This window comes from Lygodium microphyllum, chromosome 2, assembly GCF_053477565.2.
Source record: "Lygodium microphyllum isolate KBCC chromosome 2, Lygodium_microphyllum_v1.1.10, whole genome shotgun sequence".
NCBI classification, from domain to species: domain Eukaryota; kingdom Viridiplantae; phylum Streptophyta; class Polypodiopsida; order Schizaeales; family Lygodiaceae; genus Lygodium; species Lygodium microphyllum.
This window is the reverse complement of record NC_141136.1, coordinates 102,030,536-102,174,714: the sequence shown is the minus strand read 5'-3', so window position 1 is coordinate 102,174,714 and position 144,179 is coordinate 102,030,536. Positions and strand designations below refer to the sequence as shown.

General features: G+C 40.5%; 1 protein-coding gene and 1 long non-coding RNA gene across 2 annotated transcripts; both read left to right on the top strand.

Moving 5' to 3' along the window:
- Positions 1 to 67,723: 67,723 nt before the first annotated feature.
- On the top strand, positions 67,724 to 140,425 carry LOC148040105 (UBX domain-containing protein). Its single transcript, XM_087696653.1, has 10 exons — positions 67,724 to 67,942; positions 99,294 to 99,442; positions 99,517 to 99,600; positions 99,764 to 99,953; positions 100,037 to 100,114; positions 100,211 to 100,279; positions 100,400 to 100,543; positions 137,658 to 137,766; positions 137,942 to 138,240; positions 139,178 to 140,425. Exons 1-10 carry the CDS (start codon positions 67,853 to 67,855, stop codon positions 139,346 to 139,348), a joined length of 1,383 nt encoding a protein of 460 aa, XP_087552779.1. The 5' UTR covers positions 67,724 to 67,852; the 3' UTR covers positions 139,349 to 140,425.
- On the top strand, positions 100,690 to 121,279 carry LOC148040106 (uncharacterized). The gene is made up of 3 exons (XR_015694308.1): positions 100,690 to 108,990; positions 120,807 to 120,871; positions 121,001 to 121,279. It is a non-coding gene; the product is annotated as an uncharacterized LOC148040106 (long non-coding RNA).
- Positions 140,426 to 144,179: the final 3,754 nt, after the last annotated feature.

Genomic DNA, 144,179 nt, shown 5'->3' with positions numbered 1-144,179 from the left:
GAGCAACCGGCATGTGAAACCTTCACATAAGAAGGTAATGGACAGCCGATAGGCTTTACGTCCTGCATGCGGAAATGCTCAAGGACTTTATGAATGTACTCCCTTTGTGAGAGGTAGAGTAGTCCCCGATGCCTATCGCGCTTAATGCACATACCAAGAATGTGAGAGTCCTGTCCCAAATCCTTCATCTCAAAGCTCTTCTTCAGCTGAGATTTAATAGCATCCAAATCATCATGAGCTTTTCCTGCTATCAGCATATCATTCACATAAAGTATAAAAATAAGCAATGAGCCATCACGGGCTTTTTTTTTGTAAAGACACGGATCCATAGCACTTCCGTTGTAGCCCTGTGACTACATAAAGGCATCAAACTTATTATATTAGTCCCTAGGTGCCATCTTCAAGCCATAAAGACTTTTCTTCAACTTTCACACTAGGTGCTCCCTGCCAGGTTCTACAAAGCCCTTAGGCTGCTCCATGTATATCTCATTATGCAAATCCTCATGCAAGAATGTAGTCTTGACATCCATCTGGTACAAGTCCAAGTCAACCTGCGTGACTAAGGCCAAAACCAAGCATAGGGTGGTCATCTTAACCACAAGAGAAAAGACTTGATCAAAGTCAACTCCATGCTCTTGTTTAAAACCCTTAGCGACAAGTCTTGCCTTATAAGCCAGCTTGGGATTTCTAGGGGTACTTTTCAACTTGTATACCCATTTGCATGGCAAATCCTTCTTGCTCCGAGGCAGTGCAACCAAATCCCAAGTCATATTCTTGAGCAAGGATTCTATCTCAGACTGCATAGCCCTCTCCCACAAGTGACTGTCACCCTTGCACATAGCCTCATCATGGGTGAGAGGCTCTCCTGCATCTGTAACCAAGATATAATGCATCGAGAGCTCAAGTCTATCAGGGGGACGTTGATCTCTAGTAGATCGTCTCACAACAGGCTTTGCGGCCCAACACCCTGGCCATGTGTACCAACTGCTAGGGCAGGCAGTCCAACTGGCTATGCAGGAGAACGTGGCTCCTCCTAGAATATAACCCTACGTATCTCTACCACCTTCTCAGGCTGCCTATGCATCTTGTCTTCATGGAAGACTACATCATGGTTGCGGATGACTTTTCATGCTTGCGGATCCCAGAGGTGGTAACCCATCTTGCCTACATCCCCATAAGCAAGGAAAATGCATTTGACACTCTTAGGATCCAACTTAGTACGCTTGTCTTTGGGCACATGGCAAAATGCCTCACATCCAAAGACACGTAGATGCGCATAAGATGGAGATTTCACTCCATATCTCCTCTACAACCTAGAAATCCAAACCACTAGAAGGTGATCAATTTATGGCATGCACAGCTGTACTAATTGCCTCAGCCCAAAAGCTATGTGGTAAGCTTGCATGGCTAAGCACACTATGTACACGCTCCTGGATGGTTCTATTCATCCATTCAACCAAACCATCCTGGAGTGGGGTATAGGGGGCGGTCAATTGACGCTTAATACCCCTCTTGTCACATAGTTACTCAAAAGCACATGGCACATATTCTCCCCCATTGTCAGTCCTAAGGCATTTCAGCCTATGCCCAGTCTGGTTTTCAACAAATGCAAGCCATCTCTGAAATACAGCTAAGACATTGGACTTAAGCTTAATGGGATAAGCCGAGACTTTGCGCAAAAAATCATCAATGAACATCACAAAACACTTTGCACCACCCATAGACTGACAGGGCATGGGCCCACAAATATCCGAATGTTCTAATGCCAGGGGCTCACTCATGCGTGTCCTACCAGACTTCTTATGTGTGTTCCTAGTCTATCTGCCATAAAGACAATGCTCACATGAATTAAAACATGTGTAGGTAAGGGGCGGTAAGTATTGCAAACTAGAAAGCATTTTCATTCCCTTAAAGGACATATGGACCAAACGGGCATGCCAAAGAGATACATGTGGAATGGAACCCAATGACAAAACATGGTCAATAGAGGACCCATCAACTACAAGAGGATAGAGACTACCAGCTTTGGCACCACCTCTAGCAAGCACAAGTCTGCCACCACAAGTGATCTTCCAGGCAGAATCCCCAAAAAAAATATATGAAAACTAGTATCATCAAGCTGCCTTGCAGACATAAAACTGTGTGTAAGGGTAGGTACATGACATACATCCTGTAACAGAAAAGTACTGCCAATAGAGAACTGCAGCCGTACATCCCCAATGCCAACAATAGCAAGTGACCTGTCATCACCCAAGCAAACTGAACCAGAGACAGTGTGGTAGGAGTGGAACCACTTACGGCATGGTGTAACATGAAATGAAGCACCATAATCCAAAAGCTAGCACTGCGCATATATAGATTGAACATCGGTCAACGACGTAGCATTACAAAAACTAGCTGTAAGTATGTACTCCTCATCGGAGTCATCAGTCTACATGACATTTATCTCCTCGATTTTCACAATGGATTTTGTAGGCATAATGCTGCGATCAGAGGACTTGTCCTATACTTTTTCTTTCCCCTTCTCTTTGCACTTCTCATTGCGCAACTCATGGCACTGTCGGCGTATATGACCCTTTTGTCGCAATGATAACATGTCACATTAGCATTTCTCCCACGAGACTTGCTACGCGACTTACCACACAACTTAGACTTAGACTTTTGTGAGTCTCTACCACGGCCATTCCCACGGTCATTCTTGCCATTACCATCTTTGCCTCTAACAATCAAAGCATGCCACACACGAGAGGCATCCAAGTTCTTATGGTTGATATCTTCCTATAGAAGAGAACTCTCTACATCGGGCAAGTTCAAAATAGTAGCAGGAGCACATAAGGCAGTGCGAAATACATCCCATGACTCACTTAGAGTCCCGAGCAAAAACAATGGAGTAACCTCATCATTAAAGGTAATACCCTGTGAAGTCAAGTTCTTGAGAGTAGCATGGAATCAGCTCAAATGAGCAGACATTGTCATATTCTCCTTCATGCGCAGGTCCATAAGCTGCTTCAGTCTCAATACATCTGACTTCCTGGACTTCTCTTGTCATAGAGGTTTTTAATTTTATCCCAAAGCTGCCAAGCACTCTGTGCTTCCTCAACCACATTGTAATGTACCTGTTCAATGAGAGACAAGATGAGGGTGGACTTGCATAACTCATCAAGCTCATCCCATTCATCATCAGTCATAGTTTTAGGCTACTCGCCATGCATCCTTAGTGGCTTTATCTGCAATTTCTGCACCAATACCTGTCAAAATTGGCTCTTCCAATACACATAATTCGTACCATCAAGCTTAATGATGTTGAAGATAGCATTGTCAGTGGAAGAAGAACCCATAATGCAGTCCAAAACAGTGCAGACAGTTCAAAACTGCTTGCTGTTTTTTTATGTTAATAGCCAAAAATACCACCAAAACCAAGGCAAAATGACCACGAACTGATAGCTAGTGATGCTGCCCACCAAGTACCATCAAAAGTACATAAAATCAGGATGATTCAGCATGAAAATTCCACATCAATCCATACATAACTACTTTTTGTAATAAATTATAGCAAAGTACAATGAACTAAAGGCAAAATCAATGCACCAAGTCAACCACAGACTATCAAAGCATAACCAGCATCAAGCAGGCATAAATCAGTAATATGACAATCATACGGACATCAAGCAAACACCCAAGCATGTCAAACAAATCCATCAGTAAGCCGGTACACCCCCTATGTAATAAGGCAAAGTGTGCACAACACTGGCAAGACTTGACACAAAGAGGTGTATGCTCAGGGGAGTGTGAAGCCCAAATCATCCCAAGTACATGTATGTGGACCACGGCATATCAACCATGCAACATCCAAGGTGAAGAAGATCCCAGTCTCAAAAAGACTCAAAGCTTAATAGCATAAACCACATGTTCAATGTCTGTCAAACATCCAACGATGCTCCCACTAGCACAAAAGCCATATGGATCGAGCGAAGAAGCTCAAGAAGGGCATATGAGAGCACCAGTGACAAAAGATCCAAGACCAGACATCATGAGCATATAGGCTCTGTAGTCTCCAATTAGAGCATCCATAGACATCAAATGTATCCCAAATACAAGTCTAGCAAGCCAAGAAATATCCCAAGTAACTTCCCAGAAGCCAGATACAAGCCAAATCAAGGCTTTAGTAGCAATTGGCTCCAAACAATGTAAGTAGCATGTAGTAGTGGCATAGGCCAAACATGTCAAGACCGGTCAAACATAGGTAACATACATGCCATATGTACATCCAAGACGGAGCATCAAATGCATTCCAAAGCCGAGATCAAGCACAAATAAAGATGTGGAACCAAAGACAAGCTCGATGTTGTACCTCGAAGGTCAATACTTCATTGAGTATCCCAAAGACATAGCCCGAAACCAATAGGCATAACCAAATTGGAGGTAAAATAACATGTCAACCAAGGTAGCATAAACCCCAACCAACAACAAAGTGTCCGTATCCAAATCAAGGCTCAATAGCTCTCAAATAGCATATCCAGGCATAAACCATGATGACCAAGTATCAATGCATCCAACAGGACACTCGAATGTCAACAAACATCATTATGCATAAGTCATCCCTGATAAAACCTTGTTGTCCAAACAATGTACAGCAGTAAATCCTTACATACATTGAGCTATGGAATCTCAAACCAAGTCCCAAAGCATCTCAAAACATTGGGCAAACATCCCCAAAGTATCTGGGCATCAAATACCAAGCCTCGAGAGCATCACATAAGCTAAGAGCATGACATTTTCTTATTGTAAACCAACTCAGATCTGTTGCAGAAAATGATATGATTATAATTTGGCAAATCTAACATCACCATCGCGTCTGGAGCATACCAAAACCCTAAGTTAGACTCTTACCTTACCTAAATCGGGTTCTAGATGCCCGAGATATGAGAAAAAATGGGATTTTTGAGCCAAATTTTGAAACAGGTGCAAAAAAAACGTGAGCTAACTGTGGGGCTTGCTGGTTATGTTAAGGATAAGGGGGAAAATGGGGGCATACAAGGTGCCCAATGAAGCCAAGGAACACCTACAAAGAGCCTATGAGGGCCAGGGAGAGGCGAGAGATGAAATCTTACTTCGGGGGGAAGAAGCCATGGTTGGCATTGAAGCTCCAAGCTCTGGGTCTTCAATCCAGGCTGAAGTAATGCCGAGCCAAGCTCCATGATCAAACTCTAATCCAAAGCTCTGATACTAGTAAAAAGGTGAGAAGGATTGAAGCTTGTTTGGAAGTGAGATATGGCAGAGAGCAAGACCAAGAAGAGAGAGAGACACAAATGGGAACTCCAACAGTCACAATGTGTGATCGGGCCTTCCTTTATTCAAATTGTCACTAAAAGAATAAAGAATAAAGTGACGGTGACAGGTGCCCGCCACCTATAGTGTGCAGTTGGAAGGTACTGTCAGTGTAGTAATACACCGACGGCTAGGTGGAGGCGCCTTTACCCCCAACAAGGAGGAGAAGATGGTGGTGGTGGCAGTGACAATAGTAGCAGTAGTAGAGGTGAGGTTTATGGCAAAGGTGGTGTCAAAGATGGTGGTTATGACAAAAGATGGAACAAGATTAGTATATAAAACAAAAAATAGGGTTGCAAAAAAAAGCTTGCTCTAAAGCTTACTCATAAAGCTCGCTCCTTGCCCATCCCCTTGAGAGAATTGTTCGCAAGTAGGGGGGAGAGAGAGAGAGAGAGAGAGAGAGAGAGAGAGAGAGAGAGAGAGAGAGAGATTTGTTTATCGATAAAGAGAGAAGACATTGCTAATGTGTATGTGTGTGAGTATGTATAGAGAGAGGGAGGGAGAGAACAAGAAGGTAGTGGTAAAAAATGTGGATATTAAATCTCTATGCAAACAAAAGAAGGACAAAAATGTGAGGTGAAAGAGATTATTTGAAAGTGTGAGAGAGAACGGGAAAAGAGAGTGTGTATGTGAATGTGAGAGATAGACAAATAGACAGAAAAAAATATAGATAGATAGATATATGTATATATATATATATATATATATATAGAGAGAGAGAGAGAGAGAGTGTGTGTGTGTGTGTGTGTGTGTGTGTGTGAAGATGGTTGTGGTGGTGGTGGTGGTAGTGGTGAAGATAGTGATGGTGGTGGTGGTGGTGGTAGTGGAGGAGTTGTAGTGGTGGTGGTAGAAGTGGAAGTGAAGGTGGATACATCAAAAGGTGGAGTAAGTGAACTATGTTGAAGATGAATAGAGGGTTTGCCAAAAAACTTGCTCAAAAATCTCTGTTCTTACCCTTCTCCATGTGAGACTGTGTTTTGATATTGGTGCTCCATTGTGTTTCATGATGTGTGTCATGTCCCAACTTTAACTAAAAGCCTTATGTCCACTAGACTATTGGATGATGATAGATATCATATCACTTTTGGTGATTTAGCATGGAAGATTACTCGTGGTAGTCTTGTTTTTGCTAGTGGTGCCAAGGTTGGCAACATGTATATCCCTTGCTTGTGTCTAGATCTATTGATCATGTTTTGGCCATGACCAATCTACCTCATGTATCTCATTGTCATTGCCCTCTTGGGCATATGTCCCTTAAAGGAATGAAAGTACTCACTTATTTGTAGTATTTACCACCTCTTGATTACTCTTGTGATCATTGTTTATATCGTAACCAGACTTGTAACTCTCATAAAATTTTGGCTCTATGTACATGGTTGGGCTCTCTTGGCTCTTTTGCATTTAAATGTTTGTGGTTCCATGCCTAGTGAGTCATTAGGTGTAGCTAAGTAATTTATCATGTTTATTCATATTAATTGCATAACTTTTAAGCCTATCCTATTAAGCAAAAGGGAGAGTTATGAGCTAGATTTTAATACTTTCAATGCCTATGATTTGACAATGGGGATGAATATGTCCCTGAGGCATTTGAGCAATTTTGTGATAAGAGAGTATTAATTGTTAATTGACTTCCCCATACCCTCCACCCTAGAATGGTGTTACATAGTGCATGAATAGGACTATTCAAGAAAGAGTCCACTATTGTATGCTTAGTCATGAAAACTTACCACATTACTTTTGGACTAAGGCTGTTATTATTGTAGTTCATTTGGTTAATAGATCCCTAGGCACTCTTTTAGTGGTAGAGTTGAAAAGGACCTATGGTTTGGTAAACCTCCCTCATATGTGCACTTACGTGTTGTTGGAGATAAGCCTTTCATCCATATTTCCAAAGACAAACACAACAACCTAGATCCGAAATCCATCAAATGCATCTTTCTTTCTTAGATATTGTGATGTAGGTGAGATAGGCCATTACCTTTAGGATTCATAGACTCAAAAGGTTATCTACAACCATGATGTTGTATTTCATGAGAAAAATATGCATATGAGACCGAATCAGGTAGTTGAGATAGGTGATAGAATTCATGCTAGATCTAGAGCCATATTGCTAGCTAGGGTGGAAAGAATCAAATGAAGACATTTTAAACTAAGTGAAGAAAGAAACTAAATAGAGAAAACTAATGAGGCATGGACTTACAAGATAATGCTCCAAGATTTTCTTCTATTGCTTACTTGAAATATGAGTCAAGTACATTCTTTAATAGCATTCTTCGATTTTCATTAAAAGATTTATCTTCGATTTTTTGCTTGGGAGCCAAATTTTTTGTCTAATTCTTTCCATGCATCTTTTGCATCTGTAATCCTTGATATGTGGTGTAAAACATCATTTGATAATCCCCATGCTATTATTCCGAGTGCTTTGTTATTTCTTATTTTACATGTTGCATCATCTAGAGCCTCGGGTCTCTCAAATATATTCCAAATGTCTTTCTGTATTAGGTGATACATGATTTTCATTTTCCAAGGTGTGAAAACCATTGCCATTGAATTTTTCCACTATTTTGATCTTAGACATTTTGGGAATGGAGAGGTCTTACCGATGTTTCACATGGTAGTGTCTAATTCATTTAATAAAAACATGAATTTTTTCAAAGAGATGTAAAGATTTTAGCTATAGGAGAGTGTGAACAACCCTTTGTGTATTCTAAAGTAACCAATTTGGTTTTCATGAAGGTGCAAATACAACCCTTTTTGTGGATGATTTTTCGATTGACTAACTCAAGCATAAGTTAGAGATACTTGACATGGATTGAATCAATTATTAGATACTTGTCTAGTGTCCCTAAGGTTGGTTGACTTGCAAAACACTCTCATATGAGCCAAATCTAAAATTAGGCCGAATGGAGATCAACTTCTTGAATATAGCTACCTTTTTGAGAGTGCCAACCATGACTATGATGACTCAAAAGACTAAGGAAGAAAGTGTCATGAGTGCAATGAGGTAGGGTACATCTGAAAGAGATGCTCCAATCTCTAATCCTTCCTTTGGAATGAGCTAGGGCATATCCAAGTTGATTGCCCCCGAATTGGATCAAGAAGAGGAGGACTTGGTAACAAAGTAAAGTTACACAAGTTCAGCATTTATCTTTTGTCTAGAATTGGATAGTGATGAAGATCTAGAGCCCATTGAAATCTATAAAGATGATCATAAGTCCTAGAAAGATTGTGATGGGATGTAATAAGCCCTATATTTGTAATGATCCTCTACTAGTGTAATAGTTGAGTTATAATATGTTGTAATTTATTTTTTCTTTGATTTCATTGATACATCTTGAAACTCAGTGCTTATGCACAATCAAAGTAGCATTGCAGAAGCGTGGTGGGTGCTAATTGACAAGTACTACAATTCAATAATGACTTACTCTAGAAGACGATAAACCTTAAGTTTTTCTCATTATGAGCACATCTCAATTCTCTAAGGGGGATAGGATGTAATGCCTCTGTCCCCATGTGAACTAGGCTTAGGGGAGGGCAGAATTGCGTTAAAAAAAGAAAAAAATAGTAAAACATTTAAACTTTAATATTTACCTTACATGCGAGATTCAACTCCCCGCCTCAGCACGCGATTCATCCCATTATTGTCCTCTCTTGTCTTGCCATTCATGCCACCATGCACACCACAGACGTCTCCCCCTTTGCTTTAGAATGCAAACCAACAAGATCTCTTCTCCCCCCTACCATGCAAATTGAAAATAGTGAACCATCTCAAAGCCTCGATAATAATAAAGAGAGGGAAAAGGGCACCCCCTCCCCCCAACTTTCCCCAAAGGCTAGGCTATTGGAATGGGCATTACGGGCAAAGACACTATTGGATGGTAGAGAGAGAGAGAGAGAGAGAGAGAGAGAGAGAGAGAGAGAGAGAGAGAGAGAGAGAGAGAGAGAGAGAGAGAGAGAGAGAGAGAGAGTGTGTGTGTGTGTGTGTGTGTGTGTGTGTGTGTGTGTGTGTGTGTGTGTGTGTGTGTGTGTGTGTGTGTGTGTGTGTGTGTGTGTGTGTGTGTGTGTGTGTGTGTGTGTGTGTGTGTGTGTGTGTGTGTGTGTGTGTGTGTGTGTGTGTGTGTGTGTGTGTGTGTGTGTGTGTGTGTGTGTGTGTGTGTGTGTGTGTGTGTGTGTGTGTGTGTGTGTGTGTGTGTGTGTGTGTGTGTGTGTGTGTGTGTGTGTGTGTGTGTGTGTGTGTGTGTGTGTGTGTGTGTGTGTGTGTGTGTGTGTGTGTGTGTGAAAAGAGGACATCTCCCAATAAAGATTGGAAGGGGAAGCCATGCATATAAGTCTTGGAGTCTTACCAAAGCACTATTGAGGTCAAAAGCTCAAGATGATAGTATTATGATGTCTCAAGCTTAGCTACTCTATCAAACAAAGCAATATCCGACCCATGATTCGTAAAAGATCCCTAAGTAATGGTTACGCTCCCACTCCTATTCTTGACAATCTCAAATCATAAGCATGATTGTATGGAAAAGGAAGAAAGTTGTTCATGATCTTAATTCTAAGTGGGAAAGAAAGAAAGTTTGTCTTTTATGGAAATAATTCTTATGTTTAGTTTGAATACTGATGGTATTAAATTGATCATGACTAGATTACCCTTGGAGGGTATAATAAGCTATGTGGTACTAAGTCTCCTCTCATAATTTCTACTAAGCTTATCCATGTAATATGAAGACATCATGAGGTTAGAAAACTTAGTCTCTTTCCTTGATAATGAGACAATATATGAAATAATGTATATTAGAAAGGATGCTTGTAAATTATGATATTATGGGTCAATAAATGGACCCCAACTATAAAGAAAAGGCTAGGGAAGTATTATTTTAACACACTATCTAAGTACTAGGAAGAGTGGCACATACCACTTTGTGATTGTGCTCTAGGAAGAATAAGTTATTGTGCATTGTATCTTCTTTTGCAAAGTATCCAAAGGTCATTATTTTGGATCATTAACTTTATCTTTTAAAGAAAAGGTTTATTGTTTTGAGGAAGAGATGGACTTCCTAGCCAAGATAAGTTGGCTATTCTTATGGAATATTGAGTATGATTGTTAAGATTTATAGTATGGAAAAGGAATGTTTTCCTATAGCTGATGATGATAGGATAGTTGCCTTGGTTGTCTATTCTAAAAGTATTATACCTTCCCCAAGGCTAATTGCAGTTATCCTACACCAAGAGGGTCCGTTTTATGACTCTAGAGAGCTCAGACTGGCCCAAATGGTAAGAGGTCGAGGGAGGACATTAGGTAGGAGGTAGTAAGAGTGCCAGGGGGCTTTGGCTAGTAAATTCCTTATGCACCTAGAAATTGCCTAACCCTTGTGTGACCCACGATGGTATTCCTAGGGAATTCTGATACTAGTTAAGGGTGGAACCTTGGTGGGATTAAACCTTTGGTTTGTTACTTCCATATGGTAAGAAGAAGATTTTGTAGTCCTCCTGTATGGACGGGAGAAGAAATCATAATAAGAAGATGAATAAATGCACTATTTGGCAAATGACTATTTTATCTTGTTTGGGTGTTGCAATATAAATTACATGAATGAACCCATTGACCTTAAATGTTAATTAAGAAAGATGACTTTATGTGTTGAATCATAAGCATGGTAGGCATTTAGACAACTAAAGATGATTCGAAGAGGAAAGCGAGAGGGTGAGGTAGGGTGGTCTTCATTACTCAAGAGATTCTTCAAAATGTGCTAATTAGGAATTTACACTTGACCCAATTAGGAGATTAAATAGAACCTTGACTTTGTGTCATTTTAGGGGGCACTTGTTTCAAGCTTAATTATCTACACAACACAAAAGGAGACTTAGATGTTTTGGTTGACTACGTAGGAAAATCTAAGTCCTTATTTCTACAAAAGTGGTTTAGAATGGGAAAGAATCAGTTTTTTAGATCATGACCAATGTTGAATAGTATAAGGCAATCAAGACAAATGAATATGATTTAACCTATGTCACTCCCACATTGTTTCGGGTGCTTGATTTAAACTATAATAGACATCATGCTACACCCCTATTTGGATAGAATATTGAGAGAGGAGGAACTACATATAGCCAATAGGATAGGTTAAGGTGACACCCTGATTGATGTGCTGACCTACATTACCCACATTGGCATAGTATTGTATGACATGGAACATTATGCATCACTAGACTACAACCGTTACTTTTTTGATTGATTGTTGCAAAATAGAAGGTTGTAAATACACCGACAATCTCTTTTATCTATAAATACTATTTCATTCAACACATTATTATTCAAATATAACATGAAAATGAGCACCATGGAATATTCCATTATTCACCAACTAGTCATCCTCGCAATGTTAGGAAGCATTGCAAGCTTTCATGGCAGTGGAGGGGCCAAAAGTGAAAATTTGTAAAATAAAAATCAACAACTAGGCACTCTAAGAATTTAAATTTTCAAGCATGTACAAGGCTCTATAGGGATGCTGCATTTTGGCTAGAATGCTTTAGAAAATCAAACGAAATTTTTAGCTTTCAAAACTTTGGGATCTCTCATCAAAATTTCATGTGTGCAAGTACTCTAAAAGAAATGGCAAGAGTTAGCAACAAGGTCATACGACAAAGACTTAGCAAACTATAGCTTCCTTTCAAGTGAGGTATGGCCTATATATGGATTTTTTTTTGGGACCTACACTATCCAGAAATCCAAAACCTCAATAAGGTTGTATCTACGAACCAAGAGCAAAGAAATTAGTGAAGCACTATACCCTATAAAAATACATGGAAGGATTTGAAGGCCAGTAATTAAGTGCACTAAGTTCTTGATGAGGTATGACCACATTAAGCAAATGGAAAAAGTAACAATGGAAATGGGAGAAGACTTGCACCAAGTAAAAGACCTCTAAAAGCAGATGTGGTGCAAAGAGCACTAGACTTCCTAGAAAGACTAGAAAAGGTGACTCGATACAAGTTGGATGTCTTTACCTTGTTGGGACTATCGAAAGATGAAGTGAATTTTAATGATGGGGTGAAGATTGAAGCCATTACTGAGCCCACTCTAAAGTTGTAAGTGAATCTAATCCATGATCCCACTCTAAAGATGTAGGCGAAGCTAATTTATGCATTGTTCTTCAACATGAAGCACAACTCTAAAATGAACATGATTCACCTAGAATTGTTGGAGAACTAGGACTTTAATGCCTACACACATGACCATCTATGTAGTAGAGTAAAGATGTTTGGCTTGGAGGCAAAAACAACTAAAGATTCAAATGACGTTCCAATAATGAGCAAGAGAGCAACAACAAGGAAAAAAGTGACTAGAAAGGCTACCATGGTAGGGTTTGGAGGTATTCTAATGGTCATCATAGCGGAAGCAATTAACAACCCCCAAGCACTAGGAGAACTAGTATTAGCAAGAGTAAAAAGAGTAATCACCTCATCAGTGTAAGAAGTGGCCTCAATAATCAAAAGAGTAGTAATTATGAAAGAAGCATCCTTACACCCTTCACACATTGTTGATGAGAATTTACAACTTTAGAAGAGACAAGAGTAGCAACAAAACTATGGAAAGAATTCCTGAGAAAGCTTGCATCACATAGGGAAGCTAGTACAAAAACATCTAGTCTAACCACTAAGCAGAGTTGACCAACAAGAAGTGAGATCAATCAACCCATGAAGCCCAAAAAAGAGAACCCTACAAACTCAAACACAAAAGAGGACATAAGAAAACAAGGAGAAGAGAGTTAAGGAGGCTTAGAGGGCTGAGTAGAAGCCATTCAAAAATAGAATGCTAAAAGGCTAAATCATGAGAAACCCCACAAATAGAGAAATAAGGTAAAGGAAAGACTAAGACCATTTCCCAAGATAGGAAGAATAAGGATTCTTCCAAGAAGAATATAGAGGTAGAGAAGACGGCTTTAGGAGAGGATGATGTAGTGGAAAGAAAAAAAGAGGAATCCAAGAAAGCAAAAGAATAATATAGCACACCAAAATCCAAGAATAAGGGGAAGAACATGAAAAGAAAGAAGAGGAAAACTTGAATCTTGCCACTCGAAAGTCGATGGAGCAAGCGACCTAGTAGTGTGGAGGAACTAGCCATCGTGGACTCAACCCACCATCCCCTAGCAAATCTAGTAAGGGTGTGAAGAAAGACAAGAGCACCATTAGTAGGCAATAGAGGGTAAGGGGAAGGTACTCATCGAGGCTCTACCACCCCCTCCACCTCAATTAAGGGAGTTAGACCTAACCATCATCCCACCCCAATTCAATCACCCTTGGTGGAAGACAATAGCAAAAATGAGTTGGAAGCCAGAATAAAGAATTTGGAGAACTAACTTGAGGCCCTATCACAAGGAAAATTAGAGGTGGTGATAGCTATAGGTATCAAAAGGATATCCCACTGAAGAAAAATTAAAAAACAAGAAATAGAAATCCCAAGGATCAAAGGATCTTCAATCTCGAGACTATTACTCACTCAAACATGCACTCAAGTTTTTGAAGATTTGGTGAAGGGATTGGAGGAAAAAAGGACCAAAAGAATGAGCAAAGAAAGAGGATAATGGTAGCCTTGGAAAAGGAGAAAGAGGCCTTGCAATCTACTAAAGCAAACTGTGAAGGAGATTTATGCCCTTAGGAAGGACGTACTTTCCCTAAGGAGAAGGAGAATGCTAATGAAAAATATGTGGAAACATAGGAGCAATAAAACATAGGGAAATAATAGAATACACAATTAGAAGTATAATATGCAATTGTCCTAAAAGCAAAAGCTCACTTGGAAAATGAGTTTAATAAGCAAGCCCAATAATTAGAGGATCTAAGGAGAGACAAGCATGGACTATTACGCTAGAATAAAAACTAGAGAGAGAAATTTAGAGTCATGACCAACTCAAGAAAGAAATAATTAGGCTCACAAAAGAGCATGAAGAGTTGCAGCATGCCAAGAAGCAACAAAACCTTACACTTGACACTCTAACGAAGTGGTATGATAGGGGTATGGAACATGCAAAAAAGAAAATTAAGCAAATGGAAGCACAAAGACCATCCATCAATGCGAACTGAATAGGCACAAGCAGGCTATGGAAAAAAATTAGATAATTAAGAGCCATGGTTGTTGAGAAGCTAATGTAGATCCAACAAAGAAGTTTCACGCGTGCCTTGATTGGAGTCATAGATCTTTGAAAGAAAGATATGATTATGGACCTCAGGAGGAAGCTTCAAACAATAAGAGAATCTCTTAGAATCAGCATAGGATTCAAACAACAAGAGCTTCCATGCTGATTTTAAGAGCTCTTGCAAGCTCGACAATCAAACCATGAAATGCTTATTGTTTCAAGCACTTCATCCGATTTTGCAATGGCTACCTCCCACATAGTCGATACATCTCTTGCACTCATCAATATATCCATTCTTCTCCTGAGTCACACCAAAGTAAGAATCAATGAATTGACAAGGGTGTAGTGAACTCATCACCTTACCTTCTGCTCAAAGCTATGAAGCAAAAGCTCGATGGTCACTCCATGATTTGTGCAATGATACTCACTCAATCCACTTCCTCTACTCCATAGCTCTCGCTATGATCTGCAAGCACTCGGTCCACGAGAGAAAATACAAAGAAGAAGAGAAGCAACCCAACCTCTCCTCCAATCCGCCTTTCACACAAGAAGGGAAAGAAGAGAAGAGCACATGCGAGGAAGAATCTTCATCTCTCAAGTCCCTAGCTCTCTCCCTCACTCTCACATTCTCACTCTCCCCCTTACTCTCAAGATGAAGCACAAGAATATAGATTAGAAGCAAGGAAAAGAAGCATGCTCTCAAGTTTGCATATCATAAGAATATGAGCTTATCCATTCACTTGCTAGATTTTATACATGGGGTTTTGAGTTTGGCCTTTGGGTGCTCATCTCTCCTAATTGGCCCTTGGCCAATCTTTTCCAATTTATGCATATGCATTTAAATTACATCAGCCATCATGAAAGTCTCATTTATTGAAATCTATCATTTATTACATCAAGTTCAAATCTGCAGAATTTGAGCACTTCTATAAGGGTAATGCTTTCTATTTGATGTTATCTTGGTCATACTTGGTGCACAGGTGCTTCTCTTGGTGAAATCCACTCTTCCAACTAGTTTTAGCAGTGGTTTTAGTGCATTTTTTGCTAATTACAGCAATCTGCAATTTTACTTTTTTGCTTTGATTTGTGACAGTATGGCTGGTCATTTGAAAGACATAGCTCTATTTAACATTGCCAAGTTGGATGGTACCAACTATGGGTATTGGAAGTCCCAAATATGGCAAGTTTTGGTGCAAAAGTTGCAGATTAAACCCTTGCGTTTCAAAGGTGTTAAACTCAAGGATATGGATGATGATTTTTGGATGGAAGTTGATGAGCTATGCAAGTCTACCATTATTTTGTCACTCTCAGAAGAGGTCGATCATAATGTTGTTGAAGATGAGAATCAGAGTGCATGGGATTTATGGGAGAAGATTCAGGAGCTCTATGCATAGCAAAGTCCTGCATCATAGATGTATTGGTTGAAGCTATTAATGGACCTTCACATGAAGGAGAGGACCTCCCTTTCATCTCATTTCAGTCAGTTTCATGCTATCATGAAGAGTCTGTTGTCATAGGGTATTGAGTTCAAAGACAACTTGCACCCGTTGTTTCTGCTTTGCACCTTGCCTGAATCATGGGATGTCTTCTGTACTGCGATATGCACAAACAAGCTTGATGGGCTGAAAATCAAAGATGTTGAGAGTGCTTTATTGACTGAGAAAATCAACAGGAGAAACAATGATGCTTCCCGCTCTTCACATGCATTGACCGTTACAGGTGACAGACATGGCAAGCATGATAATGATCATAAGGGCAAGGACTCTCAAAAGTCCAGGTCCAAGTCACGTGGTCGTAGTAAGTCTCGTGGACGAAAAACTGATCTTAACTGTCATTATTGTGGGAAAACAATACATATTAGGCCGCAGTGCCATAATATGCGCGATGATAAGTGCAAGGAAAAGGGAAAAGAAAAAGTGCAGGAAAAATCTTCTAAGTGCAGTATTGTACCTGCAAAGTCCAGTGTGAAGATAGAAGAGGTTAATGTCGTGCAGGCCACTGATTTAGATGATGATTACATACTTGCAGCTTCTGCATGTGATGCCTTACAGACTTCGGAGATACATTCCATGTATGCGCAGTGCTAACTCTTGGATTCGGGTGCATCCTTTCATGTGACACCCTGTAGAGATTGGTTTCATACCTATGGTAACCATGTCTGGTTCTGTGCGTCTTAGTGATGACAGGTCTCTTGACATTGTGGACATTGGAGATGTTAGGCTACAGTTTACTTCTAGCAGCTCTTTTATTTTGCATGATGTACGCCATGTACCTGCATTGACCTGCAGCCTTATGTCAACTGGATAGCTTGATGATGCAGGGTATTTTGTCTCTTTTGGAGACTCTGCATGGAAGATTACTCGTGGTAGGCTTGTACTTGCAAGAGGTGCCAAGTCTGGCAGTCTCTATCCCTTGCTTGTATCTGGAGCTACTTTGGATCATTTTTTGTCTGTGGGTTCTATTCCCCATGTATCCCTTTGGCATTCTCATTTGGGGCATATGTCTCTTAAAGAAATGAAAATGCTCTGTGCTTTGCAGTATCTTCCGCATTTTGATTCTTGTGATCATTGTTTGTATTGCAGGCAGACTAGAAATACGCATAAAAAGTCTAGTAAGAAACACATGGGTGAGACCTTGGCTCTTGTGCACTCAGATGTATGTGGGCATATGCCCTATCAGTCACTTGGTGGGGCAAAGTACTTTGTTACTTTAATAGATGATTACTCATGTAAGGTTTGGGCTTATCCCATAAAGAGAAAATCTGATGTCTTAGACGCATTTCAACGTTGGCTTGCATTGGTAGAGAACTAGTCTGGGAAAAGGCTCAAATGCCTAACATCAGATAATGGGAATGAGTATGTATCATGTGCTTTTGAGTAGTTTTGTACTGAGCGGGGTATTAAGTGTCAGTTGACCGCCCCTTACACCCCACCCTAGAATGGTATGGCTAAACCCATGAATAGGACCATTCACGAAAGGGTCCGTAGCATGCTTAGCTAGGCTGGCTTACCGTAGCACTTTTGGGCTGAGGCAGTTACTGCTACATTGCATCTCATTAACAGGTCGCCTAGCAATGGCATTGACTTTCAGGTTGCAAAGGAGGTATGGGCAGGCGAACCCCCCTCTTATGATCATTTGCATATCTTTGGCTGTGAGGCATTCTGCCATGTGCCCAAGGACAAACGCAATAAGCTGGATCCTAAGAGTGTCAAATGCATTTTCATTGGCTATGGAGATGCAGGAGAGATGGGTTACCGTCTTTGGGATCCGCAGGAGTGGAAAGTGATCCACAGCCATGATGTCATCTTTCATGAGGACAAAATGCATATGTAGCCTGAGAAAGTGGTTGAGGTATGCAGTGTTATCTTTTAGGAGGAGCCACTTGCTCCCATTCAGCCCACTCCACGGCCAACTAGACAGCGTGCAGCATCACCTGATGCTCATGGCCCAGATGTTACACATGCTGATGTTAGACAGGATGTCAGTCAAGCAGTAGAGCTTGCATTGAGGCGTTCTACTAGAGATAGACGACGTCTTGACTGTTTTGCGCCCTCTATGGATTATGTACTGGTTACAGATGCAGGAGAGCCTCTCACTTATGATGAGGCTATGCACCGAGGTGATTGTCACTCTTGGGAGAGGGCTATGCAGTCTGAGCTTGACTCATTGCATAAGAATCAGACTTGGGATTTGGTTTCCTTGCCTCAAGGTAAGAAGGCTTTGCCATGCAAGTGGGTGTACAAGCTGAAAAGTACCCCTAGACACCCCAAGCCAACATACAAGGCTCGATTGGTTGCTAAGGGTTTTAAGCAGAAGCATGGTGTTGACTTTGATGAAGTCTTTTCTCTTGTGGTCAAGATAACCACCCTACGCTTAGTATTGGCCTTGGTTGCACAGCTTGACCTGGACTTGTACCAGATGGATTTCAAGACGGTTTTTCTACATGGGGACGTGCATAATGAGATTTACATGGAGCAGCCCTAAGGGCTTTGCAGACCCTGGCAAAAAACACCTAGTGTGCAAGCTAAACAAGAGTCTATATGGCTTGAAGCAAGCACCTAGGGAATGGTACCATAAGTTTGATGCATTCATGTGGTCACAGGGCTACATCCGCAGTGTTATGGATTCGTGCTTGTACACAAAGAAAGCCCATGATGGTTTTACTGATTTTGGTACTCTATGTGGATGACATGCTTTTAGCAGGGACAGCTCACAAGGAGCTTGATGCTCTTAAGGATCAGTTCAAGAAGAGCTTTGAGAGGAAAGATGTGGGACAGGCCTCTTATATACTTGGTATGCGCATTACGCGTGATTGATCTCCTATCTGTCACAAAGGGAGTACATTCATAAAGTCCTTGAGCGCTTTCACATACATGATGTTAAGCCTATTGGTTGTCTGTTACCTTCTCATGTGAAGGTTTCACAGGCCGATTGTCCGCAGACAGATGAGTAGAGGGCGGAAATGGGCAAGATTCTCTATGCATCAGCCATGGGCAGTCTTATGTATGCCATGATAGCCACCTGTCCAGATATTGCTTTTGCAGTTGGGGTTGTGGCATGTTATATGGCTACACTTGGCAAGAAACATTGGAATGTTGTGAAGGGTATCATGAGGTACCTGAAGGGCACAGCAGATATGTGTCTTTGTTATGGCAGCCAAGATACAGGAGTCGTGGGGTACACTGACTCTGATTATGCAGGACATGCAGATAGTAGAAAGTCCACTTCTGGCTATGTGTTCACTTATGCTGGAGGGGCTATCTCTTGGATGTCCATGGTGCATTACGAATCTTTCTACTATAGATATCGAGTATATTGCAGCCACAAAGGCTTGCAAGGAGGCTATCTGGTTAGGCTCTTTGATTGTAGACCTTGGTATGACAGATGCTATGCCTACACTACATTCGGATTCTATGAGTGCCATTCAATTGGCCAAGAATAGCCAAGAATCCAGTCTTCCATATGAAGACGAAACATATTGAGAACATGTCTCACTTCATTCGTGAGGTCGTTGAGGACAAGTCAGTTGACCTTGTCAAGATTCCGACTGAGCAGTATCATGTAGTCTTGCTCACAAAAAGCCTCACTATCGAGTGCTTTGCCTTCCTCAAGAGATTGATGGACATTGGATGAGATGACATCTTTTTCCTCATCCTGTTGTACATGTGTACATGTTGTACTGCCTTTTTTTTTTCTCTCACTGGGCCAGATTCGCCTTTAAGTGGGAGGTTGTTAGGGGTAAAGGCGCCTCTGCCTAGTCGCCTGTGTATTACTACACTGGCAGTACCTACCACTGCACACTGCAGGTGGCGGGTCCTCGTCACAGTCACTTATTCTTTATTCTTTTAGTGACAGTTTGAATAAAGGAAGGCCCGACCACACATTGTGGTTGTTGGAGTTTCTATTTCTTATCTCTTTCTTTATTGCTCTTGCTCTCCCGCCATAGCTCTCACGTACATGCTTCGATCCTTCTCACCTTTTCACTGATTCCCAAATCAAACATCTGATTTTGGGCTATCCGATTATTTGGACTATCCAGGTCCGATTTGTCTCAGGAGTTGGATAGTCACACTGTTCAATTTTTTAGGTAGTCAAGCTTTGTCTAATCAGACGATCCGATGCATTGGATTATGAAATTGGATGACTTTGGGGCAGTCAAATGGTTTGATTCTAGGACTCGGACTGTTTGATTGTGGTGGCAAAAATGGGCAAAGATCTTACGAAAATCTGGTGCAATGCTCACCATGCCGCCTCCTAGTCCCTGGCTAGCTCCAGGATCAAACAATAAGGTGTCAACAATTGAAACAACTCACCTATACCCTGTGAATGCGTTCGGTTGTTGCAATAATCAAAACTCTCCTTGCCTCTTTGTTGTCCTTCAACAACCTACCCAGTTCTCTCTCTCTCTCTCTCTCTCTCTCTCTCTCTCTCTCTCTCTCTCTCTCTCTCTCTCTCTCTCTCTCTCTCTCTCTCTCTCTCTCTCTCTCTCTCTCTCTCTCTCTCTCTCTCTCTCTCTCTCTCTCTCTCTCTCTCTCTCTCTCTAAATCTTTGAGTGTAGAAATGAGCTCCCCTTTGCTCTCTCTGCCTCTTAAACCCCTTGTTCTTTAGTCTTCCACTCCCCTTCTTCTCTCTTTTCTCTCTTAATGCTTTGAAGTCCCTTTTTTTTCTTATTTCACCCTCTTGTATAGCAATAACCCTACTATAAATTTTCCTATTTTTCCTGAGTTTTCCCTACCTAAACGCATCCAAATCATAAGAAAACACCTAAACTAATCCAAGCTACTTGCCTAAACCTTAAAAACCAAAAAAATTACTTGCAAAAGAGATCAAATGCCCTTCAACTCTCTTGCTTCCTACCAATCTCAAGCATCGGTTTGGGGCAAACCCTACTCCAATGCTCGATTCGGAGGTATGAGGAGGAAATTCACAACAATGATTGTCATTCTTCAAAGAGGGCTATGTTGTCTAAGTTTGACTTTTTGGAGAAGAACTATAGATGGGACTTCGTTTCCTTTCCTAATGGAAAGTGTGCATTGCCATGCAAGTAGGTGTACAAGTTGAAGAGTGCCTCTAGTCACCCTAAGCCACCATATAAGGTGTGATTAGCTACTAAGGGCTTTAAGAAGGAAAAGAAATTTTATTTTTTATGTGATTCTCTCTCATTAGTCAAGATGGCTACCCTATGCTTGGTTTTGGCCTCGATGCATGTCACATATTGCAATTGTTCAAGTTCCCATATACTAGTCTCTCTTATTGCTTGAATCCCCATAGCTTTTGCACTATTCTTACTTTCACTCATGCTTTCACCTTGCACCCACCTTTTATTAATAATCACAATGTGTGACATGCATTCCCTTATTCTATAATCATGCAAAGAATAAAGAATAAAATGCCAATGACAGGCAATTGCCACCTATAGTATATAAGTGTGCAGATATTAAGTATAAGTAAATGTAGGTGGCTAGGCACAGGTGGCCTTTAATCCCAACAACCTTCCACTTAAACGAATGTGTCTAAGTGTGGAGAAAATAATGAAAAAAAAGTGACAAAGTACAATGTGTATATATAAGTACAATAGGACGAGGATGTAATATTCCCACCATAATACTTCATATCAAGAAACAAATTCAGGCTTGAAATGTTTTAAAAATTACTCGTTGAGTTATCACATAAGTGATCCCATGTAATATCGAGTCTTGCATTAAATCAATTCTACAATCTAACACGAGAAGATGCCTCAATGATCCTAGCCAACAAGAAGCAAAGACGCCTCGTAAATAATATTACGATGGCTTGATCATAATATTTCTCGCATTATATTTGATTTAGCATTTTTGATTCCATTTAATGCATCAAAGATCGCATTGATTTCGTGACGGCAAGATAAATCGCAAAAGCCTTAATCGATAGACAAAGAACACACAAGAACGAGCATTGAGTAAGTTAAGTATCAAAGAGTATGGCATGACTTTTTAAACTAGATAAGTCATGAGGTAACTTGACTAAAAATCACCAGATGAAGTTGTTTTGAAGAAAAAAAGACGTTTTTTTAAAAATAGACCAAAAATCATGACTTTTTTACGCTTGGAGAGAGAGAAAGCATATTAAAATCATCCCCATACCACCATCCAATAGGTAGGCAATCAAAAAACATTTTTTATAAATATTACTTAGCTCTTGACAAGTAGACAAAAGAATGAGTGGACTGCATGCTCCCAATCATGGCTATAAATACACCTCCTCTCCTTCACAAAGAAAGCAAGAAGGAAGACCTCCTGATGATGGAAAAGTTTCTCTACATCTCTTTTCCATTCTAGCTTGAACCTTAAAGGAGGAAAATACCCCTCTTCTACCTCATTTCCATTTTCTCTACCCCCTATTACACCTTCCTTCCATACATCCATATCGTTAAGCAAAATGCTGGTGAAATTTTTTTGGATGACCATCAACTCTCCTTGAACTACCATGTTAATTTTGCCTGACATCCATGGCTCCATGATCTGCAAGATGCTTTGATTCGCGCAGCACCTCTTATTCAGGAGATTCAGTCAAAGCCAAGGAATAATAGGCTCTAGAATCAAAACAAAGGGACTTCACGGGGCTATGTTAAGTGAGCCCAAGGTCAGCGTCCACTTGGTCAAGGAAAGAGGGCCAAAACAAATGAAGTCGGGAACTTCATACCTACAGGAAGTAATTCAGGAATACCTAGGTGTTTCTACTGTAATGAGCCAGCCCACTTTAAAAGACAGTGCCCAAAGCTTGGCCAAATTCCTCGCCAAGGATAGTACAGAGGTCAGAACTAAGCTTCAATTTTGCAAAAGGAAAAGCATTTGCTGTAATTCTTAAAGATCTTGAAGAAGAGGGAAACCAAACTATGGAAGCTGATATTATCTCATCCTATGCCCATTATCTTCTTAAGGAAGACATAATGCTCCATTTGGAGACCTTTAGTGAGCAGATCTATAGAATTTGTATTCGTTGAGATCTTCATAAGCTCTATGTGCTTATCCTCAATCAATTGTTTGATGAAGTGATAATGGACCTTAATGTGCTTTACATGAAAGCTTGGATTATATGCCAAATTGAATGGCACTCATAGAGTTCAAATGTAATGCAGAAGTCACAGTCATATGAAGGTCTGCCACAAGACAGTTTAACGATAGGATCATCTTGAAACCCTTAATTGCTTCAATGTACTTAGCCTCAATGGTAGAAAAGACTATGCATTTCTACACCCTAGATCTCTAAGAAATGACACTTCCTCCAACAAAAGTAAAGACATAGCCAGACATGGACTTCCTACGGGTTGCATGTCTTGCATAATCAGAGTTTGTGCATCACATGACTCCAGTGTCTTAGCCATCATAACAAATGCACATATGTATAGTGCCATTATGGTATCTCACGATACTCTTTACGATATCCCAATGTGTCCTGCTAGATGTCACCATATATCGAGCCACAAATCCCACTGCAAATACTATGTTAGGTTTAGTGGCTATCATGGCATGCCCTAAGCTGCCCACTACAAATGCATACGGGAACTTCACTATCTCAACCTTTTCATCAACCAATTGGGGACAATCTGCTTGATTGACCTTCATATGAGAAGGTAATGGGAAGCCAATAGGCTTACTACCTTGCATATGAAATCCCTCAAGGACGTTATATATGTACGCCTATGACAAGTAGAGGAGTCCCTTCGAGCGATTGCGCATAATGCGTATACCAAGTATGTGAGAGGCATGCCTCGTGTCCTTTATCTCAAAGTTCTTCTTGAGGTGAGTCTTTAAAGTATCCAACTCATCATGGACACTTCTAGGAATCAACGTATCATCAACATATAGTACCAAAATCATAAGGCTACCATCACAAACCTTCTTTGTATAAAGATATGGATCCACATCACTAAAGGACTAACCTTGTGAATGTATAAAGATATCAAAATTATGATACTATCTCATAGGTGCCTACTTAAGTCTATAAGGACTCTTTTCAACTTGCACACTAAGTGTTTCCTCCCCTTTTTCTCAAAGCTCCTAGACTACTATATATAAATATCCTCATGCAAGTCCCCATATAAGAAAGGCATCTTAACATCCATCTAGTACTAAGTCTAGATCCATTTGTGCAACCAAGGCCAATACCAAGAATAGGATAGTCATCTTGACCATATGAGATAATATCTCATCAAAATCAACTCTCTTCTTCTGCTTAAAATCCTTAGCAACCACTCTTGCCTTGTATGTTGGCTTAGGGAAACAAGGGGTACTTTTCAACTTATACATCCACTTGTATGGCAATGCATGTTTTCATTAGGGAAAGAAACCAAATACCATGTACATTTTTTCTATAGTGAATCATACTTAGACTACATGGCCCTTTCCCAAGAGTGTCTATTATCTCTATGCATGTCTTCTCGTAAGTAATGGGCTCACCAAGGGAACTCCAACAACCACAATGTGTGGCTGGGCCTTCCTTTATTCAAACTATCACTAAAAGAATAAAGAATAAGTGACTGTGATGGGCTCCCGCCACCTGCAGTGTGTAGTGGCGGGTACTGTCAGTGTAGTAATACATGGGTGGCTAGGCAGAGGCACCTTTACCCCAACAATCAAACCAAAACCTATAAATTGGACAAAATAAAAAACTTCCAATTTGGGTATTTTTTGACTTTCCTAGACCATGTAGGGGCCAAATCCTAGCTATAGAACACCTCAATAGATCTGCAAGTGAGTGCATAGGGCAATATAGTCGACTAACTCAAGGGTTAAGACTCGATAGTCTAAAAGCGAGTGAATGCATAGGGAAATATAGTCGACTGACTCAAGGGTTGAGACTTGATAGTCTAAAAGTGATTGCAGTCACTAACCATGTCCCACTAGAGGCCTAGACTAACAACCTAAACCCACTACCCTTCAAACCATACATCAATCGTATAGCATGGACCTAGAGTGAACCACTGCGAGTAGCCCTCACTTGTGCGGAAGAGCTAGCAGTAGTCAAAATTAATTAAAGCAAGGTGATCTTCATTGGTTGTGATTGAATTCACACACTTCATCACATCACACTTGTGAACAAGGAAAGATACAAAGCATGATTTGGCACAAGTCCACCACTCGTGTATCCCATTCATGTAACATTGCAAACCGATTTATGTAACAAGCAACACACTAATGGGGCCTAAGTAAGCAACAAACCCATTAGTAGGATCAAACCCCAAGAAGCTATATACAACCTCACGACCATAACCTAAGGTGAACAACTACGAATTGTCAAGTGACGGAGAAGGGAGAGAGAACCGACACATGAATAGAGACACGGCTTTACCCATTTAGATCAATATGATTGACACATTAGTTGCTCAAGAAACTGTCAACATGTTGGAAATCGGCACCAACCCTATGGAGGACAAGCTTGACTTGGGAGAATTCCCAATCAAAATCCATCAAATGGTAAACTAGTACGACAACCTGCAAACCAAAATGGTGCATCATGGTAGACCAACCAAGGAGATCATAGCCGATCTTGAGGAAGAGAGAAAGCTGGCAAGAAAAACATTACCACCTAGAACCAAGAGCAACGAGCTTAGAAATTGAAATAGGATATAGCAATGCATGAGGTCGAGCATATCTTAGCTCTCACCAGCAACTAAAGTAGGACTAAATGCTGAGAGGGAGAGAGCGCTAGAGGCCGATCTTATGCTGAGCCTGCTTCTCACAACGCAACTCTTAGACAACACAACTACATAGCAGATTGGAGTAACCCTGGCAACTACATTGCTAGCAGGACTAGGAATCACTCCAAACTCTAAGAGCCAGACTAAAATACCTACAGTTGCTAAGCAACTTGACAAGTATAAGCCTGTACAGATTTTGGAGCAGTTCAAGCAAGAATGTGAGATGAACGGCCTCATGCACCTTGCTCAACAAGCATGAGCTTTGAGTCTTTGCCTAGGAGACAAAGGACAGACATGGTTTACTAGCCTAGACAATGCCGAATGGAATGATTTTAATAACCTCAAGAGACTCTTCATCAAGAGATTATCCAAAGCAGGATACTCTGACAATCTCATTGTTAGGTTGATGAATGACATCCAAAAGGATAAGGAGAATATCCAAGATTACGTCACCCATGTACGGAGTCTCTTTAAGAGAATCCTAGTGGTAGATGACCTAACGAACAAGCAATCTCCACTATATCCAAAGCAAAGACCTCTACAAGGCCTTGGTAAGCAACTCCAACCTGCAAAAGGATGTGCTAGCTAGGGTCTTTGAAGAAGCCATACACATGGAGGACAACCTATTCCCGAGAACTCCACCTTATAGAACATGTAAGATAACACATGAGTTCAAAATAAAGGGTATCATATTTAGTAAAAATTACAGGATTATATTTACAAAAAGAGTTTTAAATTTACAATTTGGAAAAAATCCGTAAGTTTAGCAAAGTAAAAGGGGTCATTTTAAGGCCTTATAGCATGTAAAAAATGATATTTCTTAATATCCTTTGAACACATGTTATATAGATGATTTCTTATATATGAGCTCCCCGGGGACCTACTCAATAGCTCCAAAACTATAACCCAAGATGGCACTACCTCTAGATCCTCAAAGAGAGCTATCACCATTAGTAAGAGATCCAACCAAAACACAAAAGACAAGGGAAAGAGCGTCAATAATTGACCAGAGCTAGAAGTTAGCGGACATGAAGCTAGAGTTGGCTAAGCTTCAAGAGATGATGAGGCCGACATGACCTCATGTGCAATGCGTGCATTGTGGAGAAAATCACCTCCCAACCAAGTTCTTGGATCTTGGGTCAAGATCATGTGCTAATTGTGGTAGGTTTAGGCACAATGCAATGCATTGCAGATCGCCAAGGCAATTTTTGTACCTGCAACCATACAATTAGTCATACTACCTAGGAAATAGGCAGTCACACTTTGGGAGGGGAGCTTCATTAGCTCTCCTAGCACCCAAAGACTCAAAACCAGGCATCCCTAGGATGGACATCAATCCTATAGGGATACCTAAACCACCTGGACCCATTGCGATCCACCCATCAAGCGATGCCCTAATAAGTTATATTAAGGAGTCGAACAAGGATGAAGTATACATGAACCTTTACATCTTTGTATGATGAAGAGAGTAACCCCATCTTGATGGATTTCAAACTAGTGATAGTGATGGCATTAGGAAGGAGAAGAGGTAGAGGTCTAGAAGGAATGAACCAAGGATCCATCGCGTGCTGGACTTACAGCCACCCAGGGCATATCTCATCTCAATGCCCCAAAAGAAAGCAAGCCAATCAAGACAAAATCAACCTGAGATGTCTTGAGTGTGAAATCACACACATGTTTGCCAAGTGCCTTAGGCAAAAAACCAACACTAACTCTGCAATCATGCCATCCATACCATGCCAAGTGCCCTAGGCAAAAAACCAACACTAACTCTGCAATCATGCCATCCGTAGCATTAGGGCTATTTAGAGTCGAGACTCGAGTATAAATGAAGCAGGTCAGTATCTCATTACCCAAACCAAGCAACCTTGACACAACCTCAATAGGGAAGAAGAGCTGTAGGAGGAGAAAGAGGACTAAGATGAAGGTAATTCTCAAGAATAAATAATGCTACCACACTACCCAAGGGGAAGCAAGTCACAGACACAGAAGCGAAAAAGGTCTACTCCTAAGACAACAGAAAAGTGGAGTGCCAAGATTGGGGAGTATCTGGACACAAGGTGCCAATTGGAAGTAGTGGATAAGGTTAAGGAGTGGGTGAGGAAAGCCCAAGAGCACCTAAGATATGTTGAATATATCATAGAAGACGAGATCAATGAGCTCTCTAGCATGAGCACCCTAATCTTGCCAAAGCAATTAAGATTGAGAGATGTATATGCCCCCCATGTAACATCACATGGACAAAGCTGAGACACCACAGGCAAGCAAGCCATCCAAAATCAATGGCAAAGGGCGTAGAGCCTGACAAAAAGTAGGTGATTGGAAACCTGCTCATGACATCAATATCAACCCCCTGTGACTCTACCTCTGGGAGACCATGACACAATAACACATATACCGAGGTTAACCTTGAACTCAATGCCTAAGTATTTGCACATAAATGATTTTTGGAAAGGCACAAAGATGCACGTGATCTTACCTGTCAATGCATTGGGAGATGCCACAAGGAAGGGAATTGTAGATACATGAGCGAGAGTCAGTGTGCTCAGTCATATAGTCTTGCATGCTTGGGGTAACCTACCTGTGGAGACAACTAGGTTTAATGTCACATAGGCTAATGGAATGAAGGTCAAATCGTTTGGAGTACTAAAAGACTAGCCCTTGAAGATAGCAAGAGTCCAATTCTTACTGAGCTTCATAGTCATGATGAAGGGAGGTGAGCCCTAAAGTGGAAGCACGAGTGGGAACAAGAGCTATGATGGAAGGAGCAAGAGCAAGAGCAAGAGCAAGAGACACACACAATGTGGGAACTCCAATAGTCACAAGGTGTGACCAGCCTTCCCTTTATTCAAATGTCACTAAAAGAATAAAGAATGAAGTGACAATGATGGGCACCCACTGCCTGCAATGTGCAGGCATAGAAATTTTCAATGTAGTAATACACGGGCGACTAGGCAGAACTGCCTTTCCCCCCAACAAGCTCCCACTTAAAGGCAATATATGCCTCAGTGGTGGTGAGGAGTGAAAAGAAAAAAAGAAAAGATAGTACAACATATACATAGATACAACAAGATGAGGAAAGATGTCATCTCATCCAACGCCCATCAATCTACTTGGAAGGGGCTTAAACCATCATGTTGTCGATGATTTATTATTACTTGCCACCATTACTTCCTCGGTCGAAGTCTAGTATCCAAGAGATCACTCAATTTTCATTTGGTTCATGCTCTGGAAGAAGGATTTTACACAATTGGGCATCTCTTAGATCTCCTAGAATCATGTTTGTATTCAAAAAGAATGGGTGGAGGAGTTGTTTTAGATGTGGAGACACATATGATTGCCCTTTGGTGGTCTTTGTTTTTCGGCTTTATGTGTTGGATAGTAGTGCTAGGTTTTTATAGCCAGGTTCTTCCTTAAAAAACATGGCATCTTGCATAGGAACACTAGAATTCAAGATTCATGGTGGCATGTGATCAATGTTGAGCAGCCTATTTGTCTCAAATATTCTGCACTCCTTCATTTGGTCCATCTTGGAGAAAGCACTCTATAGAGAGGCTTTTCGTGAGCAACTCTACAGGATTCTAGTCAGTGTTGAGATCTTGACAAGGTCAACAAACTTGTCCTCAATGACCTCACAAATGAAGTGATACCTCACCTCAATGTATTTTTTCTTTGCTTGAAAGACCATATTCTTCGCTAACTAGATAGCACTCATAGAATCTGAATGTAGTGTAGGGATAGCATCTACAATACCAAGGTCAGCAACCAAACAACCCAACCAAATGGCCTCCTTTTGCAAGCCTCAATGGGCTGCAACATACTTGACCTCTCTTATAGTAGAAAGGCCAGTGCATTTCTGCAAAGCTCACCAAATAATCAAGATTATGTTCACCAAGTTGGCACAAAACAGCTCCAACGATGAACTTTGATGTATCAATGTGCACATGGAATATCATGTTCCAATCTAGGGCTCATAGGATTGGTGTGGTCATAAGAGCCTTCTTTAGTTCCTCATAAGTGCACTGGCATTCCTCGGTCCACTTGAATACAATCAACAATTCGTAAAGGATCTAGCAAACAATCAATGCATAGTTTAGATGAATCGCCAATAGTACCCTATGTGTCCTAAGAAGCACTGAACTCCCTTGTAGTTTTTGGGTGGTGGCAAATCAACAAAATGACCTTGCCTTTGGAGAAGTTAGTGGCAATGTCATTCTTAGATGCCACATGCCCTAGGATATATCCATATTTTACCTAGAATTGGCACTTTAAGGGATTCAAGGAGAGATTATATAGCCTACACTGCTCAAGGACTGCGCGAAGTTTATTTAGGTGTTCCCTCCAACTAGAGTGAACACATAGATTGTCAGCAAATATCTCCAATTCTCGCCTAAGCATGTCTTTGAAGATGGTGCACATAAGGTATTGAAAGATAACTTGTGCATTCGTTAGACCAAATTGGCATGACTATGTAGGCAAATATGCCCCATTCGGTCACAAATGGTGTCTTATGTCGTTGTTAGGGTGTACCTGCACCTTGTTGTAGCTTGCGAAGCCATCTAGGAAACTAGAGGCTTATTTTCTTACTATTCTTTTATGCATGTGCTCCATGTAAGGTAGCATATAGTTGTCCCTCTTAGTTGCAGCATTGACTTTTTTATAATTCACACATACTTGAAACTTATTGTTTTTCTTCAAGACAATCACTATAGGTGACACCCATTCCATATGCTCAAATTCGTAGATTAATTCAACCTTCAATAGCTTATCTATCTCTTCCTTAACAGTGTGTCCATGCTTCATTTTCATCGTGTATGGTCACTGCTTAACTGGCATTGCATCAGGAGTCATAGAGATGTTATGAGTCACAACCCTTGGGTCCACTCCTTTTAGTTCGTCTAAGGACCAAGTAAACACATCCACGTACTCTCATAGGGGTGCAATGAGAGTAGCCTCCTCTTTTTTAGTTAGGCATCCACATACTCTCGTAAGGGTGCAAGGAGAGTAGCCTCCTCTTTTTTAGTTAGGCTACTCTCATAGGGGTGCAATGAGAGTAGCCTCCTCTTTTTTAGTTAGGCCCTTGGCTATGAATACGAGTTGAGGTTTCTCACCTTCCCTCACCGCTAAGTTAGTTTCCTTGAACCTTGGTGAGTCCCTCTATCACTTTGCTTGCCTATCCTTGCCTCTTAGATCCTAAAAAGATCACCACCCTGTCGCCCTTTTTGAATTTCATGAAGTGCTTTGGTAGGTCTTGGGGCTTTCTTTGCTCTTTAGCTTCTAAACCCTATGACTTCCTCCTCTTTTTCTCCTTCAACTGCATGTGCTTAGGTGGACCTATAGGTCCTCTTTGATGCATTTAGTCTTAGGTGATCAAGGTATCTCTGGGCCGGTCTCAAAGCTCACTTTTGATTCAGCTTGGTTAAACTAATCTATCTTTTTCACAATCCATTACACTTGGGTGGTCCCAACCAAGTACGACGATCGCATTACGTCTTGATGACTCCTCTTTCAAACCTAAAGACATTGGCTTTCACTGGCTTGGATTCAACTCGTATTTGTTCCGTGTGTATCATACTCTATAGTATCAGCCTCTTCCTCACTTTCCTCATTTGTAGAGTAGAAGTCTTCATATTCATTGTCCGAATTGCCACACCCTACCTGCTCATCCTCTCCTAGGCTTTTTCTCTCAACCTTCTTTTTGTTCGCTATTAGTATCCAACTGTACAATAGATTCAATCCATGCACTTTGATCCATTGCCACTTTGGCTTGTCCATGAGGTCCTTGAGGGGTTTGAAATTGGTAATTGGGTTACCAGCTAGTTCTCACATCAAGTATTCAAGAATCCCCTGGAGTTTGAGTTTTTGAGATGTGACATGGAAGGGGACAAGTGTTGGTCGACTCCCATGGCTCTTGGTCATCATGCAAAGTGGTATTGATGGTGGGATCCTACTCTTTAATAGTTGAGATGGTATGACTTTGTGGGACTCACTAACTATCCTGGCAGCGTGCTTATAATCCTCCTTATTATCTGAGAATGGCAGATCGATTGTAGCTAGTATATGCATCCAATCCTGCTTGACCTCGGGCCAAGGGATATGCTTTGTTAATGTCTTGTAGGGAATTAATAACTTGTAAGTCTCCTTTCAAGATAGTAGAGATGGCATCCAGGTTGACTGCTAGAAGACTGGCATCCAGGTTGACTGCCATGGTCTTCTAGGTGTTTGCATTTCGCATCCAGGGTGGGCCTAGCAGGATGTTGTAGTCCAGTCCCTTCATATGTTGGGGGTAAAGGCACCTCTTCCTACCCACCCATGTATTACTACACTAATAGTACTTGCGCACCTACACACTGTAGGCAGTAGGCCCCATCACTGTCACTTCATTATTTATTTTTTCAATGACATTTGAATAAAAGGAAGGCCAGTCACACATTGTGATTTTTGGAGTTCTCACATTATGTGTGTGTCTCTCTCTTGCTCTTACTCCTTTCACCATAGCTCTTACTTTCACTTGTGCTTCCACTTTAGGGCTCATGTCCCTTCAATTGGTATTAGATCCTTCTTCTTCGTGAGCTCAAGCTTGGTTTGGCACACTATCAACTTCCATTCGAATACCTACAACAGTCATCTCTTTGTTGGCACCCATAGCCACTCCGTTCGAGCTTCCTATCAATTGCATTCTTCTTGGACACTCTTTGAGCCTTCTCGAGCAAGTTGTAGAAACCCCCATAGCCCTCACCCTGCTAAGTGCAGCATCACATTGCGTGAAATAGGCCTTTTTTTTAGCAGCAGCTCATGCTTTTCATCTCCCACAACATATCTTCTTTATTGGGAAACTATACAAGCACTTATACACTTGGTTTTGATGCTTGACATTGATCTTTTCACTCTTGGCATTCAATTTGAGTGCTAAGCTTTAGTTTTGGACTATTATAATAGTCCACAGACTTCCCTAAAATAGGGCAACACTTATCTTCGATGTTTACACTCATTGCCATTGATTGGATGATGCCTGGTTTGCTGCTTATATATTTGGGGATACTATGTCATTTCTTGGAGTTGATTTTGGACCAATTTAACCACTTCACTTACTTTATTTTGGCTAATTGCTCGCTAGAAATACATGGCAGCACTCTATTTGATGCTTCTATGGGAAGCTTTGTTGGTCTAATGATACTCGATTATGCTACAGTGATGTCTACACATATGGAAATGCTATGACCGTGTTATGGGTTGGATTTAGAGCTAATTTTAGTACTGAAATAGCTTGATTTGATAGTGTATTCACTACTATATATAGCAAGGCTGAACCTCTTTAGCCAGAGATTTTATATGCCTATTGCTTCTAGCTATGATTCGGTGTTCTATATGCACTACTGATGTGTGCCATTGATGCTCATACATTGGTATGTCATATGCCCATGATTTGAGGTGGCTTTGAGCTTAAGGACTGATTTAGTTTATTTTTGTGGTGAATTTATTACTATAATAACTAGGGTTGAATCATATTTGGTTAGTGTATGCTCTACCTATTGGTCACGGGTGCTTCCTAGGTGACTCATATGACTATATAGATCTATATGGAGGTTGGCACATGTTTTGTATTGCTTTGAAATGCCTTTTGGGTTTTGATCGAGCTCTGTCTTGGTTGGCATTTGATTGACATTGGTCTAAAGTGGCATGCTTTGTGATAGTCATTATGCCTATGGTCTATGCTTGACCCTTCGGTTCATGCTTCGATGCATATTTCAGAAATGCATGCTCCTTACATAGTCAGAGTCAGTGTATCCCACGACTCCTATATCTTGGTTGCCATAACACATGCACATATCAGCAGTGCCCTTCAAGTACCTCATGATACCCTTCACGGCATCCCAATGCCTCTTGCCAAGTGTAGCCATATAACGTGCCACAATACCAACTGCAAATGCAGTATCTAGACGGGTGGCTATCATAGCATACATAAGACTATCCACTACAGATGCATATGGAATCTTAACCATCTCGGCCCTCTACTCATCTGTTTGTGGACAATCGGCATGTAATACCTTCACTTGAGAAGGCAATGGACAACCAATAGGCTTCACATCCTATATATGGAAGCAGTCAAGGACTTTATGGATATACTTCTTCTATCAAATAGAGTAGTCCTTGAGGCCTATGGCATGTAATGTGCATACCAAGTATATGAGAGGCCTGTCCCAGATCTTTCATCTCAAAGCTCTTCTTGATTTGAGCCTTAAGAACATCTAGCTCATCATGAGCTTCCCCCTGCTACTAAAAGCATGTCATCCACATAGAGTACCAAAATCAATAATGAATCATCATGGGCTTTCTTCATGTACAAGCATGAGTCCCTGTGATTGCATGAATGCATCAAATTTGTGGTACCATTTCCTAGGTTCCTGCTTCAAGCCATAAAGACTCTTCCTCAATTTGCACATTAGGTATTCCCTCTACTATTGGGCTCTTCAAAGTCCTAAGGCTACTCCATGTATATCTCATCATGCAAGTCCCCATGTAAGAAAGCCATCTTGACATCCAACTGATAAAAGTCCAAGTCAATCTGTGTAGCCAAAGCCAATACTAAGCATAGATAGGGTGGTCATGCCTTGTATGCTGCCTGGAATGTCCAAGGTTACTTTTCAACTTGTACACCCACTTGCAAGGCAAAGCTCTCTTGCTACTAAGCAAGGAAACCTAATCCCACGTACAATTCTTATGCAATGAGTTAATCTTAGACTACATAGCCCTCTCCCAAGAGTGACTATTATCCATACTCATAGACTCATCATATGTGAGAGGATTTCTTGCATCTATAACCAAGACATAATTTATGGAGGGCTCATAATGGTCACAAGGTCGTCTATCTCTAGTAAAATACCTCAATGTAGGCTATGTTGTCTATCCAACATCCTGTCTAACATCCTTGCCACGAGGATCGGCTGCTAGTACAGGCTGTCTAACTAGCTGTGTGGGAGCAAGGGCATCCTCCTGAAAGATAACCCTGTGTATCTCAATAACTTTCTCAGGCTACATATGCATTTTGTCCTCATGGAACACAACATAATGGCTGCGGATTACTTTTCACACCTATGGATCCCAAAGATGATATCCCATCTCATCTACATCTCCATAGCCAAAGAAAATACAATTCACACTTTTAGGAGATCTAGCTTATTGCGTTGTCCTCAGACACATGGCAGAAGGCCTCACATCGAAAGACACCCAAATGAGCATATGAGGGAGGCTTTTCTGTCCATACCTCCTCTACAACCTAGAAGTTAACACCACTACAAGGTGACATGTTAATGATATGCATAGTAGTAGAGATTGCCTCAACCCAAAAATGTTATGGTAAGCCTCCTTAGCTAAGCATACTATATGGACCCTCTCCTGGATAGTCCTATTCATAGGCTCAGTCATACCATTTTGGGGAGGGATGTAAGGGGCGCGGTCAACTGACACTTAATACCCCGCTCGTCACAAAATTGCTCAAAGGCACGTGAGACGTACTTACCCCCGTTATCGGTCCTTAAGCATTTCAACCTATGCCCAAAGACTGATTCTCAGTGAGAGCAAGCCAATGTTGAAAAATTGCCAAGTCATCGAATTTTGCTTTACGAGATAAGACCAAACCTTACGTGAATAATCATCAATAAATGTGACAAAGTACTTTGCACCCCCTAATGACTAACATGGCATAGGTCCACATACATCTGAATGCACAAGAGCCAAAGGCTCACACATGTATGGAATATCAAACTTTTTATGCAAATTTCTAGTCAGCATGCCATATAAACAACACACCACTCAAAATGCGAGTAGTCAAAAGGCAAAAGATATTGCAAAGCACTAAGCATTTTCATTCCCTTAAGTGATATATACCCAAGATGAGCATGTCAAAGAGATACATGCGGGATATAACCCATTGATAAAACATGATCAATAGTACCAAATACAACCAAGGGGTAGAGGCTGCCAAACTTGGCACCTCTTACAAGAACAAGCCTGCCACGAGTTATCTTCCATGCAGAATCACCAAAGCATATATGATAAGCTATATCATCATGATGCCCAGCAGACATAATGCTTTTAGTTAGGGTGGATATATGATGACATTATACAGAACAAAAGTACTAGAGGGAAATTGTAGACTGACATCACCAATGCCAACAATAGCAAGAAACCGATCATCACCTAAGCGCACAATACTAGATACATCACAGTAGGTATCAAACCACTCATGATAGGGGGTCACATGAAAAGACACACTTGAATCCGAGAGCCATCATGCATAGACTAAGTCTTGGTCAGTTGAGAGGCATCACATGAAGAGGCTACTAAGATGTAGTCACCATCGAACTCCTCAGGCTGCTACATTACATTTATCTCCTCAATCTTTTCGTTGGATTTTGCAGGTATAATGCTATGATCATTGGATTTCTCCTACACTTTTTATTTCCCCTTTTCTTTGCACTTGTCATTACGCATCTCATGGCACTGCATCCATATGTGTCCTGCTTTCCCACAATAATGGCATGTAAGATCAATCTTACGTCCATGGGACTTCCTACATCCACGTGACTTAGACTAGGACTTCTAAGAGTCCTTCCCATGACAATCATTATCTTTCTTGCCACTTCTACCACCTCTAACAACAAATAAAGCATGTGAACTGTGAAAAGCATCATTACTTTTCTTGTTAATTTCTTCAATCAAAAGAGCACTCTCTACATCTTTCAATTTCAACCCATCAAGTTTTTTGGTATAGATCACAATGCAAAATGCATCCCAAGACTCAAGTAAAGTGCCAAGTAGAAACAAAGGATGCAGATTATCCTGAAACTCAATACCCTGTTGAAGTAGATTTTTCATGATAGAGTGAAACTAGCTAGTTTGGATTTAGCCCTGACTAAGGAAGAACTACGCGTCGCTAGCAAAATGAACTATGTTGACTTCCTAACCCATGTCTTGACCTACATTACACACATAGGCATTAGGCCTCAAAACATGGATTGCCATGCCCACTTAACCCACAGTTCTATGCTTGGCTCATGAAGAAATAAAGCACAACAAGTAGGTTCTTCACACCCTTAACCCTCCATCCTCCAATCCTATAGGAAGGATCTTCATCATTGGCAGGGGGGAAGGTATAAGGTAGAAAAAAACTTGAACTTCTGAACTTCAAACTGAACTTCAAAAGCAAAAAGGATAAATAAAGGAAACTTGTACTTGAAGAAAAACCTTTATATGGAATTTGTGCCTGGAATGTGTGGATTGCTTGAAGTATAAAAAAATTCAATTCCATATTGGAACATTGCACCATTCCATAGTGTTTGTTCTTAATCTTTTTCCCTTTTTTTCGCAAAAGGTACTCTCAAATGAGCTAATTGTAAGTTGTTGTGCCATAACAAGAACTCGAGAAGGCAGGAAAACTTCCATTCTTAGAGGAGGAGCACAATAGGTACCGATTGTCCCACTAAAATACAAGTCTATAACCAACTAAAATACCACGACATCACAATTTAGGGGACCTGGTGAACAAGGAAGGCATGATGAGACAAATGGTCGATCAATGCAATCTCTCATATACATAGAGAAGGTTGTAACCATGGTAGGTGCACAGAGTTCTTGAAAACTTTTGATGCAAGAAAGAATAGTGGCATGGTAATTGTTAGGCGTGAATGCTCACCCAAAAGGATAGAAGTTGTGCTTTAGCCCTGAAATAGTGAAGAATGCTTTAGGGTTGGCCAACACATAGGGAAAGAGACCAAAGAGGGATGTCCATGGCATGCTAAAGATGCTGAAGACAAAGGTGCAAACCAATGATGGAATTAGTCTAGCACACATTCCTAACCTTAATGTTCAGTTGCACGCAAAGATGGTGCATGCCTTGTTCTCTAGTCATCGATACAACACCCCCATGGCCCAAATCCTAGTGTTGATGCTTGAAAGTATTGCAATAGGTGCCATAGATGAAATAAATCTAGATGGCTACATCCGCAAAATGATTGAATCATCAGCAAAGGCATTGTCATCAAGCCAAAGACCTGCAAGAAGTGAGTTACCAACCACCACAACAACAGAATCAGATCAAAAAATGCTCGCATCAAAAGCATCCATGATAGGGTTTGGAGGGGTGCTTACGACCATTATCCAAGAAGACGTGGGAGAGATGGAAAGGGAAGAAGAAGTAGGGGAGCCTCTAGAGAGATCTCCTATTCAAGAGAAGCACCTCTACCTAGTCACAAAAAGCCCATCAAAGTCTCCAAAAGTGAGAAAGGTGGGAGATGAAGAAGCGAGCAAGCCATAGAAAGAGAAGATAGAGTGAGCTACAAGAAAGAAAGGGGCTCAACTCTAAGAACAACAACAATAGAAGTGGTCAAGTGAAAGGATCGTTATGAGCAAGATGGGTAGGGTTCGGTCCTATCAAACCAAGGGGAGCAAAGGGAAAATCATGCTAAAAATCAATGCCAAGAAGAGGGAAACCACAACAAGAGAGGACAAAGCCCCAACATCAGCCATGCAGAGGAAATCTAGAGAGCTAGAGGAGAAACATAAGAATAAGCACAAAGAAGAGGAGAAATGCATTGAAAGGCAGAAGAAGAGTCCCAAAAGTTGGAGGAAGAATGAAGGAAGAAGCGACAAGCAAGAGGAAAGACTAAGGAGAGAAGAGGACGAGTAGATAGCTCTCGCCATTAGGTTGTCGATCTATCGCCCCTAGTACTTCTATTGTGCACATGTAAGCAAAACCAAATACACTTACACGTTCCTCTCTCTTTCTCTAGCTTGCTCTCTCTCTCTCTCTCTCTCTCTCTCTCTCTCTCTCTCTCTCTCTCTCTCTCTCTCTCTCTCTCTCTCTCTCTCTCTCTCTCTCTCTCTCTCTCTCTCTCTCTCTCTCTCTCTCTCTCTCTCTCTCTCTCTCTCTCATATTGAGCCTAGAGGACCTGCCAGGAACCAGCTCTCCAATAGCAAATGCAACTCAAGGACTTGTAGTGGAAGCAAAGGGAAGGCCCCATTAGACCCATTCCCACATGTCATGGTTGCCATCACTACCACCACCCAAGAAACCATGGATGCAATAGTGAATCAAAGCAATGTGATGGCTTGGGTATAGTACCTAGTCAACACACTGTAGTAGCTTCATTCAGTACCCAGTGGAGGAGTCCTAGTGCCAAGGACAAAGAGGCTTGCTGCTATGGACATAGAATCAAGAAAAGACCCGAAGAAGGCCGAGATAGAGGCCTCGACTATGTCCATACCCTTGACCATACCATAGTACAGTGAATATATCCAAGAACTCCTGGGCTAATTGGAATGAGTGAAAGAAGAGAGGAGGGAAACAATGGCAGAGCTGGAAATAGAAAGGGAAACATTCTCGACCTACCAACTCAAAAAAACATGCCAAATAGCCACCCAATAGAGGCAGATAAGAAACCTGAGGAAGGAGTTGGAAACCAAACAAGTGCTGGAAGGAAAGACAGAGGAGAAGGATGTACAAGAGCCCCACAATGAGGAAAGAGGAGAATAGATGATACCTCAACTAGCTAAAGAAGATCGGAGACAAGCTCGCTAAGGAGTTGGAAAGAGTTAAGAACCAAGCCTACGTAGAGTACAGAAAGGAGAAATAACAGAAGGAACAACTGCTCAAGAAACTACATGAGGCGAAGGCACAGAGGGATGAAGTGTCAGCCAAAAAGCAGCTAACAAAGGTAAAGAACCAACTCCATGTGGCCCTCCTAGAGCAAGAACAACTCGCAAAGCTACTGAACAACCTCAAACAACAAAAAGAGAAGATCCTCAAAATTTGGGGAGAGTAAGAATACATGGTCATATGATGCTATCTTAATGCCAAAATCAAGGCGTGGAGAGGATGAGTGAAAAGGCCAAGGCTTGAGAGAAAAAGACTACTTGAAGACTTAGAGGCCTTGTTGAATGCCTTGACTTGACAGAAAGCAAGTGAATCATGGCACTAGCAAGGGCGAAAGCAGTGGAGGAAGGTCTCAAAGTCCAACAGCAAGCCTTCCTCAACACGGTCATGTTGCATGCGATCTATGTCGAGGGCGAGGATACCATAGAAGGGCTACTAAGAAAGCTAGAACTTACAAGATGAACCCTAACATACAGCCTCTATGAAAAAGTACTGAAAGAGAGCACTAGCATGAGCATGAAGCAACATTGATAATATCTAAGGCAAGTGGGGCTCTCGATGAGGGAGCTCGAAGAATTAGGGTTTAGTGGGCTAGAACAACCAACTCAACCATCCATTGTAGCCCCAACGAAGCTACCGAGAGAAGAAGGGCCAAGGCCAATATAAAGAAGAGCAACCACACGAGAGTGAGCCCAATGTAGTAGGTGTAAGCATGAATAGGACAGTAGGGTGAGAAGCTGCTATGGAGAGAGTCGTGGAAAGGATGCATAAGTAGAGAGAGTAGGTGGAGTAGGCACAAAGGAGATCCAAGCAAGGATATAGTAGTTTTCTAAGGTCCAAATTCTACAACAATGAGAGGAATGCTATTCTATAAACTGGGCCCAGGAACTAGTTGTTTGGGAGCACTGAGAAAACCAAGGTGAACCCTTTGAATTCTCCTTCCACTACCCTCATTCTCCTTAGATAGGGTTTTATCTCTAAGGGTCGTGGAGCATGTAATTAGATTCACACAAAGGCTAGGAAACAAATGGATAGAAAAAAGAGCAAGGCACCCCACAAGGTGGCAGAGAGAGCCCGTGGATTATTGGGTGGAATGACAAGGTTTGGGAGATTCCAAAGACTGTTAGCAGATACAAAGCCCAACCAAAATGGCAGTGGCGTGTATGGAACTCTAACCTTAATGCTTTGATGCCCTTCTATAGCACCATACTAAACAAGCGCAACAATCCCACTACATGCCATTTCCATGGAGAATAAGGATAGTTTATAACCCGAATGTGCATGGCAGGTACAACTTTCCAAGGATTTACACCGTGAATGCATAAAGTCCAAAGGAGTGCCTAATCTTCACCGAGTGGGACATCCACCCATCCATCACGCACTTCCTTAACCATTTCTCATCCTGCCCCAATCCCACCTTTATTACTACATGTAATTATCTTAGGGTACTTAGGATTTTGCTCAGGCAAAATCCCACAATGCAAGAAGCCCAACTGCCACCACTCTTTTTTTATCTAAATGTTGAAATCAATAGTTGCACATCTTCTTGTAATGAGGGTCATGCTCTTGCCTTCTTTTTACATAGCCATCCTTGAATATATGAATGGTAGCCACTTAACCAAGTGTCGCCACCCCTTCCTATCAACAATACCTTTAAATGTATGCATTAAGGTACTGGGCTACTTACAAAGTAGACCCTTTCTTACTAAGCCTCTTAGGCCCCGTCACAATGTAGCTCTTGAAGAGCATAGGGATGACATCTAGTGTGCTCCCTCCCAATGTATAAAATGTAAAAAAAATAGCAAAAAAAATAAAAGGAGGGACAGAGAGGAAGCACAAGAAAAGGAAGAAATGAAATTCTCATATACCATCAAAGTGCCATGGACATTGCACCTAGGGACAATTATATCCCTAGCCTCTCCCCCACTTCACATACTTAGGGCACATCAAGGGCACAAGACACACCTAGGGAGTTTACACGCGACTACGATAGACTGTCTCCCTAGGTCACACCATAGTACCTCCCCTTATACATGAACTGGGTCCTCAAGTGTGGGATAATATCATGGGCTTGCCTCCCCTTATACATGAACTGGGTCCTCAAGTGTGGGATAATATCATGGGCTTGCCTGAGGTCACCCAACTCCTAGTTCCACTGGCACAAACACCATGCACTGCACAGTGAGGTAGACACCCCCCCAAGTAGTGCACTTCCTTTTCCATTCCATGTACATTTGACAACTTGCGATCAACCACCAACATCGGAGGCCCCCATCACCCACTCATTCTATCCTTGGCTTCCACAACCTCTCATCCATTTTGCTATGCTTCTTCTCCACAGCCAATCTCCCCAAAGCCCCATCATTAACCCACGTGGGAAACCTCCAACCACCCAAGCACTCACCAACAAGTGCCATGGGATAGGCACTCAGCTAGGAGGGGGTAACATGAATCCCAGTGCAAAGGAAGCAAAAAGAAAGTAGACAAAATCAAAAAGACAGGACAAAGCAAAAAAAGGCAGACCGATTGAAAAGCAAAAGGAAAATGGCCAAAAGCACAAGAAGCAAACTTAAAAGTCCAAGGGAAGGGTAAAAGGGAAAATGCACATTTTAAATACTCTCTGATCTTGTCAGACCATGCTCTAGGTGCTTGCTTGAGCCCATAGAGCGCCTTCTTCAACCTACACACATACGTGGAAGGCTCTAAATCTTCATAACCTGCTGGTTGATCCATATACACTTCTTCCTACAAATCACCATGCAAGAAGGCATTCTTCACATCCATTTGCTGCAACCTCCAACCTTTGGCTGCTGCCAAAGCAATCACACATCTGATAGTTGCCATCCTAGCAACTGGACTGAAGGTTTCTTCATAATCTATGCCATATGTATGGGCATAGCCTTTTGCAACCAGCCTGGCTTTGTACCTACTAATAGAACCATTTGCATTGTGCTTAATCTTATAAACCCACTTACATCCAATAGCTTTCTTGGCCTTCGGCAATGATACTAGATCCCAAGTCTTATTGGCCTCTAATGCAGCCATCTCCTCATCCATTGCTGCATCCCAATGAGCATGACCAACAGCCTCCTCAAAACATGTGGGCTCAACGTATCTGACCCTGCTAGATCTGCATACCATCGGATCACTCAATGGAGTCTTTATATTATTATGAGCTCTCTGTGCACCTGGTGTCCTCACTGAAGGAATGCCAAGCTCATCATCCAAGCTCTCTGAGCCACTGGAGTTTCCATCAAGAACTGCATCAATGCCATCTGACACTTTATTCTTTCCTTTGTCTTTACCTGTAGTGCTACTAGATGCACCTGAAGATGTAGAGATACTCAGTCTCCCAGACCAAGGACTACCAGATGATGTCTCTAGTCCACTAAGAGTCCATGATTCTTGCTTTTCAACCTGCACATGAGTGTCATGATCATCATCATCATCCAATGCATCACCACTAGATGCATACCAACTGCTCATTTCATCAAAGATGACATCCCTGCTCACTCTGAACTTACATCTGACAGGGTTATAATAGCGATACCCTTTCTGCTCTAAAGAGTATCCAATAAAGACACACTTTTCAGCCTTTGGATCCAGTTTCTTCCGCAACTCATCTGGCACATGAACGTATGCAATACAGCCAAATACCTTCAAGTGCGATACATCAGGCTTCTTGCCAGTAAAACATTCTTCAGAGTCATACCATGAACTGCAGCTGTGGGAGTTCTGTTCATAATATAAACAACAGTATGAACAGCCTCAAACCAAAAATGCTTAGGCATATTCTTTTCAGCCATCAAGGCGCGTGCAACTTTTGCAATATGCATGTTTTTCCTTTCTGCAACCCCATCTTTTTGTGGGGTATACCGGCATGTGAACTGTCTCTTTATCCCATCAGACCTCAAAAAATCACTGAACTCATTCGAGAGGTACTCTCCCCCTCCATCTGACCTCAAGCATTTTACTTTCAAGCCTGTTTCTCTTTCAACTGCAGCCTTGAAAGTTCTAAAGTGGTCAAATGCTTCACTCTTTTCCTTCATAAAATATACCCACAGCTTTCTAGAACAATCATCAATGAATGTGACAAAGTATGAACTGCCTCCAAGAGATACATTTTGTGTAGGCCCCCAAATGTCTGTATGCACAACATCAAGGATATTTCTACTTACATCTCTGTCATGTGAAAAGGGTTGTCTTGCCTGCTTACCAAACTGACATGCTTCGCATACCTTATGAAATTTTGCAACTCTAAATGTAGGCAAACCTGTAACCAACCCTTTGGACTGCATTAAAACCGACCCTAAATCCTTGTAAAAGAGCATCACGCTCCCTCATGTGCAATTTATAAATATAGATGGGAATGGGTGAAGGAATAATGTAAATAGGAAGGAAAAAAGAAAAGAGAACCTAGGCTAAAATGGCCAATCATGTAAAAAAGGGAATGGGCACCCCAAGAGGAGTAGGGCATGTATAAAAAGCAAAAAGTGAATGAAGGATCTCATCCTTCCGTGGCCAAAACTAGCTCTCCACTTCTTATTCTTCTTCTTCTTGCTTGTGCTTGTGGTTGAGAGAGGGAGCAACATGAGGGAGCAAGGGAGAGAGTGTGTGACGGTGAGGGACCATTGTGGAGAAGCTCTCCATCTCCTCCTCTCATCTTCTTCTCTTGACTTCTCTTGTGTATAGCTTGGAGGATAGAGCTTAGAGCTTGAGGATTGAGCTTTCAACTTGGATTGTGGAGCTATCGAGGAGGTTGTGGGAGGAGGCAACTTAAATGGACATGAAGGTAAGCTCACTGCACTTGTAGGTGTAAGAATGCACATGGCTATGTGAGAGGTAGCCATTGCACTTGGCTTGAAATGCTTAAAACAATAAGTGGTCCATGGATCTTTGCAGTTGAGTGAGAGCTCCCACACAGATACATATTCACCTTCTATTTATTAGACCATAGGCATGTAACCCCAAACTAGTTCTCAACCATGGCAAGAAAGCACTGAAGCAAGCATAGGCAAAATATCTTATTTATGCTTAAGGGGATATGCCCTAACCTTATGAAAATAATCATCTATGAATATAATAAAATACTTTAATCCACCCAAGGGTTGACAATACATGGGGCCACAAACATTGGAATGCACAAGAGCTAAAGGCTCACCCACACACCTAGACTTCTTATGTGAATTACAAGTTTACCTACCGTAAAGACAATGATCACATGAATCAAAACAAGAGTAATCCAAGGGTGGAAGATACTACAAACATGTCAATACTTTCACTCCTTCCAGAGACATGTGCCTAAGAAGAGGATGTGATAAAGATACATACGAAAATCAATCATAACTAATACATGGTCAATAAATCCAAAAACAAGCAAAGGGTACATGCAACTAATCTTAGCATCTCTAGCAACAATAAAACTACCACAAGCGATCTTCAATGAAGAAACACCAAAGAATACATGATACCTCTCATCATCCAGTTATCCACCCAAAATAAGGCATTTCGTCAAAGCTCAAATATGATGCACATCATGAAGTACAAATGGAGCACTAGTACCAAATTGCAATCAAAACATCACCTATGCCAATGATATCCAATGCAATGTCATCTCCCAATCTAACTAAATCCTTAACAATACAATAGCTATAAAACCAAAGGTAATGGGAGGTAACATAAAACAAAGTCCCCCAAATTAAGAAGCCAACATTAAGAGTAAGTAGATGTTGTATTGGTCAAGTGACTAACATCAAGAGAGGAAGCTCCAAACATCTGGTCATTAGAACAATACTCCAATGCATTTATCTCCTCGATCTTCACGTTATATCTCAGTAGACTTTGCATTTTCTAGTACTTTTTTCACACCTTTCTCTTTACACCTATCATTATGTATTTTATGGCAATAGGGTCCTACTACCCACAATAATCACATGTTAAAGAGAGCTTACGATTCTGAGACTAACTTGAAGATTTCCCACCATGAGACTCATACTTGCCCGTGCACTCTCTACATCATTACATTTAAAACACTCTCAAGGGGATTAGCACTCATACTAGTATGAAAAGTATCCATGATTTAGGTAGTGCAACAAGAAAGACTAAAGACTTTATGTTATCCTCAAACTTGATGTCTTGCAAAAAATGCTAGCACCAAATAGAGTGAAACTCATTCAAATGAACAAACATAGGTGTGCCAAGCTTGTGGAAAAATCCACAAGCTTTTTCAACCAATACAAATGAGATGCATGACTTTGTTTGTCATAAAGATCACAAATCTTTTTTCATAATTCAGAATTACCAACCTCAGTGTGTCAATGACACTGAACTACACTTGTTTTGATTATGACAAAATAATTGTGGACTTGTATAGATCATCAAGCTCCTCCTAATCCACTACATCATAAAGCTCTGGCTTTATGCCCTCTAACTTCAATGGCTTAACTTGCTTCTTCTACACTAAGACTTGACATATTTGAATCTTCCTATATTTGAAGTTGTTACCATCAAGCTTTTCAATGTTGAAAATAGCACTAACGTTTGATACATGAGAAGTGTGTGCCATAATGACTATAAAGGATTACAAATGGTAAGAGTATGTGCTGCAATAATTACAACAAAACAGTCCCAAAGGTGATCCAAAAGGATAGGAACAAATGAGAGTATAGCTGTCCATAAGCTACAATCAAAAGAGTGCCAAAGCAAAGTGTCTACTCTCCAAACGAATGCTCAAAAAATAGTAACTACAGCACTACTGTAATAAATGTAGCGTATGTCAATCCAACTGTGGAAAAATAAACAAGATACTTGCTACCCACTTCTATAGATATTTGGATAGCAATAGAGATATAAAGAATACAAATAGATGTGAATAAGTATTAAGACCATCGGTACCAAATAGATGTGAATAAATATTAAGACCATCGGTACCAAATATGATCATGAACTCAAAGTGTTAGTAGAGAATATATCCCAGAAGCATATACATCCCTTACAAACTACTATAACAAAGGTAAGTGCTAATGTCAAAAGCATATGGAATCAAATCGGCCCACAAGTAAAAGTATTTACATCAAGTAGCATACATGAGATCATAGATATAAATCAAGATAGTCCCACTATCTTAAAAACAAATATCTACCAAGGAGATGCAAGTGTCTCCTAGTAGAAGCAAATCTAGAATGATTAGTGAGCAAACAAATCTCAATACATAATGCTCATAACATCCAGGTGCCTAATGATATGAATCAATACATTCAAGAGCATATATCCGCAATAATCCTTCAAGCTCATAAATGGAAAAGCATGAAAGAAAATAGCCTCTCTAAGTATATATCCAATAGAGCTCAAAAACAAGGCTTAGAGCTCAACACAAGCATATCCATGTATAATGATCAATATCAAGCATCAATATATCCATGTAGCATCCTGAAAAGAGCTTGTAGGCATGTAATACATAAGGCTTCAACCTATAAGCTTGATGTTCACAATGTATAACAACAAAGAAACTTCTTTATATTGAGCTAAGTAAGCTCTAATCGATCCAAAATCTTTCCCAAGCATCAATACATCATTTACGTATAACAAACTTGCCCATAAGTATCAATAGAGCATTAAACCAATTAAATACTTGCCTTGAAAATATACAACAAGCCTATCCTAAATAGTAGTGAATAGCAAGACTTTCATGAACACAATAAATAGTAGGTCTATCCTCAACATAGAGAATAATAGGTTTGTTTGCAACAGAGTGAACAATAGGTCTGTCTTGCACACATTAAACATTAGGTTTGTCTGCAACACAGTGAATAGTAGTTCTATCCTCCACACAATGAACAACATGTCTAAACAACAAGTCTATCTTGCACAAATTGAATTGTAGGTCTAAATAATAGATCTATTCTACACATAGTCAAGAACAAGATTCGAAGAGGTGAAAAACTATCAGGAATAGGCGTAGCAAATTAGGTGTAGATCACGCTAATGGTTGCTGGTTGTCTGCTGTGTTATTGTTGCTACTAAGCTCAATCCTAACTTGGCAAAGCAAACCAATTATGTTTGATGGGAAAGGTGATAGAGGGCAAGCCCATTGAGTTTGTCAAGATATATACGGGTATGAATTCTACAGATGTGCCCACTAAATCTCTCCCAGTGGAATGATATGTTTTCTTAAGAGGTTGATGGGTGTGAGAGATGGCATCTTTCCTCATCCTAAGATACTCCATGTACATGTTGTATTTGTCTCTTTCTCCTTTCACTTCTCACTAAGGCACATTCGCCTTTAAGTTGAAGGTTGTCGGGGATTAAAGTTCACTTGTGTCTAGTCACCTACATTTACTTGTATATAGACCGCACACCTATACATTGCAAGTGGTGGGTGTCGATCACTATCACTTTATTATTTATTCTTTTAGCAAGAAATAGAATAAGGAAAGGCATGTTACACATTATGACTATTGGAGTTACTAAATGTTAGTATCTCTTCTTCTTAGTTGAACCTCTGTAGCTCTTGCACTCTTCTTGCTTCTGCTCATGCTTCCACCTTTTGTTCACCTTTCATTTTGATGCAACTATAGATTGCACAAGTGGATGATATTATGTTTGCAAAAGTGATTGTGTCTCTTTTTCATGTATTCTAAACTAATGCTCACAAATCTCAATCTTATGGGTCAAGAATGCGATGTGTGTGGTACAACCAATGCACTACCAATGTGGGTTGGACTTATGCATTCCTACAATATGTGACCAATGTTGTGTGTCTCAGTGCATAAGAAGAGTGTTGATGAAATGCAAGGAAGTGCAAGAGTATTGTGCGATGTGATCAGTGCTTGAATTAGCATGTACTCATGTGTGAAAGGTGAGAAGGATTAAAACTTGCATGGGAGAGCTATAGTGGGAGAGCAAGAGCAAGAGAGAGAGAGACTCACAATGTGGGAACTCCAACAATCACAATGTGTGACCAGCCTCCCTTTTTTCATCTATCCACTAAAAGAATAAAGAATAAAGTGACAGTGATGAGTACTCCCTGCCTGTAGTTTGCAAGCGTGGGTACTATCAGTGTAGTAATACACAGGTGGCTAGGCAAAGGCGCCTTTACCATCCAAGTCAAGCTGTGCGACTAAGGCCAAAACCAATCGGAGGGTGGTCATCTTAACCACATGAGAAAAGACTTCATCAAAGTCAACTCCATGCTCTTATAGATGTCCAAGGGTACTCTTCAACTTGTGCACCCATTTGCATGGCAAAGCCTTCTTGCCTCTAGGCAAGGAAACCAAATCCCAAGTCTCATTCTTATGCAAGGAGTCTATCTCAAACTACATAGCCCTCTCCCAAGAGTGATTATCACCCTTGCACATAGTCTCATCATAAGTTAAAGGGTCTCGTGCATCTATAACCAAGACATAATGCATCAAGGGCTAAAATTTATTAAGGAGGCATCTATCTCTAGTAGAACACCGCACTACTGCAAGCTCTATTGCATGCCCAACATTCTGTCCAACAACCTAGCCATGAGTACCTTTTGTTGCTGCAACCTGTCCAGCTGGCTATATGGGAGCTCATGGCTCCTCCTGAAATATAACCCTACGTATCTCCACTATCTTCTCAAGCTAGCTATGCATATTGTCTTCATGGAAGACTACATCATGGTGGTTGTGAATGATTTTCCGCGCTTGGCGGATCCCATAGACAATAACCCATCTCTCCTATATCTCCATAGCCAAGGAGTATGCATTTAACACTCTTACAATCTAGCGTGTTACTCTTGTCCTTGGGCACATGGCAAAATACCTCACATCCAAAGACACATAAATGCGCATAAGAGGGAGGCTTTCCTGTCCATACCTCCTCTGCAAATTGGAAATCAATGGCACTACACAGCAATCTATTAATGATATGCACAACAATCATAACTGCTTCAACCCAAAAGTGATGGGATAGGCCTGCATGGCTAGGCATACTGCGAACCCTCTCCTAGATGGTTCTATTCATCCGCTCAGCCCTACCATTATGGGGAGGGGTGTAGGGGGTGATCAATAGATGCTTGATACCCCTCTCATCACATAACGGCTCAAAAGCACATGAGACATTCTCACCCCCATTATCTATCCTTAGGCATTTCAACCTATGCGGTTTTCTGCCAAAGCAAGCCATTTCTGAAAAACTGCCAATACATCGGACTTCTGCTTTATGGGATAAGCCCATACTTTACATGAAAAATCATCTATGAAAGTAACAAAATACTTCACACCACCCACAGACTGACAAGGCATGGGCCCATAGACATCAAAATGAACCAAAGCCAAGGGCTCACTCATGCGTGACATACTAGACTTCTTATGCGTAGACCTAGTCTGCCTACCATAAAGACAATGATCACAAGAATCAAAATGAGAATAGTCAAGGAGGGGCAGTAAGTACTACAAACCAAAAAGCATTTCCATTCCTTTAGTGGACATGTGTCCCAAACAAGCATGCCAAAGAGATACATGAGGTAAAGATCCCACAGACAAAGCATGATCAACCGTAGATCAAAAAACAACTAAGAGGTAGAGGATGCCAGCCTTGGCACCTCTCATAAGCACAAGCCTACCACAAGTAATCTTCCGTGTAGAGTCTCCAAAAGATACATGATATCCTACATCATCAAGCTATCCATTGGACATGAGATTGCGTGTCAATGTTGGTACATGACGTACGTCATGTACCAACATTGGAAAGAGGGCATGAGATTGCGTGTCAATAACAAAACTATTCCCAAAAGGAAACTACAGCCTAACATCACCAATGCCAACAATCTCAAGAGACCTATCATCACCCAAGCGCATATAACCCGAAACAGAACGGTATGAATGGAACCACTCTCGCCAAGGTGTCACATGAAAGGATGCACCTGAGTCCAAGAGCCAACACTGTGCATACATAGAGTGTATCTTTGTCACCTAGGAAGCACTCAATGAAGCTGTTGTAAGGATATAATCCCCATTACTACCCTCGGGCTGCATAACATTGATCTCTTCAATTTTAACACTTGACTTAGTAGGTACTATGTTGCGATCAAAAGACTTTTCCTGCACTTTCTCTTTCCCCTTGTCTTTGCACAATTCATGACACTATGGCCTTATGTGGCCTTTCTTCCCACAATGATGACAAGGCATATTGGCATATGTCCCACGAGACTTATTGCACAACTTGCCACGCGACTTGGACCGAGAATTCTGTGAATTCCGTCCACGGCCATTACCACAGTCATTCTTTGCATTTCCATCATGTCGGCCTCTAATTTTCAAAGCATGAGATACAAGAGAGATATCCAAATTCTTACATTTTATCTCTTCTCAACATCAGATAGATTTAGAGTAGTGGCAAAAGCACATAAGGCAGTGCAGAATATATCCCAAGACTCATTAAGAGTTCCAAGCAAGAACAACGAAATGACATCCTCTTTGAAATCAATCCCCTGCAAAACCAAGTTCTTAAGAATAGCATGAAACTGGCTCAGATGAGTTGACATGGTCACATTCTCTTTCATGTGGAGATCCATAAGCTGTTTCAACCAATACATTTGACTTACATGACTTTGCTTGTCATAGAGGTTCTTAATGTTATCCCAAAGCTGCCAAGCACTTTGTACTTCCTCAACCGCATTGTAATGCACCTATTCAGTGAGAGACAAGATTAGGGTGGACTTGCATAACTCATCAAGCTCTATCCATTCGTCATCATTAGTTATAGTTTCAGACTGCTGCCCACTTAACCTTAGTGGCTTTATCTGCGATTTTCGCACCAATACCTGCCAAACTTGGCTCTTCCAATAGGCATAATTCATACCATCAAGCTTAGTGATGTTGAAGATAGCACTATCAGCGGAAGATGATGCCATACTACAAGTTGAAACAGTGTAGACAGTTCAAAACTACTTGTTGTAAACTGTAGAAAATTACCAAAAAACCACTAAAACCAAGCCAAAATGGTGAGAAACAAGTATTTAATGATGCTGCCCACCAAGTACCATAAAATTTACATCAAACTAGGATGATTTAACATGAAAAATACATGACAATCCGAAGATATATGCTTGCTATAAGTTATGATAGTAGAGTACAATGAGAGCTGACAGTAGGCAAAACCCAATATTCAAAGTCAATCACTGATTGTCAATGCAAAACCAGCATTAAGCGGGCATAAACAAGCATGTAACAGTCAACCTGACATGAGCCAACACCCAAGCATGTTAGACAAAGTTTGTCAGTAAAGTCGGTACACCCCCCAATCGATAGGACAAAATGTGCATACCACTACGAAGACTTGACACAAGTCGGTGTTTGCTCAATGAATACACAGTCGAATCAACCCAAGTACATCTACATAGACCAAGGTATATCAATCATACATCATCCACAAGGAGATCCCAGTCTCAGAGATCCAAAAGCTCAATATGCATAACTTGCACTGGTCAATGCCTGATAAGTGTACAAAGACGCTCCCACTGGCACAAAAGCCATAAGTGTCAAGCAAATAAGCTCAAACAAAGCATGTAAGAGCACCATGACGAAGTATCCAAGATCGTACATTAGTAAGACATCCAAAGCATACGAGCGGCCAATGATAGCATCCAATGTCATGAAGACAATCCCAACCAATCTCTGACGAGCCAGAGCAAGACCAAAATAAGCTCCAGAATATCCAAAGTCAAGCCCAAAGAAGCTCCAATAGCATTCAAGTCCAAACAATGTAACTAGCATGTGTAGGTAACATAAGCATCAACAAGCATGTACCAATGGGTCATACATAGACCATAGATATAACCTCTGTCACAAAGCATGTTGGTGTAGACCAATGTCAAGTAAATGCCAACCAATACGGAGCTAAAAAAAGGCTCAAAATACATTCTAAAACCATCCAAAGCATTTACCAACCTTCATTTGCATCCCAATAGTCATATGAAACACCCGAGAAGCACCCGTTGACTAATAGGCAAAGCATAAAGTGACTAAATAAGCTTCAGCCCTAGAGTGTATAGTAGTGATTTGCTGTATAAAACTGAGTATTTCAAGCCACCAAATCAGCTCGAAATGATGGCCAATCAATAGGCATACATTCCCCTAACTTTCGGGGGCCATTCGGGACCAACCGGACATCAAATGTCAGTGTAACATTGTTTATAACAACATGTGGAATATTATGATAGTCCAAAATCATGCTAAATCAAACCCAAATCAATACCAATGCTCAATGCTTCAATGTCAGGCTCCAAGTATGCTTCTAAGCATCAAATGAGACCTATCCAAGTGCCCAATGGTTGGAGTAGTTGGAGAAGATCAATGTCAAGCTGAGAAAGATACTCCTATAGGTCACATGATGGCACAAATTGATCTACAGCTTGTGGAATGGCTGGGAAAGGTCAAGGCAAAGTTGGGGGTAGTCAAGGACCTCCAAGAGCTCCCTCTTGAAGAGCAAAGACACCGGTAGAGTGTAGGCTCCACAAGAAGCAAGAGGACATGGCTGCCCTACTTCACAAAACCTGTGGATTGAAGTGAAATAACAAAAGAGAGCTCCAATACCTTTGAAGGAATGCCCTGAGGATGCCCAAATGGGCCGGCTAGGTACTCAGGAAGTCAAGGAGTGATCGAAGCTCGAAGGAGTCAGATATGGCTACCAAGAGTGAGAACCGATAGTGTAGGGATTCAAATGAATGCTGAAGGAGTCATGGATCAAGCTCGAATGCTCAAGCAACTATGCTCTGATACCAGTTGAAAGGTGAGAAGGATCAAAGCTTGCACAGGAGAGTTATGGGGCAGGAGAGCAAGAGCAAGAGAAAGAGAGACTCACAATGTGGGAACTCTTATAGTCACAATGTATGACCAGCCCTCCCTTATTCATTTGTCACTAAAAGAATAAAGAATATAGTGCAGTTTACAGGCACAGGTACTGTCAGTGTAGTAATACATGGGCGGCTAGGCGGAGACGCCTTTACTCCCAACAGTGTGGCCTTGTGAGCATATAGGCATTGAAATGTGTGCTTGAGGATGCATATGATGTGGGTGCATTCTTTGTGCTTTTAGTAAATGTAATTGTATGCTTCATATGGGTGGTTGTATTGTCTTGAGGATTGGTTGAGTTGGAAAGCATTGCCACTTTTACTAGAAGTTGGAGACACGAGGGCTAACCATAAGTTCCTAGAAGAATTAACTAGAAGTGATGAGATCTAGGGATTGATGATGTTCCTAAGGTATAAGGTTTGCTAAGTGTATAGTCAAAAGGACTTGCACCCTAACCAAGCATGAGGGATGTGAAAGGGAAGTGGAACCCAGGAGGAAGAAGCTTGGTTGTGAGAGCTATGGCGAATGGAGAGCAAGAGCAAGAGAGAGAGTGAAACTCAAAGTGGGAACTCCAACAACCACAATGTGTGGCTAGGCCTTCTTTGATTCAAACTGTCACTAAAAGAATAAAGAATAAGTGACTGTGATGGGCGTCTGCCACCTACAGTGTGTAGTGGCGGGTACTGTTAGTGTAGTAATACACGGGTGGCTAGGCAAAGGCGCCTTTACCCCCAACAACCTCCCACTTAAAAGAGAATCTGCCCCAGTGAGAGAGAAAAAAGAAAAGACAGTACATGTACACATGTATAATAGGATGAGGAAAAAGACGTCATCTCATCCAATGCCCATCAATCTCCTGAGGAAGGCAAAGCGCTCGGTAGTGAGGCTCTTCATGAGCAAGTCTATAGGATTCTGCTCAGTCGGAATCTTGACAAGCTCAACAGACCTGTCCTCAATGACCTCACAAATGAAGTGATACCTCTCCTCAATATGTTTCATCTTCGCATAGAAGACTGGATTCTTGGCCAACTGAATGGCACTCATAGAATCTGAATGTAGTGTAGGCATAGCAATCTGTCATACCAAGATCTGCAATCAAACGGCCTAACCAGATAACCTCCTTGCAAGCCTCTATGGCTGCAATATACTTGGCCTTTGTAGTAGAAAGGGTCGTACACTTCTGCATCCTGGACATCCAAGAGATAGCCCCTCCAGCATAAGAGAACACATAGCTAGAAGTGGACTTCCTACTATCTGCATGTTTTGCATAATCAAAGTCAATGTACCCCACGAGGCACATATTTGTTGTGCCCTTCAGGTACCTCATGATACCCTTCACGGCATCCCAATGTTTCTTGCCAGGTGTAGCCATATAACATGCCACAACCCCAACAATTGCAAAAGCAATATCTAGACGGGTGGCTATCATGGCATACATAAGAGTGCCCACGGTTGATGCATTGGGAATCTTGGCCATCTCGGCCCTCTGCTCATCTGTCTACGGACAATCGGCCTGTGAAACCTTCACATGAGAAGGTAATGGACAGCCAATAGGCTTAACATCATGCATACAGAAGCGCTCAAGGACTTTATGAATGTACTCCCTTTGTAATAGATAGAGTAGTCCCTGAGATCTATCGTGCGTAATGCACATACCAAGTATATGAGAGGCATGTCCTACATCTTTCATCTCAAAGCTCTTCTTGAGCTGAGCCTTAAGAGCATCTAGCTCCTCATGAGCTATCCCTGCTAAAAGCATGTCATCCACATAGAGTATCAAAATCAGTAAAGAACCGTCACGGGCTTTCTTCGTGTACAAGCACGGATCCATCACACTGCGGTTGCATGAATGCATCAAACTTATGCTACCATTCCCTAGGTGCCTACTTCAAGCCATATAGACTCTTCTTTAGCTTGCACACTAGGTGTTCCCTACTAGGGTCTACAAAGCCCTTAGGTTGCTCCATGTAAATCTCATCATGCAAGTCCCCATGTAAAAAGGCCGTCTTGGTATCCATCTGGTACAAGTCCAGGTCAAGCTGTGCAACCAAGGCCAAGACTAAGCATAGGGTGGTCATCTTGACCACAGGAGAAAAGACTTCATCAAAGTCAACACCATGCTCCTAGTTAAAAGCCTTAGCAACCAATTAAGCCTTGTATGCTGGCTTGGGGTGTCCAGGGGTACTTTTCAGCTTGTACACCCACTTGCATGGCAAAGCCTTCTTACCCTGAGGCAAGGAAACCAAATCCCAAGTCTAATACTTATGCAATAAGTCAAGATTAGACTATATAGCCCTCTCCCAAGAGTAAAAATCACCCATGTGCATAGCCTCATCATAAGTGAGAGACTCTCCTACATCTGTAACCAGTACATAATCCATAGAGGGTGCAAAATGGTCAGGAGGTCATATATCTCTAGTAGAACGCCTCAACCCAGGCTCTGTTGCCTGACCGACATCCTATCTAACATCAGCATATCTAACATCTGGGCCATGAGCATCACGTGATGCTGCACGTTGTCTAGCTGGCCATGGAGCAGGCTGAACGAGAGTAGGTGGCTCCTCCTAAAAGATAACTCTGTGTATCTCAACCACTTTCTCAGGCTACATATACATTTTGTTCTCATGAAAGATGATATCATGGCTGCAGATTACTTTCCACGCCTGTGGATCCCATAGACGATAATCCATCTCTCCTGCATCTCCATAGCTAATGAAAATGCATTTGACACTTTTAGGATCCAGCTTATTACGTTTGTCCTTGGGCACATGGCAGAATGCCTCACATCCAAAGACACACAAATGATCATAAGAGGGGGGCTTGCCTGCCCATACCTCCTCTGCAACCTGAAAATCAATGCCATTGCTAGGCAACTTGTTAATGAGATGCACTACAGTAGTAATTGCCTCAGCCCAAAAGTGCTGTGGTAAGCCAGCCTGGCTAAGCATGCTACGGACCCTTTCCTGAATGGTCCTATTCATGTGTTCAACCATACCATTCTGGGGTGGGGTGTAAGGGCGACGCTTAATACCCCACTCATCACAAAACTGCTCAAAAGCATGTGATATATACTCACCCCCATTATTTGACCTTAGGCATTTTAGCCTTTTCCCAGAGTGGTTCTCTACTAATGCAAGCCAACGTTGAAATGTATCTAAGACATTGGATTTTCTCTTGATGGGATAAGCCCAAACCTTACGTGAGTAATCATCTATGAAAGTAACAAAATACTTTGCCCCACCTAGTGATTGACAAGGCATGGGCGCACATACATCTGAGTGCACAAGAGCCAAGGGCTCATCCATGCGTTTCTTACTAGACTTTTTATGCGTATTTCTAGTTCGCCTACCATATAAACAATGATCACAAGAATCAAAATGCAAAGAGTCAAAAGGCGGAAGATACTGCAAAGCACAAAGCATTTTCATTCCTTTAAGGGACATATGCCTCAAATGAGCATGCCAAAGGGATACATGGGGAAGAGAATCCACAGACAAAACATGATCCAATGTAGCTCTAGATACAAGTAAGGGATAGAGGCTGTCAGACTTGGCACCTCTTGCAATCACAAGCTTGCCATGAGTAATCTTCCATACAGAGTCTCCAAAAGACACAAAATACCTTGCATCATCAAGCTGTCCAGCTAACATAAGGCTGCGAGTCAACGCAGGTACATGGTGTACATTATGCAAAACAAAAGAACTACCAAAAGGAAATTGTGGCCTAGCATCTCCAATGCCCACAATGTCAAGAGATCTATCATCACCAAGATGCACAGAACCAGAGATGGTACGATAGGTATGAAACCAATCTCTACAGGAGGGTGTCGCATGAAATGGTTGCACTTTGATTCTCATCTTCAACAACATTATGATGGACCTCTTCTGAGAGTGACAAGATAATGGTAGACGCATAGCTCATCAACTTCCATCCAAACATCATCATCCATATCCTCGGGTTTAATACCCTTGAAATGCAAGGGTTTAATCTGCAACTTCTGCACCAAAACCTGCCATATTTGGGACTTCTAATACCCATAGTTGGTACCATCCAACTTGGCAATGTTAAAGAGAGCTGTGTCTTTCAAATGACCACCCATATTGTCCCAAATGAAGGCAAAAAAGTAAAATTGCATGTGGTTGTAATTAGCAAAAAATGCACTAAAACTGGTTGAAAGAGTAGATATCGCCAGAGAACCACCTGTCCACCAAATATGACCAAGATAACATCAAACAGTAAGCATTACCGTCATAGAACTTGAAATCTACAAATTTCAGCTTGCTGGAATAAATGACAGTAGTATGTAAAACTATCCCAAAGTGAAGCAATCACTGATACATATGTCACTGTAACTGCCAGGTAGCAAGAGACATCCAACAGTGAGTGTCAAGGGACAAGAAGGTACCAAGAATTGTCAAACCAATAACCCGTCAGGCAAGAGACATCTCATAGGTCTAGAAGTCATGCATGTAATGGGTCTCGAGGTAAGAGAAGAGACCAAGCACAAGCACAACTAATAGAGCAAGAAGCTCAATGCATGACCATCCAAGGTGCATACAAAACTAACAAATCGTGACATAGATAGGTGCCTACCCCAGTAGGCGTATCAAATAAGCCCACTACAGATTAACTGTAGACATAAAGCTCTCAAGAGAGCAAATGCATGTAACTGTCCCACAAGCTCAAGCTCAAGTGTAAGTAAGACTCTGTGTACATCCGAATATACCAAGAGGCTCCCACTCGAAGTAAAGTCAGATGCAAATAGAGCAAAAAACTCTCTAATACATGGAGTACAAAGCATCAAACATGCCAAATCCAAGTAGGGTACATCCAGAGCATAAATCCCAAGCTATCTTAGACCCATAAAGCATAAGCCTGAAAGCATTCAAAGAGCGTATAACTGACAACCAAATGTAATGCCCAAGTAGGTCCAAAATGCTCAAATACATCTGAAGACGAAGCTCCAAGTAACTTTCAAGCATGGGCAAACCAAGTGGCATCCATATCTGACCAAAGCATAAATGCAAGAAGCCTAAATGTCAAGCAGACAATAGGCATAAACCAGTCCAAAGCATGCCAACTGAAGCCAAATGCTAGTGAAGGATGACCAAGTCGGAGCCTAATCCAAGCTCAAAAGCATTCCGGAACCAAAAAAGAAGCATTTGACAATCTCCAAATATATCGGTATGATTATTCAAACCTCCAATAAGCACCCTGTATCCAAGAACCAATTCATACACTAAGTAAATGAGCTTCAGTCCACTGTATTACAAAAACATATTTATTGTTAAATGAAGCTCAATCGGTGCCCAAATCTGCTCCAAATCAGTCCCAAAGCATAGGCATAGCATCCCATAACATCCAGGCATCATTGGGCATCAATAGGCATCAAATAGGCAATGCCAAGAAGCATCAAATAGTAAATGTTAAGTGCTGCCCTGTTTTGATAGTCCTAGGACTGTGTATACAGCAATGATTGAAGGGGGAAGCACTTGAATCAATCACCGAGAGCCAAGAACTAATACCGAGGAGTTCAACAATGATCGAGAAGGTTGCCAAGAGTGCCAGGAAGCCAGGGAAGAAGCGAGAAATGCCGAGAGTAGGTCAGCCCATCCCCCTAAAAATGCATTGCATTTTGTGCTGGCAGTTCCTAGGGGCTGAGGGGTCTTCAATAGTGTTGGGAGCACTTGGCAATGTCGAGGGGGCTCCGATGCAGCCCTGGAAGGTACCAATGGAAGTTCGAAAGCTCGGGGAGAAGATGGGAGATCAAACATACCTGCAAATGAAGGTGCCATGGCTGCCATTGAAGCTCGGGTTGAAGCTCTTCAAATCCGGGCTGAAGAGAATTTTGGGCAAGCTCTAATGCCTTTGCTCTGATACTAGTTGAAAGGAAAGTGGAACCCAGGAGGAAGAAGCTTGGTGGTGAGAGCTATGGCGGATGGAGAGCAAGAGCAAGAGAGAGAGTGAAACTCAAAGTTGGAACTCCAACAACCACAATGTGTGGCCGGGCCTTCCTTTATTCAAACTGTCACTAAAAGAATAAAGAATAAGTGACTATGACAGGTGCCCGCCACATGTAGTGTGCAATGGCAGGTACTGTCAGTGTAGTAATATACGGGTGGCCAAGCGGAGGCGCCTTTACCCCCAATAGGATGTGACCTTAAGTATAATGGGTGTATAGCTTAAGACTTTTGACTATGCACTCTGACCAAGCACAAGGGATGTGACCATCAAAACAATGGGTGTACAACTTAAGAGCGTGTGTCAAATAGTTTGATGTCAAAGAGGGATAATGTCTACCCATGCCATTCCTAAGAGTGAGTGCCCTAAGTGCTTATAATGCTCCTAGCATTAGTGCATCAATTTGCCTATAAATGAACTATATGTAAGAGTGCCATGACTAATTAATGTGTCTAGGAGTGTTTAGGCCACTAACGCATTGCATGCCCCAATGAGCTATATGCAAAAGTGCCATGACTAATTAATGTATCTAGGAGTGTTTAGGCCACTAACGCATTGCATGCCCCAATGACTACAAGTCACAGTCTCAGATGTCTAATAATGGGTGATCAGTGGACGCTTGCCCTATCCTACCCATGAGGATCTACGAGTGGTCAATGAAAGAGTGGTGTGATAGAGAATATGCCTCATGAACACATGTTGAATTCAAGTTGATGTAAGTCCCTTATGTACATAAGGCGCCATCTCATGCCTGAGGAGCTTGATGTGTGGTCCTTGGTGTTCTAATTCAGTTGCATTGTCCTCCACTAATAAGTGTTCTTTTGTTGCCCTGCAAATGGTGTGCCATTCACCAAGTGCATCCATTAATAGGTAGGTTCCATTCTAATTACTTGAGGCATGTTCCTATGGTGCTATTATGGACTTGATAATGAGATGATGATCAACACTTGATGTGGATGTGTGTCAAAGGCTCTAGATCAAGCATCCCCTAAGAAGCTGAGATATGCACTTGGTCACTTTGATGACTTTATGGTCAAGTTCATGAAGTGTGCCCATTGCAATGTGACATGGTATGAGGCAAATATGGTAGAGTGGTTGGCCAACATGAGTGCAATTGTACAGCCGAGCACCAATGTTGTGGGGTGGCCAAGCAATGGGCAAGGGGCTGAGTGCATGGGGGCCAAAGGTGGCTAAGGATGGTGGGTCACATCCAAAGATGTTAGTGTATTGTATGCCATGGTGAGGACTTTTGAGCTTGATTACAAGTGGTTGTTCAAGGCCAAAAGCATGGGGGGCACAACAATGAAAGGTGACATGTCAAGGCTAAGGACCAAGTCCTTCACAATGCCATCTAAATTTGAGTGTAAGTGGCTATCCAAGGTTCATTGTGTAGCTAGTCGAGTTCAAACCATGGCCATCCAAAGGTGAGCATATGGGCATGGTTCTTCAATGGCCAAGAGTGTAGTTGCCCAAGGCTAAGATTATGTTGTGGAGGTGGAGGGCTAAGTTCATAGCCCAAGGGTCAAGGGGGTTTGTAGGATTGACCAAGTGGTCAAAAGTCATAGTGAATGGTTTGATGGCCTTGTGGCCCTAGTTGGGTGGAGGTTTGTGGGGTTGGCCAAGGTATTACGGAGGCTACAACCAAATTTGGCCTTATTGCTCAGCCATCCAAGGCTAAGCAAGACCATTTCAAGCCCAATCATATGTGGTGTGCCCCTTATGGGTTTAAGAGATGGTGATAAGGATGGAGGGTTAGGGTGAGGGCCTTGTGGCCCTAATTGGGGACCAAAGAGATGGAAATGAGGGTGGAGGCTGAGGGCCTAGTGGCCCTAATTGGGCCAAGGTGGAGGGTGAGTCTGAGAAGTAGTCTTGTAGTTTGAGCCCTTGCAAAATCAATTATTATTGTTTGAGGTGGCTAGTGTGATGGGCCATGTCAAGGCCATGGAGTGGCTACAAGGCTAGTCAACGGTTCGAGTGCTCACAATTGAGAGGCAAAAGAGAAGACCCAAATACAATCCAACGTAAAACAAACAACAAGGGTTCAATTGATACCTGGGGGTTGGATGGCTTTTGGGGGATGAGCTCACTTCAAATTGGGTTTTGCCTATGTTTTCTTCTCTTATCTCTTTATCTACCGCTCACGATCTTGACCTCCTCCTCCTCTTCTTCTTCTACCTAATCCTCTTCTTCTTCTTACTCTTTGATCTCATAGAGATCCAAATAGCCTCCCCAAAAAGCACAACAAGCAAAAGACAAAAGAAAAACCAAGAGTCTCCATAAAAGCAAAAAGCTACAAACTCATCTCCAAGCCTCCTGCTTCACTTAAGCCCCTTACTTCATCCTTTCTTATTCCCAGTGGTAGAAATTGTATATTTCTTATTTTTTTGTGACTTTTAACCTTTACCTTTCCCACATTTTCATCATTTCTACAAAATCGTGGCTACTTACAAACATGAATTTAATAATCCAAATACACAATGAATCAATCTCCTCTCCATGCACTCATCCCAAACTAATTATTGCACCATTTCAGGGCGTGAGCTCCTATTCCAAAGAGTATGTGCCTAGTCAATTGATTATGTTTGTGTCCTAGTAATGGGACCAAAATATCAGAGCTTTCTCAAGCTCAACGCTAGATCTAACATTATGCTTATTGGTTCGAGCACTTCAAGAAATGTAGCTATGGCTACCTTTCACATAACAATTGCACACTCTCATGAATACCATAGCAAAGTAATTGATTTGCCTTCTCATTGTAGTCTATCCACAATGGCTCCTCAATGGCTCCACAATGGCTCCACAATTCAAGAAGCAATGCTCCTCAAGCACTCCATCTCCATAGTTTCAATTGCTCCAAGCTTGCTCTATAAATAAGAAGAAAGGAGATATGAAGAGCTTCATACACTAGTACCTCACTCTTCCCCGCACTCTCCCTCCCTCCATTTCCCCCCTCTCTCTTTCTCTCACCACACAAGCAAGAAGTTAGAAGTATGAAATAAGAAGCATAAAGAGAGCTCTATCAAGATTGCACATCGCAAGGATGAGCCTATCTTTTCATTTTTTGGCTTTTATATGTGGGCTTGGATTGGGCACCCTACCATTCTTTTTGGCCCAAAGCTAGACATCTTTTGAGTTATGCATGCATTCTTTGACTTAATCGGTATTTTTTCAGTCTCTTACTGAACCAAAGCTCCATGGTTGTAGCACCTCATGCTCATCATGGGCAGTTATGCTATTTTGAAAATTATTTTACAATTTTCATGGGAGCAAGCTGACTCTTTTTAAAAACATGATTATAGTATAGTGTCCTTCAAAATTTGATTAAAAAATAGACATCTTACAATTCTTGATCCAAAAGCTAATTTCGACACAGCTCGACAATTAACAAATGACTAGGAGAGCCATAACATATCGATTCAAAGAAATAGATACAAAAGTGCTTGCTATTCTAACCCCCACTAATATCATAGTACGCTTGGGACAACTATTCGAGTAGAACCCTACAATATAGAAGCTATAAGGCTTGGGTGAAGGGACTAGATGAAGAATCAGTAAGATGAGCATGCAAGAGCCAAAACGTAGCATGCATGTACTGAGCCTAACACCTAACAAGATTTCTAAGACTTTAGGCATGAATGCCTTTTGGGAAAGATCTTAAACTCACATTGTTTTATTAGTGTTCACCTTAGGGGACACCACTAGAAATGCTATAATAGACATTGGATCTAGTATCAACATAGTGAACTCAATAGTACTCCCAGCATAGGACAATCCACCCATTGAGAATGTGCACTTCAATCTTGACATCACCAATGGATCAAAAGTCAAACCATTTGGAATCCTCAAGGACCGACGACCCTCAAAGATATAGGTGTATAATTGTTAGTCAAATTTATCCTAATGAAAGGCAAGAATTCCAAACTTTTGCTAGGATGCCCCTAGACATTCCAATGGATGACTTGGGTATTGGGCTAACATTTTTTGGAAAGGATATAAATGTAATCCAAATGGAGATGGAAACTTGGAAGGCCTCCAAGGTGAACCTAGAAGCCATCTCTAAAATGTTGAAAAGTGCTACACAATGCTCAACTAGCTATGTGCCATCGAATAAGTATATTCCCTATTCAAAGGGTGAGGGACGCTTAATGCACATACTTCCAACCACCAATCTACCTTTTATGGATGATGATGAGTGGAGGCAAGCAAGCATGAGGTCGAATGTCAAAGAAATGAGGTGATTGCTTAACCAAGTTGAAGTAAAAACCATGCCCCTAATGCCCATATATGTGATGATGTGCAAAAGATCATGCAACTCAATACCAGAAATGCCTCATAAAGAACCTTGTAAGAAGTTTGAATTAGTGAGAATACTAGAATTACTTAAAGGGAGGATGAAGCATAATTTAGTAGCCAATTCTAGACCTTTTGAGGATTTCTGCCAATCCACCAATTGGTATTAGGCCACTATACGTGACTTATACTTCATGCATCATTTGGCACTCTTGACCAATCAAATGCTCGAAGAATAGATGGGGTTGACAAATGATGAATCTTTAGACAAGGACCTAGATGAGGGTGAAATGTTTGACAACTCATAAGATAAAGCCTCAAAAGACCCACCAATACCACTACCTATACCATGGTTGTTAAAATAGTAAATATCATAATAAATGACTTGGAAGATGGAAAATTAGCACCACTTGCCTATCTTAGGTTTGATTGACCAGAAAAAAAAAAACACTTGATGCTCTCATAGATGAAGGCTATGATTTCGATATATTGACATATGATGCATGGATAAAAAATCATAGCCTGAGATAATGCCCATAATATCTATTAACAACCCATGTGGGGTAAGGCATTTTCCTTATTAGGACAATGTAAGATATCATTAACCTTTTAAACTGAAAGCATATGCATCATATTTTCTATTCTACCAAATAGAGAGGTTGTTGGAAAAAGAGATGCTCCTTTGGCAAGTCTTTCAAGCAATAAGTTGAATGCACCATCAATCTCGATGCCCAAAGAATTCACCTAGGCTTCCGGGATGTGAAAATCTTCATAGCTTTAGCAAGGGAGATCAAGCCTATGACTAGAAGAGTGTGGCACAATCCATTTCAAGTCTTGCCACAACTTATCGAGCGGGGATAAGAATGTGTTCATAGAGGGAGAAAAAGATTCAAGTCAAGGCCCACCTCAAAAGAACCCCAATGACAAAATGGGTGCAAAAGAGTTGCCATGCAACAACAACTCGTGTCTATGCTAAGAGAAAACAAAAGGTATCCCTACCTAGACAACCAATACCACTTCATTGCAATTATTAGAAGAGAATTAGGACAAGACCATAGTGGGTGCCTAAGGCCCTATTGCATGCTCAAGGCTACTATGTCAAAAGCATGTGGATCTGCCTACCAACTACAAACCGCTCTCGTTGCCCCAACTTCTATCTTTTTTAATGGTGGAAGCGATTGTTCCAATTAAATTGGAATTACCAAATGTGCATAAGGCTCCACTAGATGAACCAATCAAACCTAAAATGACTAAAAAAGCAATGACTATCTATAGGAAAAATACTGTGAGAATCTAAATTCTATGCTTACAACCACCCTCGTGCCATTATAGGTCCTAACTCCAAATAGTAGGTGTCTAAAGGCAGTGCACTAGACCAAGATTAGATATGGTGGCTACATGCTCAACATCTTCACATCCCCATGGTAAAGGTCTTCAACATTAAATAGTTGTAGATGCTCCTTCAACTTCCCACTCACCTTCTACTTATTCCAATCAAAACTAGGATTCCAAATAACAACAATTCCCAACCGTTGCTCAATATCCCACCAAGGACCATCATGCTTCAACTTCTTGCACCACAATCAAGAAGAAAGAGGCCAAGGAACCACAAAACACCACAGGCTTCTCGAGGTAAATGATTATGCACTACAAAAAGTATGGCCAACTAAATTGAATGTCCTATTGGACATAAAGCTAACAATGCTAAATGATCAATATTGAATTGGTATAAGGACTTGCTAAGAAAAGCGGTTTACCACCACTAATCACTTTCCTTCAATGGTTGACGACCATGCTTATGTAATATTATAATTTAAAGATATAGGCACTTAAAACGATGAATATGCATAATTGACCAAGCTTTCCCTGTCTTATGAAAAAAACGAGCACATCTACAACAATAAAAAAACCATCATTTGAGAAGACTAGACAAAGCTTACAAGAATCCATAGCTAGCGTACTTGTTTCATCATCTTCTCTAAACTCAATGCCATGGAAGCGGCAGAAGAGGAACCTAGGCATCAGTCCATGTGAATTGGACAATATATGCTTCTCTTCAATATAACCCATGCTTCTACAAATGGTTCCCTTTGAGCCCGCCTCATGCTATACAGAAATAGATAATAGATAGCCAACTCTTAGCTTGCACATAAATGGCTCTCTTTAGATTCTTTTTAGAGCCCTTGCATGCACATAGAATTCCTATGATGATTGAGTTCTAAGACACCTTGCAATGCTAAGGACTATTGCAAATCATCACTTAAAAAAAAAAAAAAGGGGGGGGGGGAACCCCTGAAGATCTTTAGCCATCCATTCCTTTAGGGCCGCTTGAAATTTTTGACCAAGAGAAAAGGTCAATGGGGCTAGTAGGGCATGAAAGACTACGTGAATAATTATTATATATGTCTTTTGGATTATCAATCTCACACTTGTCAGATTTCTTGTTTTCTTACAAATGGCAAGGGGATGCAAAGCTAGTAAGAAGTGCTCTACAAAGCCTTGATTTGCATTCTTAGTCAAGAAGCAAGCTAGATTCACTTAAACTCAAATGTTTGTAATACTAGGATTGAAAATATAGGTACATCCAAAATCTAGGAAATGGGATAGAGAATAATTTGGAGGTAAAATAGGTTATTACTCAATGCTACCATGACCAACACATCTAAGCCTTTAATAGGGAGGTCAATCACAAGCTATGCATCTAGTTCTTGAAGTCATGCAATAGAGCCCAAATACATGAACTACTATTATTCAAATACCTTAAGGACTAGTCAAACACCTTGTTACACTTAGTGAGAAGGTCATCAAAGAGGTGCTTGGCATTTAAAATAAGTCTAGAGCACAAGTTAAATGCAAAACCACCTAGGTGAATGAGAATTCAATAGTGTTGCAATAAATCAAGATGGTGGGCTGATTGGTGGAGTAAAAGAGGAAGGACTCATAGGTGAAGGCACTGGTTTTTGATATGACACTTTCTAGCATGCATCTAAATAACACTATGATAAGGATTCCTAAACACACGATCAAGGATCTGTTAACTTGAAATAGTCTGAATCCAAGCTTGAACCATTACTTATTGGAGGTAGTCCATGGGGTTGCAACCAAGCTATAGGAGTAACCATAAGAGTATGGATATTCATCTTCATGAAGGAGAAGGGTGCAAAAAACAAAGTAACCATGCTCGAATTTGGAGTAGCCCTAATGGCCATCTTAAATGAAACTTAGAATTATCCACATGCACCGTTTGGGTAAAAGGAAAATGCAGTGCAACATCTAGACTAGAAGAAACATAACAACAAATTGGAACATCACAACAAACAAATGGTGTGACATTATATGATAGAAGAAGGTTATTGAGGAAACCCAAAAATCTAGAGAAGTAGAGTCAAAGATGTTAGGGCTAGAGAAAGTCAAGTTAAAAGAGCATGGCAAATAAAAAAATCAGGGAATTCCAAGCAGATTGTGAAATTTGGTAAGTCATCTTTTGTACAAAATCATTTTGTTGGCTACACATATCTCGCATTCTAGAATATTTGGAGTGATGACCCCAAATATATCTATGCTTTGATTGAGGTCCATTAAGAAAAAAAACACAATGATCAATGTAGTCTCAAGTCACATTGACTAGTTTGAAAGGTTAGTCACAAACATGTGGGAATTTTGGTGTATAAATGAACTTGTCACAATAGCATAGATGTTTTGAGGTTGTTCCACACTACCCAAGCTCACGTCCATCCTTTCAAAGTCAAAGACATAAACACATTGCATACTGAAACTACCTCAAATATGTGCCCTTGGGATTTCACATGTGTTTAGTTTTGTCACTAAAGCTCAGTGGAACTTGTAGTTTTTAGTTTTTTTTCGTAACACAATTAAGATTATATTAATGTAAGCAACTTTATACGAGCAAGGATCTTCCTATTTTCAAACAATCATTTGTGCGAAATTGGATTAGAAACATGTTTAGATGTTTTTGAATTTGGAAATTGGAAATTTGGCACACGGAAGAAAAATTCCACTTGTCTCGATAGTAATTGTGGCACCCAAGCCTTCAAACTGGGATGCTTGCAAACTATTTGAAGCAAGATTAAACTTGGATTGGTTGAACCAAACCATGTATCTTTACCATTGGGAAAAATCATGTTTATCATTTGTCTCCTTGAGCTTTCGAAATTTAGGGCAACACTTGCAAATAAGGATGCCAGAGATAATTGCTCATGTTGTAAAGGTGCTCCAAGGATAATTAGGGCATCTTGAGATACATCAAAGAGCCAGCCTAAAAATCTTAGCACCAAAACGCTGGATATTTAAAGATATTTTGTAATAAAAAGCTAAAGAGCATTGTCTGTGCAGTTTCCAGTTGTTGTTAGGCAGCGTATCTTTAGGTTACGAAGTCTTAATGCAGATTAAATAGACAGCGAAAAGAAGCCGATCAACCTTCCTATTATTTATTGTATCGTCTCAGAGCATCTTCGCGTGAACCTGCGTTTCGATGGAGGCCGACGCTCAAGCGGAGGAGAAGATCGCAGCGTTTACGGAGATCGTTGGGAAGCCTGCAGACAAAGCCAGAGAATTCCTCCAGGTGCACTTCCACAACTTCTTCTTGGTTGAAGCCTTCGTTCTCTCTCTCTCTTACTCTCACGCACACACACACACAGACACTCACAGGCACACGCTCATTCACAAGGCGGGATGCCATCTGAGCCTGCAATCGTGTCTCACGAGCTATTAGCTGATCAGTGTTGCCTTATCCGGGGTGCTTAGCAGATAAATGCTTTGTGATTCATGGAATGCCGTTTTGGATGTGGACGGAATGTTAGCCGTGTTCAGCCAAGCTCCTTAGCTGAATTTATCTGCAATCTTATCATAGCAGATCCATCTCATGTTCAAACCTTTTCTATCATTTTGTTCAGATTTCGTCTTCAAGTTAGAGCACAAACTGTAACCAAACAGTCTGGATTATAAGCGGCGATCTCTTAAAAAAAACCAGATTGGTTTACCATACTGGCCAACATTAATGCCTTAAAATGGCACGAAATAAGAAAGACAATGTCAGTTTATCGGGTGCTTATCATTTTTCAACAGTGAACACTTCCACCCCAAATTTTCAAATTTTCTATCCCAATAAACTTATTGGCGAGGCCACATCAACTTTTACTTGTATCATCCATTGGTGTTTTCACGAGGCATTGTTTCTGAAGTGAACATCAAAACTCCAAGTGCTACAGGTTTTGTTTATTGCACATGAATTGTATCCTTTGTTTTTGTATGCAATAGGCACGAGTTTCACTGCTGGGGCATATACTGCTATGACTTGTGCAGTCAAGTATATACTACTATCCTAGCAAGCACCAAAATTTTCCCTTCATACCTCTTGTATGCCCTTTTGTGAGTGTGTGGTGTGCATGCATACTTAACTGGTCAAGGAACTGGCTGACTGCATGCAGGCATACCTTGCAAGCTCTTCAATGTGCTGCTCTTGAACTGTGTTTCTTATTGGGAAGTTTTGGACTTTAGCTAAGGTATCTAGAAGGAACCTTTGCTGGTGAGTACCTCTTAAACTGATCAAGTGGATGCAAAGCACCTTGGATTTGCCTTGGGCCAACAAGGAAAAGGTACACGACAAGGATCAACCTTTGGGAGCATGAGAGGATGAGCAAGAGAAGAGCAGACTTCTTGTAGACTTGGGACTTGAGGCACTTTTTCACATTGCTCCTCAAATGGTTTAGCATTATAGACCATTGGATTGGTTGTTCACGCAACCATTGTCTTTGTGATGTACTTAGTTACTCTTTACAAAGTTCGTTGTACTTTGTATTTTGCCTTAGGGAGAGTTCTTATTTGAGGAGTTGTTAATAGAATTTGCTTTTCTTGAAAAACATCACCCCTGATAGGATCTATAGTATCTATGCACACGATAGGTCCAATGCTAGAGACAATGCCACTACACAATGAATAGAAAAGAATAGCAAGAGCACAGAGGATCTCATAGAGAATAGACTCGGAAAACGGAATGCATATACATTAAGAGTAGCACAATGGTATGGGCTGAGGACAACCAAGAGAATTTAACAAGTTCCCTCTCTTCAATGAAAGCAGTGTGCTTATATTTGATAAATAAATGAGTAGAGGAGGAGAGCAATCTATAATGGGCAATAATAATACAACTATTATGACCAATTGGCTAACATTTGATGTGTCCCAAAGTATTGGTTGACAAGCCACATTTCAAGCACTAGACTGAGAATTGAAATGCACTCTAAAAGGAGGTCCTAGCACTTATGGTGTATTCTTTGAGTACCCAAAATATATACTCTATAAACATCATTTCTTAGATCGTGGGTGATTTTGATAGGAAAAAATATACACTGATAAAGGACTCAACATACTATATATAACCAAATGACAATTAGATAGGATCATGGATACCGAGGCAGTGGGTGATCAAGCCACCACAAAGGTGCCTTTGAAAGACATTGATGTCGATGCCGATTGTACCAATCCTTGACTATGAAGAGTAGAAATAGTTGAATCTTGATGCTTGTCACCAGTGTACTGCAGTAGTACATTATCACCATGAATTCTTTGCCTTTGGCTAGACCACCAAAGTGTTCCCTCATGTGAGAACATGCTAGAAGCAAAGGTTGCTCTATCAAACATCCCATCATGAACTTGAAAGGCAAACCAACTCCAAGATTTGAATTTGTCAGAATTGATGAGATGCCTAAGAGAAATTAACAAATTTAGTTGGTTGGTTAGATTGGTCAAAAAGCTTATATGACTAAGGCTCTCTCACTCGGGTAGTCATATTGACTAGAAGCCCACATAGTGAGTGGTTTCAGAAAGCAAAACTTGTTAGAGTGCAATGAATACAAATGCGTATAACCAGATTGAAAGAAAATGAACATGGAGAGAAGAGGGAGAGAGAAAGAGAGTAGAACATAGAAATTTGCAGTGAATAAATACCGAAACAAAGGAGGTAGATATGTACAACAGGTTGTTGCGTGTATCTTTGTTGGAAAATCTCTCTCCACTTGGAAAAACAAGTGAGAATGAATGGGGCATGCCAGCCTATAAATAGGCAATAAAAAATAGGAAAAATATCTAGATTGACCAGTTAAAAGCTAAATGATTATTGCATAATACATTCGAAGTAATAAAATAATCATTAAAATGCAACATAAATAATTTGCATGACACATGATATCTTACATAGCCAATTTGGCCTGCCCAATTGCTTGGAACTACTAGAAATTAAGTGTCAACCACATGGAACTGTTTGACCTGATCCATGAAATGCGTAAATATGCTCGAGAGTACTAACTATACAACCGTATACTCCTTGTGTCCCCCATGGGATGATTGAATCTCTAACATCTCCTTCTCAGATATTGGACGTGGCATCAAGCAAAGGTATTTAGAGTGTTGTTGAAGAATGGCTCGACGAAGAGCCTTTGTAAACAAATTTGCTTAGTTATCTTCCATCTTGCAGTGCACCACATCGATAGTCTCGATCAAGATCTTCTTCTGGATGAAATGGTGTTGTATCTCAATGTGCTTTGATCTAGTATGGAATAAGGGATTCTGTGCCAAAGCAATGCAACTCCCATTGTTGCAATGAAGTATAGTATCTATCTGAGCACAGCCAAGGTCTCCTAACAACCTTAGAAGCCACATTGTCTCATATGTGGTAGAAGATGCCCCACTATACACCGCCTTTGTAAATGAAAGGGCAACTGTGGGTTGCATCTTACTACTCCAAGAGATAGCATATGCACCCAAAGTAAAGCAATATCTTGTTATTGACCTCTTGTGATCAACATATCTAGCCCAGTTTGAATCCGTCTAGCCTTGTAGAACAAAGGTTGAATCTCTTGCACTTGCTGGATAATAAATACCTAGGTTGGGGGTCCCCCTCAAGAATTACTAAATCTTCATAGCAGCTTGCCAATGAACTAGCATGGATTTACTCATGAATCTTACAAGAAACTTACAGGAAAACACAAATCAATTTGAGCATTTAAAGGCATATCAACAACCCAATCAATTGCATGTAGCATGCAGAGACACCCGGGAATGGAAGTCGCCTAGCCAATTTAATTATTGCCTAGTCAGATTATTTTTTTGGGCTTCGAAATAATTATTAGATTAATTCTATCATGAGGACATGCATTTTTGAAACTTCACTCAACATGTGGATTAATTTTAATCACATGGTTAAGTAAATGTTGCACATGTGAGGTTTAATTGGGGTTACAGTAAATTTACGAGCTCGGGATACTAGGAAATCACGGGATGTCAAAGGCAAAAGTTGCTATAAGCTATACCGCACGGGTACTTGGTGGTATTTGGTGTGAGTTGTTGGCCTAGATCATTCATTTGACTGTAAGTGTCAGGTGGTGATACTAAAGAAGTGGCCTTTAATTGTATCTAAAGCCATTCTGATGGTTAAAGATGGCGCAGAGACACTTGAGAATGGAAGTTGCCTAGCCAATTTAATTATCGGCCAATTAGATTTTTTTTGGGTATTGAAATAATTATTAGATTAATTTTTAGTATTACCAAGTGTGAAAATGTCTACCTGATCCCACAGGTTCGTAGCACGGAAACCCGTACGAGTAACATGATTCGTGGGCAAGCAGCACCGTGTCATGTCTAGAACACATAGCAGAAGCCAACTCGAAAGATATGCCAAGAAAACACTATCGCGTCGTAGCATGCACCCTCCACGTCGTGTTGCGTCATAAGTCTATCATGCCTTAGATATCCCTCTTGTGCCGCGGCTCACTCACATCATACGTAATGCATTGGTCTAACTTGCACTTGGGTAACTTCGTGCTTGGAGCACCGGATCACGCCACAGAAGACTTTCAGGTTTACAAGTATCCATTTTCAACCATCTTGGACTGTGGCGCCATGGGAGCGAATAGGTCAATCCCACTTTCCTCATGAGTCTTAACTCCAATGAGTAATGTCGATTTGAACTTGGAGCAGGGGGACTCGGGTGCCTTGACCAAATAGAGAACCTTGTACACCCTGTTTAATACTGAAAATTAATCTAATAATTATTTCGATGCCGAATTTTTTTTAATGACTAGCCAATAATTGAATTGGTTAGGCAACTTCCAGTCTTGAGTGCCTTTGCGTCATCTTTGACTATCAGATTGGAGTTAGGTATCATTAAATGCCACTTCTCTAGTGTTACCAATTGACACTTATGGTCAAATGAATGACCTAGTCCAACAACTGGTATACCCATGTGGCATAACTTATAGCAACTTTTACCTTTGACATTTCGTGATTTCTTGGGATTCTAGACTCATAAGTTTACTTTAACCCTAGTTACACCTCGCATATGTAACATTTACTTAACCATGTCACTAAAAATTAATCCATATGTTAAGTGAAGTTTCAAAAATGCATGTCCTCATGACAACGAACAGTAGTCCTCTGATGTTGGGGAGTAACTTGTGTAACAAAATGCAAATCCTAGAGTGTCAGAGCTGTCAAACACAGGGAGAGTAGTCGAGATGCCGATACTAGGTGGATAATGATTATGCCAGATGATGGAGGATGAGTTGGGCTTAAAAAACGTAGGTCCCAACAGTCTCTATGACAGATGAGTGACGCTAGGTGATTAAGGAGGAACCAAGCTGCAAAAATGCAGGTCCGAGCAACCCTTGTGATAGATGAATGATGAAATCAATGACGCTAAGCACTGCAAGAGGCTAGGATGCTGATGCCAAGCTAGAGATGATGATGCTAGGAAAGGAGAAGACCTTCGGATTGAAAAACGTAGGTGAAGGCGGAGCCTAAAGGAAAAGGATGCTGACGCCAAGCAGATGATGGTGACACCAGGTGGAAGATGCTCCAATGCAAGGCTTGATGATAGGACAGGGTGCCTAAAGCAGAAGAGGAAGGGAGAAGGCAGCCACAAGCCACGAACCGCAATGTCCTCCTGAAGGGGTGTGAGGGTAGTGGAAGGGCTGGTGAGAGAAGGGAAGTGATGATGACCGAAGAAGGTGGTGAAGAATGACTGAAGAGAGAGTGGTGGGAATGAATGAAGTGACTTCCTATTTATAGGCATAAGCTGTCTACGGTGGCACACCATTGTGTGGGTACCCACTGAAAAAGCGGCCAAAATGCGGACACTAGTCCTTTTTGGCCAAAGTGCACCTCAAAGGTGTCATATCAAATGATTGATTAAAGTTGTGGATAGCGGTAGTTCAGCCCATAGAAATTGCGGTGTGTATTGATATTACCATTATAGTTTGTGCCATCTCAATCACATTGCGATTCTTTTTTGCTCCAAGATGCCATTCTCTTGAGGTGTGTGCGTATTGGCAAACTCTTGGTGAATGCCACGATCTACACAAATCTTGGCTAGCTTGTTAGAGACAAACTCCCCTCCTTTGTCACTCATAGGGTCTTGTGTTTCCCAGTAGACCTGTTCTCCTTGAAGGTCAGCCAATCCTTAAAGTGCGAGAATGCTTCAAACTTCAACTCCAAGAAGTACTGCCATGCCATCTTACTAAAATAATCAATAATTAGCATAGTATAAACTTTCCTTAAGAGACTGCATTCTCATTGGTCCACGTAAGTTCATTGAAATAGGCTCTAAGGGCTCTTGTCCCCTATGTGAGGGCTTGTTGGGAATCGCATCTCTATGCTACTTGTGATGAATGCAAGACACACATGGTGAGTGGCTTACCTCTATCTTTGGCAATCCATGCACAAGCTGATTGTGAGTTGCCTTGCTAAGATACTCATAGTTGAGGTGGCCAAACTGAGTATGCCATAGCTTGGTTTGATTTTGTGAAGAAAGAAGTAAAGAAGTGAAGGCTGATGAATTCCCATTTTGTAGACTCCATTCTCCTGGTGTCCTGCACATAGAACGTGTTGAGAATCTCCATCAAGAACTTAAAAGGAGTCCTTTTCAAACTTGATCATAGGGCCAAGAGCACAAATCTTACTCATTGAAAGAAAATGATAACCTAAACTCGGCATGTAGAGAACCTTTTGTTAGCTAGTCATCACTTGGACTAGTAGGGCCATGTGGCAGGTAGGTGCCACCTGGCAGGCAGTCGGCTAGGTGCCACATGGCTTGCAGTCGGACTGCAGTAGTTGGCTGCATTAATTGTAGCCGACCTGTGTTCTTCTGGCCATTATTTTCAGCCTATTTATAGGCTCTCTCTCTAGCAATCTTAGTTAGAGTTGTGTCACAGATTTCAGGCTGCAGACCGTGGAGACTGCCCTCGGGGCTGACGGAGACTAAGATCTTCGAGGTGGAGACATACGCAGATATTCTCTCTGCACCCATGTATAATTCTGTATCCTTATACAACATTCTTCACTGCAGGATTTCTGTGTTTCATTGTCTCTTTCTCTCTCTTTCTTCTCTCTTTGTTCACTCTTTGTCTTAGTCATTCACTTTTGCATTGCTTCACTTTGACATGGTATCAAAGCACTGAAGGACTGACCTAGGGTGGACCCATCTGAAGAGGAGATTTCAGTGCGACACAAGGTTGCGTTTTCAGCGTTTAAGTGCGAGTAGGTGGGTTGTGCATTAGAACAAGGCTGAGGTGAGCGTGGGTGTACGAGAAAAGAGAAGATTTGTTGAAGCTGCTGCTGTTTTTTGCCATTAGAGAAGGAAGAAGGCTGCATTTTAGGCCTTCAAGTGCAGATTTTACCTTTTCATCGCCTTCGGCGGGTGAAGAAGGAGGGGACGAGCGAACCATAGCCCTAGCAGGCTGTATTTTCATAGTCAGAGGGGGCTGCTCTTTGTGTTTTGTGCACGCATTGTAGGTGACGATGTCTTCTGAGGCCGAGATAGAGTTTCAGGCGATCATGGACCGGAAGGTGCCTGTCCTACTGGCTCTTCCTTCAGATAACAAGCTTGATGGTGAGAACTGCCGCATCTGGCGGGTCATGATGCTTGCCATATTGGAGTCTTATGATTTGGCAGAGCTTGTAATGGAGGCTATCCATCATCCTTCATGTGACGATTCTTGACTCTCTTCCAATGAGGTGGAGTTGGCAAAGGCTCAGGCACATTGGAATAAACTCAATGCTCGCATTGCTCATTTTTATTTCTCTCACGTATTACAATTATTCTCTCTCATATAGAGCATTTGACAGTGGCTAGGGAGATATGGCTAGAGTTGGATCAGATCTATAATTGAATGACCGTCATGAAGTGAGTCTCTTTGGACGTGCAAATGCGGACCATGAGTGTCAAGAAGTCATCATCCATGCGGGAGCATATCAACAAGCTAAGGTAGCATCATATGTAGGTTCAAAACGCAGGGAAGGTGAGCACTTTTGAAGACATGGCGATAACTCTCCTTTCATAGTTACTGCCTCGCTTCATTGGTTTTTATTCCGCCTTGATTGTTTCAGGGCAGTCTGAGACTCTTCGGTGGGAAGAGTTAGTTCCTATGGTCTTGGACCAAGAGAAGCAACTGAAAGGAACCAATGCTTCGAAATTTGAGGCTTTGGTTGGTCAATCCTCTCAGAAGAAGGGGAAGAATCAGAAGAAGGAGGACAAAGACAAGGAGTCTGCTTGTCACATTTGTGGCAAAATAGGTCACTGGAAGAAGAATTGCCTTGACAAGGAGAAGAAGAAGAAATCTTCAAAAGATTCTAGAGCGGTGGTCGCTCCCTCATCAGCTGCTTTCCTCCATTTGGAGGTGGTTGAGGATTCGACCCTAACGGCTTTTGATGTTGCATTGACAACCCCATTCACTCGGGAGTTGATTGTTGACAGTGGTGCCTCTCGACATATGACTCCTTACCACAGGTGTTACTCATTTGCGGTCTTCCCATGGTCAGATTCTCATTGGTGATAGTTCGTCTATTCCTATTCAAGGACAGGGCAACATGCATCTTATTCTAGATGGACGTGGTGGTGCCCATGCATTCGAGGTACTTTATGTGCTGACTTTGGGGTATCATCTTCTCTTGGTGCACAAGATTTGTGCCCTCAGCCTTTTGGTCAAATTTGATGTGGATTCTTTTTAGATTCTTGTTCAAGGATGGAGACAGGCTCTTTTTTCAGGTTATGAGGAGAATGTAGTCTACAAGTTGTGGTCTTCTTCTGCCTTGACTTCTCTTCTTCTTACCTCTCAAATTTAGTTCGAGCTTTGGTATGCTCGGTTTGGCCATCTCAATTATGATTACCTTTGGAAGGCGTCTAAGGACTAGTTTATCCGCGGTTTGTCGGATATTGTGGTGAGCCAGTAGCCTTGTGTATCCTACATCTGCGGGAAGCAAGCTTGTGATGTTGTTCCTAGTAAGGCTTCGAGGCGGTCTTCAGCACCCTTGGAGCTTTTTTCAGTTGATCTTTGTGGATCGATGAGGACGGAGTCCCTTAGAGGGAGCTTGTATTTCATGCTAATTGTGGATGATTACAGCAAGTTGATATGGGCTTATTTCTTGAAGTTGAAGTCGGAGGCTTTCTCCAACTTTAAGGATTGGTTGCTCTTTGAGGTGAACCGATCGGGGTGGAAGTTGAAGACCTTACGATCGGATAAGGGCGGAGAATTTGTTTCTAATGAGTTTACTCGTTTTTGTGTAGATTGTGGTATTCACCAGGAGTTTGCTAATATAAACACCCCTCAGGAGAATGACATCTTGAAGCAGAAGAATTGTAGCGTGATCGAGATGGCCCATACCATGATGGAGCAACGTTAGACACCTCAGTGCCTATGGGCTAAGGTTGTGACTATTGCAGTTCACATCTTTAATCGTTTCCCTACTTTTGTTGTTGTTGGTATGACTCCTTATGAGGCGTACTTTGGGTCAAAGTCAGATATTTCTTATTTCAGGGTTTTTGGGTGTGATGCCTATGTTCATATCCCGAAGACACAGCATGACAAATTTGAAGCGGCTTCCAAAAGACAGGCGTTTGTGGGCTATAGCTTGCAGTCTCAAGGCTACCGATTGTATGATCCTGTTAAGCGGGATGTCTACACGAGCCGTGACGTTCGGTTCGTGGAGGTTCTAGCCCTAGAGGGGGATGAGGACCATCCTGTTCTTGGAGATCCCGGTGATAGTTGGGTCCCAACGACTGTTCCTCTCGAGCCTGTGTCTCTTCAGGAAACTTCTTCAGATGAGGAGAATATTTCCCAACCATCGGGTTCACCGATTGCTCCTCTATTGTCAGTGGACCTTCTAGAAATTTCAGTGGATGGAGATCTTCGAGGCAAGATTCAGTCTCCTCCTCGTTGGGCCCGCGACACTCCAAGATTCAAGGATCAAGGGGGTCCCTAAGGAGTGGCATCCGCCGCAGGATGGACCACGGAGGTCATGGAGGCACCAGGCACATTCTATGGAGCTTGTTTGCTCTAACTATTGTTTGATGTCTCGTGTTATGTAGGATAGAGATTCTACCTCTGTAAAGGAGGCCTTACAGCATGATCATTGGTGGAAAGCAATGGAAGCCGAGTTGGAGGCTATTGAGCGGAATGACACTTGGTGCCTTGTGCCTTGTCCCCCTCATAAGAAGGTTACCTCCGTAAAGGAGGCCTTACAGCATGATCATTGGCGGAAAGCGATGGAAGCCTAGTTGGAGGCTATTGAGCGGAATGACACTTGGTACCTTGTGCCTTGTCCCCCTTATAAGAAGGTTATTGGTGTCAAATGGGTCTTCGAGACCAAGTACCATAGTGATGGCTCTTTGGACAAGAAGCACAAGGCTCGCCTTGTTGCTTAAGGTTTTACTCAACGCCCAGGTATTGATTTCCATGATACTTTTGCCCCCCCACTACTCGTATGGCGACGATCTGTGGTGTCCTTGCCTTGGCTGGTCATAGGAGATGGCTCGTCTTTCAGTTGGATATGAAGTTGGCCTTCTTGAATGGTGATTTGAAGGAGGAGATCTTCATTCTCTAGGCAAAGTTAGGATATCGGCGTTTAGGGCTGATTTGCAGCTTTATGTGCACACTTCCGAGGGTGGTCGTGTGTTGTTTGTTTTGTATGTTGATGACTTGATTGTTATAGGTGACCATGCCTGAAAGGTCGAAGAGACGAAGGCAATCTTACATCAAAAGTTCGAGATGACGGATTTAGGACTTCTTCATTTCTTTTTGAGCCACGAGATTTATTAGACTTAGAGGGGGATTTTCATCTCTTAGCAGAGATATGTCCAGGAGCTCTTGGTGACTTTTGAGATGGTGGAGGATTGTCGGTCCATTTCTACTCCTATGGATCCGAACTGGAAGACTACTTCACACTCATATTCTCCTTTGGCGGATGCTACCCGCTACCATCAGTTGATTGGATGGTTGATTTGGCTCCTGAACACACGGGTTGATCTGTGTTTTGCTGCAGGTTTCTTGGCTGGGTTCATGAGTGCACCTCAGTAGGTACATTGGTAGGTTGCTTAGAGGATACTGCAGTTTTTGAGGGGGACCTTTGGCCTAGAGATTTCCTATCCAGCAGGTAGAGGTGCTTTTGATCTTGTTCTTGGAGGTTGGAGTGATTCGGATTGGGTTGGTGATGTGGACCATAGGTGGTCTACTACAGGCTATTGTTTTACCTTGGGTGTAGGTGTTATCTCTTGGGGTAGCAAGAAGTAGCCCACGATAGCCCTATCTTCGACTGAGGTGAAGTATTGGGCGGCGTCTTCTACCACATGTGAGACTGTTTGGCTTCGGCGATTGTTAAAAGAGCTTGGCTGCCCCGAGACTTGTGTCCTACTATTATGCGGTGCGACAATGAGAGTTGCATTGCCTTGGCACGGAATCCCGTATTCCATGCTCGGACGAAGCACATAGAGATCCGATACCACTTCATTAGGGAGAAGCTTTTGGATGCGACCATTGACGTGGAATATTGTAAGACCGAGGACAATCTTGCAGATTTTTTTACGAAGGCACTTCCCTAGGCTCTACTTCGCCGACATTCCAGATCCCTTCGCCTTATGCCTTGTCCAGGATCTGAGAGTGGGTGTTAGCTAGTCATCACCTAGACAGGCAGAGCCACGTGGTAGGCAGTCGGCCAAGTGCCACGTAGCTTGTAGTTGAACTGCAGTAGTCGGCTGGATTAATAGCTGACCTGTATTTTTCTGCCATTATTTTCAGCCTATTTATAAGCTATCTCTAGCAATCTTAGTTAGTTGTGTCACACAAATTTCAGGCTGCAAACCGTGGAGATTGCCCTTGAGGTTGACAGAGACCAAGATCTTCAAGGTGGAGACATATGCAGATATTCTCTTTGCACCTGTGTATAATTCTGCATCCTTATACAACATTCTTCACTGCAGATTTTCTGCGTTTCACTCTCTCTCTCTCTCTCTCTCTTCTCTCTCTGTTCCCTCTTTGTCTTGGTCATTCATTTCTGCATTGCTTCAGTTTGACACCTTTGATATGTGAGACCATCATGCCCATCAGGAATTAGCTGGATATCACCTTTGCCCATGCATCAGATGTATACAAGCAATACCATTTGTAGGAGTCGTGGTGGGAAGTGCTATTGTCCACAATCCACTTAGGAGGTTGTGGGGCCGTCATTGTTGCATTAGTGGTCGCGTGTGTTGAATCCTCAATCATATCCCAATGGAGAAAAGTGGCTGATGAGGTAGGAGCCCATTGCTCCGGAGTCTTTGTAGATTTCTCTTTCTTGGTGTCCTTTTTGTCCTTTATCGGGGAAATCCTTCTTTCAATTACTTGTCTCGCCACAAATGTGACAAGTAGACTCCTTGGCTTTGTCTTGCTTGCTCTTCTCGTCCTTCTTCTTCTTCTCGTTCCTTCTCTTCAGTTGAGAAAATTGATCTATCAATGCCTTTGAATTGGGAGCATTCTGACCTTCGAGTTGTTCCTCCTGATTCAAGACCATCAGAAACAATTCCTACTTAAGGGTTTCTGTTTTCCTTGAAGCAATCAAGGCAGAGTAAAATGCACTAAGTTAGAGCAGCAAGCGTGAGAGAAGAGTTATTGCCATGTCCTTTGAGGTAATCTCCTTCACTACGTGTTGTGGACTTGTATTTGTAATTGCTGAAGCTTATTGACATGCTCCTGCATGGAAGTGGACTTGGATAGATTCAACATCCGTATTTATATCCGCAAGGTACTTGCTTCATCACGATAATCCAAATCTCCAATTGTACAATTGATCCAATTCCAGCCACATCTTGTGAGCAATTGTTAGATGCTTTATATGGGCTCTTATGGCTGGAGTGCAAGAGAGAAATAGGAATGATTGGATGTGGGCATTTAGTTTGTCCCAATGTGCTTGTGCCTTCTCCAACTCAGCTTTCTGATCTAGCAGAAAGCTTGGAGACATCATGGGCTGTAGGAGGATTGTTGATGGTGTCAATCATGAGCTTGACCAAATTGTAGAACTCCAAGATGGCAAATATCATTACTTGCTATATATGGTAATTCTCCCCATGGAGCCTTTGGTCTTGAGAAAGAGTTGGTAGAATAGGTACCTTACGGTCCATAATAGCTTGAACTCCATGTCAAGCTTGAAAGACATTGTTACTTGAATAACCTGCACAAAAACAAGGGCAGCCCCCTCTAACTCCGAAAACACAGTGTGTAGGGCTCCTTCCACTTGTCTCAAACTTGCTTCGACCGTTGGAGGTGATGAAAACACAAAAATCTGTTGCAAATGACCGAAAACGCAGCTTTTTCTCCTTTACAAACAGCAAAAACTTGTAAAAAATCAGCAACATTGTTCCTTTTGGATGATTGAATCTCTAACAAAACTAGATGCTCATGATTAAAAAACAAACCATGAACCTATAAAATTAAGCTGTCTAGAATCTAAATTTGGTGACTCCTAAAATGTAGGAGGTTACTATTTTAAAAGTTACTCAAATGGAAATTGTGTCCATTTCAAAGGCCTTGGAATTTTGCAAAGAACAAAATTTTCTTTTGTAGCTTTCTTAAAATTTTAACTATTTGGGAGATTTCAGAATAGAAGATTTAGAAGCTTCTTTCTTTAGAAAATTGACATACGGCATCTCGAGTAGGACGTGTCATTTTGAAAGAGAGGTGTCTCTACACTTGTTAGTTTCAGCAAGCACTTGTCATTTGTAGCCTCCAGTTTACACTTTTGAGCACCCAAACCCATATCTATATATTGGAGGTTTGTCTCTTTATTTCCAACATGTTCTAACACTGAAATTTTAGCCACTTTCTTTGTAGTTGCTTAGCTAGCACTCGTTCAATAGGCTCTTTCTACTTAGCTTGAACACATCAAATCACAAGTTTCAAGAGAAGGAAATTGGCTTATTGTCTACTGTATAAGGAAACTAGGGTTTCAAAGCCCTAATTCTTAGATTTACAGCAAATCAGTCCCATTGTATGTGATTTAGATACTTTGCGTTCATGGTTTGTTTCAATAAAATCTTACAACGGGGGAGGTGTCAGTTCTTCTCTCATCGTAGTGTCATCTCTCTTTATCTCTTTCATTATAATTCTCTCCCTCTATCTTCTAATTTTTATGGTGACAATTTGTTAAGTTGGTTAAGTTTGAAGTATAGTCTTTCTCATGTCCTTCTCAGTGCATATATTGATATTAGAGTAAGGACTTATTCCTTGTAATAACTTTTTTGGGTGGCAAGATCTTTGGGCTCAATATTGTCATTGAGGTTTACCATGCAAAGAGGCGAAGAGGAGAATCATAACCAACAATCGGATGGCTCGAGTCTTAACACTGTGTATTTGTATGTTTCTCTGATTACAAGAAGATTCAAAGATACAAGAAGGTGGAAGGTGATCCAAAAATCCAAGCTTTGATAGATAAAAGGGCAAAAATGAGGGCTGAAAAGATGCTTTCAGCAAAGGAAGATGATGTTAAAAGAGACTTTAAGCTTGGAGAGAAGAGCGTCAAGTTTGACATTTTCTATGGTAAGAGTGATTCTCAAAAAGTTGGATCTTTTACTAGACAATTTGTTATTGCTTTTGGTGGTGAAGATTATATAGAAAAATCAAAGATTAGGATGGTTAAAATGCACTTGAAGGATGCCACTTAAATTGCTGGCTCAAAGTTCTCAAGAGGGAAAGGAACCCAAGTCTTGGAAGGAGTTTAAGGAGATGCTCAATAAGAAGTTCTGCCTTCATCCTTTGAAGAGGATGTGCAACAAGAATGGGATGAGTCAAAGCAAGGTGAAGGAGAAAATGTTTATACATATATCAATCGGTTTGTAGCTATTTCTCTTAAATTTGCATCTCTTAATGAAGTTCCTTCCAATATGGAGATAAAGAAAGTTTATGCATGGGTTATATCTAACAATATTGCGAGCTATCAAGATGACAAAGGTTGATACTTTGGAAGCAGCCCAAGATGTAGCTCTTGAAGGTGAAGGACTATATAAGCTATGGATGCTTGGTAAATCTTCTAAAGAAGAACCAAAAAAGAAGAAGACTAATATCTTTGACCAAAAGAAATTAGATCAACAAGAGCCAAAGTGAAAGGATGGAGATATACCATGTTTGCTGTTCAAAAAGAAGCTAATATATTAGCCATTAGTAGAATATACAAGGGAAGGGTGATGTTTCTCTTGTGGAGAAAAGGAATACATGGCTGGTCAATGCCTAACAAGGTAAAAAAATAGAACTAGCTCAAGAAGGCACCTCAAGTGGACGTTGTATCTAAAGAATCTTTTTAGTAGGACGAAACTCTATCAGAGAAAAGGAAGCTTTTTTATTGCTTGGAGTAATGTTGCTAATCACTCCGTTCTCATTCATTTTGACACATGGGCTATTAGATCACTATATGTATTCTCCGATTATTGAAGATCTATATCTACCTAAGGAGAGGTTTGGAATACCAAAAATATCAAGTGTTGCTTTCCAAGGAATGGAATCTCAAGGTACTCCAATGTTTGGGAAACTATGGATTGAGATAGGAGATTGTGTAAATCATGAAAATTTTGTGATGGGGGATCTTGGCCATTGTGATGTTGTATTAGGAATAGCTTGGGATAGAAAAGTAGGTCCAACCATTGATTAGAATCAAAATAAATTAGAGTTCCTTTTAAGTATAAAAATGTATCTTTTGACGTGGGAATTGAAGGAAAATCTATTCCCATCTTATCCCATGTACAAATTTATAAGCAATGAAAAAATCTATTTCCTTGTACTTGGTTTTTGTCAAAGATTTTAACAAAGACTTTAAAATTGAAGAGTCCATCTTAGACATGAATGAGGAGCGAATGAGTTTCTTAAAGGAGTATGAAGATTATTTTGCAAATACTATATCTAACGAGCTACCACCGGAGAGGCAAGAAGATCATCACATTGACCTCATTCTTGGGAGCTCACTCCTCGATAAGCTTATCATGCAAGCCGAACACAATAAGAGGAGATTATAAAGCATGTGAATCAACTCTTGGAGAAGGGTCTAATTAGACCCAATTTCTCACCTTTGTCTTCTCCATCCTCTTAGTGCGAAAAAAAGATGGATTTTAGCAAATGTGTGTGGACTACATGGACCTCAACAAAATTACTATTCAAATCAGGTTTTCCATACCAAGAATTGATGATATCTTGGATAGATTGGATGGATCCAAAATATTTAATTGCATTAACTTAAAAAGTGGCTACCATCAAATAAGGATTCCTCCTATTGATATTTATAAAACAACATTTAGGATAATCTTTGGTTTGTATGAGTTTCTTGTGTTACTGTCTGGTCTCACGAATGCTCTTGTAATCTTTAATAGAATGATGAAAATAATCTTTAGAGCATGTTTGAAATTTATAGGTTCTTTCTTTGATGTTATTTTGGTTCGTCCAAAAGATGAAGAAGAGTATAAACAACACTTAAAAACAATGTTTCAAAAACTTTGAAAGCACAAATGGAAAACATAAATTTTTATTACTTGGGTCATATTGTGTCCAAAGGCGGGATATGAATGGATCAAAAAAATGTCAAGTCTATATTAGAATGGCTAGAATTGACTAGTGTTCATGAAGTTCTAAGTTTCTTGGAATTATGCTTATTTACTATAGAAGATTCGAATCTCGTTAAATGGCATGATGTGGTTGTTGGACCATTGCATGAGTTGACCAAGAAAGCAATAGCTATTCAGTGGATCAAATTGGAAAAGAAAGCTTTTGAAGCTTTGAAATTCTATGTCAGCAAAGAAGTTGCTTTTATTATATTGAATTTGTCAAAATCTTTCTTTGTGGTATGTGATGCTTTGGAAGATTGCATTAGTGTAGTCTTAAACTAGGAAGGATATGCAGTTTTGCTTATGTAAGTAAGGATTGCAAAATGTAGGAAATAATGCGACTACCCATAAAAAGGCGTTTATGGCCATCGTTCAAGTTTTAAAAGATTGTAGGCATTATTTATTAGATGGAGAATTTCTTATCAAAACTAACCATGATAGTCTAAGACATTTTCTCAGCCAACCAAAGATTTTTGAAAAGCCTATTTGATGGGTCAATGATTTAGCTCAATTCAACTTTCAGATATTATATACTCTTGGGACGCAAAATAAGATAGTTGATGCCTTGTTAAAAGGCCTCAGATTCATACAACAACTTTGATTCATCGTATAATAGATTTCACTAGTATGAAGGACATATTTTAAAATCATTTGGCAAAGTTTATAGTTTGATAACAAGGGAAACTCTTATGTTATCAAATATAGATTTCTATTGATGGAGAATAAGTTGAATTTTACTAAATTGTTCAAGTCTATGTAATTAAAGAATGTCATGTTCCTTCCTACATGGCTCATCATGGGATTTTGGCCATAAGCAAAGGCACTTGAAATGTATTTTCTTTGGCTAAGTCTTTGAAAACACATTTTGGCCATAAGCAAAGGCACTTGAAATGTATTTTCTTTGGCTAAGTCTTTGAATACACATTCAATAATTTATTAAATAATGTCTTGTGTGCTAAAAGATAAAGTTTGATTACCAAAAGCTTGGAGAGCTTTTGCAACCATTATCAATCCCAAGCCGACCTTGGGAAAGCATTGCTATAGATTTTATATTTGGCTTACCAAAATCTATAAATGGCAATGATAGTATTTGGACTATTACTGGCAGGTTCAACAAGCAAGGAAGCTCATTCTATTCTAGTCATGCATTTTTTTTTTCTTCTTATCATCCTTAAATAGATGTTAAAGTGAGATAGCCAATCTTACAATATTGGATATGTTGGAGTGCTATTGCCATGAAGCCAATCAATAATGGAAAAGGTATTTGCCTTTGGTAGAGTATACCTATAATAACACAATGGATATTTCTATAGGTAAAGCATCCTTTGAGATCTCATACAAAAAATCACTCTTACTACCTATTCTTCAAACAGATAAGGAGATATTTTATGCCGATAAGTTTGTGCGTGATATGGATATAACTTTTGCCTAAGTCTGACGAGCTATTCAAAGATCTCAAGAAAAACAAAAAAAAGTAGCAGATAAATATAGAAGACACTGACACTTAGTTTTACAAGAAAGAGATTGTGTGTGATTGAAATATAACAAAGCTCGTCTAAGAAAATCTAGTAAGCTTTTTTCGTGAGTCACTAAGCTGGTAGGAAGAAACTATGGTCCATGAAACTAGCATTCCCCCTTGGATAAGGTCGTAAATAACCTCGTTAAGCACTAATTACAGCAAGCACAAAATTTGTGTAAATTGAAAATGCAAAATTAACCACTTTAATCTTGGGCATTGAACATCCGCTTGGGCCAAAACTGGCGCTCCTTGTGGTATTATTTTATCTTATATTGCAAACGGAAGGAGTACAATGAGATCCTCTAATCTTCTCTGCTCATCCAAGTGCCTTTTGCTGTCAAAATTGACTAGCAAGCCTCCAAACCAATTTGCCCCTTGGTTTGCTTAGGGATTGGTGTTCACCTTGCTCCTTGAAAGACAAACTCAACCCCAAATCTCATATTAGCTGGTTGGTCTCTTGAATCTCTCTAAAATTCCTCCATTTTAGTTGTTATAATTCAAGTCCTAGGCCCTAAATTCAGAGCATGCATCTTGAGGTGGTTATAAAATGCTAATTTTTGTTGTAAATTAGGATTTTTAGTAGAGATTGAATGAAATTTTTTCCTTTGATAGGGCAAACTACTCGAAAATGCATAGTTGCATAGCTAGATCTAGACCTTTATTAGATGGATATGAAAATGGCTTTTTTACATGGGGACTTATATGAGGATATCTATATGTAGTAGCTTAAGGGCTTTGTTGAAAAGAGCAAGGAATACCTAGTGTACAAGTTGAGAAAGAGCCTTTATGGCTGTACCTAGGGAATGGCATCATATTGAGAGGTGAATGGGAGAGGAGAGAGAATGCTATAGAGAGAAACTTTAGAGTTTCATTGCGAGAAACACTGAAAAGCTATTGCTGCCTTGCTCAAACAATCGTGGAAGTTGTCGCTTATAGCTTAGGATTGCTAAAAAGACTTCAATCCCCTCCTGTATGCTATCATTTGCATTAGAAGGACTTTTGTCTGCTGGCACCTGCTCGTGGAGGGCTGTAGACTACTATCATATGTTGTAGGACTGATCCTTGGTGGTTCTAAATCACATCATCATCATCTCCTTGCTCTCTAACAGTCTCCTTCTCTATCACAATGGCTGGAATAGATTTCCACCAATACCCATAAACATTTTTTCCACTTGCATGGGCAAGTTTACCCAAGTGGCAACCTTTTCATTCCAATTTTCAGCATTATCCAGCTTATCAATTAATTTTCAAAATATTAATTCTGAAAATTAATTTAATGCTAAAAAAAAATCAATTTCACCAGCCAATGATTAAATTGGCTAGGCTAATTTGTCTTGCAATAATATCTAGTCTCTAATATCACTACTAACATGAGTGGCCAATAAATTGGTCTAGAGTCAAATCGGACATTGGGTACCACCTAGTACCTCAGGCATAATTTATTACAACTTTTGTCTTTGAAATCCACTATATCCTTGGGGCGGAGTCTTTACCCATTGGATACATCCACAGCATATGTTTCTCAACCGCTTTAACTTTGCAACTATAGTAAAGCTTAAACTCAGCATAAGTCATGGTTGAAACTATCAATGGCATTGACTTACATGTTGTTTTCCATGGAACTAACTATAAATGTCATGGAGACGTGAAATTTTGAGATACTTTAATCTTTCTAATAACATTAGGGTCAACAAAGGTTGAGGACCACTTCGAGTTGTAAATGGCCTAGCCAATTTAATTATGGATGGCCACAATTAATTTTGGGCAGGGTTAGAAGAGTTGAAATTTTAAAAAATTATTTAATTATGAAAGTTAATTAAATGGTTGGATAACGTTGGAAAATGGATTTAGAAGGTTGCTACTTGGCAAAAATGCCTATGCAAGACTGAAAAAACGTTTTTGGAGGCCAGAATGAGGAATTCAGTGCATTTAGGCTGAGAGAGAGAGAGAGAGAGAGAGAGAGAGAGAGAGAGAGAGGGGGCTGTTGGTCTGATTTTCTTATAGTGAGTAATCTTTTGGAGGCTAGAACAATAGCAATCAACTCATTTGGTGCAGGTGATAGCAAATTTAGGGTCTTCATGAGCTAGCGACAGTAGCAACTGATGGTTGGCAACAGCAATTTTTGGCATCTCTAGCAATAGGCAACGACTCCTAGGCAGTTTTTGATAGGCAGTAGCCAATCTGAAGGGTTTCTATGCGAAAAATTCATGAATCTCTCTGTCTTATGGCATTCTTTTACCTTCTCGAGATTGTGCTCAGTCATTATGAGCATTTGTCATTTTGGATTAGATTTGAGTTAAATTTGGTGGATAGTAGAGAGATCTCTATTGTAAATCCTAAATTTCTATAGAAAGTAGGGTTTGACAGCCACCTCAAGACCCGTGCTTATTGGTGAAGGCATCATATACTGAATTCAGCACTTGAAATTTGTGTAATTGTCAAGGAATTTAGTTTGAGTTTATTCATTGTAAATTGGGGAGCATGTGGCCAGTTGGTGGTTCCATTTGTGTAAGTTTTGGGCGAAAAATCAAGGGGCAAAGTTGAATTGATTATTGCTTTAGCAAGGGGCTTTTGGAACAATAAAGGAGATTGCGAATCTCAGCTTGTATTCATTCCATTCGCAATCAAGTTAAAGAAAGATTGAAGGGGGTGTCTAATGTCCAAGGTTATTAAGGTAATTTGTACATTTCAAGTTATGTTCATTGCTTATTGTTGTAATTAAGTGCTTAATGACAAAATTACCACTCTTTCCATGAAGGAAGGTTGGTTTCAGTAAACCATTGAAAATTAAGCATAATCTAATCATTTGCTGATCTAACGACGGATCACAAACTGCTACAAATGTGACCCCAAACTAATCACAAACTCATCGCAAAAACTGATAAGTAACTAATGCAAAAATTGATGCAAAACTGATACGACAAGTAATCATAAACAGTTCTCAAACTAATTAAAAACTGAGTTGAAACAAATTAAACTTTGATCTAAAAAATGAGGCAAAAGCTTATGCCCAATTGATAATGAATTGATCCCAAATTGATACAAAAGTATAGTCTTAGAGCTGTGGTAACAATCATACTTATTTGCATATATCTCACATTGACTAGAATATTGAGTAGTGGCCCCATGGCAGACATATTGTCAGCGCAATACCTTGGATGCTTGCTGAATACATCCAAGATCCACTATATATGAGAGCTGTCTACAACTGGAGGAGTGGAAGTGCTACCTCCCCCTTGAGTATCAGGCAATGTTTTGGACCCTTGCTCTGTTGTTGAATTTGGTTGAGCCCGAATTGAAGTTGGCTCTAATTGAAAGGCATCTAGGTAAAGTTGCAACAATTGAGGATAGTCTACCAAGTCATTCTCTTCCATCCACTTTGCATCTATTGGTGAAACAAGAAATAAGCATTGCCATGCTTTTACTTTCACATTGCTTCAATTCCAACTTAACTCATATGCAACATTGCATCTAGTTGACTAGCCCCTCATGTGTACCTAACATGCTAGAAGCACCAGATGCATAAGGAAACATTCTTGTTTGCATAGTTTGGACCATTTCAATGTGACTGTGCATGGGAATATGCATTTTACCAGCCATACCAAGATACATTTTTCCATACATTGCATGTATTAATAGTTGCATTTTCCTTATGACCAACACTATATGGAGCATTTGCATGACTACATTAATACCATGAGTCCCAAACACTGACTGCATATGTGCATTGCCAAACTTGCCACTTTGTGTCCTAGTATCATGCCAAAATTGCTCTACACGCGGTTATGCATATTGCTAGCCATATTCGAATACATTGGGCCTTGCACACCATACATTGGTTGCTGCATATGGTAAGGTGTTGTGGCATACATTCCCATATGCAGTCCCTGATCTACCATAGCATGGAAACTAGTGTCACCACCAAAGTATCATGGTTGCCCCATCATTGCATACATGTCTTGCTATCAAAAAAACATTGGATTGGCACTTTCAAGCTAGCCTTACAGATGCATCAATTGCCCTATTGGCATCATTTGGTTTTGCTCACTACCCACATTTGGAACATCATGCTATTGTATTAGTTCTTCCTTTAGTGCATCTTGCTGTCCCAAAGCTCTCGAAGATGATTTTCTCTTATTGCCTTTGCTGCCCTCCTTGTCCTTAGCTGACCTTTAAATTGGTCATTAAATTTCTGTGCCTTTTGCTGATCATCAGCTGCTTAAGGCCTAGAAGGATCCACATTTTGGTCTAAACCAACATTATGAGCTTGTTGTCCATGCTGCATGCCTTGTCCAAGATAAGGCATTGCATTTTCCCCAACGCTTTGTGAATTTTCAGATCGAGAGGCATCATTCCTACTTGATCCCATCTCACTATTTGAAGACATTCTTGCCGTAGTGCTCGTTTGAATACAATCTCAGCATTAGAGCAAAGCTTTTGACCTTCAATTAGGTGCCTCGAGTCCACCAAGTCAAGGGAATTGATGGTATCTCGATGATGGAACCATGAAACCAGCCTTCCTCCTTGAATAGGGTGATAAATAACTTGATTAAGCACTAATTACAGCAAGCCAAAATTCACGTAAACTGAAAATGTACACTTTATCACTTTCATCTTGGACATTGGACACCAAGTTAGTGCCAAAATTTACGCCCCTAACAATCTTTTACATTTGTGGAGTTGAAAGGCTTCTTTTTGCAAGAGAAATAGTCTCAGAAGAATGTTACATTGCATTCAAGAGATGTTGCTATGCTTTCCAGGTTCAAAGGCAAAGGAAAAGTCAAGTAAAATGCAAAAAATCAGCTGTTGGACAGCCATCAAATAAGGCTGTTCAAGACATAGAAAATTCTAAAAAGAAGGGGAAATGTCATTATTGCAAGAAGCCATGCCAGTATATTGATGAATGCCATAAGAGATTAGCCAAAGAGAAGAAAAAGGACTCATAAATTTTGGTTAGAAGGCCTTCAGTATACAAGTCATGTGTTGAATCATGTACCCACTAAGGCACTAAAGACGATCACTCAGTTTGAAGCTTGGTATGGCAAGAAACCCAAGGTTGACTACTTTTGGTGCTTGGTTGCATAGCCTATGTACATGTTTTGAAAGAGCTTCTGGGAAGCTTGATGACAAGGTTGTAAAATGCATATTAATTGGCTACTACTGTTCGAAAAGTAAGTGTATATAATTGATGCACAAGAAAGATTGTCAGTAGGGATGTCATTTTTATTGAAAATGCTACATTTTCACATGATTAGTTTCAAATGCCAGCCACCCGTGATATTGGTGATGTCTTTGAGGGTCTCTTGCCACTTTCTTTGGAGTCCGTGCTTGCTGTAAATGGCCGGACAGACATAATATAGCAAGCTGCTGTTGCACCATATGTGTCTACATAACAAGGGATTGATGATGGTTTACCACATGTAGTGGAAGATACAATACAACATGAAAGGGCTGTTGTAAATGCAGCAAAAACAGTCCCGAGATGGTTGATACAAACTCTCCAAGAGAGTAAAATGAATGCTTCTTTAGCGCAACGTACTAGAAGGGCTGCTAGACATGCAACACATGATGCAAGGGGAACCCATTTGGCTGATTTTACAGAAGTAGATGATTGTGATGAGCATGTATTTGTGAGCTTACTATTGGAGGATGATGAGTCCACTTTGTTGGATGAAGCTCAGCAAGATGTACATTGGATGCAGGCCATGCAGGATGAGTTAGACTCTATTGCCACTAACTCTATATTGGATCTTGTGGATTTACCACTTAGCAAGAAGGCCATTGGCACAAAATGGTTTTTAAACTCAACTGCAAGGTTGATGGTATCATTAATAGGTACAAAGCATGGTTGGTAGCAAAAGGGTATGCATAGAAGAAGGGCATAGATTATGAAGAGACTTTTGCTTCTATATCCCGTATGAGTATGGGCAGGCTCCTTGTGCATGGTACTCTAAAATTGATGCATATTTGGCCAGCAAGGGTTTCAAAAACAGTCCAATTGCTTTCACTCCATACATTAAGAATGATGGGAGGGGGGGACTTGTTGATTATCATTCTTTATGTAGATGATATGTTGCTCACTGGACCTTTAGAAGCAAGAATTGCAGATTTCAAGGTTGAATTAAAACATGCATTTGCTATGTCTGATATGGCTTGTCTACACTATTATTTGGGGATTCGGTTCACCTAAAATTAGCATGGTATCATCATGTCATAGTCATAGTATGTGGATAAGCTATTACATAGGTTTGATACACAAGATTGCAAATCTATGTGCACTCCTATGAAGCTAGGCTTAAAGTTGTCTATGAATGATAGTGAAGAGATGTTACAATTTACAACCAACTGTTGATTGTCTTATTTATCTTTGCAACACATGCCTTGACATTCAATTTATAGTATCTTAGGTGAGTAGGTATATGCATAGCCCACGGACTATACATTGGCAAGCTGTTAAGCGGACCTTTAGATACTTGCAAGGTACTCAGTCATATATATTATTATTTCCTAGGGGAGAGACTTGCAATTACATGCTTACAGTGATTCGGATTGGGTTGGTGATGCAGATACTAGGCAGTCTACCGGTGGACATTGTTTCTTTTTGAGCTGTTGATGCATTTCATGGCTAAGTAAGAAACAATTTATAGTGGCCACCTCGTCTTGTGAGGCTGAGTACAGGGCAGCCTTCACGGCAATAGTGGAATGTGTTATGGTTGCGTAGATTGTTGGCTGATCTACATTTACCATTGGAGGGTCCTAGATCCATTCTTTCTGATAGTCAGAGTGCTATTGTAGCGGCACGAAATCTTGTGTTTCATACTTGTACGAAATATATTGAGGTGCATTACCATTATGTCAAATAGAGATGCTATGCAAGAGAGATTAGCTTGATGTATATTCCTATATAGGAAAATGTTGGATACATTTTCACGAAGGCACTACCTAGTGAGAAGTTTAAGGATTTTTGCAAGTCCTTAAACTTGCTACCCTTTGGTGATTGATCATTCATGTACTTTACCACATTGGCACTATAGGGGGGTGTTAGAATTTACCAATTCTATGGGCAGTGCCCAATGTTTTTGTTTGTAGTTTTTTTTTTAGTTCTTAGTGTGAACACAAGTAAAATTATAAGTTATGTCACCACTTTTAGAGTTAAGAGTTAGAGGCAGTTAACTCTAGTTGAGATAGAGCTAGGTCTATCTTAGATCTATCTTATACATTTCATTCTCATTCTTTCAGTTCAATAAGTACACTCTACTCTTTTGCTTCAACACACTCTCATTGTGTCTCTTTTCTCTTCTCCATAGCTGGCTTTCGTTTTCCAACACTTTTGAATATAGTTCGGGTACTTGGTGCTCATGGTTTTGTTTCAATAAATTGCTGTTAAGGGGGAGGGACTGGTTCCTCTCTCAACGTGGTGTCGACTCCTCTCTCTTCTATTTTCATGGTGATAAGTGATCAAATTGGGTAAGTTCAAAGTATTGTCATTCTCATATTTTTCTTTGTGCTTATATTGGTATTAGAGTAAGGACTTCTTCTTTGCAAGGACTTTTATGGGAGATGATCTTCGGGCTAACTTTCTCACCATATCAAGAGGCGAAGAGAACTTTGGTGAATAACCGAAAGGCTCTGGACACTTTGTATTTGTATGCTTCTTTGATTATGAGAAGATACAAATATACAAGGAGTTGGAAGTCGATCTAGAAATTCAAGCTTTGATGGAGAGAAGGGCCGCACAAGCTGAAGCGAAGGTCTTTGAAGATTTTCTTATTGAGAAGGTTGGTGAGACAGATGGTTTTACAGTTGCGAAGGCCTATCTTAGTATGAAGGTATCAATGTTATTAATGCAACTAAGTCTATGAAAGGTAACGTATCACCTATCATTCGAGGATCCACCCAAGTGGTAACTTCAACGTCTCATTGTACACAAGCTGCCTCTTCTTGTGCCAAGAATCCCTCCATGGAGAAGGGCATGGAGAAAGTCAAAGAATCGGCTATTTGTATGGCAGCTAAATCTCTAAAGATGCTTTTACTAAAGAAAAATGATGCTAAAAGAGACTTCAGGCTTGGAGAGAAGAGCGTCAAGTTTGACGTTTTTTATGGTAAGAGAGATTTTCAAAAAGCTATGTTTTTTACTAGATAGTTTGATGCTGCTTTTGGTGGTGAAGATTATAAAGAAGAAAAAAAAAGAAAGGTTAAAATGCATCTAAAGAATGCCGCTTTGAATTGGTGGCTCAAAGTTGTTTAAGAGGGAAAGGAATCTGAGTCTTGCAAAGAGTTTAAGGAGATGTTCAACAAAAAGTTTTTATCTTCATCCTTTTAAGTTGATGTGCAATAAGAATGGGAAAGCCACGGAGACAATATTGAAATATATATCGACATGTTTCTCTTAAATTTATATTTTTTAATGATAATGAAGTTTCTTCCAATACGGAGATGAGAAAGTTTATCCATGGATTACATCCAACAATACGGCAAGTTGTCAAGATGACAAAGCTTGATACTTTGGAAGCAGTGCATGATATGGCCTTAGAAGTTGAAGGATTGTATATGCCATGGATGCTTGGTAAAGCCTTAAAAGAAGAACCACAAAGGAAGAACACCATGTTTGACCAAAAGAGGTCAGATAAACAAGAATCAAAGCATAAGGATGGAGGTAGCCCCCCTTTGCTATCCAAAAAGAAGCTAATATATTAGCAGCTAGCAAAATATACAAAAGAAGAACGATGTCTTTCTTGTGGAGAAAAAGGACACATGGTTGGTCAATGTGCTAATAAGGCAAAGAAGGAAAATCGGTCCCAAAAGACATCTTAAGAAAATGCTGTACCTAAGGAATCCTTGCAAACATGATGAAATTGCGTTAGAGAAAAAGAAGCTTTTTATGACTTGGGATACGATTGCTAATCAATCCATTCTCATTACTTTTGATACAGGGGCTATGTATAATTATATTCATTCTCCGATTATTGAAGCTTTACATCTATCAAAAGAGAGGTTTGAAACACTAGAAATGTCAGGTGTTGCTTTTCAAGGAATGGAGTCTGAAGTTACTGCCATTCTTCGAAAACTATGAATTGAGATAGGAGATTATGTAGATTATGAGAGTTTTATCATGGGAGATCTTGGTCATTGTGATGTTGTATTAAAAATACCTTAGCATATAAGAATAAATCCAGCCATTGATTGGAATCAAAATAAGTTTAGATTTCCTTTCATGGGTAAAAATGTTTCTTTTGATATGGGAGTGGAAGGAAACTCTGATCCCATCTCATCCCATGTACAAATTTGGAAAGCAAAGAAAAAGTTTATTTTTTGGTATTTGATTTTTGTTAAAGATTCTAAAAAAGAACTAGAATTGAAGAGTCCATCTCAGATATGAACGAGGACTGAATGTGTTTCTTAAAGAAATATAAAGATTGTTTTGGAGATACTTTATCTGACGAGTTACCACCAGAGAGGCCATAATATCGTTACATTGATCGCATTCCTAGGAGCTCACTTCCAAGTAGGCCACCCTATTGTGTGAGTCTAACACAACAAGAGAAGATCATGAAGTAAGTGAATGGGCTCTTGGAGAAGGGTCTTATAAGACTTACTTCCTTACCTTTTTACTCTCGAGTGCTCTTAGTGTAGAAGGAAGATGAATCTTGGTGCAAGAGTGTGGACTACAAGACCCTTAAAAAAATTACAATTTGAAATAGGTTTCCCATTCCAAGAATGGATGATATTTTGGATAGATTAGATGAATCCAAAGTATTCAGTCAGATTGACTTGAAGAGTGACTATCATCAGATAAGGATTGCTTCTCAAGATATTCATAAAAAACATTCAGGTTAACTTTCGGTTTGTATGAGTTTCTTGTACTACCATTTGGTCTCACCAATGCTCCTGTAACCTTTAAATGAATGATGAAAAGAGTCTTTAGTGCATATTGAAAGTTTACAGGTTCTTTCTTTGATGATATTTTGGTTCATTCAAAAGATAAAGAAGAGTATAAGCAACACTTGAAAATAGTGTTTCAAGAACTTTGCATGCACAAAGTTTATGTGAATGGCAAAAAAGGTAAAATTTTCCTAGAAGAGATTTACTACTATGCAAACGAAAAAAAGAGTAAAATTTTTCTAGAAGAGATTTACTACTTAGGCCATATTGTATTCAAAGATGAGATTCAAATGGATCTAGCTAAAGTCAAGGCTATTATAGAAGGGCTAGAATTGATTGGTGTTCATGAAGTTCAAAGTTTCTTGGGATTATGCTATTATTATAGGAGATTCATTAAATCGTTTGTAGTGGTTGTTGGACCATTGTATGATTTAACCAAGAAAGCAGTAGTATTCCGATGGACCAAACTAGAGAAAAAAGCTTTTGAAGCTTCGAAGTTCTAAATTAGCAAAGGACTTGTTTTGATTAAACCTAATTTATTGAAACCTTTCTTTGTGAAATGTGATGCTTTAGGAGACTGTATTGGTGCAATCTTAATCCAAGAAGGGCATGCAGTTGCTAAAAAGCAAAAGGTTGCAAAATGCAGAAAAGATGTTACTATCTATGAAAAGGAGTTAATGGCTATTATTCAAGCTTTAACAGATGGGAAACACTGGAGAATTTCTCATCAAGATGGACCATGACAGTTTGAGACATTTTCTCAACCAACCAAAGATTTCTAAAAAACATATTCGATGGGCAAATTATTTAGTTCAATTTATTTTTAAATAGTATATATTCCTAGGAAGAAAAAGAGATAGCTGATGCCGTGTCAAAAAGATCTCAGATTCATGCAGAGTCCATGATTCATCATACAAATTTTCCTAATATGAGGGACGTGTGCTTTTGATGAAGATTTTAAAATCATCTCGCAAAGTTTATAACTTAATAAAAGAGTAAACTCTTGTATTATCAAAGATTGATTTCTTTTGATGGAGAATAAGCTATGTATTATTAAAAAAAATTCAGGCCTAAAGTAATGGAAGAATGTCATGTGGCTCCTTATATGGCTCATTGTGATATTTTGACCGTAATCAAGACATTTGAAATGTATTTCTTTTGGTTAAATTCAACGAGACATTGAACAATTTATCAAATAATGTATTGTGTGCTAGAAGATTAAGTTTAATCTCCAAAAGTCTACAAGGCTTTTGTAACCATTACCAATTCTAAGCCAACCTTGGAAAAGCATTGCTATGGATTTTATTTTTGGCTTACCAAAATCAGCAAATGGCAATGATAGTATATGGAGTATTATTGAAAAATTTAGTAAACAAACTCATTTTATTCGAGTCAAGAAGACTATCAAGTCTTGATATATTGCTAGAATATTTATTCAACAAATCTTTAAGTATCATGGGTTACCACAATCCATCATGGATGATAGAGATTTATGAACCACAAGTTTCTTTTGGCGAGCTCTTTTTAAAAATTTGGGTACAAAGCTTATTTTTTCTTTTTTTTGTCATTCTTAAATAGATGGTCAAAGTAAGATAGCCAATCTTATAATATTAGATATGCTAAAGTGCTATTGCTATGAAGCCAACCAACAATGAAAAAAATATTTGCATTTGGTAGAAATACCTATAACAACACATTTTATATTTCTATGGGTAAATCACAATTTGAGATTATATATGGAAAATGATTCTTATTATCTATTCTTAAAACCAAGAAAGAGTTATTTCATGTCGATGAGTTTGTGCGTGATATGGATATAGCTTTTCTCTAAGTTAGACGATCTATTCAAAGATTTCAAGAAAAACAAAAGAAAGTAGTATATAAGTATCAAAGGCAATTGATTTTACAAGAAAAAGATTAAGTGTGACTGAAATTTGACAAAGCTCGTCCAGGAAGTTCTAATAAGCTTTCATTCCAAGTTACTAAGCTCACAAAAAGAAATTATGGGCCATTTCAAGTCATTGAAAAGATAAATGATGTTTGCTACAAGTTAAAACTTTCAGAGCATTGGATAATTCATAATGCTTTTTATATTAATCTTCTGAAGCCTTATGAAGGGTCTCCATGGTCCACCATTGAAACCTGTAATAGAGGATCCACTTGAAGTAGATGAACAGAAGGTGATAGAGTAAGCAGTCTTTTATATAATTAGAAAACGAGCAAGAATATTTCTAGAAAATTCATTTTGAAATTTAAAAATTGCTCTCATTTAGATTTTAAATTGATGTTGGAAAAGTATTTTGAAGACTATCTAGAAATACTTGCAGCTTATAAAAAAGCTGTAGGATTAGAAATACTTTAAGCAACATCTTGAGGACATGACAGATGTCAAGAGGAAGGGATGTAATAAACCTTTTGTATATCAATTGTTACCAAGATATATTGGCTCAATGATTCCAAATTAAGTTGATGCTGATGTATTTTGAAAGGCGATTTGTATTATTTAAGTGTTTCAAAATGTGATTAAATGTTTATATTTCTATTTAAGGGTGCTCAATGGCCAGCACACCCTATAATTATACTTGGGTCGTCATTGACGAGATGCCCAAGAGAAATTAAAAGTTTAGTCGGGCGGCTAGATTGACTGGAAAGCTCAGATTACTAAGACTTTCACACTTAGTCACATTGACTAGAAGCCTATATAATGAGTGGTTTCAAAAAGTTAAACCAGATACTCATGATCGAAGAAACAAACCATGATTCATTGAACCTATATAATGAAGCTCTCCAAAAGCTGAATTTGGCGACTCCTAAAATTTAGGAGGTTAATATTTTCAAAAGTTACTCAAATGGAAATTCTATTTTCGTCAAAGTCTTTGAATTTTGCAAGGAACAATTTTGTCTTTAGCAGCTATCTCAGATTCTTAACCGTTTGAGAGATTTTTAGAGTAGAAGATTTGGAAGCTTCTCTCTAGAAAAGTGACATGTGTCATTTTGAAGAGACAAGTGTTCCCACACATGTCATTTTCAGCAAACACTTATCATTTGTAGCCTCTACTTTTCACTTTTGAGCACCCAAGCCACACGCCTATACATAGGAGGTCTCTCTCTTCATTTGATGGTAGGAGTTGGGGGATAGACACACATGCATGCGTAGACACAAGTTGTCACTTGTTATGTGTGATCGTGCCATAATAAGTATATGTGGTTTTTGTGACATAACGACATTTTTGGTTGACAAGATGCAAAAAAAAGTCTAAGAGGGATCCTTACTATGCATTTGTTTTTGCACATATTTGGGTGTAACAAATTCTTGCTGTAGTTTGGTAATTGTGGCTTCATTTAGAAAATTCAGTTGATATGGAGAGAAGGGAAGCCCTATAAGAGCTATGGTTGCTTTAAAGTTTATAGTTTAGTACATGTCATGGGAGCTTGTTGATTGAATTTGTTGTATTTTCTTAACCTCTGCTCGTAGGCAAGGTGAATCTTGGGAACAAAAGAGTAGTTATTGTGTCACATATTGTATTAATTGGGTTATGCTTAGGTGATCTCATTTCAGTTTTTCCTTTCCTTGTGTGATTCCTGATACCACAGGCCATAATCTGTTTTAATTGGCATTTGTTATAGGCCACAAACTGGGACCTTGAGGAAGCCATACAACTATTCTATGCTGGAGATGATGGTGGACAGGGTGTACTTCAAGGTGATGTTCCACCACAAGTGGCATGGGGAGAATCTGCAACAGCTGAGTTGGAACAAAAGCCTATTATCTCCGGGTTAGTTGCTTGAGAAGTTGTGGCTGTAGTCTTCTGTGGATCAAGTCTTATGCTTCAGGAATATTCATCTGCAGTGGAGACGATCAAGGTGATGATTATGTCAGACCACCTTTACCTGTGAAGCGGGAGGCCTTATATGAAGACATATTTCAGTATCAGTATGTTCTCCTTCTGTGACAGCCTTTATTCAGAGTTTTTTGCAGCTGCTTCATGTGTTTCAATAACAGTATGTTCCACTCTTATGTCTGCCTTTTTCAGAGTTTCTTATAGAGAAGTTCTGGAATATTAACACTGTAAATATGACTTTGGTACTCTGTGTAGAGCACAACACATGGCACAGACTTCCAACCAGCCTTCTTCAGTGGATGCTTTCCGAAATTTTCAAGATGAAGCAAACGTTCGTGCTCGTACTGAGGCAAATGGTGCAAGTGCTATGGATGGAAACAAAGATAGCCTGGCTGCTCTTTACAGGCCTCCATTTGCCCTTATGTTTCAAGGCTCCTTTGAACAGGTTCTGTGTTTGCAGATGGACAGTCTCCATGAACAACTCCAAAAAGAGGTTATACAGTTTAATTCTTATGACTGGACTTGCAGGCAAAAATAGAGGCGGCAAAACAAGCAAAATGGCTGCTTATAAACTTGCAGTCCACTAAGGAGTTTTCAAGCTACACTGTAAAGCATCTTTCAGACTTCAAGTATTACAGATGCAATACTAACTATAGTTGGTCACATTCAATCCTATGTATTTACCATGCTTTGGTGATGTAGTTGAATAGAGACACATGGGCACATGAAACTGTGAAGGATATGATTCGGACTACTTTTGTTTTCTGGCAGGTTAGGCTTTAACTACGTAACTTAACAAGCCATATTATGCTGTACTGCTACTCTATTTGTCATGCTGAGTTGATCTGATTCTGGGTGCTGTTTTATAAAATTGACATAACGCTATTGCAGGTTTATGATGATACAGAGGAGGGAAGAAAAGTGTGCACATACTATAAACTATCAAAGATGCCGACAGTGATGATTTTGGATCCTATAACTGGCCAGCGGATGCGATCTTGGGAAGGCATGATAGGGGCTGAACGCCTTTTGGAGGTACGACACCCTATGCAGTTTGCATTTGTAGGAACTGAAGGCATTCAAAAGAATCTTGCTATGGAAAGTGTTGAAGGTTATTGGAATGGGTGCAACATTTCAACTTAGAGTATATTTTAACTTGGAGTTCCTATTGTTTGGCATCTCTCTTAGATTATGTAGTTGCATCATTCATAGGCACTCTGCAAATTTGTACATGAAAATTGAGTTTATTAGATTATATATATATGCTAAACTGTACTAACTACTGATTAGGGTTATAGTTTAGTAAGTAACCTAGTTGGAAACTTGGACTAGCAAGTTTGTGGTTAGGGGTTAAACAACATAATCTGGTGCCATCGTTTCCAGTTCCTCCTCCTTGAGATCTGGGGATGCATCCATCCCAAGGTGATCTTGGACAAACTGCATAGATCAGCAGGCCTTGCCACTCACACCCTAGGAGGCAGGACAGGGGCCGCTACCATGGATGGGTCTAGGTCATCATCATGCACTTCCAAGGATGCCCTACTAGTGACATCAATGAAGAGGACATATTTGCCATGCTTTAGCAATCCATGGGGAACATCCCCAGATGACATACAACTCCCTTCTTGAGTTAGTTCCGTTCCATGAGTCTTGTTTTTTCCTAGCATTATTGTATTTTCTCATGAGATATGTACATGTACTTCATTATTGGCTATCATGATTATAAGCCAAGAATACTTTATCATGGTTTTAATCAATTTCGCCCTTTCACTTTTTCCCTTGGGTACTTTTCCTTTCTTTTGTATAAGTGATGCTATATAGGCCACTCTAGCCTCTTTAGAGATATAATCTAACCTCTCTCCCCCCGTTGCTTTTCTTTTTCAATATGACCTTGATTCCCCCTTCATACACCTCTCCTACATCGAGAGGAATTTGCTCATGCTATAGGACCTTTACCAATTGCACATACAATATACATGGATTTTACCTTAGTAGCTATACATTTCCTTTGCTACTTTCTGCCACCAAAAAGAATAAAGATGGGGCTGTCTAGGAATGATACCATCATGGATTGTCTGCAACCCTGTCTTCTACCACCAGTTTGTAGTCCTTGACCAATAGTGACCTACTTGCACAATTGCTTGACTACTAGCACTTTTGCCCTCAAACAATCACTACTAAAGAAGAAGAGCAGCAAACTTTTGCCCTCAAACAATCACTACTAAAGAAGAAGAGCAGCAACAAAAGAAGAAAAAGAAGTGTTGTCCTTCCTGTCTACCCGTGTGCCCTGCACCCTGGTACTTGTGTGCCAATCTACCCTGACCTTCTTGTTTGCCCACGTAACCCATGACTTGGTCCCTATATGCTAGTCTATCCCAACTGACATTTACATTGACGATGTCCCTCTCAATCGCCCTAATGATGCATCTGCAATAAACGTACTACTGCCATGTTGACCTGGGTCATCAGTTGTGCATCTCCCGTCCAACGCCACAATCACCAAAAACATTTCGTCATGTTTTGTGTTTCGAGGTTTCGTTTCGTATTTCATTTCATTGGCTACCTTGAGGATTCAAGGTTTCGAAAAATATTATTTATAATAATTAAATTTATTTTACATTAGGAATACTATAATAAGAAAAATAGATCCATATATAGTCGTATTAGTGGAATAAAGCATATACATAAAGTAAAAATGTTAATTCCACCTAGATTCTAGAATCAAAAGTCAAAAGCATAAAACCAAAACATCAATTTCACCTACTCGTTTAGAAATTTGTATTCATGGATCACAAATCAAAATGTATAGGCTATAATATACATATAATACATAATGTAAAGTGAGAATAGAAATTGATGTTATGAGTGAAAACCTTGTGAGGAAGAATTTTCGCTTAAGGTGAGAGGTCCGAGCTAGAGGGGAAGGTGGAGGAGTGTGTGGAAGAGGTGCAAGATGAAGAGGAGAAAGAGATGAGGTGAAGATGGAGGACAATGAGGTGGAGTAGGAAGAAATAAAGGAGGAAGAGACACACAAAGATGAAGAGGACATGACAGCATGTGTAAGGAGGGGGACAGAGAAAAAAAGTGTGTTGAAATAGAAAAACAGCCCGCATGTTCTTTTAATAAAAGCAACTCTTTCAAAAACTTTTTAGTTTCGCAATCTTGTTTCACGAAATGAAGCAACATGTGAAAAGATGGAGGAGGTGATTGGGCATGCAAGGAGGGTGGAAAAAATGCAATTGTGAAAGAAAAACAACCCCCATGTTCTTTTTAAAAAAGGAAAACCTCTTTTTTAAAATTTCATTTTGCAAAAGTTCTTTCGTTTCACGACCTTGTTTCGCGAAATAAAACGAAACGTTTTGCATATTTCGAAGTTTCATCTTTCACCAAGATGGAACACATTTTTTTATTACTATGGCACCATATCACATCAACCTACCCATGTCAATCTACAGCCAGCAGTCAAATTTGTCATTGTCACAAGCACAACCCATCATCAACCAGATAAGCCCAAAATTAAAGTTTAACTAATTAAAGTTCAAAACATTTGATTCTTGGGAGACATTCGCATGTAGATTGGGACTTTTCTAACTCTTCACTGAAACCCAAAAGATCACTCGTGGCTATCGCCTTCAACATCAAGCGTAAAATGACTCGCGAAGCATCCAATACTTGGCAACACCATCGCAAGCAATTGACATTGGACGCAATGCCCTTGACATCAACATCAAGGGTGGATTTTTATCCCCATTAAATTATTTAAAAAAATATTAAATTTTATATATATATACACACACATGTGTATGTGTGTGGGCGTCTGTGCGATTGGAAATAGACACTAGCTATGCTCACGCATATGCTAAAACCTTTCTATCACTTATTAAATAAGTGTGTGGGGTCCTCTACCTAGATTTTAATCCAAAATGAGTTGTATTTATTTTAATTTTATTTCCTTCCGATTCACAAAGGAGATATACTTCAAGCGGGATTGTAACCACTTCCCACATGACCTCTCAATTGAGTCCAAAAGCTATACCCACGTATTTGACCATTGGTCATGTACCCAATGTCTTTAAGCCATGTTGGCTTTTGATAAGCCTCTAAGCCATGAACGCGCACGTGTGAGCCATGTCTTACTTCAGGTCCCCAAGCTTCTCAATAGACCATGTTATCTTTATATTGCACCTCTCTCACATATGTATCTCCTTTTCTAGAATTGTTGTACGGATTAGACAATGCCTCTTCGAGGTAAGACCTTCCCTTTTCCTTTCTCATATGGTTCATGTCACAAGTAGGGGGGTTTGTTAGATTTATTTATTCTCATGTGTGAACATTAGCTACCAAACTTAGCCTTATATATTTAAGCCCTATCACTTGTACTGTAACTTCACTATCAATCTATCTTTCAATTTGTGTGTACTCGCAAGAGCTCTCTCTCTCTCTCTCTCTCTCTGTCTTTCATGAAGATAATTGAATTACGTAGTAATATTTACATCAGACCATCATGCCAGCTAAAAGCAGACACAAATCAAGGCGAAAGGCTACCAAGACCCTAACACACAAATATCACACAGAAAGGGCAGCTAGAGAGGAGCGAACAATATCCAGTCAGGGAGCAGCAATGTCAGGAAGAACCAAATTAGCTGAAACCATAGAGATCTGCCATAACACTAAACCACGAACACGGGCCACATGACCTTGGATGCCTGAGGCAAAATAAAAAATAAAGGCATTCCAAGTACGCCAAATATTTACAACAAACCATTAGTACCACATGAGATCATTAGAGCCGAGTTTGTTGCACCTCCCATGATGATGGAGGCCCTTTTTCAGACCATCAGCTTCATAGACAAAGTACTTGACATGCTTCTAGATAGAGTACCCAATAGAGCCTTTGAGGTCTCTCGATAGCTAGCTCACACAGGGCGTGAGACTTCATGGTAGGCATAGGTTGCGAGGAGTGGCTCATAGGGTATAGGGACCACTTTATGAGGACTACAATGGATGCTTTCATTGTGAGACTTGGATACTTGGATGTCTACATGCCACATGAGATGCAAGTAGCTATCAGCCAGCTGTTGATATCCTCTCATCAACTAGAGATTGAGAATGGGAGAGCAACCCACATCCCCAAAGCTGAGCGGACTTGCAGACTAGCTAAGAGGAGGTGGAGAGTGAGGCACACTATATTTGTGGATGCAGAGCCTACGGCACAGTTTGAGCTAGATACCCCACGCTATTTGGAGGAGACACCTCCTTTAGACTAATCATGGAGTCCCCAAACCAGTGCCATTTGGGCTTGTTCTTAGTCAAGATTTAGAGGTTCCGCACATCACTATTACAGGCAGGCATCATACAGAGACAGGGACGTCAGTCACAACTTATTGACTTTTTCTAGACACAGACTCCACACGCAGCAGCCACATAGAGAGGGGTGATAGTACAAAGAGCTGAAGAAATCAGAGTAGCACACTGACCATGGATACGAGGGTACCAGACACCAATTCTACACCCGAGAGAGATGAGGGAGATCCACGTGCGACATGAGCAACACATGATAGAGATGAGGGATCAATCCAGTTTTTACCCTTGTACTATGTCCTCAGGGTTGTATGATGTTACCCACCGATCCTAACTGGGTGGAAGTAGATATTTGTATCTCATTCAGCCATGCAGCTAGACATGTATTGCTTGATCCTCCTATTGTATCCCTACATGGGCACTTTTTTGTCTTGTACATCACCTTAGCTTCTTTTCATAGTGTCACAGTATATCACTTTAGCACTGACTGTCTTTTAGTATATCAGCATTGGACATGGTTTTGTCTCATAGGCTGATTTTGGCCTTAGAAGAGGTTAACATATGTTTCTCTCTTTCTTTCTCTCTCTCACACATTGGGGCAAGTTAACACACTGTGTTTGGTGGCACAAAGGCTTTGTTTTGCGAAAGAAAGTAGCATGGATAATCAAGAGCAAGTTGCAAGCAGCAACATTAACCGATCTCAGTAACTGCCAGAATAGAGTTGCTAAATATAGTAATTGCCAAAAACATCAGCTGCAGAAAACAGTATCTGCCAAAAATAGCAACTGAAGCTTGGAATGCTAGAAATAGTAGAATAAATTTCAAGATGTTTAAGGCCCTCTCATCTCTTTGAATCATATTTTAATTCAAATCTTAATTTCGAAAACTGTGCCACCGCACTTTATATTTACTTTTGTAAAACCTGCATCACATGGAGATTATTATTGAAAAAGTGGAGCATCAGGCTCAACCTTGTGCAAAGCGTAAAATCTTGAGGCGTGGAAATTGATGTCCCACAACTTTGTGTGGACTAAAAAATATACTGTAGACCGGATAGGAAAGTCTTATGCATGTAATTCCAAAAACCATGGGGAAGCTGTGAAAGCCTTGTCATTGGAAGTAGACAAGAGGATAAAAGGCGTCCACTCAAAATACAACCCTATATGTGTGAAAATGAAAAGAGAGGGTAGTCTCATTTTTGCAGACTTGCAACCTCTTGCATCTATGTTCTCCTCCTTCCAGCTCCATAGCTTGTGTGAGAGAGGTTTGAGAGAGTGTGTCTGTGTACACAAAGAGAGGCTTCCCTTATATTTTCCTCTATTCCCTTCCACCTCTTCTCCCTTTCATTGGTGGTGGTGGCAAGGAGAGCAAGAGGAGTGCATGGAGAATCGAGGAGCCATTGAGGAGCTTCATCTAGACTACAATGAAGGAAGGTAAGACTTGACGTGCTCACTTGAAAGAAGCATTTTGAGCTTGCTTTCTATTCTTTGCATGTGGATAAGAGAGAGCAGAAGAGATGGGTGAGGGTAGCTTGTAGCTTTGGAAGGCAAGCCATCTAGGTGAGACATTTCACCATGATCTTGGGATTTAGGAGTAAACATGCTGTTTAGGGGCTTTCTGATCAGGTCACCTGCTGTTTGCAGTCACGAGCTGCCTTGGCTCCTCTTGGTGCTGTTGCTACATGCTGGAGCCTCATGTGCTAGCTAGAATTGACCAAAGTCTGCTGGCAATGGCTTTAGCAGCACTCTCTCCTCCTCCATAGTTCATAGAATGGCTGGAATGGCCCTCAGCCAGCTCCAACAATGTTTCTACCAGCTTGTGTGGGAAAGTTTGCCACTTGGTAGTCTTCTAATTGTAATTTTCAGTATTAATTAATTAATTTTCAGAACTTAATTACTGAAAAATAATTAATCATTCCTTTATCCCTGCCCAAGAACTTGCTCTTGGCAATTCACATTTAATGTCCTAACCTTGTGCTAACCCCCATTTAGCATTTAGTTGTTCCAATATTAATTGGCTCAGGACCAACATTAATCAACTTATTAATGCCTAGTCCCAATGTCACCACTTGACATTTTAATGACCTAATTAGTGGCCTAGATCTAAACTGGCACCAGACACCCATAAGTACTTGTCCAACATGTCTTTACACAACTTTTGCCAATGTCACCCACTACCTTGGGCATTTAGGCGATCACCATGAGGATTAAATTGACTTGCACTTCACTTGTGCACCTCCCATATGCACAACTTCATAATGCCAAAGCTAAGCATTACAAATAGTCCTTGTAACAATATTGTGTTGCATTGTGGTTCATCTTCTTGCATTCAAAAGCATTCCCTCGCACTATTTGCTGTTCTTGAATGATTATTGACATGTTTTTCACTTGCATTTGAGCACTCAAATCACTCTCAATCAATCTTCTATTGCTTGGCTAGTTTCTATGGCACATAACTTTCATACCCGAAGCATTGTCCAGAGGTCGCAATGTGAAGATACACTAGGATTCGTAGAGAAAGGCATTGAGAGTTTACGAACACAACTAAAACACATTGAACTCAGACAAGAGTGCAAAAGAAAGAGAAGAAGAAACTAATGAACATAGTCATCTCCATATATCGTACGGTACCGATTGTACCGTACCATACCGTACGGATTCGTACGATCAAACAAGGCCACTTTTGCCACCGCGTCTATACATTTTGCTGTGGTTTAATCTAGCGTGTTCTGCTTGCATGGGACTTTTTGGGGTGGTGGGAAGCCTTGGATACCTCATCTCACCCTCTTTTGCAGCTATGCACCCCCTCGAGCCTCCTTGGATTCCATCCAGCTGGCAGCTCTCTTTGACTATTGACCCCTCTTTGACTATTTGACCCTTCTCTCATCTAAAAAAGGTGCTCCTCTCCTCCATGCTTTTACACCAATTCAGCAAGCATTTACCAGTCTCTCTTGGATCTTGAATTGACTTGTGATTTGTCATTCTCATCTCCCATCCCCTTTTTTAGCACTGTATCAAAGCATTTGCCATTCTCAAATCTCATCTCCCATCCCCTCTATCCCGCAACCTATCAAAGCATTCGCCATTTTCATCTCCTATTCCCTCTCTCTTACTCTTGCTCTTTGAACTTTACCTGAACCCTTGGGCATCTCCCTCTCTTTCAACATTCAAGTTTCAAGAGTCAAGACTAGCATCTCACACACACACACACACACACACACACACACTCTCTCTCTCTCTCTCTCTCTCTCTCTCTCTCTCTCTCTCTCTCTCTCTCTCACTTTTCCCCGGGCCTCTTCATCCGTCATTGGCACTATGACTCGTGAGAAGCATAAGGCCTTCAATTTGCACGTGATGCATGTGGAGAGCGATACAAAGAAGTCCAACTCCCACCATTGGACATGCAAGTATTGCAAGAAGCGCTATACAGGTGGTGCAACTTGGCTTCTCCAACATCTTTCCAATGTAGTGGGGCAAGTTGCTCCATGCAATGAGATCCGTCAAAACATCACGGAGGAGATTATCTCCAAGATGAGAGGGGGATCCACAAGAGGAGGAAGTGGCTTATAAGCACTAACTTCTATGCCTACTAACGAGGAAGCATTGAATGTGGACGTATCTTCAATACCGATGTGGGAGAGGTCTCTACCATTGGTGGTGGGGGATCCATATTCGCATTTGTCTTCAGTAAAAGACAAAGAGCGGAGGCTTATGCACTGCCGGAGAGACAATCCTCTCTCTCTAAAGCTCGCGGTCATATGCGTGGATCAATTGCCTTTCTTAGAACACCTTGCAGACATTGAAATTGCATGCACGGTGTTTGAGTGCAATCTTACATTCAATGTCCTAAAGCAAGAGTAATGGAAGAAAATGGTAAAAGCCATTGCCAATGTGGGTCCATGTGAGGGATGGATTGGTGTCATATACTTCACATACAACGACATGAAGACGAAAAAGATTGACGAAGAGAAAGAGAGGATTGATCGAGCCCTTGATCCTATTCGGGCCGCATGCTCCATTCTCACCGATAGATAGAGTGATCGTAAGAAGCGCGGCATCATCAACATACTGATCTCGTGTCCATTAGGCACTCACTTTTTGCAGGTTGTAGATATTGGCAAGAGGGGGAGGAAGACGATGGGCGCATTCATCTACCATCACATTCGGCAAACTGTCATTGAGGTATATATTTGTCATTGCCTTTTAAAAATGTTTCAATTTTTTTCATTATTATAATTTATTTATGTATAACTATCTATCTTCCTATTCTAATTTCTTTGTACTATCTATCTCGATTCTCTCTTTTCCCTGGAGCCCTAACCCCATCTCTTTTTATTCTTGAATCTTGAAAGTTGAAACTTGAAAGGCTCAACTCTCTCTAATCTCCAAGTATTGTTAGTATACTTGTAATTTGTAAATTGTGGTTGTAGGTGGGCCCCTTGAGTGTGGTGCAAGTTGTTATCGATAATGCATCGAATTGTCCGCGCATGGGCTGTTTACTTGAGGCTGAGTTTCCCACGATTGTGTGGATTCCATGTGCAAGTCATTGTTTTGACTTGATCGTGGAGGACATTGGGAAGCTCAAGTGGGTGAAGAGGGTGGTTTACAAAGCTACATTAGTTGTCATATTTTTCACGGTAAAGGTAAGGGTGCTTGCGATGTATCGTGAGCATAGCACAACGGAGTTGAAAAAGCCTTCATCAACTCGCTTTGCTTATATGTGGTTATTGCTGGAGTGCCTTTATGAGGTGCGGTTTGCCTTGCACTAAACAGTGGTATCCACTCTATGGAATGAGTGGAATAAGCATGAGACAGAGGAGGCCAAAGCCATGCAATGCTTATGCCTTAATGAGTAGTTTTTGCAAAAAGTGTGTGCCATTGTCATTGTCGTGACTTCCTTTTATAGAGTGTTATGTATGAGTGATTGCGAGGGGTCCACTATGGATCTTCTTGTTCACTTCTTTGGAGCGGCATTGGTGGAGGCACGTGCTTGTACAGTGATCACAGAGACCTTGCGTCAGATGTTTTAGAGATGGAAGAGAGGAGATGGGCATGGATGCATAAACCCATCCATGGTTTTGTTGCATTGGTACACCAGACCTACAAGCGCCCATGGTGGTCATGGATATTATTTGACTCCGGTGGTGCCTATGGAAGATTGCAATGCAGTGTTGGAGGAGCTAGGATGTTATGCAGATCAGAGAGGATATGTGGCTTTTTCTTCTTCCACTTGTTGTAGGAGAGAGTCACTTGTGAAGCCTTTATTTTGGTGGCAAAACTTTGGATATGCACTAGAGACCCTTCAACCCTTAGCCATGAGGGTCCTTGCCCAGGATTGCTCTTCGGGTGTATGTGAGAGAAACTGGATTGTCTATTCTCTCATTTACACAAAGATTCGCAATCGGCTTAGCACACGATAGTTAGAGCGGCTAGTCTATTGCCGCACCAACTTACGTATGATGAGGGCTATGATGAGCATGGGTAGTCCGAATTAGGTAAAGTTTAAACACTTGATCATAAAATTTAAAATGTGTTGTTTTAAACTTTGAACTTTGAAGTTTATACTTTACAATTTAGACTTTATGTGCATTGTGTAGGTGAATGTTTGTATATTAGGAGGTGGACGAGGAGGAGGAGATGATTTTTGTAGAGCTTTATAGAGAGCTTATAGCAGCAGATACTCGTGACACTTGCAATCAGTGTGCTCATGGGCGAGGAGTTCGAGTAGGTGGTAGCAGGGGCATGGTCATTCGATGTCCTCCAACATCAAGGAGGGGTGGTTCGAGTGGCTTGCAGACATATGTAAGGCGGGGCTTTAGTAGCTCACATCTTGTGCCTCATGATGACATCTCCCCCTTGCCTACACAGTTGCCACCTAGGGAGCCATCATTTAATGATGATGGTGACCTCATCAGTGAGGATGAGTATGAGTGTGTCTTATCATCCGATGTCGAGGAGTCATCTTCAGACTCTCTTGATGAGTACTCAGATGGTTCTGATGATGATGATGATGATAAAGATAGTGACGCCTCATCATAGATTCATAGGTCTCTCTCTTTTTTGTGTCTGCTATCATTGTATCCACATGCATGATGCCACTATAACACACTAGAGTCTAGGCTGTAGTTGTATCGCATGTCTTGTGCAGCCCATGCAATCGTGATGGTCACCCTCATGTATTCATCTTATTTTGTAATGAAATGGCTATTTTCACTTTAAACATGTATTCTATCATTTAATGATTTATGGTTTTTTAAAAAATATTAAACATTTTTTCGTACTAATATCGTACCGTACCTTATAAAATCATAAGGTACTATTTAGTACCGTATTTTATCGTATCATACCTTTTGTACTTGACAACTATGCTAATGAATGAATGAATACTAATGAATGATTAATGAAAGCAAAGAATGCTCAAGGAGTGGAGACTGTTGAACAATCATTATCTCATGTGAGAGAGTACTAAGGGATATTGTCAGATAGTGTCTCTGTCTGAGAATGGATCACGAGTGCCACTGATGTTGGAGTGGAAACCTGATGTAGAAGCTGAAGACAATAGGGTGTCAGACTGGATGTTGGAACACACAATAGTCTTTGGGGTTTGAATGTCCAAGCATAACAATATACAGCTTGGAGACAGTATTTGATGGAGTGTGCAGCTGTTGGCATCCAATCTTCAGCCACTTGGAGAGGCTTTGAGTGTAGGCGACTGCTGCAAATGTTGAGGAAGATGCTGGGCAGTAGCTTGGAATTGAAGACACAACCACCAAAGACGGTGACAATAGCAACACGTGGTGAAGTAGACTGAGAATTTAGATGATCCTCTAGGAAGAAGTTAACATCAGGGGACAGCTGGCAGCAAGGGTGTCAGTCTTAGAAGCTAGATGGAGCTATCTATAGGTTCGTGGCAACAATGATAATAGGTGGCAACAATGGAAATAAGGGCTGAACCTTTAGATGGTGTGGCAAGAGCTCCAAGGACATGGCGGCAAACTAGAGAGGTGTAAACAGCTTGAACTTAGTATAATATTTGCTTATTTTCGAGGTTGAACAATTTGAGAAAGTGGAAAGTTTGAATACTTCAGGTTGAACATGACAATTATTTAGAAAATTGCAGCTGTGAGCTCTCAAAAAAAATGGAGACGAATCGAGGGTTGAAGATAGGCAACTCTCTCTAAAGGACTATATTTTTATTCAACCCAAGTCCCTTAGGGAAGAGTCCAGTTGCAATCAACTTGAGAGTGAGGAGAGGTGAAATGATGATGGCATTGTGTGGATATAGGATGATTTGGAATGAGGATGGATGACTACAACATGTTCTTATATGAGGGATTTTTGGGCATTTGTTCTATGGTCTACCATTAAAATAACATTTCTTTTAATGAATACCCCTTCTTGGTGATGTTCTTGTGGAGCTAATTAGGACTAAATGCACAATAATTTTGTGTTAATATTGTCCTTTAATTAATTGGCGTAACACCCCCTCTTAGGCTCAAAAAGATGCCCGAGTGGAGAGATGGTCTAGTTCAGCCCCTTTTACCCAAAACCTTCCATCTCAAAGAGGCCAAGGTATTGGACCAAGGCTTTCAGGAGATTGCCCAAGGGTTTATTAAGATAGCATGCAATAGATAGCTTCCTTTTAGTGTTCCAAGAGCGAGTCTTATGAACCAACTTTGATATTAGAAAATCATGGGTAAAAGAAATCGAAGAGGTAAAGGGGTGGATGAGAATACTTGTCTCATGTAGTAGTTGCTTGGGATCTTGGGTAAGTAAGGAGTGCTCTTGAATCATAGTTGCCCAAAATGCCGTTTTGGGCTGCACAATACATAAATATTTCGGTCCCAAAATGTGTTTCAGGACGTGTGTTTCCAGTAGGTAGGATTTTATCTTGGTTTATTGACAAATTGGCTCATTCCGCGGCCTGCCTCATTGCATGCTGATTTTGCATGTTTTCCTCTGCTCTCCATCCTCCTCCTTAGCTAATCACTCTCCTTACTTGTTGTTTGCTTTCCCCCCTTTCACATCTATTGCTATCTATAAGCATGAAACCCCACATTTCTCAACCTTCAGCTGCCCAATCCTTTTCCTTTCTTGTCAATGCTATTTGCAGCTGTTTTTCACTATTTCCAACAAGCAATCCCTTTCTTATCTTTGTCCTTTGTTGTCCACACTAGTTTGAGTTGGTTTTCCCTACTTTTTTCGCTGGTTTCCTCTATTTCCAGCAAGGTACAACCATGGTGAAGGACACATTTTGGAGCCACATATGCAACTACTGCCATGTCATATGCATGGGGAGTGTTACACAAGTGAAGGATCATCTTGCTCGTATTAGTGATAAGGATATTGATAATTGCCCTAATGTGTCTAATGATGTGTTTGCTAGTTTAGAGCATTGGAGGCCACAATGCCTTGTGGTCAATGTGGCAAATGAGGATGATACTCCACGACAAAGTGCACGACCTATGGTTCCATATCCTACCACAGGTTGTAGTGTCCCAAGGAGGGGTAGAGTGTGCATAGATGTTGGTTCTTCTACTAGTACCAACATTTCTATCGATGTAGATGTAGAGGCAACTCAAGCAAGTGGAAGTGCATGTGTTGAGGTCCAATTGCTTCACGAACACCTCTGCCACATCCTAGGGGTGTGCAAGGTGGCAACAACTCATTAGGAGGTGCACATACTACTAGGGCAAAATATTACAATAGCCCTTCTAAAGCAAACAAAGGCAGAGCCTACTCATGAGAACATGAGAATGTTCATACAGTCCCGTATCCCTTTACATGTTGCACCCACAAAGAGGTGGAAAGGAACAATTAGGCCCATCATTGGATTGGATGTGAGTGGAAGGGCCTCACATATGAGACTTTGCGTACACATGAGCTTGTTAGAGAGAAACAAGTTGTAGAGTTGGAGATGTAGCATTTGAAGACTACTTGGCAAAATAGTGGTTGCACTATCTTTATGTGATTGACAGACAAATGTGAGGAGCAATGTATATAACATCTTGGTGTCCTCCCACAAAGGCACTATCTTGCATGCCATAGATGCATCGGTAGCAGTAGCAAGGACAATAATCACAAACGATTCCATTTATAGGCAGCATAGGGATGCCATTTTGGAGAGTGGTGCAGAAAATGTAGCGTAGGTTATCATTGACAATGGCAATAGCTATGTGGTTATGGGTGCTTTCTTGGAGAGAGAGTTCTCTAAGATCATATTGTCAGAGTGCAATGAATGTGGAAACGTATGGACAAGACTAAAAGACCATGAACACGAGAGAAAGGGAGAGAGAAAAGAGATAGAAAACACAAAAATTTGCAATCAATGAATGTTGAAATAAAGAGAGTAGATGCACAAGGGTCATTGATGTATCTTCTTGAGTCGGATCTCTCCCACCAACCTGTAATCATGAACTGAAGAGGGGTAGGATGAAATGGGCTATAGATAGCCATCAAAATAGGGGAGAAATATGGTAGGTTGGCCAACCAAATTTGACCGATTGTTGTTAGATTTGGTTGACTTGCCAAATTTGGCCAAAGGCCACTAAAAATGGCCGATGGAGCAATTGCAATAAATGCTAGAAATATAACCTACTTGTATGGCATTGTGCTGCCTACGAAATCTGCCCACATATTGGATTGTTGGAAATAATACGCAAACTAGCAGGAAAAATGCCTAATGCCCGTCGAGAGTACCTCGGAGAGAACCGATTTCATCAATAGTAGCCTAACAAATGCTAGTCCAAGGATGACTAATCTCTAACATCCCCTCTTAGATCCTGGATGTGACATAAGGCCCATGAATCTGGAGCGCTGTTGGAGAATCTTGAGGAAATACCTTCCTAAACAAATTTGCAAGATTATCCCGTGTCTTGCAATTAACCACATCAATAGTCTCATCCAAGATCTTCTCTAGAATGAAATTGTATTCAATCTCAATGTGCTTAGGTTTCGTGCTGAAGCAGTGCAACTCTCATTGTCGCAATAAAGTGTCGTAGGATCTGTCGGAGGATAGCCAAGTTCTCCTCACAACCTTCGAAGCCACATTGACTTACAGGTGGCAGAAGATGCCGCTCTATACTCCATCTATGTGGAAGATAGGGCAACAATGGGTTGCTTCTTGCTACTACACGAGATAACACATGTATCCAAAGTAAAGTAATATTCTATCATTGTCCTGCATTGGTCAACATCTCTGGTCCAATCTGAATTTGTCTAGTCTGTAAGAACCAAAGGTGAATTTGTAGTATCTACTGGATAATGAATAGCAAGATTGGGGGTCCCCCTCAAGAACTGCAAAATCTTCACAACATCCTTCCAATGTACCAACTTGAATTAACTCATAAACCTGATCAACAAACCTACAAAAAAGCACAAGTCAACCCGAGTATTAAGAAGCCAAATCAATGACCCTATCAATTGCCTGTAGCAGGTAGCATGCACCGACGGAGAATCTACATGGGTCATAGCCTTCCAGTTCAAATCCATAGGAGTAGAAATGGCCTTACATCCGTCCATCTCAAACGTAGCTAAAAGCTCTTGGACATATTGTTTTTGGGAGATAAAAATCCCCCTTGCACTCTAATTAATCTTATGGCCTAAAAAGAAATGGAGAAGGCCTATATCTATCATCTCGAACAACTTGTGTAGTGTTGCCTTAGTCTTCTTGACCTTTGGGGCACGGTCACTTGCCAAAATAAGATCATTCACATAAAACACAAACAACGCATTTGCCCCTCCAGCTAAGGTGTGGACATACAACTGGGGATCGAAAGAGGAACGTTGATACCCTAACTTCCCTTGCATGTGGAGCGTGTTTGAGGCTGTAAAGGGCCTTCTTTAACCTGTGCACTTGTCCATCAGATATCATGGAAATCCACCCCTAGCCATTGTGCGAGCTTTTTGCAATGAGCCACACTTTGTGCTTATCTAGAGTGTTGTCACTATGATATTTGGTCGTGAAGACCCATTTCACACCAATTACCTTCCTGTGAACTAACAGAGGCACAAGATCTCAAGCGCCATTCCACTCAATAGCATCCAACTCCTGCTCCATAGTTTTCTTTCAATGAATAGTTAGTATAAACAAGCTTGGTACTATCTGCTTGGTTCCTTTGAGATTGCCTTGGATCACATCCTATGGTTGCCGCTCCTTAGGGACTCCCTCAATCCTTGAATCACGGATTGTGACTCAAGCCCAATGAGGAGGAGGTCGGATATCTCCTTGTCGTGCTTGATCTATTGAAGTTTTCAGAACATCCACTAGCGGTGGCTCAATCGGGAAGCCAGTGGAGGAGTATCCTCATTTGAAGATGAAGTATCTCGACAAGGTGCAAGCTCCAAAGGTATAGGCACGAGGGACCTTCAAGCACAAGGTGTTGCTTACCCCTTTTGAGGCTAGGATCTCCATGAACCGAACATCTCCACTCATATAGACATCCTGCTTAACGAGATCATACAATCCGTAACCTTAGGACTGTGAGGTATAGTCCGCAAACACTTGTCTTCGGGAAGCCACTTCTAATTTATCACGTTGTGTCTTAGGGATGTGACCATAGGCAACATACCCAAAAACCTTGAAATAAGAAACATTAGTCTTAGACCTAAAATACGTCTCATAAGGTGTCATACCAACGACGACCGAAGTGGGGGATCGATTGAGGATGTGGATTGTAGTAGCCATAGCTTCGGCCTAGAGACACTGAGGTGTTTGTCTATGCTCTATCATGGTACGAGCCATCTCAATCACACTTCAGTTCTTCTGCTCTAATATGCCATTTTCTTGAGGTGTATTTGTGTTTGCAAACTCTCAGTGGATGACACGATCTGCATAAAACCTAGCAAGCTCATTAGAAACAAATGCTCCTCCCTTATCCGATTATAATGTCTTCAATTTCCAGCTAGATCGGTTCTCCACAAAGAGTAACTAATCCTCGAAGTGGGATAAAGCCTCTAACTTTAGCTGCAAAAAATGAGCCCATGTCATCTTGCTAAAATTGTCCACAATCATCATGAAGTAGAAGCTTCCCTAAGGGAATTTGTCCTCATAAGTCCACAATGATCTGTAGAAACAAGCTCCATGGGTGTTGAAGACCGCCTTGAAGCCTTGTTGGGAATGGGATCATGATGTTGTTTTCCACGAATGCAAGAAACATATGGCTGTTGGTTCACTACAATGTACGGCATACCTCGAACAAGCTGTCCCCTAGGTGCCTTCCAAAGGTAATCATAATTTAGGTGGCCAAACTGAGCATGCCAAGGCTTAGATTGTGTTTGAGAGGTAAAAAGAAGAGAAGTCGAGGTAGAAGCAGACCTTAGCTTGTAGACTCCATTCTCCTTGTAATCGGAAGTAAGCACTTGTCTCAATCCATGATCAAGAACTCAAAAGGAATGCTCCTCAAACTCAACCAAAAGGCTGAGGGCACAAATTATGTGTATCAAAAGTAGATGGTAACCCAAGCTTGGCACATAGAGCACCATGGATTATAGGCACCACCCTACCCATTTGGAATATGCTGCGTGTTATCCCTCCCTTGAATAGGAACAAAAGAGCTATTGCCAATGAGAATTTTCCCATGTGAAGGCCACAAATGGCAACACCTATTGTTGCAGAAGGAGCCGTGTGTTGAGAGGCACCACTGTCAACAATCCACTCACGAGGGGATGGGGCCAACGTGCAACATTAGAAGCCCTAGGGGTTGATGTCTTAGTCACCTCCAAGTGGAGGAAGGTAGTTGATGAGGGAGCATAGTAACCAAAAAACACATTTCATGTTGGCGAAACGCGAAACCTTAAAATACACAAAACGTTTCATTTCGTTCTGTTTTGTGAAATAGGGTCGTGAGACTAAAAAAAATTTGCAAAAAGAAAAAATTTAAAAAAGGTTTTCCTTTATTTAAAAAAAACATGGGGGTTGTTTTTCTTTTACAATTAGCATTTTTTCCACCATCCTTACATGCCCAATCATCTCCTCCATCTTTTCATACTTTGTTTTGTTTCATGAAACAAGGTCACGAAGTGAAAAAGCTCTTCAAAGAGTTTCTTTTATTAAAAGAACATGTGGGCTGTTTTTCTATTACAACCCACGTTTTTTCTTTGTCCTCCTCCTTGCACACCCCATCGCCTCCTCCTCCTCCTTGTGCGTCTCCTCCTCCTCCTCCATCTCTTCCTACTTCACCTCGTCCTCCTCCATTTCCACCTCATCTCTTCTCTCACCTCAAGTGAAAATACCTCCTCATAAAGTTTCCACTCATGAACATCAGTTTCTACTTTCACTTTGCATTATGTATTATATGTATGTTGTAACCTATACATTTTGATTTGTGAGTCATAAATGCTATGAGTAATATTTTTTGAAACCTCAAAATCTCAAGGTAGCTAATGAAACGAAACACAAAATGAAACCTCCAAGCCTCAAAATGTGAAACAAGATGAAACATTTTTGGTGACTATGTGAGGAAGCAACCACTGCTCGTGAATCCTTTGAAGACTTCTTCTTCTCCTTGTTCTTTTTCTCCTTGTCAATGCAATCTTTTTCCAATGACCTAAGTTGCCACTGATGTAACAAGTGAAGTCCTTTTCTTTGTTCTTCTTGGATTGTCCTCCTTCTTTTGGTCATTTTCCTTCTTCCGAGAGGACTAACCTATCAATGTCTCCAATTTGGAAGCATTCCGCCCTTTCAATTGCTCCTCTTGGTCTAGAACCACAAGAACCAACTCTTCCCACTAAAGTGTCTCTGTTTGCCCTGAAGCAATTAAGGTGGAGTAAAATGCACTGAATCGGGGCAGTAATTGAGAAAGAAGAGTTATCACCACGTCCTTAGAAGTAATTGCCTTCCGTGTGTTCTAGACGTGTATCTGCAATTGCTGAAGCTTATTGATATGCTTCCTCATAGAAGCAGATTTGGTAGGACTCAAAGTCCTCATTTGAACCTCCAAAAACACGTGCTTTTATTATGGTCATGTGATTGTACATTTGATCAAGCTCCAACCATACTTCTCGAGCCACGGTCAAGTGCTCGATGTGAGCAATGATAGTTGGAGTGCAAGAGAGAAAGAGGAAATAAGGGATGTGTGCATTCCATTTGTCCCATTGTGCTTGTACCTTCAGCAACATGGCTTTCTTATTTGAAGAAATCTTGGAGGCATCACAAGATGTAGAATGGTCTATAGCCTTGGTTGCGAACTCCTCCAAATCATAAGAGTCCAAGGTGGCAAGCATCATTACATGCCATATGTGGTAATTCTCCCCATCAAGCTTTTGATTTGAAGGAAAAGTTGGCAACATCGGGATCTTACAGTCCATAATATTTGGAAACTTTGCATCAATTTCGATTGACATTGTAAATGGAATGACTTGCACAAAAACAAGGGCGGTCCCCTTTTGACTCTACGCACAGTGCCGGTGCCTTGTAGGGCTTCCTCTGCTCGTCCTCAAAGAGTTTCACCTGGCGGAGGTGATGAAAACTCAAAATCTGCAACAAAAGGCTGAAAATGCAGTGTTTCCTCCTTCACAAACAGCAAGAACTTGCAAAAAATAGCAACTTCTCAATAAATCCTCTTGATCAGGTCTGCCCATGATCAATCAACCCTTCTACGCTACTTTGATACCATGTTAGAGTGTAGCAAATGCGGAAGCGTATGGACAAGGCTGAAAGACAATAAACACAAGAGAAAGGGAGAAAGAAAAGAGATAGAAGAATGCAAAAATCTGCAGTCATTGAATGCTGAAATGAAGAGGGCAGATGTACAAAGGGCTGTTGGTGTGTCTCCTTGAGCCGGATCTCTCCCACCGACCTAGAATGGTGAACTGAATGGAGGCAGGCTGAAATGGGCTATAAATAGCCATCAAAATAGGGGAGAAATATTGCAGGTTGGCCAGCCAAATGGAGCCGATTGCTGCCAGATTTGGTGGACTTGCCAAATCTAGCCAAAGGCCACTAAAAATGGCTGACTGAGCAGCTGCAATAAATGTTTAAAATACAGCCTGCCTGCGTGCCACCATGCTGCCAATTAAACCTGCGTGGATACTGGCGATTGCTGAAAATAATGCCCAAATTGACAAGAAAAATGCCTAATGCCTAATGCCTAACTGCACCAATAGTAGCTTGGGAAATGCTAGTCTAGGGGATGACTAATCTCTAACACATGTGAACTCGATGTGCATGACATTGGTTGGATCTACTCATGGAGAATTTCGAAAAGATTGGATGGATAGATGACTTCTTCAAGAGAGACAAAAGCATAGTAAATTTTGTCACAAAGAGGCCTAGAGCGCACACTGTGTTTAGGGCAAACAATGATTTGGATCTTTTGAAGCTATTAACCACTCGTTTTGCTTATATGTTTGTTGTTGTGGAGAGGCTTGTTAGAGTGTGTTAGGAGGTCATGAAGACAATTGTCTCTAGGGAGTGGGCTACATGGGATTAAGAGGTATTAGCCAAAGGCTTTGACATTTGTTAAAAAATGTCATCAATGAGGCTTATTAGGATGATGCAACTGCATTGGTGAAATTTGTGACTCCCAATTACATAGTGTTGAAGATCATTGACATGGAGGGCATCACTTTAGCCCTCTTATATGAGTATATGGATAAGATTGGAGAGGTGTTGGATAGAAACATATTCTTCGCTTGAGATAAGCAAGTGTATCAATGACCATTTATTTTAAATTTTAAAAAAAATCATATCTATGATCTATCATGATTCATAATTTATATCAATATGTGGGTTACCTTTCATATATGCTATAGGGTGTAGGACATTTGTGTAGTGTGGAACAAGAGATGGGATTGGTTTCATAAACCAATCCATCTTGTTGCACGTTGATTACATTCCCTTTGGCATAGCAAAGATCAATATACAAGTGAGGAGCTTGAAAAGGGACTGCCAAATTACTTTAATAAGTGGGTTGATGGAGATGTTTCCATTTTTATGCGACTTGGGGATGTTCTCAAGTTTCCTAATCATACTCTTTCATTTGCACGCTTCATTGCAGTGTTGCGTGAGAGATATCTCTAGCCTCTAGCTTGGCGGGAGAACAGAAATTGTGCTTCGGCTTTGGTAAGTAAACAATGAACATAAATAAGTATGCTGAATTTCTTCTTATTCTTTGTTTAGGGCTTGAATTTAGGTAACACTTCTTCGATCCTATATTCTGATTCTAATTTCTAATCTTATTGGAGTTTGTAGAAGAGGATTGCTATTCGTATTCCCCCACAAGATTGTGATAGTGGTCCTATTGAGAGAAATTGGAGTACATGGGCTTTGTTTCACACCAAAAAGAGAAACAAGTTGAAGACTATCTAGCTTGAGAGATTGGTTTTTGGTCATTGTAATTTGTGCTTGATTGAGAATTCAAGTTACACACTTGAGCCAAAGCAGGCGAATGTGGACAAGATTAATAAGAGAAGGTGAATGACATTCCTACCATAGTTGTTTTCAGGCTTGTTTGAAAACAATTTTAGACATTTGTAGACGTTTCAAAAATAGACGTTTCAAAAATAGGTGTTTGAAAAACACATTTTAGACTTGACAATTTTTTTTTCCTATTTACTAGTCTTGAGTGCATACAGCCTAGAAATCACATTCTATGACTAAAAATAACTCAAAATCCCTCACAAAGTCCACAAATTGTGGGCAAGATAGCTGCTTGCCTAGAAATACTATTGTCTAAAACTTTTTGACCATTGGGAAATATCTCTCTCTCAATCTTTGAGTAGTGCAATGTATTTAGCTTGCATTGTCACTGTTCATAACCTAAAGTGTAAGTGTAAGAAAGAATGTGAGAATAATAACAGTTTGAACTTAACCAACTCGATCAGTTATCACCATGAAAATTAGAGAGAGAGAGAGAGAGAGAGAGAGAGAGAGAGAGAGAGAGAGAGAGAGAGTCGTTTACGAAAAAAAAAAAAGAGAGAGAGAGGAGTCAACGCCCAACTTACAGTCACTGTTCACAGCCTAAAGTGTAAGTGTGGGAAAGAACGTGAGAATGAGAATACTTTGAACTTAACTAACTTGATGAATTATCACCATGAAAATGAGAGAGAGAGAGAGAGAGAGAGAGAGAGAGAGAGAGAGAGAGAGAGAGTCGCCATCATGTTGAGAGGAAAACTAGTTCCTCTTCCTTTTCAAGAATTTATTGAAACAAAACCATAGGCACTGAGTGCTTGAACCATATACAAAAGAGTAATTTACTGTAATTTTGAAAATTAGGGTTTTGAAACCCTAATTTCTCCAAACTTCAAGCAGCAAGTTGATTTCCTTCTTTAGTAGTTGGATTAGATCAAGGTAAGTGAAAAGTGTTTCTTGGATGAGAGATAGATAGAAGAGTATAAAGCATGTGGTTGATATTTCAGCATGAGAGCTTGTTTCAAATGAAGAGAGAGACCTTCAATATATAGGTGTGGGGCGTGGATACTCAAAAGTGGAAAGTAGAGGCTACAAGTGATAAGTATGTGTTAAAAATGACAAGTTTAGGGGCACTTGTCTCTTTAAAATGACACATGTTCTCTTGTAGATGCCACATCACTCTTCTAGAGAAAGAAGCTTCCAAACCTTCTACTTTAAAAATCTTTGAAATGGTTAGAATTTAAGATAGTTGATGAAAATAAAATTATTCTTTGCGAAATTCCGAAGCCTTTGACGTGAACAAAATTTCCATTTGAGCAACTTCCAAAAATAGTAACCTCCTAAATTTCAGGAGTTGTCAAATTTAGCTTTTACAAAGCTTCATTATATAGGTTCATCGGTTTATGGTTTGTTTCTTCAATCATGTGCATATGGTTTTACTTTTTGAAACCACTCATTATATAGGGTTCTAGTCAATGTGACTATTTGAGTGTAAAAGTCTTAGCCAGCTGAGCTTTTTTGTCAATCTCACCGCTTGACTAAACTTTTAATTTCTCTTGGACATCTTATCAATGACGATCCAAGTATAGCTATAAGGCATTTTGGCTATTGGCCACTCTTAAATAGAAAGATGAAATAATTAATTACCTTTCAAAGTACACGAGCTTCAAATTAATTTGGAATCATTGAGCCATTATGTATTGGTAACAATTGATATACAAAAGGTTTGTTATATAAAGGTTGAAAGCTGAAGTCTAAACTTTAAAGTTTGAACATTGAAGATAACACCTTCTCTTCTCTCTCTCTCTCTCTCTCTCTCTCTCTCTCTCTCTATCTATCTACACACACACACGTGTGTGTGTAAGCTGAAGCTTAAAGGATAAAATTTCGAATTTGAAAATTGGGGCTTTGTTGTAATCAAGAGATACAAGCTTTTACAACACAATGTCTGAATACTAATGATGTTAAAATATGTTAATAAAATTAGAGTCATGTATGATTCAACTCCAAGGTCTAAATCACACTCGAATCATACTTACATATATATTTGCGTTTAAGGTTTGATTCATATATATAGTTTTCCCACCAATTCAAAGGAGGAGATAGACATCTACAACATGCTTTATGAGGAGATGTTTTCACTGTGCATTGGATGCAGTTTAGCTATGCATCATCTACAGTAAGAGAAGCTCAACGTCGAAGTGCAACTTCTTCTATCTCAACAGCTCTAGTAGTAGATGATGACAATGATGATGCCTCCTTTTTCTCTACCAGTAAGTGTTAGTGCTCTTGCTAGTAGCCATGAGAAGAATGAGATAGAGGACATGCCTTTAGATGATACCGAGTGACTCTCATTAGATGATAGATGATGATAGATAGACTTGCACTTTTTAGACTTATTGTTAGTCGATCATGTTTATGATTGAGTGGCATTTGGATGAGATATTGTAATCATTTGACACTTACACATGATACATCATAGTTTATTTTTCACGCATTATTTACGGAGTACTCTCTTTCTGGAGTTTATATGGCATATGAGTCTATGATTATTCATTGTTGAGTCTTTAATCTTGACATCTATCATTATCATTTGTGGGCCATGTCATTCTGCAGGTGTAACAAATACAATATGAGAGATAGATACAATGTGGACGGAAGTGCTCTAAGCTCTTACAAAATAATTTGTGTTATTGATATTTGTTGCGCATGGTAGGACAAATGCTACAAAATCCCTTGTAAATAGAGCATGTGTGAGCATTCTACTGTCCCGCATCCATTCTCCACATTCAATTCCTCTTGTCTTTTCTAAATGTTGTTCCCTTCCTTTCTTCTATGCATGGTGGTGGTTATGCAACAAGGGAGTTGGATTGTTGTTGAGCAACCAAAGACATTAGGTGCATTGACATTTTATTGTATTTCATAAACTTTTAATTTTGGTCTCCATTATCAGCCCCCAAAGTCACTAAGTGCATTAACTTTTAATTGTATTGCATTAATTTTTAATTTGTTGGGTTTGACTCATGCCTACAATTATAGAGTAGTATCGGCGATCTTCAATAGGATGTTGGGGCACTTTTTACTCTCCCTACGAGAGGTTTCTGTCCTAGATTTATTTCTTTCATTTTATGTACTTGTATTACACAATTTGGGCATTTATTGTGTTTTACACTCTTCAAGTGCGAGCACTCTTTTACAACCCTAAGGTTTAAGGGTTGTACTTTGTACTTGCACCTTACACTTTACATTATTGCATTGGGTGTCGTGCTCTCACACTCTACACTGTCAACTGTACTCTCAACTAAGCTTCAATTTGTTCTTCCTCTCCCATTTGGAATCAAAGTAAAGCTTCAACCAAGTTGACATTTCGACCATCATCACCAGCTCCACCGCCAATTGAGCCATCGGCTCACAACTCCAAATTCTTCTAGCTCATCCACAAGTCTCCATTGCCCTCCTGGCTAGCATTGCCAGGACTTCTCAACGCTTGCAATGCTGCCCCACAGACAACGCATTTGCTACAAGAGCGCCCAATGCACCAGGGCTGCTGCTGCTTGAGCAGGCGGTGCCTTTGCTTGCAGCGCCCCTATCTCTTTCGTCTCTGCCTCCTACATCCCAAGCGCTGCCAGTATGTTGTGAGCCGTCACCACCTGAGCCAGATGCCAATGCAGTTTGATTGTGTCCGCTCGTTACTTGCTCAACTTGCAAGACCTGTCAAGCGCCTGCCACCTTGCCTATTCCGTCACTTGTGCCTGAAACTTGCTTCAGCAGCTCTACTACCAAAGGCTAGGTTCACTCGCCACAGGTCTGCTTGCCATTGGTCCTTGGCGGGTGGCTTGCGCAACTCTTATTGTATATGCTCAATTCATATTAGAGGTAACAAAAGGTGAAATTTGTCAATTTTTATTCAAATTTATTTCCTTGGAAGGGGCTTTTGCTTAGGCAGGCAATCTCTGTTCCAGCATGTGTTTGGGACACAATTACTGCAAAGATTTTGTGAACTTGGAGTCAAACACTTGGGGCTTTTGCTATCAACTTAGAGATTGGCAAATGTACATTTGTGACAGTTTGAAATAGACCAATTTTGTGTATTTTGGGGATTTTGTATTTTCAGCGCCGCTAAGCATTTATTGCACCTTGGATAGCGCGCATTTCAGACAATTTTCGACAATGATTAAATTTGCTAATTATAGCAAAGTACTTGCTGTAATTTCTGAAAATTCTGAGATTTCCAGCTTCGCCAGGCTTGAGGATTGCTCTTTTGCTCGCTGATTAGTGACATCTATCATGGCAAATGAGGAAGGTGATGTATTTACATATGTATTCAAGGAGGATAGATTGGATGGCAACAACTATTGCCTCCGTCCTTCATGATGAAGAATGTGTTGATTGCGAAGAATCTTTGGGATTATGTTAGCGATGAAGAAATTAGGCCCGAAGTTGTGGCTCTTGCTACTCCTCTAGGAGAATGTGGACAGCGGGTAACTCAATCTGCTCAGCCTGCTCTGGCTCAGCCACTTCCCCAGAGATCAATAGCACAAAAGGCATGGAATACACGGGATGCACATGCTTTGTCATTGATTGCATTGGCAGTTTAGTCGACTATTATCCCTTACATTCGGTTTGCAGCTTCTTCATAAGAAGTGTGGTTGACCTTAGAGTAGATGTTTGCTGGAAAGAATGAGGCACGTATCTCTTTCTTGAAGAAAGAGCTCAAGATTGTTAAGATGGATGAGGGTGGTTCTATGCTGATCATCCAAATAAAATTTTAGGACTTGTGTGAGCAGCTTGTGAATGTAGATGAGTATTACTTAGATGTGCTGTTGATATCTACTACCTTGAATTCATTGCCGCCCTCGTATTTGGCCTTTCATACAGCCTTGAACCTCACCATGAAGATTTTCCCACAACCACTACTTTCCTTCAGTTGGTCAATTTGCCCTTAAAGAAAGAGCAGACAAGAAATAATAGCTAAAAAATGCTCCGTAGAGCTTTGGGACATCAGGTGCTTCACAGAGTAGCAAGAAACAGGGGGACATGCAAACCAAGAAGGGCAAGTGTCACTATTGCAACAAGCTAGGACACTACATCACTCGATGTAGAAAGCGCATAGCCAAGGAGAAGGAGTCGGGGATGTGTGTTTCTGGTGCACCTTCTACTACCACTGAGTCCACATACTTTGTTGCAAACAAGGACTATTGTTTTACACATGCAGTTATGACTCTTCTTGGGCTGATAGAGTACTTAGCTCTACTGAGGATGTGACAACATGGTTTTTTTATAGTGGTGCTTCCAGGCACATCATATCGTGAAGGGATTTGTTTTTCTCCATTATTGCAACCCCGGTTGGCAAGTTTGTACAATGTGCCAACAGTGCATCGTACCTTGTTAGAGATATAGGGAAGATTGTGTTGACAGCCATTGATGGCTCTATTCTCTGTTTGCAGGATGCTTCGTTTTTGCCAGGCATAAAGAAAAATTTGTTATCTATTTCTTCTTTGGCAAGGTGTGGTTTGCAAGTCACCTTTGATGATGACAAATGCATGGTGCGAGATAAGGAACACATGACTTTGGTTTTGACTGGCACTTTATGCCATGGGTTATATGAGCTGAATGCTTTTTCAATTGATCAATCGGTCTATCTAGCATCCACTCTTACTCCTACTATGTCATAGGCGAAGCTATGGCATGCTCGCATAGGGCATGTAAACTATGGTGGCTTGATGCTTATACAGCATACACAGATGCTTAATGGCTTACCTCTCTTGGAGAGACCACCTGAGCATATATGCAAGGAATGCATTTTGGGAAAAATGCATCGTTTTTCGTTTCCTTGTGATGTTGCCTTTAGAGCAATTGTCAGATTACAGATTGTGCATTCAGACATATGTGGCCCTATGCAGATAAAGTCACTGGGTGGTTGTTACTATTTTGTCACTTTCATTGATGACTTTACTCATTTTTATTGGGTTTACTCTGGTAAAAAAGTCAGAGGTGTATGATGCATTTTTGGCTTTTGTAGCACTTGCTGAAAATCAATCTTGCTACAGGCTTAAGACTCTCCGTTTGGACCGAGGGGGAAATACATGTCTTCCATGCTGAATACTTTTTTGAAGCAAAAAGGCATTGTCCATCAGTACACTACTGTTTATACTCCACAGTAGAATGGGGTTGCAAAGAGGAAGAATCGGTCACTCGTGGAGATGGCCGGATGTATACTGAAAGCAAAAAGCTTGCCACATTGTTTCTGGATGGAAGCAGTTATGTGTGCTTGCCATGTCTTGAATAGGTGCCCCACCAAAGCATTGAAGAATGTCACACCTTTTGAGGCTTGGAACAGGCGAAAACCTTCTGTTGGGCATTTTTATACCTTTGGATGTCTTGCATATGTGCACATTCCCAAGATACTCACGAAGAAGTTGGATAATAAGGCTGTCAAATGCATTTTTGTGGGGTATAACAATGAGAGCAAAGGATATAGGTCATATGATCGTGTCCCTGAAAAGGTATTTGTCAACATGGATGTGGTTTTTCGATGAAAAATCAGAATTGTCTCTTGCTGGTTTTGACGCATATGATGCTGCCAATGATGTATTTAAAGGGCTGTTGCCCATTTCTTTCGATGATACAACTGGAGCTTCAGCAAGTGAACCTAATGTTCAGCCAGTTGCTCCATTGGGTATTGTAGAAAATTAGACCATGGCTAATCTGAATCTTTCGCAAGGTGCTGATTTTGAAATTTAGCAAGAGCTTGTACAGAATCAGGAGGCTAGGCAAATGCCTAGATGGTATTTGCAGACTATGACATATCATCATTTGTGTGCTCTTACTGCCGGTCGTACTAGATGGCAAGCTCGTATGCACAATAGTGCACATATGATGGAGTTTGATATGTCAGCATATACAATTGATGATGAGGAGCTTGAATGTTTTGAGGATGCACAACAAAGTGTGCATTGAATGGCAGCAATGCAAGCTGAGTTTGATTCCATCATAAAGAATCAAACATGGAATTTAGTATCTTTGCCTGATGGGAAGAAAGCCATTGGTACAAAGTGGGTCTATAAGCTGAAAAGGAATCGAGATGGATCCATTGACAAATATAAGGCCAAGCTTGTGGCCAAGGGCTACACAGAGAAGAAAGACATTGACTATGAGAAGACATTTGCTCCTACATCCCGCATAACTACCATTAGGTCTATAGTTGCTTTGGCTAGCTTGTGGCCAAGGGCTACACAGAGAAGAAAGGCATTGACTATGAGGAGACATTTGCTCCTATATCCCGCATAACTACCATTAGGTCTATGGTTGCTTTGGCTGCCCATTATGGATGGACTATGCATCAACTTGATATAAAGAGTGCATTTTTACATGAGAAACTTCAAGAAGAAGTGTATGTACAGCAGCCCATTGGTTTTGCAATTGAGGGATCCGAACAGTCAGTCTACAAGGTGAAAAGGGCTTTGTATGGTTTGAAACAAGCTCCTCGAGCTTGATATTCAAAGATTGATGCCTTTTTGCTCAGCCAAGGTTTCATAAAGAGCTCATCAGAGTCTACTCTTTACATATGTAAGGAGGGGGGATCCTTGCTAGTCATATGTCTGTATGTTGATGCTCTTTTGCTTATAGGGACACATGTTGATGAGATTTCAGCATTCAAACAAAATTTGCAGCAAACTTCTTGAGGGGTTTGGCTTATAAGACTGCAAGCCAGTGTGTACACCAACGGAACTTGGACTGAAGCTGTCATTGCATGATGAGAGTGACTTGTTTGATATCCATACATATGCTCTAGTAGTTGGATTTCTTATTTACTTATACAACAACACAAGGCCAGACATACAGTTTATAGTTTTAGCCTTGAGCAGGTACATGCATCAGCCACGCATGTCACATTGGCAAGCTATCAAGCGTGTTTTCCGTTACTTGCAGGTACTAGGACTCTTGGATTGCTTTATGCCTAGGGGGGACCACAGCATGAAACCAGCCTTCCTTCTCAGATAGGGTGGTTTGACCTAATTAAGCACTTAATTACAACAATCAGCAAATGAACATAAACTGAAATGCTCACTTTATCTTTATAATCTTGGACAGTGGACACCCTGTTGGTATTTCTTTAATTTCAATTGCTAATGGATAAGTTACAAGCCGAGATTTCACGATCTCCTTGGCTAATCCAAAAGCCCCTTGCTGTTCCAAAAATTAGCAAAGCATTTGGGCAAATTGCCCCTTGACCCAGGACTTGCTCTAATGGAACCCCAACTGGTCAAGTGATGCCCCAAATTCACAATAGATGGGCTAGCATCTGAAATCCTCACAATTCCACAAATTTCCGGTGCTGATTTCAGTGTACAATGCCTTTGACTGATGGCACGGGTTCCAAGGTGGCTGCTAAACCCTAATTACTGCTGTAATTTAGGGTTTATAGCAATAAACTCTCTATTGTTCACTAAATTTGGCTGTACTATGCTACCAATGGCTGAGAATTATTGAGAATGCTTAAGTATAGACTGGAGGAGATGAGAGAATGTTGTAGAGAGAGAGAAAATCAGCTGAAATGTATCTTTTGATTCGTAGCTCTGATGACGAATCTGATGGCACCAACAGCTTCAAAAGAGGGGTAAATCAGGAGTTCAGCTGGCAAGCCCTCCTCTTTTACCGCCGCCTCTCTTGAGGCGGAAGAGAAAACCTGCTGCCCCTTGTCCTGTCGCGGCGCGTGATCAGTCATCGTCGCCTCTCAAAGCCAAATCTGATCACCTCCTCTCCCTCCACCAAGCTCTTGAATGGCTGCAATCAGCTTCCACCACCCTCCAATAGCCTTTTCCCTAGTTGCATGGGAAAGTTTTGCCAAGTGGCAGCCTTCCTAATGCATTTTCAGCCATTAAATTAATTAATTCTGAAAATTAATTTCAGCCCTTTTGACCCTACCTGAAATTAAATATGCCCATGTGTAATGAAATTGGTTAGGCCACTTGCAACTTGGAGTGGTTTCCAACCTCTGTTGACCCTTAGACTAGCATTAATTAATTAATTAATGCTAGTTCCTAGTATCCCCACTGACACTTAATGGCCAAACCATTGTCCTAGGGTCCAACCTGGCACCAACTGACCACCAAAACCTAGTTGGGATAACTTAACACAACTTTTGCCTTTAACACCTACTGCATCCTCAAGGTCCTTGGCCCGTTCCCATGAAATAACTGCCATGTGTATCCCATGTGCTAAACAACCTTGCACATTTGATTAATAACTTAATCAAATGTTACTAGCAAGATTAAAGCATCTCAAAATTTCACGTCCTCATGACAGACCTCCCCCTTGAAAACCTTGCAATCATCCTCGATTGCACTGCATTGGGCCAAATCAAAAGTATATAATACAGGAATTTCAATTTGGCATGATAGTCACCACAACATTGGCCACTGTTGTCGAACCATTGCATATGCACAAAACTCATTGAAAATTTCCAGCCAGCAAAACATAATGGAAAACTGAAAAACAGTCCAAAATTGTTGCTAGAAACCATTGGATGCATCCATAACTCATGTTTCTCAACCGTTCTGACTTCAAAACCACAGTAAAGCATATTCTCAGCATTGAGATCCATTATCACATTGTCAAAGAGAGGCTACATGCAAGAGATATCAGCCTTGCTTGTTGTTCTATCACCAAAAATGCGGCAGACATCTTTGCCAAAGCTCTTCCTCCTGACAAATTTGAAGCATTTCGCAATGCTTTAAATTTGATCTCCTTTGGTGGATGACCCTTGTATCTTAATCACTCTTTACTCCAGGGGGTTTGTTGGGTTTGACTCATGCCTACGCTCATAAAGGAGTTTCGGTGATCTTCGGTAGGACATTGGGGCACTTTTTACTCTCCGTATGAGAGGTTTTTTTCCCTAGATTTATTTCTTTCATTTTATGTATCTGTGTTATGTAGTTTGGGCACTTATCATGTTTTACACTCTTCAGGTGTGATCACCCTCTTACAACCCTAAGGTTTAAGGGTTGTACTTTGTACTTGCACCTTACACTTCAGATTATTGCATTGGGTGTCGTGCTCTCACACTCTACATTGTCAATTGTACTCTCAGTGGAGCTTCGATCTGTCCTTCCTCTCACATAATTTTGGTCTCCATTATCAGTCCCAAAAAGGCTTTAGTTGTATTATTGACATTTATTGCACATGGTAGGACAAATGCTCTAAAATCCCCCATAAATAAGGCATGTGTGAGCACTTTTACAATGTACCATAGTTTGTTAGTCTCCTCCTCTCCGACCACTATTCCCTTCCTCCTCTGCTTGGTTGTTGCTGCCCATTGGTGTTGCTGAAGCCATTTCTTGGCCTTAGCGTCCTTTTCCTCTTCCCGACGATTTTGATGAGAACAACCATGAGGAAGCTATGCTTACACGGGATTCAAACGATGCACATATATATTCTGCATTGCTTTTGTGTATTTCTCTAAAGAAGTTTTACCAGTGGTTACCTCCTGCAAGGGATCCCTAGAAATATGGTCAAAGCTTCAAATGTTATATGAGGCACCTTCCCCCATGCGTGCAATGGCCCTTTATGGACAGCTTCAATAGATGAAGTTTGAGCCAAAGGACACCATTTGGTCATTTTTGCTCCTTGTTACATAAGTACAAGATCAACTTGATACATGCAGTGTGCCCTTCAAGAGGCACATCTCATGGAAATGATATTTTACAAGCTTCCCCCAAAGTTTGATGGAGTGGCCGATGCTTTGTGGGCACAAACATCTTCTACACATACAAGCTTTACACATATGTCCTCAATGCTGCTTAAGCACGAGGCATCATTGCATTTATAGGGAAGGTTTCTATCTCATTATTGAGGTTTAAGTGAGGCCTTTACAACTTCAGAGAGGGGTGACAGGAAGAAGTCGAAGGCCCAATGTTATCATTGTGGTAAAAAGGGGCACTTACGTAAGGACTGCAAGGAGTTAGCAACCTCACGGAAGGAGGAGAAGAAGAAGAAGTGGGATGCAGACTCCTCTGACAATGCATCCTTTTCCTCAGACTCCGACTCGGATTCTCCGGCCAAGGCGAAGTCCAAGGCACAAAGGGGATCCACTTCTTGATTGAGGGAAGGGCTTGATTGCCCCTAGTCCTAGTTATACGGTCATCCCTCACGACTCTCTAGTGCCAAAGAGGAAGTGTGAGAGGGTGGTGAGATGAGGTAGTTCGCCTTATCTATGCAAGTATACATGTGCACATGTTTCAAAGAGAGACATCCCTGATGCATTGACAGAAGTCTAGCAGGTTCAAACCGTGGAGGTAAGATTGACCTTCAGATTCATGATAGAGTGTTATTTGTGAGAGAGCAGGCTTGGTTCCTAGTTTTGTGCTCACAGGAGGGGACACTTTGGCGTTCTTAGCCAAAGGCAGGGGATTCATGGTCACATATCTTTAGAGGCATTTTTTACAGGATAGTCTTGTATGCTATTGCGAGACATTGTTGACGAACCGGTAGCTTAGTCACCCATTGGTTGGGTATCTAATTTGGTGGTTCTATGTTTTATGGACTATGATGAGTCATTATCATTGTATTGTATTAAATCACCCATGATCTAAGACAAGGTATTAGCAAGATTGCCAACTCGTGTGTGAGTTTGTGTATGCTAGTTGGGTCTAGCACACTTGTCATTATTTAGGTATTATTTGAATGATTCTTATGTAGTATTTGTGGCATTTTATGCTAGTCTTCATGTGGTCTTCTTGTTGGAGAGAGGAGCCAGTTTCGGTGCTTTATATTGATAGGTTTGTACAATTGGATGCCCTTTTTAGTCATACTTTCGATTATACTCTATGACAAGATGCCATGACAATTGTATTGCATCCTCACGTCTTTGGCTTTTTATAGATGTTGTAAGGTACTGTCCATACCAAAAACAATGCACTAAATATAGAAATAGATACACCTCAAGATACTGAAACAATGGAAGTGATGATCATAACAAGCCTTGAACTAGTACATAACCTTATTTGTCCCTCTTAACTCAGAATGAAACTACTACTTTCTAAAAGGTGGAACTTATAACATGTCTATGAGGAAAGTGACACTCCTTGCTGTCAAAAGATAACGTACTAGCGAGATAGTAGGGTTTGCGGGGTGGAACACAAAGTGAATTCAGTAAACATGGAGAAGAGAAGAGAAGAGACAAGAAACTCTAATGAATGAAATGATGTTCTTAATCATGGAGTGAATGTGATACAAGGGAACAAGGGTGCCATAGCACAAGGAAGATGATGAAGACAGCCACGAACCACGAACCGCAATGTCCTCCTAAAGGGGTGTAAGGGTAGTGGAGAGGTTGGAGAGAAGAGGTGACGGACTAAATGAATCTGCCATAAGAAATGAATGAGAGAGTGGCCTATAAATAGGCACAGTCAGTCTAGGATGGCGCCCCTTTTTGGGATTGCAAAACCTAAACGCAAAATATAGAAATGCAAAAACACAAACTACGGGTGAAGGGTGAAGGTTTCTCAACACCCTCTCTCAGGCCCAAAAAGGGGGAGAAGGGAATAGTGAGGTGGAGATAGAATGCTACATGCTGAAGAATGCTCATGCAGCAGGTGCCACTTCAACAGTGTCCCGCGTGGGAAATTTGTTCACTTGCCCAAGCACCCTAGTACAAAGATGATGAAATCATGTAATGCATAGAAGGAATGTCAGACTTTGTGTGGTGTCGAGAACCATAAGGATATGCCCGTACTCAATCTTGGGAGTTGGCTCCATGCTAACCAAGTGACCAGGACAAGAAGAGGAAGAGGAAGATGTAGAGGATTCCTAAGATTCAACATTTCCACCTGAAAGGTAACTTGCAGTAAAGAATAGTAGCTTGACTGAACTGGAGAACCTGAAACTCGACCTTGGGAGAGAACCCACTAGCTCCGTGTATCCATGCGGGAAGGAATACGAAGGCCTCGTCATTAAGTCGCGACTGAACTTCCAAGGCCCCGATCTAGGTAGGTCCTTAGAGATCTTGGGTATCAATAGGTGAGATGACCACTGGAAGGAAGCCACCCCATCTAAGGGTAGAAGAAGAAGATAAAAGGCCTCCGCCAGGGTGTGCGAAGGATTGAGTGGGGGGTGGGGATCCCATTTGACACTAAGAGGAATAGGTGCAACCCTCGAAGGGCAAAGAAAGATCATCCCCCTCTGAGATAGATAGGGAATCCAAAAACTCATGGATCATGGACTCCGAAATGTCTAAGGATGAAGAAAGTGCCCCCGATCATGCCGAAGAAGGTATCTGGGATGGTGAAGAACGCCTAGAGATGGCTTCTCAAACCTGAGTAGGCGAGGGTGAAGGATGGGGCTCAGACTGAGTGGGCAATAGTCGCTTCTTCTCAATGGAGCGGACTGTGAAGCCGAAGAAGAGGAAAGAGTCGAGCAGCCAGTCTCTCTCAAAGGAGCGGATTGACGAGGAGACCATATCAAACAATCACTGTCTCTCGATGGAGGCGGCGGATTGTAGAACTGCAGGCCGTGGTAGCCACTGTACTCGAAAATAGGTGGGAGAAGATTACCGCTAGCATTGCGACGATCTCCAAGAGGTCGTAGCGCCAATCGATCCTCCATGTGCTCCAAAAGGACTTAGTGCGTATCAGATGTGTCTTATTGCCTTTAGCATAGTACTCTGATAGCCAATGCAGAACGATCTCTATGGCCCAAAAAGGACAGGTGGCACAAGGAGTGCCTGGTGAAAGACGCATATACTCTGGGGGGGGGTGGGAAGCAAAGGTCGAAGTCGGCAAGCATCGACGGTGTGTCTGGTGATGCCATAGTAGGAGCACCGAGTAGTTTGGTCATCTGTTGGTAAGGAAGCTATGGGTACCAGTGTGCCTTGATGAAGAAGGAAGAGGTCAACCACAAACCATAAACAGCAATGTCTGCTTTAAGGGCTAGGAGGGCAGTGGAAGGGCTGGAAGTGAGCTGACAGTGGGAGGAGGATGCGACCAGCAGTAAGAGGTTGCAACCAATAGAAAAACGCAGGTGAGGAGAGAGGAAGACTACAAACGCAAGAAAAAACCAATAGTAGCAATCAACATGCTAAAGTCAGCTCTGAATAGTTTGTGATAGGCTGGAAATAGGCGCCAAACTATTGTAGACAGCAATGGCCAGCTTTGACCGCAATGTCCGGGGTGTGGGCAGCAAGCTGAAATACCTGAAATCTGCAAAAATGAGATTGTTTTCTGAATGGAGAGTGATCAGCAACAGTCGCTCTGCTGTAAACGGCTGCAAACTGCGGGTGGAAGGCTGGAAACAGGCGCAGACTGTAGATGACAGCAAGGGACAGCTGAGACTGTGATGTCCTCTGCAAAAGGGGTGTGGCCAGCAAGCTGAAAACACTTGAAACTTGCAAAAACAAGATATTGATGCAGCGGAAGAAGAAGAGAAGTGGATGCCGAACCCGCCAACGCTCTTTGCCTTCATTGGAGTGGAGGATCTTTGCCACTATTTGAGCAGATCCAGCTCTAATACCATGTCAAAAGATGACATACCAAGGAGACAGTAGGGTTTACAGGGAGGAACACAGAGTGAACTCGGCAAACATGGGGAAGAGAAGAGAAGAGAGAAGAAATTCTAATGAATGGAATGATGAAGTTCTGAATGATAGAGTGAATGCAATACAAGGGAACAAGGGTGCCATAGCACAAGGAAGATGATGAAGATAGCCACAAACCGCAATGTTCTCCTAAAGGGGCGTGAGGGTAGTGGAGAGGCTGGCAAGAAGAGGTGATGGACTGAATGAATCGGTCATAAGGAATGAATGAGAGAGTGGCCTATAAACAAGCACATTCAGTCTAGGATGGCGCCCCTTTTTGGAGCTGCAAACCCTAAACACAAAACACAGAAATGCAAAAATGCAAACTATGGGTGAAGGGTAAAGTGTTCCTCAACACTTGCACCATGGGAAAAAAGCACATAGGGTGACGTAGACTATTAGGCACAAAGTATACAAATGCCGTCTCCCGTCTCCTTGTTAAACATTAGTACACATTCAAAATTCAAATGAAATCACAACTTCCCACTTAGGGTATCCAAAAAGGCGAGACACTGACTCAATGCCAAAAGAGACTCCACTATCAACCCATTATGCGGACCTTCAATCACGAACCTTCAATTACAAACCATGAACACTCGAACTATTGCATTGCAGTGCAGGAGCTTGATGAAGATTGACTCTTGTATCCAATGTGGATGGATGGAAGTGACGATGTTCTCTGCTCAAGAGCGGGCGGCACCCCTCTTCACAACAAGAACAGCCCCAAAACTCATTCTTTTCTCCACCCAAGCACACACCCTCAGTACTTTCATTTCACCTCTTCAATTCAGTGCCTTCCCTTCATAAAAGGACATTCCCCCTTCTTCAAGGACAGCACCTAGGTGCTGAAATATACCTCTTTCTCTCCCCTTTTACAGCACACAAGCATGTGGTTTGCTCCATTTGCTCAAGAACAGTGTGGTTGGCCTCTTTATTGACTGTCACAATCGCCTCCCCACCACATACAGCCTCTTGGCCTGCTATGACCATGTCTCCATCATCATGTAGATCTCCATGATCAGTTTGCTCAGTGTTTCCCCCTAATTCCAGCCATATGATGATGATCTTGGGCTCCAAAATCAGTGCCTATACTCAACTACATAATGGCCTTTTTTTTAATCACGATCACACACAGGGTGTCAACTTTTCATCCAAAGACTGATCATAAAGGTGTTGTATTATCTCCTAAATATAGTCTTTGTAAGGCTGTCATATGGGAAGCCTTAAGCTCACTTAAAAAGTCATTGCACCATGACTCAAGAGTGTGTATTTATGGACAAGAGCATTCCCCGAAAAGACAGTAGCTAGTATTTCCCTTATTTGTGGCCAGATACACAAGACATTCCTTTAGCTGATAAATTTAGTTCTTGATTTCTGGAAAGGTCCTCACAACGTCAATCTTTCTCCCTTCGTGTGTCCATTCTCTCCCCCTCCCTCTTACCACTTTCTCGCTCCATCTCTCAGTAGGTCTCGATTTGTGTTTCATATGTGCAAGTTCTGGATTTTCTACTTTTCATTTTATTGGTTCCCTCATAGTCTTTGCCCCGAGTTTAAGAAGTATTACTGCCTATGCTCAAAGTACAGTTCTTTGTATACAGGTCTGGATTGGGTTCTATTTGTTTTTTGGTTCCATTGTTTGTCATTGCCCTGAGCTTAAGAAGTATTACTGCTGATGCTCAAAGTCCAGAGTTTAAGAAGTATTACTGCTTATGCTCAAAGTACAGTTCTTCTTTGTATACAGGTCTGGATTGGGTTCCATTTGTTTTTTGGTTCCATTGTTTGTCATTGCCCTGAGCTTAAGGAGTATTACTGCTGATTCTCAAAGTCTAGTAATTCTGTGTAACTTGTGTTGAAGACCAACAACAATTATTTTGCATCATGGTTTGCAGTATTATGGCTTTCTACTGAGCTGATTCTGTTATCCAGGATCTTGTGCCGTACATGGATAAAGGACCTTTGGAGCAAAAGCAGATGAATATTCATCCACCTAAGCGACCAAGAGAATCAAATTATGTCTCATCAAGTATACCCAAAGGCATGTCTGCATACCAACAAAAAAACACTGGTTTCCTGTTCAGAACATGATAAGACTAACCAGAAATGCAATTAATATGTGGGACTATTTGGGATAATGTCTATATAAAGAGTACTGATACTAAAATGCTCTTACCTGGAACTCTTATGGTGTGTTAAATGCTGATATTTCTCAGTGAAGTCTCATGTAGAGGAGGAGGAGGAACTTCAACAGGCCCTTGCTGCCTCCTTACAGGATACACGGGAGCAGTCAGTAGAATCAAGTCAACCTCAATCTGCTGATGGGAGAAGTGAGACTCCTTTGAAAGATGTAGAAGCAGCCTCACAAGAGAATAACAGCATTCGCAAATGTTGTTATTATCCACCTTTACCAGAGGAACCTGGACAGGCAGATGCAACAGTCTGTAGGGTGGCCATTCGCTTCCCAGATGGTAAAAGAGGTCAAAGGAGGTTTTTGCGTGCTGATCCTATTCAGGTAACCTCCAAAGTAAAAGATTTTTTGTCCTTGGAAAGGCAAATAACGTGTGTCTAGACAGTCGTGCAGCCTGGTCCTTGAAACTCTACAATGCTTATACCAAAACACACAAGCATAATGCATGCTCAAGTTGTTTAAAAGGTTGCCATTTTTGACATAAATCCTGTCTATTTTCATTTTATGAATGAGGAAGCAATGTTTTGACACTAATGCAGGTTGCTGCACTGTGACCTGGAAATTGTTCAATTCATTGTCACCCATTTATTGCAACAGTAAAGATTTCTGATTGGATCCCAGTGCCTGTACAGGTTATAAAATTTTAAGTCAGAAGTATAATTGGATACTTCTGCAATTCATTTGAAACCATACAGGAAAATTTTATGGAATTCGGATGCTGCTGTCTGCAAATAGCTTCATTTCTGTTTGAATGTGATCTGATGACAACCTTCCTATATTTCCTTGCTCACATGGGCAGATGAGTTTTGTTTGAAGAAAGGGCAAGAAGTGAGCCGCACTATTTAGATATTTGTGCACTAATCCCCAACCCTAGTTGTCAGACCAGGCTAGCCTTAGGTGGTTGTCCCAGCCCAACAGAGTTGAACTCTGCTTTGTTGCTGCTACAGTCACCACGTGTATTGTCTAATTTGCAAATTCCCTTGCTGGAATTAGGGCCCAGCCTGCAAGGATGCAAAAGGAGTCTTTTTAGTTTTGTTGGCACATTGCAGGTCTAACAACTGCAGGATAAGGTTGATTGAGAGTTCAGAACATTCAGAAGAAACAGAGTACATTGGTGTCCCATATTTAATCTGTGCTTATGAAGTTTGTTTTACAATCCCTCAATTGTACTTATCATTAGAGCTTTGTTTCAATAAATGGTTTTTCCTCTGCCTCAGTAATATTTAACAATCTTCCATGCGTTGATTTTTGTTATATGCAGCTGCTATGGTCCTTTTGCTACTCCCAGGTCAAGGAAGCTGCTGATGGGAGATCTTTTCATCTCACACACCCGATCCCAGGCCTCGGAGGTGGAGTACTCAGTTATGAGAGGAACGCCAGTATTGATGAGGCGGGGCTTGCAAACTCTATGCTGGTCATGACATGGGACTAAGTAGTCAAAACTAAAATTATCTAATGCAATTTTGGCAGTGAAGATTGATGTGCGTCAAGCTATGAGTGTAGCATAACTGCTAATATGTGTATACCTCCTAGCACTCGCTGTCTTATAGTGGAAGGTAGTGTGAGATCTACCTTAGATAGGCCTACCTTGAGCTGGAACTGTGGTCGGTTCATGCTCGAGCAGTCGATGAGTGAATAGCAATTGGCATTTCTTGTGATTCTAGGGTCATCTTGCTCCTTAATCTTGTCAGCAAATCATTTGGAACTTGATATTTGCGCATGTGGTGATTGCTTTACTTCAGATATTCCATGGTTGACAATGCCAAAAGACGTACTTTCTTCTCTGCAAATCAGATACATCCTGTCATCATGACAGGTTCCTCAGTCTATTAGTATCCATTTCGCCTCTCGGGTCTTGAACATGGCTTTCCTTTTAGTTGGACATGCCTGTAGTCTTCGCTTCCAGCATATATAATTGAAATGAAAGCAATTATTGGTTTGAGTAATCACTTGATGGTAGACACAGAATTAAGCCAATTCTATTATTTTTTATCCATTATCACACTGCTTCTTCACTTCATTGGAGACAGGCTAAAAGGCGGAGGAGAGTTTTAAAGAGCAGGTTTCTGTATAATCTGATACAATGCTGGACTGGAGGAGGTTTTCAAAGACTCTGATTTTTGAGAAACAAGATACAAAATATGCTTTTCCCATGATGGATAACTGTGAGTATTTTAACACGTTCGCTTGAGAAAAATGCTCATGTTGGCATGTCCAACATGTTCGATTTCAATTTGAAGTTCTCAACCCTATGCACCCGAGTACACATAAGCCACTGAGATTTTATATTAGAGTACTCGAGGTCCCCCTGGCATTCCTTATAGCCCACTAGGTAGGTTTTAATTTGGGATTGGTTGTATGTGGCTTAGATGCCCAGCCCACTCAACATTTTGTACTCAAAAGTGTGGTAGTCCCAAGGGCTTCCATGTTGCGATCCAATGGGTGTTTTGTCATATCTGTAATGATGTATTTCTCGTGTGTTGGCAGAAAGTTATTTTTCCTCTCCTTTTGAATGGCATTCTAGTGGAGGGGTTGTGTTGCATCCAATTTCATTGTCTTTGCTGTTTCATGTTTGCCTTTTTCATGCAGACTTAGTCTTAAAGGTTTCATGGTCGCCCAGAAAACACATATATGGTTTTTGCTCATCCTTGCTTGCAGATGGAATGCCCTCTGATTCAGGGTCTATTATTGATTACAGATATTTGAAACGTTTGATTAAGTTAATTGGGATATCTTAGCACTTCAAAGTTTTGATTTCGAGTGGTCCTTTATTTGGGCAAGCCTAGAAAGAGGGTAATGTAGTCTTAGTTCATTTTCGTATCAAGAAAATTTGTTTGATACCCTTTTGTTCATTTTTAAATGGAGAGAACATTATTAGAGATGAGTAGCATAAGAGTTGGAGCTAGGGTCCTCTAGTATGATCATGTGTGTGTTGTCCTCCATGAGTACTAGAGGTGCTATTGGGCACCTCAAGTTATGTCTTTGTTTTTAATTGTAGTTCATTCTATTATCGTTACATCAATATTAGAGAACTCCTACGGGCTAGCATGTGGTGTTCTTTTGCATATTGGAAAAACTAGCCCACATTACCATATTCAATCATAAAAAATAGTGACAATAGAATGCACACGAGTGGGCACTAGATGCAAATTTGTTGTTAAAGAAATTTGAAAATAAGGTAAATTTATTTAAACCAACTCTTGATGAAAATGATAGTACAAGTACAAATTCAAAATGACAAAGAAGCGAGTTGTCTCTCCTACCAATTACTTATCGCTTTTTTGTAGTAGAAACATATGCTTAGAAAGCTTTTAAATGTACGAGCGAAATTCATGTGGAAAGTAGCAATTTCAAGAATACAAGCGAAATCATTACAAAGAGGGATTGAAAGACCTTGGCTACATCAATAAATAACAAGAAGATTTTTTGTACTTCCTAGCTAGAATTACTAATTATCAAAGGCAAAATTTTAAATCAATAAGGAGGCTTCATTTAAATTTGAGCAAAACTTACTAAAGGTTCATGGCTTTAGTTGGCAATGCTTCTTATACTAATACAAAAGTGGCATAGGCAAGTGATCAAGTTTTTGGTAATGGAAAAAAAAATGGTTTTGATAGGAGTACTTTTTGGAGGATACTTGAGTGACTTGAAGTAGGAAAGCCAAGTTTGGCTATTTCATGAGGTGAACCTTTCAAAACTAGATTTCTAACTAATAAAATTGTTACCCTCATCAACTTTGCCATAAACATTTTTCCTTTATTCCCTAATAGAGCCTATTTACGTGTGGCCTTATGATCCATAATAGTTCTAATTGGCCATTTTTTAATCTCTCTTCAAAATTGTTGAACCTTAATGCATGCCCAAAAAGATGAATGAGCCTCCTTCCTAAATATGACAAGTTTTTGGAAGAAGCCCATTTAGAGACTATCCCTTGTATACAATTTCTCCTTTGCCTAAAAGCTTCGAATGTTAGGCTTTGGGTTCTAATTGGTCAATGAAGCAACCTTGACACGAGTTTGGTTTTAGGAACCTGTAGGGTCCACACACACACATAGATTCTCAACTACTAGAGAAAGGCTTTTTTCTTATGTCGTTAAACTTAGCCAAACATATGAAAGTAGTGAAGCGTTCTCTTTACCTTGAGAATGCTAGCATTCTTTAAAGATATGCATGTATGAGTCATGCAATCTCAAGGTTTGAACAATGAATTGGCCCAATCCTACCTAAGACTTAAGAGACAACTACTTATCTCTAAACAATCAATTGCGATCTTATGTCAGCTTCATTACACTATAGAGGCTCCTTGAAACTTTTATGAATTTGCTTCCAAAGGCTAATAAAAAGGAAGGGTTGTAGCCATAGATACAAGAAATAACTATGATGTGTGCTTCAAAACCACAAGTCAAACAAAGAGAGCAAGAGAGAGAGAGAGAGAGAGAACATGTTGATTGTCCAAGATTCCATTTTACATTGTTTTCATCAAATAGCTAAAAAAACCTCTTTTAACTTGTTATGTTTATGCTATTGGAAATCCAAAATATCTAACACTTTTCCTACCCCAATATCCTTGAGACTAAACCTCTCAATGTTCTCAACATTGTCATCATTCGATTGCAACCTTAGCAATTCATTCTTAATGCTTGCTTGCATTTGGGAAAAAACCCATTAAAACATTTCATGAAGGGAGAAACTGTTAGCAATATTTTCATAACCCTCTTGCATTACATTAGTGTTTTCATTTGCAAATATTTTGTGTCTAAATGTTGAACCATTAGCAAAAAAATGATCCCTCAATAAGATGAGAAATTTGAATGTCCAAATTTCTCAATTGGGGATTAGTCGCAATAGCAAAACAATTAAATGCCATTGGGAATCCTTTATAGGCCTCTTCGAGGAAAATTGTTATTGCAAATATCATTTAGACCAATATCATTGGGAATCCTTTATAGGCCTCTTTAAGGAGAATTGTTATTGCAAATATCATTTAGACCAAGATTTGCAAAATCATTAGAAAATGAGCCATAGTGAACCTCACTAAATCTTAGATTCTTGAGAATATTAAAGATGGACTTCCATCTAGCTTTATCATAATCCTCATGCAAACTCATTACAAATTAGTATCATAAGAAATATCCAATGCAACGGTGATGATCAAATGCTTGCAAATATTTGTGTATCACATCTAACCAAAGAGGTTTGATCATCGGTATAGGTCTTGTGGCCACTAGCTTGTACAAAATGTTCAACTTGGTAAAAGGCATTTAGTGTTTGTAGACTTGCATCTTAGGTATCTAGGGATTAGTTTAAGCACATGAGAATACACTATATGAAGGAGTACACCCTCGTATTAACATCCATTAAAACAACACAGTTCCCAAAATTCTTAGAAAAAATTCAAAGGTAACAAAACAATGTGGACATTTGTTGTGCTTTACAGAAGCTATCACATTAAGTGAATGTCCTATTACATAATTTGTCTTTAGATTAATGCATGATCTTTGAGAAGTTAAGTATGTTCTCTATTTAGACATGTGTAATCCAGTATAGATTGGCAGTGAGCAATACTAGAAAATTGCCTTAAAAACATACCAACAATATTTGTTTTAGAAGTATGCATAATACCTTGTTTATCGAAGCATCAATGGTGATGCCTTATCTCTTCTTTCCAACCAATTTGAAGAAGAAAGGAGGTCACTCAACTTGAAAAGACTAGTTTGAACTTTAGCACCCTTAATTATATGCCTACCTTGAATATAATCTAGAAACATTAAATGTTCTACGATAATTAAAAACTGTCATTAGGAGATATCAATACAGCCTTAAAAATACTATTATGTAGTAATAGACAATAGAATAATTATGTTTCCTTCCTTAAAACACCATACACCTATCATATTCTCAATAACGTTAGCATCTTTATATCTTGACAACCCAATCATGTAATAGTAAATCCAAGGAAAGGATATGTTGTTGAATTACTTGGATCCTTCTCTTGTATTATTTTTAGAAAAGGGGAATACATCTACTAGCTCATTAAGAAAATTAACAAAAATCAATACAATTGGGTCACAAAGGTAGTGGTTTGGAAATCAACTTGGGCTAATAGTCAAGAAGTTGTGAGTTTGAGCTACTAGATGCATCAATTAGTTGGACAACTATGTTCACACACATTCATGAAAGTTTGAGCTATTGCCCTCTTAAACACCTAGTTGGTCCTCCCCCTTGGTGAGTTCTGGTTTGATCAACCTGCAACATTCATTTTG

Bases quoted from the DNA above. Each gene is read 5' to 3' on its own strand.
- LOC148040105 (XM_087696653.1), top strand. From the start codon at position 67,853: ATGGAGGCCGACGCTCAAGCGGAGGAGAAGATCGCAGCGTTTACGGAG. The intron at 100,115-100,210 runs GTAAAGCATCTT...TTGGTGATGTAG, and splicing joins AGGAGTTTTCAAGCTACACT to TTGAATAGAGACACATGGGC. The intron at 100,544-137,657 runs GTACGACACCCT...TCTGTTATCCAG, and splicing joins GGGCTGAACGCCTTTTGGAG to GATCTTGTGCCGTACATGGA.